Source organism: Bos javanicus, chromosome 5, assembly GCF_032452875.1.
Source record: "Bos javanicus breed banteng chromosome 5, ARS-OSU_banteng_1.0, whole genome shotgun sequence".
Classification (NCBI taxonomy): Eukaryota; Metazoa; Chordata; class Mammalia; order Artiodactyla; family Bovidae; genus Bos; species Bos javanicus.
Window position 1 is genome coordinate 17396101 of NC_083872.1, and position 144179 is coordinate 17540279.

Consider the following 144179-nt stretch of genomic DNA (forward strand, 5'->3'; position numbering starts at 1 on the left):
GTGGGTGCAATAATTTTCCTTTACTACAGATTATTTTAGTTATTTCTTCAATATTTAAACATCTTCTTCTTTTTACTCTTTGAGTTTGGTAAAACTAAGAAAATGTGCATCAGTGGTACAATTTGCTATATGCCTAAAATATATCTTTCAGAGATATTCCAGTTTTATTAAAATTCACTTGTAAGTTACTGCACATGCTGTGCTAAGTTGCTTCAGTCATGTCTGGTTCTCTGCAAACCCATGGACTGTAGCCCACCAGGCTCCATGGGATTCTCCAGGAAAGAATACTAGAGTGGCTTGCCATGCCCTCCTGCAGGGGATCTTTCTGACCCAGGGATTGAACCTGCATCTCCAGCATTGGCAGGCAGGTTCTTTACCACCAGTACCACCTGGGAAGCCCTAAGAAGCAGGGTTCATTCAGAATGAGTTACTATGATATTGTGAAATTATTACTGATGGCTGTAATGGATTGATTACAGGTAGATACTTTCTCATTTCAAAATAAATTAATTTAATGTAGAAGTAGTACTCTTCCCTTTTTTCGAATTATGATATATTATTTCATTGTTCAAAAACTTTTTACTTAATTATTTTTGTACTGATACTAATATAAAAATAAAATACAACAAAAGAAAAATTTCACTGCCTGCACTTCCTTTCCAGCCATTATTTTCAGTTCATTTCACAGGTATCATTGTATATAAACTTGTCATAAAAGGAAGAAATAAAAATTGATCTACTTCAGTCGTTCAATACTCTAGGTACACTCCACAGAGATTTGAAAACTTTTCTATGAAGAGCTAGATAGTTTTGCTAGCCATACTGTATCTGTAACAACTACTCAGTTCTGGAGTTGAATTATGAAGCTAGCCAGAGACAATACATTCACAAATGGGTGTGTTTGCTTTCCAATAAAACTTGATTTACAAAAATGGCATGACTATTGGAAAAACAATAGCTTTGACTAGATGGACCTTTTTGGCAAAGTAGTGTCTCTGCTTTTTAATATGCTGTCCAGGTTGGTCATAACTTTTCCTCCAAGGAGCAAGCGTTTATCAGTTTTCTTAGTAATGTAGATGGTAAAGCGTCTGACTACAATGTGGGAGACCTGGGTTCAATCCCTGGTTGGGAAGATCTCCTAGAGAAGGAAATGGCAGCCCACTCCAGTATTCTTGCCTGGAAAATTCCATGGACGGAGGAGCCTGGTGGGCTATAGTCCATGGGGTCACAAAGAGTCGGACACGACTGAACGACTTCACTTTCACCTTCAATGTAAGCTTGATAACTCCTTTTCTTGCTTGTTGATTACTCTATGTCTTACTCTCTGAATGACCAAACAATAACCTTTTCTGAATCTTCTCAGCATTTCTAAAAGACTAAAAGCATTGGTAAACAGTACTATTTAAATGCATTCTTAGGTTCCATACCTATAAATTCTACTAAAGTATGTTTGGGGTAAGAATCAGAAATATGATTTTATTTTTTTAAAGTAGGTACAGTGGTTCATGGACCAAATCTAAGAAAAACTTGGCATGTGAAAGATACTTTAAAAGGTAAAATTGTCCAAGGCTATTTAACTAAAAAAGGATAGTTCACTGGGTGAATAATTTTCAAAATGTGGATAGCTTTTGCTTGTTTGCTTAGAGAAAACGAAAAACAACTGCATAAAAAATAAGATTTTTTGTTTGCCTTTTCAGGCTTTTTTGTTTGTTTGTTGCTGTTATTTGTTTATTTGGCTGTGTTAGGTCTTAGTTGGGGCATGCAGGCTTAGTTGCTCCACAGCATATGGGATCTTAGTTTCCTGACCAGCCCAGGGGATCAAACCCATGTGCCCTAATGGCAAGGCAAATTCTTAACCACTGGACCACCAGGCAAGTCCCTGTTTATTTTTTTTAATTATCCTAGGTAATTCAGGAACAATAGAATAAATGTCACATGGATATTATTTATTACAAATAATGCACTAGTTTTTTACTACATTTGGTTACAAAATTTCTGAATTTCCTATGTTGGTATTTGAAGTAACTATTTCAAAACCTAGGCTTTATTAAACAACATATGGTATTTTTTCTCATTTTGTTTCTACTCTATTCTTTAAAAACAAACAAAAAAAAGAACATATTTAGGAGGATAAGACTTATTGTGATGAAGACTGACTTTATTATGGGATGTCAGGAGTAAACCCTGTATTATATTGTTGCAGGCTTGGAATCATAAAAGAGAACAGATTGTCCTTGTCCAGGAAGTTTTGTCTTTAACACTTTACCAGAAATTCACAGAGAAGACTGGGGAAAAAAAAGTCTAACACCTTTTATTATTTACTTCACTTATAAATATCATAGAGGAAGAATAAAAGAACCTTAATGAATAGGAAGCATATTCAATCATTTCTCATCTCACACCAAATAAAGTTTATTACTCTGATTTCATACCACAGACTTATAGAATTGTATCATCTCAATGGTCTTCTTGATTGAGAATAAATGCTTCATTAAATTTAAATATAGCAACCTAATAACAATAGTAAAATCAGAGAGAATAATGACTGACATTAAAAGGAGAACACATATCACTCTTTGGAACCTATTCAACTTCCAAATAAAATGCAAAATTTAATGTTCACAATTGCATGATAAATGTAAAGAATTATGGTATGACATAAGGATATAAAATCAAACTTAATTTGAGAGCAGTTTTTAATGTAGAGAGATTTTGTTGATTGTTTTTTAAATGGGAACTATAGAAGAAAGAACAAATAATTATAATCCCTAGGTTACTAGCTTTGGCAACTAAGTGAATGGTAATAAATTTCACTGAGTTGAGCAATAATGAAGGAAGAATAGAGTGTGTTTTTTGAGAGGTGTGCAGAGTTCATTTTTCTTTTTAACACACAAAGTTTAGGTGCACTGGAGGACTCCACTTGGAGATGGCAAATAAGAAGTTGGTTCCTTAGATCTGGAACTCCAAAGAGTCTATGCTGGAGATAATCCCCAAAACTATTTCCCAGCTCTCAGGCATAAATAGTCAATGCCTTATGAACATTTTTTTTATCTTTCAAAAAAAACCTAATAATTTAGTAGATTCAATGCCTAACCCCAAATATGCCATTATCTAAACCTGTAAACTGTTATTCCACATTTCATTACAAAATGGCATTTCTAATCATCTGGTCTATAGGCCAGGGACTTAAGGAGCTCTTGCCTGAAAGCCATCTCTGACACTCTGGGGTTTCAACCACTCAAGGTCCTCCTACATGTTCGCTTCTCCTTTGTGCTACCATGAAAGACTGATCTGAAAGCTTTGTCATCTAAATACTTATGAAATCCTATAATACTTATAAAATTTTATAACAATGCCTTACCTGTGATCTTAGGATAAATACTTAATTCTTAAACTGGACTGAAAATAGGTAATATCTATCCCTTCCTATGACCCTATTCTATCTTGATTCACTTCTCCTTTCTTTCATTTCACCAACAATGACCAATATTTCATTCAAAACTTCAATGTTCCTTATATATATATATATATAAAATCACTAGAACTTCTCAGGTGATGTATCAGTAAAGAATCCACCTGCCAATGCATGAGACACAAGAGATGCAGGTTCGATACCTGGGTCTAGAAGATCCCCTGGAGTAGGAAATGGCAACCTGCTCCACTAATCTTGCCCCAAAAATTCCATGGACAGAGGAGCCTGGTGGGCTACAGTCCATGAGGTTGCAAAGAGTCACCCAATTGAGCATGAACACATGGGCAGTAAATAGATAGATAGGTATCTTTCAATGTAAAAAATTGAAACTGAATTGAGCTACCTTCAGCAGCAAAAGAAATGAACAGGAATTATATGGGAGTATTCACAGAATTAACAGGAAGGTCAGAGAAACAGGTACAGAATAAAACAGAAAAATGTGGTTGTCTGGAATCTACACAGCATAATCAATTCAACAGTTTCATATCAGTATCCATACAAAAATGAATGAGCTTCCATTTCACTTTCATATTTTAAAAATTATGTTCAAATTTCATGTTTCAAGAAGAGAACATAAGACTGGCCTAACTTGGATTATATATATATTCCCTGGCAAGTGAAAGGCAGGAAATTTGATCAACAACACTGCTAGTACCTTACAAAGGGGAAGTGATAATTCTCCGTAAGTAAATTAAAGGGCTATTACAAAAGAGTCTGCAATTCATGATAGATGGCCAAAATTTTAAAACCCTATATGCAAGTTCAGGACCTTTATCCTGCTGCCATCACTGCCTGAAATATTCTATCTTCCTTTTAATAAGTAAATTCCCACTTTTGCTTGTGAATTAATATCAAATATATGTTCACAGTGAAACCCTTTCCCATATCAATTCTAACTTTCATATCTATTCACTGGGTCTAGTGTAATTTTCCTATATAACAATGATCACAGATTGCATTTAGCAATTTACTCCTATATTTATTTGATTAAGGTTAATGAGTTGGACCATCAAAAAGGCTGAGCACTGAAGAACTGAAGTTTTTGAATGTTCTGGAGAAGACTCTTGAGAGTCCTTTGGACTACAAGGAGATACAACCAGTCCATCTTAAAGGAAATCAGTCCTGAATATTCATTGGAAGGACTGATGTTGAAGCTGAAACTCCAATACTTTGGCCACCTGATGCAAAGAGCCAACTCACTGGAAAAGACCCTAGTGTTGGGAAAGATCACAGGTAAAAGGAGAAGAGGGCAGCAGAGGATGTGATGCTTAGATAGCATCACTGACTCAATGGACTTGAACTTGAGCAAACTCTGGGAGTTAGTGGAGTACAGGGAAGCTTGGTGTGCTGCAGTCCATGCAGTCAAAAAGAGTTGGATATGACTTAGCAACTGAACAACCACAACGAGTATATCACTTTTATTTTTCAAATTGTATTCCAGGTACCAAACACAGTACCTCTCACGAAGCAGGTGTTCAACATACACCAGCTGAATAAATGAATAAGCATGTAGTTGCTCTTTGATATCATGAGGGTGAATGTAATCAAGTAAGCAAGACAGTGTGATATTGTTGAAAGAACAGTGGGACAAAATAGAGAGCCCAGAATTAGACCAACATAGTTAGCTGATCTTTGATAAAGGATCAAAAGCAGAGGACCAAAGATGGTCTTTTTAACAAATGGTACATGAACGACTGCACATCCACACACACATAGAGAGAAAGAAAGAAAGAATCAAGGCACAAACCTTGTGCCCTTCCAAAAACATTTATCCCCTAAGTATCACTGACCTAAACATAAAACACAAACTATAAAACTTCTAGAAGATAACATATGAGAGAACCTAGATGACCTTGAGTTTGGTAATTTCTTTTTAGATATAATATCCACAAAAGAAAGGACTAGTAAGTTGGACTTCACTAAAATGAAAAACTTATGCTCTGCATAAGAGAATGAGAAGACAAGCCACAAAGAGGAGAAAATATTTGCAAAAGACATATCTGATAAGGCACTGTTTTCTAAACTATAGAGGACTCTTAAAAGTCAACAGTAAGAGCACAACCTCATTAAAAATGGATAAAAGGCCTTAAAAACATTCTTTACCAAAAAAATAAAAAAGGATATACAGAAGGCAAATAAGCATATAAAAGTATCCTATCATATGTCATCAGAGACATACAAATTAAAACATTAAGATATGACTACATATCTATTAGAATGGCCAAAACCTAGAACACTGGGAACACCAAATGCTGACAAGGACAAGGAGCAACAGGAACTCTCATTCATTGACACTGAAAGACTGTTATGTGATTTCTTACAAAAGTAAAGATACTCTTACCATATGATCCCAATCATGTTCCCTGGTATTTACTCAAAGGATTTGAAAATATATTCACACAAAACCTGCACACAAATGTTTATACCAGCTTTGCTCATAATTTGCAAAACTTGTAAGCAACCAAGATGTGCTTCAGTAGGTGAATGAATAAATTGTGATATATCTAGACAATAGAATATTTTGCAACACTAAAAATAAATGCATTGTCAAGCAATAAAAAGACATGGAAAATCTGTAACTCCACTTTACTAAGTGAAAGAAACCAATCTGAAAAGACTATACACTCCATGATTCCCACTATATGACATTCTGTAAAAGGAAAGAACTATGAAGACAGTAAAAAGATCAGTGGTTGCCAGAGGTTAGGGAGAAGAATGGGATGAGTAGGCAGAGCACAGAGGATTTTTTAGGCCAGTGAAAGCATTAAGTATAAATCTATGACGGTGTGTATGTGTCATTATAAATATGGCCCCATTCAAAGAATGTACAAGACGAAGAGTGAATTTGAAGGTAATCTAGGGACGTTTGATAATGATGTGTCCATGTTAAGTTCATTAATTGTTACTAATGTGGCTCTCTGGTGGAGGATGTTGATGATAGAGGAGGCTCAGGTTAGGTAGGGAGAGAGTATATGAGAAATCTCTGTATCTTCCTCTCAGTATTTTTATAAACTTAACACTGCTCTAAAAATAAAGTCTGTTAAATATATGAGTATGGGGACATTTCAGTGATGAACAATGAAACGGGAACCCAAAGGAATGCTCGAGCCAGTAAGGAAACCAGGATGATGCTGTCACAGAAGCCAAAGGAAGACCATTTGAAGGAGAAATCAGTCACGACAAAGGGTAAACATAAACTGGGGTTGATGAAAAATCATTGCATTTAACATAAAGAGATTACTAATAATCTTGGGAGTGAACTTCAGAGAATCAATGGGAGAGGTGAGAACTGAGAAATATGAATTGTTCACAGTTTAGTTTGGAAAGTCTATGGACATGAACAGTAACTGCATTCTTCATGCATGAAGAACAGGAATTCTAAGAACTTTTTGTTTGCCCTTCATAGTTCTTTGCTGCTACAGTGTTTGAGAAGAAACAAACCAGAATAAGTTTAAATATACATAAAAATTTTAAACTGAAGGAAAATCTGAACACATAGATGATTATTGAGCAAATTGACTAAGAGGAGAAAGTGAGAAGATTCAAGTCATTACCTTTAAAGAGAAAAGGGCTTCTCCAATTTTAAGGAAGGGAAATAGGAAATGGCTGTGGGTGCAAATAAGACCACAGGTTTAGAACTAGAAATCTGAGGGAGGTTCAGCCTATTTGACCATGGAAACATAAGATAATTTGGTCAATAGTGTAATCCAGGCAAAAAAGAAAATGAGAGACTGGGAGGGTAACCACAAGCAATATAGAGAAATTAAAAAGTGGGAGAAATAGCCTAGAAATTAAGATGACAGACAACATTGACTTGGAGCTTCATGAGACTTGAAGTGTAATCATATTTTTCTCTCTTTAAGAATAGAATAGAAAATTACAGACATAAAAATAAGCATGAGGCTGTGGGAGAAATCCATGCATTTGAGAGACCCTGAAGCTTAAACTGACTTAGCTTCATGGCAAATCTGCTTCTTGCCATAAAACTTGCTGATAAATTTGGCATGGAGTAGGAGTGGAGGAGTTTGCATTAAAAAAAAAAAAGAAAAGAAAAGACTACTTTAGATGTGCTGTGGAGAATGGGTTAGAATGGAGGTATAGATGTTGAGAAGTAAAGAAAAGGGGGGGAAAGCAAGAGAAATGAGACTAAAATATAAGAAAGAAAATGTCCATATTTATTCCCCCAAAACAAACCCAAATAGCAACGTAATAAATTCCTTCAAAGCTAAAGGCAAAAAATATATATATTTTTCTCCCTAAATAATAGTTGTGCTTTATTTTAAATAATCAGGTATTAAATTTAAATATTTTATGATATTCATTTGCTTAGGGTCTCACTGCAAACTAAATACATTTAATAAAATGCCTTGAGATGGACTTCAAAATGACAGAGAATAAATACGTATTTGTAATGTCAAAAATTATTCATAGTTACATTCAACAGGAAGAAAAATTTTTAAGAATAATACGAAGTTTTTTTTTTTAATTGAAACTTTTATTGGAGTAATTTTAGATTTTCATGCAGTTTTAAGACTAGTACAAGAATTTCCATTGCACATTTTTGTTTCCCTGAATAGGTAACACTGCAATCCTTTAGTGACATATCAAAACCAAAGTATTGATAGTGATACAATACTCTGATCTATTCATATTTGCTCCATTTTACTTGTAGTCATTTTTCTATGTATCTGTGTGTGTGTTTATTGTGTTCTATGCAATTTTATTATGTGTAGGTTTTTATATCCACCACTACTGTCAGGATTGTGAACACATTCAACACCATACATAGGAGATACTTTTAAAGTAAAAGTATATGAAATGCTTTATTTCTTTGTCTAGAAAACAGAAAAGAACATAGTTTCCCTATCGACTTTATTATCAATGAAGCCATAAATTTGTGAATTAGACTTGTGAACCCAAACAGTAAGAATATCCAAAGCAGCATCACACTTGAGATCTTGACTTTATTTCTTGCCATGAAATGTAACTACCAATTAATGGCATGTAAATTGGGAGTGAGATGACCAGTTTCTAAGATATTCCAACAAGACAGATATTAGAGTCAAAGTAGTAGACTGAGACACCAAGCACAATAGACATAATATATGAACTGATTTCTGATTAGAATCAGTTCCCCAGGTGTTAGGGGAAGCACACTGATTGAAACTGCCCACCCTGGCCAGGCACCATAGTAACCATTTGCATGAGTTGTTTTATGACAGGAGATCTTGATAAAGAATATGGAACTAATAAGCCACCACCAACCGGAAGAGTTCGGGAAAGGTCGAAAAGAGACACCGGGAGTCCGTCCACTTCCCAGAATCCCTCTCACTAGGATCCATCTTGGCTGAGCAATGCGTGCGCCACTAGGAAGGACTCTGAATTAGAATGATTGGCCAGAGACCACCCAGAAACTAATCCCATCACCATAAAACCTGAGACTGCAGAACAGTTCTCCTGAGTTCCTTTACCCTACTGCTCTCCACCCGGGTGCCCCTTCCCAATAAAATCTCTTGCTTTGTCAGCACACATGTCTCCTTGGACAATTCATTTCTGAGTGTTAGACAAGAACCCAGTTTCTGGCCCTGGAAGCGGTCTCCCTTTCCTGCAACAAATGGCAACTCTGGTGGGACTCTTCTTCGCTGAGACTGACATCCTGACCACGGGGTACTCAGGGGCCAGCTTGCCTACCAATGGACCAGACCCAGTGGCCACAACTGGGACCCTTTTGTCCCTGGTCTCCTCCTGACATGGACAACTGGCCAGAGTGCCCCGACCAGTAAGGAACAAGAGACTTTATTGACCTCTCTCCCCTTTCCTCTCTCTTTCCTCTCTTCAACCCTTCCTATCCTTCCCTGTTTTTCTAGTCCCCTGGTTCTGGGCACAGGAATCTAGTAAAAGGGCCTCAGCCTGAGCTGAGGATTGGAGACTGATCACCTCCTCTTGGCAGAGAACTCGAATTCTGGTTCTGGTCTGGTCTGATTTCTGGTAGGGCCGAGTTCCAGTCCTCCCTTCTCTGGAGGCCCAGAGTAAAGTCCCATAACGCCTGGGTATCTGAAGGTGGCAGGAGACATCTGTAAGGCCACCCCATTTGTCCCCCCTCTCCCGCCTCCTCCCCCTTCTTCTTTCAACCTGGCTTCTTTTCCTCCCTTGAAATCTTTGAAGACCTGAGATATGTTAGTACTTGGATCTGAAGTTCTGTGTTTCTACAGGAGGTTTTCTGAGAGACTGTATTCTTGTATTTAAGGGAGTGTCTGATGAGGACTGCCAGGTTTATATGTGTGTGTTTTAACTCTGTGTTCTGTGTTGTGATTTTTTGATGGCCATTTTGCTTTGTCTGGCCACCACTTGGTTTAGACCTGCCATCATTTTGTTAGAACTTGATTTTCTTTCCCTGTGCCGTGAGACTAGGGCTCTCAGAAACACTTATATAGACCATCTCTAACTCCTGACTCTGAGGGAAAAGAGGAAAAAGACTTTAAATTTTTTATTTATTTCAACTATTTTTTTATAAACTAGTAAATTTTATATTGTAATATCTAATTCATGACTAAACTTAGAAAATGAAGCTAGATCTTGCACTGTGTCTGTCTAAATATGTCTTGGTATGTCTTTGTCTCAGGGTAATATTTTTGAGGTTAATTTGTAAATAAGATCTATTTAATTGGCTTAAAAAAAGGTAAGTGCTTACAAATCAAATAATTCTAAATTAAACAATAAATTCCAGGTTCATGTGAACTGGGAAATATTCAGTATTAATACCTGATATTAATGTTTGTTTGTTGACCTATGTAATATAAACATGTCTTAGAGTAATTAACATTAAGTGGAATATTTTCATTGTACCTAGGTTTAATATAAGTTAAATATTATATCTGTTACAAGTTTGTCGACAAGGAAATTATCTTGAGTGAATAAACTTCTAAAAAAATGTAAAATGAGATATGAGCTTTTATATAAACTCTATTAAGAATAGTTATTCTTTAGAAATATCTGTATAAAATAGTCTCTCCAGATTGGTGTAACTTAAATTTCTAAGGATTGTGCCAAGTGTGCTAAGTGTTAGAAGTCTACTGAATAGTTAGGTCATTTCCAAATAAAATAAGATTTTGAAACATTTGCTACTAAATACTAATTTCTTTTTACAGAGAAACTAAAGAGATTTGGGACTATAAGTGAATAAATATTTGGTGCCATCCTAAAATGCTCTAAGAAAGCAAGGGTTTTAGAAATTATCACTGGTATTTATGCTCACCAATCTATAAAATGCTAATATAAAAGTTAGTTCTTGGTTGCTAAAGGAAAGTAGGAAGTATGTTTTCAGTTTAAAAAAAAAGTATGAAAAAATACTAAAAAGAGTTATGCATGATCAGGATTTTCTAAAATTGGATTACAATTAGTTAGATAAATAGATTTTGTTAAGAATGACACAGCCATAAAAAACTGGTTAGAACCAACTAGGTCCAAGATGGTGGAGCTGACTTTCACTAGATCTTGAGCCTTGGTATTTATGCCTATTATGACATATCAAGAAGCTAAATGATACACCCATCAACACTGACTAAATCTGACCAAATGTTCTAAATGCTTGTAATTGATCTTTTCGATAAAACTTCCTAAATCAAATTCTTTTGAAGTTCCTTTGACCTCTAGCTAACTTTGGGATGCTTCAGAGAGCCCCTGAAACATCCCAAAGAAAGATATTAAACTGTGTTTATTTGGTTGGTTAAATTACATGAAAAAGATTATCAAATGAGTAATAAATCCGCTCATGTTATAATGTATGGTAAAATTACTAATACGGATATCCTAGAAATTATATGGAGCTCTTAACATTCTGATACGTCCTGGTATTCTAATGGAAAACCTGATGACTTCACAAAAGTTAACAAAGGACTGAATGAACCAGCGAATATGCTTATAACTTTTATGGTTTCTATCTGAAAAATTACAGGTTTGAATTTGTGTTTACCGGGAGTAGGATAAACCTTCTTCTCAAACTAATTGTGAAAATAATTTGCTAAAATTATGTTATAAACAACACAATTATATTTTCTCTTTATCTGACTCCTCCAGAAATTTGAAACTCTTAGGTTTCCAGTAAGTTTATCAAATGAGCTAGAAAGGTTATCTCACTAACAGGTACCAAAATCTCAAGGAATTTTTGAGACCTTAAAAAGGGAAGAATTCACCTAGATTTGTTAGGCAAAATCTGTGATAAGCCTTTGGTGTGAGTTTCCCAGCCTTGTTTTATTTCAAAAGTTCAGTCTGAGATTCTATATATGTTTCAGCAAAATAAAAATTCTATGATAAATTATGGTTATATAAATCATCAGACCAAAATTAGTGAGAACAAACTTATTTTGCAAACAAGCTAGCCTTAATTTGGTTATATTTGATAAGAATGAGGGTAATTTTAGGGAGAAAAAGATGTCTCAATAAATGTTAAATCCCAGTTTGTTAATGGAGGTCTACCGATGGAGCTAGTAAGACTCATTTCTTGGATAGTTCTTTGCTGTTATGTGATATTAATGTGAAATTTCATTGAATTCTTAAAGAACACCCTAAGTTTGTTTCTGAAGCTTATCTCAGTAATCTATCTTTGATGAAAATCAGATGCCTCATGACCTGCAACCAGGACTGGAAAAAGACATAATTTAAGAGACTGTCTCCAACCTGGATGGAGGGACTTTTTTATCAGGAGAAACTACACTACACAAGGATGAGAAGATGATGACATCAGAGGTAGACATCTTGCCCAAGATACTGAACCTGATTCATATGATCATTTATGTTTTCTTGACTTCTTAGACCTTTGCATATAAATCAAATGCTTTTACATCATAGGCCTGATTCTATGCTAGTTTTAGAAATCAATTCAATTGTTGGGTTTGTGGCCAATTACCTGTGTCTAGTTCTGGTTTACCTTGGTAAATTTCTCTACTACACGACTCTAACTGGTTGGCCCTGAGAAAATGTACTTAAAAAAAAAAATTATACTCATATTCAGATCACTGTGATATTACTAGATGGGATCCCCACACTGGGCCAATTAATAATGCCTGCTCTGACTCTGGCCATAAATTTGAGCTTTTTTCTATTCAGTTCAGTTCAGTTCAGTTGCTCAGTCGTGTCTGACTCTTTTTGACCCCATGAATCGCAGCACGCCAGGTCTCCCTGTCCATCACCAACTCCCGGAGTTCACCCAGACTCACGTCCATCCACTCAGTGATGCCATCCAGCCATCTCATCCTCTGTCGTCCCCTTCTCCTCCTGCCCCCAATTCCTCCCAGCATCAGAGTCTTTTCCAATGAGTCAACTCTTCGTATGAGGTGGCCAAAGTACTGGAGTTTCAGCTTGAGCATCATTCCTTCCAAAGAAATCCCAGGGCTGATCTCCTTCAGAATGGACTGGTTGGATCTCCTTGCAGTCCAAGGGGCTCTCAAGAGTCTTCTCCAACACCACAGTTCAAAAGCATCAGTTCTTTGGTGCGCAGCCTTCTTCACAGTCCAACTCTCACATCCATACATGACCACTGGAAAAACCATAGCCTTGACTAGACAAACCTTTGTTGGCAAAGTAATGTCTCTGCTTTTGAATATGCTATCTAGGTTGGTCATAACTGTCCTTCCAAGGAGTAAGCATCTTTTAATTTCATGGCTGCAGTCACCATCTGCAATGATTTTGGAGCCCAAAAAAGTAAAGTCTGACACTGTTTCCACTATTTCCCCATCTATTTCCCATGAAGTGGTGGGACCGGATGCCATGATCTTCGTTTTCTGAGTGTTGAGCTTTAAGCCAACTTTTTCACTCTCCACTTTCACTTTCATCAAGAGGCTTTTGAGTTCCTCTTCACTTTCTGCCATAAGGGTGGTGTCATCTGCATATCTGAGGTTATTGATATTTCTCCTGGCAATCTTGATTCCAGCTTGTGTTTCTTCCAGTCCAGCGTTTCTCTTGATGTACTCTGCATATAAGTTAAATAAGCAGGGTGACAAAATGCAGCCTTGACATACTCCTTTTCCTATTTGGAACCAGTCTGTTGTTCCATGTCCAGTTCTAACTGTTGCTTCCTGACCTGCATACAAATTTCTCAAGAGGCAGATCAGGTGGTCTGGTATTCCCATCTCTTTCAGAATTTTCCACAGTTTATTGTGATCCACACAGTCAAAGGCTTTGGCATAGTCAATAAAGCAGAAATAGATATTTTTCTGGAACTCTCTTGCTTTTTCCATGATCCAGCGGATGTTGGCAATTTGATCTCTGGTTCCTCTGCCTTTTCTAAAACCAGCTTGAACATCTGGAAGTTCACGGTTCACATATTGCTGAAGCCTGGCTTGGAGAATTTTGAGCATTACTTTACTAGCGTGTGAGATGAGTGCAATTGTGTGGTAGTTTGAGCATTCTTTGGCATTGCCTTTCTTTAGGATTGGAATGACAACTGACCTTTTCCAGTCCTGTAGCCACTGCTGAGTTTTCCAAATTTGCTGGCATATTGAATGCAGCACTTTCATAGCATCATCTTTCAGGATTTGAAATAGCTCAACTGGAATTCCATCACCTCCACTAGCTTTGTTCATAGTGGTGCTTTCTAAGGCCCACTTGACTTCACATTCCAGGATGTCTGGCTCTAGGTCAGTAGTCACACCATCGTGATTATTTGGGTCGTGAAGATCTTTTTTGTACAGTTCTTCTGTGTGTTCTTTCCATCTTTTCTTAATATCTTCTTCTTCTGTTAGGTCCATACCATTTCTGTCCTTTTTTAAAATTACTCAAGCTCAATCAGAGCAACAAGAATAGTTTCAGCAAAGGAGGAAAAAAATCTCCCACAATTATGGGATGGATCTATATAGATAACACCAGGCTATGGTAATTTAGGCTTAAAGTCTCTTCTGTGTTAAAAACAATTAAATCATACTAAGAACAATCAATCTAGTAACACTAGAAAACTGGGCTATGTGCCTTATAAATGGTGCCAATATATAATTTCCCTGAAGATAAAGATTCTACAGAGCAGACTAAGTCAGATGACCTGAGATATACTGGGCTACATCTAATGGAAGCTCTTAACTTAAGTCTTACTTGTGACTTTACTAATACTGCTGGCTATGTTATTTGTATTTCACCTCTTTTACAAAATTGCTGTTTCTTACACTGTCAAATGTGTGTCTGAGGCATCTAATAGAATAATATATAGTCCCATATGAGATCAACGTTGGTAACAGTGTAACTCTAGATATGGGAAGAAGCAACAAGAGGGAATATTTTCCTGGACCAAGAGGCTAGTAAGACAGGTGGTCCAGAGAATTTTGGATACTGTTTTACGGCCTAGTCCAGTAACAGCACATTGAGTGGCCTGTCAACAAAGTCTTTGCCAAACCTGAGAATGGACATTCTCAGCACCATGGGATAAAACGGTCATGAAATGCCCCCCTCAAAATCATGGTCACGTTTATGAGCAAAAAGGGGCTCTGCCAACTGAAGACTGACACTTGCCATCTACAAAGATTAAATCATGGCCGCTGCAACTGCTGACTTTCAACGCCCCTGAAAGGAGTTCAGGGTGAAAATCAGGAATGAGGCACTCTGTGCTCTGGGAAAAACTGGCAGAACAGACCTTCAGATAGTTAGATCTTTTCAGGAGAAGATTTTACGAGTCCTAATTCTTGCATCTTCTCATACCTAGAGAAACACTGACATCATTAATGGTGAAATCTGCTTTGGCTATTAAGGAAAAGTTTACAATTAAAAGTCAAAATAGAGTAACTATGGTTCAGGTATCCTGCGAAATAACTAGTCGATGCTATGGGTGTACTTTCAGGTTAGACCTTGTATTGCTAACACTTGAGTTTTCTGAGTCGTGTCAGGCTTGGATGCCACCATTCTCAAAACAATGTCTGCTGAAAGCTAGTAACTGCAACCTTACTTTTTATAAAACTAGGCAACAGGCTACCTGGCTACAAGTCCCCCTGAAGTGCCAGGTCCAGACTGGGTTTCAGGCCTATTCTTCTAAAAAGAAATGAGATTTATTTTGTCTACTAAATTCCAGTTATCACTCCTTCAACTATTTCTAAGTGGGTCTGTTACACCAAAATGGCAGACCAAGGGATAGAGATTTTAATCATACAAGACTCAGATCTAGAACTTGGAACTCAGAAATACTTCCAATTCAGTGTCTGTTCTCCAAGCTGAAGCAGTCCTATGCTCCATTTTGACAAGAAGTTATCGAACTTGGAACTCAGAAATACTTCCAATTCAGTGTCTATTCTCCAAGCTGAGGCAGTCCTATGCTCCATTTTGACAAGAAGTTATCACAGTCATAGTTGCCTAGTTCCCTAAATTAAAACTGAGTAGAACTTTGTGGGGCTCTGGAGTAGAGATCTGTTCTGTGTTCTCCATTTCTTGTCTGTAGGATGTAGGTTTCATTCAGCCTCTTTGACCTTCCCTGAGTTCCAAAGTGAAAGTGACAGTTAAGTCGCTCAGTCGTGTCCGACTCTTTGCAATCCGGTGGACTGTAGCCCACCAGGCTTCTCTATCCATGGAATTCTCCAGCCAAGAATACTGGAGTGGGTTGCCATTTCCTTCTCCAGTGGATCTTCCCAACCCAGGGATCGAACCCACGTCTCCCGCATTGCAGGCAGACGCTTTAACCTCTGAGCCACCAGGGAAGCCTAAGGGTGGATTCAAACAATTGCTAATTAGGGAAGGGAGGGGATACAGAAACAGGAGAAATGATCAAAGGTTGGTACAGCCTCTAGACAGTCCTGGTTCCTTCTTAAAGAAATTTGCATAACAATGTCTTTGAGTTCTTCTACAGAACTGGAGCCCCCACCCAGGTGGAGGATGGTAACTTCAGACTGAACACAAGATTCCTGGAGCACAGCTCTGTTGCTTCATCACCAACCAATCAAAAAGGGTCACAAACCCTGCAACCCTCACCTCAAATGTTGTCTTCTGTTTCTGGGGACCAGTGATGACCATCCTGTTAGGTCTCTGTTTGGCTCCTGCCTATTTCATCTCTGCGAGGGGCCAACAGTTTCAAACTAAATTACTGTTACTACAAGGGTGGAAGCTGGTTTCAGATGTGGAACACCCCAACTTAGATCAGGTAGAGAGAGACTTCTGCTCTGCTAGGCAGACCTACACCCATGCACAGCAGAAAGAAGTTACAGAAGAAAGAGACCTCCGCCCCAATTCCCAAGAAGTATCTTGAGTATGAAGTCTCTCAGTGGGGAGTTGTTAGGGGAAGCACACTGATTGAAACCACCCACCCTGGCCAGGCACCATAGTAACCATTTGCATGAGTTATTTTATGACAGGAGATCTTGATAAGGAATATGGAACTAATAAGCCACCACCAACCGGAAGAGTTCAGGAAAGGTCAAAAGGAGACACCACATGTCTGTCCACTTCCCAGAATCCCTCTCGCTATCATCCATCTTGGCTGAGCAATGCATACGCCACCAGGAAAGATTCTGAATTAGAATGATTGGCCAAAGACCACCCAGAAACTAATTCGATCACCATAAAACCCGAGACTGCAAGCCACACAGCAGAGCAGTTCTCCTGGGTTCCCTTACCCTACTTTGTCAGTACATATGTCTCCTCGGACAATTTGTTTCCAAGTGTTAGACAAGAGCCCAGTTTCGGGCCCTGGAAGGGGCCCCCCTTTCCTGCAACAAAGGTACTCTCTCCTATCTTAAAAACAAATAAAAATTTATGTATAATTTTATGAGAAAGGGCATTATACTCATTTTTATATGGGAAAGGTGTTTTACCAGTGGAAAATATTTATGTAAAGTACATGCTTAGTGTACAATTATTCAAGCTACACAGTGTTTAGAATGTATCCCGTTTAAATTACGTGAATAGTTATATCATGGTTAAATAGACAAAGATACATATTCTGTTACTGAAGAATGCATTTATATAAGGTGCATAATTAAAATATAATTATGCATGTTACAGTTAATTGAGAATATGTGCTTCATATATATGTAAATAGCTATATTTTGTACTTGTGTTTTTAAAGGAGCTTTCTTTAAGAGAGCATTACTGTTTGTATTTGCAATATTTTCCTTTGGTTTTATTATGAAAAAAATTCTCAAGGTTGGGGGTGTATGGAAGGAGAGAGAGAATAAAAATGAAATAGATTTACCATACTCTCGTCCACAAGAAACTTCTTCCTATTGGCAGAAGTTAGACTTGCATTGACTAAATCACCTTTCTTACTTGTCATTATTGTGCTCAAGGGCACAGCTTTAGCATAGATTTTCTTCATGGACACTGGTATAGGAAAGGTGTTCCTCCTTAAGACAGATGAGACTCATGAAGGCTGAAGTGTCATTTCTGGCCAGATGACTATTGGTTTCATGTCATTGTTTTGGATGGAGAGCTCAGAGACTCTACTTGTCAGGGTAGATTTTTTTTCTGTGAAATGTGTTATGTGTGGTTAACGTCCTATTTAGGGCCAGGCATCATTTGCTGGAAGTTATGTAGAAGCTTATGCTTGGAAATCCAATTTATAAAAATAAATGAGTAAGCACAGTAAAGATGATTAAAAAGTACTTGTCCTGGGAATGATTATTAAGCGGCTGAAGACTGGATTGGAAACACAGAAACATGAGGAATTTTGATTGTAGGGAATATGCTATGCATAGGCCTGTACTATGATTAATGGGGCTTCTTTGAAAATAAGAATGACTCTCTCATCACCCCCAGGCGAAGAGCAGGGAGCAGTAAAAAATACATCGTGGAAAGACATCTTGAAAACAAGATGTTGAAGTACTGATGTGACTGATGGAAAACCATAACTGACTGTTCCCTTAATCAGAGCCTTGAGGGAGTTGCTGAGAAAGGGTGTCCCTAGCCAAAGGGCTAAACAAAGTCATGAAAGGCCTGAAGGTCTGACATTGAGGACTGTGCATTGTATACCTTTATTCCCAGCCTGAGATTGTAAAGAACGGATATAGCTAGAGCAGGAATAAGGAAGTAGAAGTTAACAATAAAAGGCACACAAGGATTAGGATCTAGGCTTTTGCCTGCAAATGGCATCAGCCTCCTGGTCCCCACTTTATTTCTGAGTCTTATTTTCTTTATTCTTCGGTGGCACCACTCCCTCAGGTCGGTTCCTTGTTGGGCTGATCCCGACAATGTATGCAGTTAGGTAGGATGCTGTCCTTTTTTTTTTTGTTTTTGAAGTATAGTTGATTTACAATGTTGTGTTAGTTTCTCATGTATAGCAAAGTGAATAAGTTATGTATATATATGTACACACACACACACACACACACACACACACACACACATCTAGCCTTTTTGTTGATCCTTTTACCATATAGGCTATTACAGAGTATTGAGTAGAGCTCCCTGTGTGATACTGTCCTAGTTTTAAGGAAACACACAGAGAAGTAATTATATGGAATTTTCCAGGCAAGAATACTGGAGTAGGTAGCCATTCCCTTCTCCAGAGCATCTTCTCAACCCAGGGATCAAACTCTGATGTCCTGCATTGCAGGCAGATTCTTTGCCATCTGAGCCACCAGGGAAGGCCATTTATGGGGAAAGGGACACCATATCTACACTTCACACTCAAAAAGTTCTCCAAAGAAATGTGGTTGTGTGTCTATACATGGGTTTGTGTTTGTATGTGTGTGTGTGTGTGTGCATGTGTGTGTGTGTGTAAGGAGTAAAATGATAATGTAAATGTGATAAAGAGTAAATTTGGCAAATATTTGGGAATTATAAGTTTCTATACTGTTACAATTTTAATGTAAGTCTGGAATTATTGAAATAAAAAATAAAACAATTGGAAATCAGCCATATATTTTCCTTTATATCTAATGGTTATTATTATTTTTTTTTGTAATATAGGGGGAAAAGCTAGAATATATGTCCCTCTCAGGGAACAGACAAGTAAGAAATAAACACGGCTTAACTAAATATTAATGAGCCAGATTAAAATGTATCTAAAATGACCCTTAATATGATTCTTCTTTTTTCATTGCACAACCACAGATACAGTTTGAATCTTATCTTCTCGGTATGGCAGTCTACTAATTAGTGTTCCTAATGCCAAATTTACTACACTCCTCATTAATTTTCCTAAATCATTTCATCACAAAAACATGTCTAAATCTCCTCAGCTGCACTAAATTTAAGCCCCTAAAAGTCAGAAGAAGACTTTTAGAAGATTAAGTCTTACTGGTTGTCATATTCACCAAACCTCAGGTCTAATTTACTGGGAGCGTACTTTTTAAAATGGTAAAAGCCATTTTAAAGTAAGCCAAAGTAAGCAGTCATTTATTTATAAGCATTTCATACATTCTTATTATAAATACAGTCACAACACAAGGCAACAGAGACAAGATAAATTCATATTACGCTAATTTCATAAAAAAGTTGAAATTAAAGAGCTTTGGATATTTGCCTAAAAAACACCATACTCTTCAATTGTTTCTTGGTGTTACTAGCTAACTCAGAATCCTGGATTAAAATGAATATCAGTCTGTGGCTATTTATTTTTAATTTTTCTCTTTTTTAAAGGAAGTAAATTAGTAAGTTTCTTGTCATTGAAGTAGACAAATATCATGACGTGTGGATGGTGCATAGAGAGTAATCAAGTGACTCATAAAGAGAAGGTGAGCAATATTCTCAAGCTTTAGGATATTCATGAAAATGATTTCACAATATAGTAATATGACAAATGTACACCAGTTAAGAGACTTGAAATACATCCCTTGTGAGAATGCATACATGCGCGAGAACACACACACACACACACACACACACACACACACACAATAAACGAACAACAGGTGGTAGAAAAGTACATTACATTGGAACTAAAAATATTTGGACTGTCATTGTGGATCTGCCCATAATTTACTGTGTTTCTTAGGACAAGTCATTTAGCTCCTCTGAGCATCAATGATCTTCAAATTGAAGCTACACTTCTGAGAAAAATTTAATCTATAAAGTAGAACACAGGTAATAATCCTACGGAAAACAAAATGAGATCACATGTGAAATTTTACTTGAAATAATGAAACTCTGTGGTAGCATATACTAACTTAACTTAAAATAGGAAACATATTAACGCATTTAACATATTTGCATGCTTACATATATATGATTTATATATTGTTATATAAAAGATGACACACTGGAAGACAAATTCTCTTTTAAACTCCACAGACACAACACTGCTGCTAAGCAGAACTGAATCCCTGATATTCTAATTTTGATGAATTTATTCCAAAGTTATAAAAAGATAAACTATTTATCAACACTATTTGATCTCCAAGGTTTCTGCTTCAGTAGATATTGCTTAAACTATACTTGACATAGAAACACAAATATTAGAAGGAGAACATATTAACAAAGGTGGGAAATATAAATTAAAACACATCTTTCCACAGAAATTTTCCATATATTGGAAACACAGTATGTCTGATGCAATTTTACTAAAACATAGCCTGTTTTCTAGGTATACTGAGAAGAAAGATTTTTCCTAATTCAAATCCAGTTAATGTATATTTAAATTTTTCTAACTCTTTTTAATTTTTCTTGAACACCACCACCAAACATGTAAACTTAAATATATAAATCATCAGAGAAATTTTTTTTTGTAAAATTCCTATCCTAGAAAACATTATTTTTCTAATCTGTGCTTGCTATTAGATTTCATATTACATTTACACATAATTTTACCTCTCAAACATCTCCAAAAATGATGATGATAATAATAATACCTAGAATCATCGATAGAGTATTTACCATGTTTTAGGCTGAGTGCTAAATATTTAATGTGAATTGTCTTATTTCGTTTTCACAGAGGCCATATAGAGTTAAGTCACTTGAGGACAGTGAAGTTAATGTGGGTTACAGAATTTGAGCAATTTCACAAGGATGATAAATGGTAGAAACAGAATTTGAACAAGAATTTTAATTACAGAAGGTTTGCTCTTAACTTCTTTACTCTGCTCTTGTTTCTGGACAGATAAGTACACTGTATGGCAGACTTGAGGTTGTTTTATACTGCAACTAAATTCAGCAGTGATTCAGATATCAGGCTTACTTTCAGTGTTAACTTTGCAAAAACTCTGCATATATAAATATCTCAGATCTGAGTTCAAACTTAAATTTTAAATAATTTTATCACAATCCTTGAAAAAATTGTTCATATTTATTACAAATATTGTTTTGGGCTCACAAAATGGCAGTATATTTCAGTAAGTATTAATTTTTGAATTGTATGTTTTCCACATGTAACATGGATATTTTGATCAATTAATAAAATTAAGATGCTATATAATAAGTATTGATGTAAATATAGTTTACATTCCTGGTGGTATATTAATAACTTGAATACTTAATTGAATAGAAATGTTCCTTTGTATAGACTATCATTACCTATTCATGAATCTAATCCTAGTTCTTTCCTAACACATCCTACCAAAAATAATGTGCACTTTCATTCCCTCCAGCTTTTAATGTTGTATTCAAGATAACTAAGTTAGACTCAATTTTCCCATCTCTTAACTCTTCCCCTGGAGAGTCTGTCCACTGCCAGTGGACATCAATATGTTACCATATTATAGAGAGTCTGAATCACATAAAAATACTACATAGTAGGTTTTTGGGTTTTTTTTTTTTTCACCTACTAGTTCTAGAGCTTAAATAAACTTGAAAATCACTCTTATAATGCTATAGCACATTTCATTACTATCTTGCTAATATACTTTTTTTTATTTTAGAGCTAATCTTGGTTTTATTGTTTATAAAAAGTTCATTATGAAAGGGTGTTTAATGGTTATCTGCTAACATTTTAAAATGGCATAGTGGTAATCAGCCCTCAAAGGACTGTGTCTACCTAAGCTTAGCTGAAAAACTCAGCAGCCTAATTAGCATCCCAAATCACCATCTAGCCATCTGTTATCTCTAGGCAAAGCAGAAGAAATGTAAATGTCTGGGAAATAAAGGCTTTGTGTAAGAAGTCCAGATTTTTATTTTTATTTTTTTTTAAATCCTTCCCTGTAGCATTTGTAGAGGCACTGCTGCTGCAGCTGATGTAAAGTTTTCTGTTCTGGTTTCCTTCTAATATTAAGAAGTGCATATGAGGAGAGGTATCAGAATCATAACACGTGCATATCACTTCAGTCTGTTTTTAAAGATCAAAAATAGGATGTAAAGTAGGTGGACAAACAGTATTTCACTCCCCAGAGCTACCCATCTGACACCTTGTGCTAACATAAACTCATCACAGAAATGACACATTTTTCAAATACGTGACGTAGCTTGTTACTAGATTTGAAAATTATATAGCTCTTTCCTTACCAAGGGACACTAGATATATTTTTCACACACAATTCAGTTTAAATCAAAACAATCTTTGTTTTTAATGCTGTTGTAATATTCTGGCTTTTTTAAAAATAAAAAAAAAGCTTGTTTTTAAAATCTAGCATTATTCTTTGTCCTGCAAGGTTTCTGTGACATCAAAAACAAACCTAAAGCTTCATTATGTCTATACTTATGAGACACAAGTAAGGGGGGGACATATTAAAATAACATTTAATGACAAAAGGACAGTACAATTTAAACTTCTTTCAGTCTTTCTATTTTTCTATCCCACTGAGGCAGATACATTGAGCAAAAAAACCATTTATGAACATTCAATGATGTTCTCAAGAATTTACTTTGATTTTTATCTAGGAAATAAGGTAATTTCAATTATAATTATTTTCAGATACATCACAAATATAAAACAATCAGTTAATAGCTAAAATACCTCAGGTAGTATACAGATTGTTGTCCAAGAAATTATATTGCAATACCCCTGTAAATCATGCTATTACATAAATATTTTTATGTAACTTGAAAAGGATCTTGTTTTTATAGCTTCTATACCATTGATATATGATAACAGATTAAAATAAGACTGTGAAATAATGAGAATGTGGTATTTTATTCCAAATTTTAATATGGTACTGATAAAATATTTTATTTTTTAGATTTCCAGTTGCCCTCATTTTTATTATTCTGGGGAAGTACTCTGCACTAGATATAGCATAATAATAAGCACTGAAATGCACTTTCTTTTTTGGCTCTGGTATTCATTTAGCAATAGATTATTTATTTTTTTATTTAAATTTATTTATTTTAAATCGAGGCTAATTACTTTACAATATTGTATTGGTTTTGCCATACATCAACATGAATCCACCATGGGTGTACATGTGTTCCCCATCCTGAATCCCTCTCCCACCTCCCTCCCCATACCATCCCTCTGGGTCATAGATTATTGAGTATCCATTATATATTAAACATCTTACAGAAAATAAGGTAATTTCAATTCCGATTTATAGACTATACATGATCAGTGAACAGTCCTCATCCTATAGTTTACTATACAGCATGTGAGACAGAGATCAATTAAAGAACAACATAATGAAAGGAAAAACACAAAACTAATAAATTTATGTAAATACACAAAGGAATCTAATCTACCCTGGGAAGAGGCTCAGATAAGATGCCTTCGAAAGCAACCCTTGACATGAAATCTGAAGGATGAGAAAGAAATTAAATGAGCAAAGAAAGAGGAAGAAAAACTCTACTGAGAATACAAACTTCACATGTAAATATTCTGTTATGAGAATATGACAAACTAAAAGATCAGGGAATAGGAAAAGTTAAGTTATACAACATGAAGTTTAGAAGGTGGACAAGGTGCAGTCCATGCAGGGTACTGGTCTCAGTCCTAAAATATTGGTTAAGTCACGAAATGGATTTAAGCCACAAGATTACATAGTACCTGTGTGCTCAGTCGTGTCTGACACTTTGAGACCTTATGGGCTGTAGCCCGACAGGCTCCTATCTCTGTGATTTCCCAGTCAAGAACACTGGAGTAGGTTAATGTTACATACATACATGTTTTCAAAATGTGGAGGGGATACAATATGATGGTAATGAATGTGGTTCAGAAGTTACTTGCTAGTCTATAAAGAGATTCTAATTATTTGGAGTGAGTTGAGACCAGTAGATAATGAGCCAAGAGGATGGAGTTGAGAAGTTACTTGATAGTACTTAACAAACTGCCACTGTGTTGTGATCTTTTCAATTATATAACCTTGTAGAGACTCTATTTCTCTATGTGAAAGATCATAAATACTAATCATTCATTTAAATGTGATGGATTGATAGGGTTGATTAGTGAAATATGACAGATGATCTCATAAGTCCATCTCCTTTCCATCCAAACCCATTGAGTTACCGGACTGCCTTTCTCCAGTTCTTATTTCTCCATTTTCCAGGCAGATGGCCTGCTTGCCCCTCTCTGTCTTATGGATAGTAGGCATGAACATGTGATTTGTATTTGTTAACAGTAAGACCAGGGAGACAAATCATAAAAATCTCTGGATATGTAACAATTCAGGAAGAAAAGAATCCTATGCAAATCCAAAACCTAACAAGTTAAATTCCACTTAAAGAAAAAAAAAATTTTTCCATGAAGACAGTTTGTTCATTTTTCTCAGCAATACTGGGACTGAGTACATTTCAGAAAAGAACATCTCCTTTTCTGTCCAGTAAGTCCCCTACATACAAATTCTGTACAGTAAATCCCCTACATACAAACATTCAAGTTGCGAATTTTCAAAGACGTGAGCATGCATCTGGTTCTGCCAAGGAACAAGAACCTGTGCCATGAACGTCAGGCATGAGTGAAATTGAAGCTTGCCCTCCATCTTCTGTTGCTAAGGATCCTTCAGCTCTACCATCTCCCATCCCCTCTCCCACCTCCAGTCAGGAACTCTTCTTGCCTGTTCACTCCATGCTATCTCCTGTATGCCATTGTTGTACTGTACTACTGTACTTTTCAAAGTACTTAACTGTAAAATTAAACATTTTTTATATTTGTTTTTAGTATTATTTGTGTAAAAAGCATTATAAACTCATTACAGTACAGAACTGTATAGCCCGTTGTGTTAGTTGGGTATCTACCTAGGACTTACAAACCAAATGGACTTAAAAACCTGCTCTTGCAGTGGAACTCGTTCCTATGTGGCAAACTTACTGTATTCCCTTCTTATAGCAGAGGGAAATTTTACCTGTCTATCTAATCAGATTACAATCCTTCAAATGGATCACTTGCTGCTTTTAGGATTTAGGTTCACTAAGATTTATTTGATTAAGAGTCAACTGATTTTAAGGCTAGAGAATAATCTTTTTTGTTCCATGGTCTGCTCTCCAAGCCTACAGGGGCAGAAGCAATATCCCCCAGTACTCTTCAGGGCAGCCCCCCTTTTAAAACTGCCTTCAAAGGCCTTGCCCTCTGAAATTGAGGCTGAAGCAACCTTGCTCCCTGGGCCTGTAGTGGCAGTGACAGCTCTATAGATCTCTAAATCACCTTCTGGGTCATTTTTTTCTTTTTTGAAGGATGAAGTATGTTAGCAACCTGCCTTCATTTTGTCCCTTTCTGTTTCCTCTGTTCCCACCTAACTGTTTCTGCCAGTATATAATCCCATCTCTACCCCTAGCTTCTGCTGACACAGCTGAGTAAATTTCCAGTTCACATTCATACAGATCTCCTTATCAAGTGGTTGTTCAGTCACACTCTTAATGCCTTCATAACACACTTTCTCATTTTTTTTTATAACTTTAATACTTTAAGAAATTTTCAAATCTTTATGTTCTTGATCTTTTGGACACAGAATTCCTTCAATTTATTTTTCTCTTGTCACTTTTTTCTGCAAGTTGTAAGGACAAACCAAGTTGCTCCTATAACATTTTGCTTAGAAACAGTCTTAGCTAAATATCCAATCACCTGGTTTGCAAGTTTTACCTTCTATACAATAGTAGAACAGAATTCAGCCAAGTTCATAGCCACTTTATATCAAGGGTCACTTTTCCTCCAGTTTTCAATAACCTATTACTCATTTCTATCTGAAACCTCACCAAAAAAAAAAAGGCCTTTAATATTCATATTTCTTCATGATAATATATGTATTCTCTAAAGTTATAGAGGTTTTCCCTATGGCTCTCTTCTTTTTTCCCCTAAGCCCTCAACAGAATTGTCTTTGATGTCCATATTTCTATGAAGAGTCCCTTCAAGGAAATCTAGGATTTTTTATACAGACACCTCAAAAGTCTTCTATTCTCAACCCATTGGCCTGTTGAAAGTCACCTCCACTTTTTAAAGTATTTGTTAAAGTGTAAATAAATATCTTAGATTGGGTGGGTAAGCACACAGAAATTTATTTTTTCACAGTTCTAGAAGATGGAAGTCTGAGATCCAGGTGCTGGCCTATTCAGTTTCTAAAGAGAGCTCTCTTCCTGGCTTATAGATGGCCACCTTCTTGTGATGCCTCATGTCTCCTTTCCTCCTCTGTCTCTCTCTCTCTCTCTCTCTCTCTCTCTCTCTCTCTATATATATATATATATATATATGTATACACACACACACATATTCATGAACCCTGTTGGATTAGGGTCCCACATTTGTGGCCTCTATTAACCTTAGTCATCCTCCTTAGAGGATTCATCTTCAAATACAGGTACACAGAAGGTTAAAGGATTCAAAACATGACATCTGGGGAGGAGCCAAGCTCGCAGTCGGTAAAACCAAGGTTACTTCTACCCTCTGACTATTGTGAATAGTGCTCCTATGATCATGGGTATGCAAATACCTGTTTGAGTCACTGCTCTCATTTCTTTTGGATATGCATAGAATTTCTGAGGAGAAGGCAATGGCACCCCACTCCAGTACCCTTGCCTGGAAAATCCCATGGACGGAGGAGCCTGGTAGGCTGCGGTCTATGGGGTCGCTAAGAGTCGAACACGACTGAGCGACTTCACTTTCACTTTTCACTTTCATGCATTGGAGAAGGAAATGGCAACCCACTCCAGTGTTCTTGCCTGAAGAATCCCAGGGACGGGGGAGCCTGGTGGGCTGCCATCTATGGTGTTGCACAGAGTCGGACACGATTGAAGTGACTTAGCAGCAGCAGCAGAGTTTCTGAATCCTGTGGCAACATTCATTACTTTTTTTCAACAAATGTATAAGTACCTTCTATTCCACAGGCATTGTGCTGTGTACTGAGAAAAAATGACTTCCTTTAAAGCTTGCAAGGTCAAAGCCATCCTCTTAAAAAAGAATAACCATGTATTTTAGTTTCTTGGATATAAAATGTCCAAGTTCAAAGTAATAACACATTTCACTCCCAATAGTGTCCCTCCTTGATTGACAGACTTCATGGCCACATTACCTAAAGCCAATTCCTAAAGTTCAGGTCTTCAAAACAAATCCACTAATACATTTGCTTACAACTCTTTTTAATCAATAAATATTCCTGCACCAGAGTGGTGTTTTACACTCTTTTAAATAATCTTACTGTTGAATCCTCTTTAGAATTCCAAGGATTTTTCCTACTAATTAAAGATCCTTACTGCTAAAATTTAAGTGAACAGTTTAAGTTACAGACTATAAGTCTAAGGAAAGTCAAAAAGTCAGAAAAAGGACAATGACTCCCATGTGATTAAGGAAACTGAAACTGTACCATTTCCTCTTATCCATCAGTCCCTTTATTTTTGTTTTACTTTACTATGATAAGAAGAATGGGTCAAAACATGAGTCTGGTAGTATAACATCATCCTTTCATATCAGCAGTTTTGAAAAAGAATGAGAACTTCACTTTGCTCCTACAACAAAATAAATTACAAATGTAGCAACAACTTTAAATACCCAAAAATGAAAGAAATAACATTAATGCTACAAGTTTTGTGGGGAAATACCCTCTTAAATTCAGAAGCAATTGAAGAAAAACTGCTAAAAGATGAACATATACGGCAACATTAAATTAATTAAGGGACAAAATACTATTCATTTATGATATAAGCAGTTATTAGATGGACTCTGTTTAGCCCTGCCTAATTGGATTTCCTTATCTGAACAGACAGGATCAAGAGAGAAGTATCATTTGAAAGACACATATATAGCCATAAGAATTTATTCATTTGCATAGTGTTTGAGGCTATGGATGGACCTAGAGATTATCATATTAAGCATAGTAAGTCAGACAGAAAAAGACAGGTATCATATGATATCACTTATATGCGGAATCTTTAAAAAAAGTAATACAATGAACGTATTTAAAAAGTAGAAATAGACTCACAGAGGTAGAAAACTAATTTACGGTTACCAAAGTAGGAAGGGTGGATGGAGGAATAAATTAGGAATTTGGGATTAGCAGATAAAAACTACTATGTATAAAATTGATAAACATTTTCACATATCAGTGCTCTGGGACAACACGGAGGGATTGGGTGGGGAGGGAGGTGGGAGGGGCGTTCAGGATGGGGAGGACTATACCTGTGGCTGATTCATGCTGATGTACGGCAAAAATCATCACAATTTTGCAAAGTAATTATCTTCCAATTAAGATAAAAAGGTTAATTAAAAAAAATAAACAGCAAGAACCTACTATATAGCACAGGAAACCATATTAAATAATATGCAATAACCTATAAGGGAAATAGGTTAAAACTGAAAACAATACAAGATTTCTTCAAGTTTAGAATGAGTAAACAAATCCTGGTGTATTCATGCAGTGAAATGTGCATGCATGTTGCTTCACCATGTCCATAAGTTGCTTCAGCCATATCCAACCCTGTGAGACACTCTGGACTGCAGCCCGATGGGATTCTCCAGGCAAGAGTACTGGAGTGAATTGCCATGCCCTCCTCACAGTGGAATAGTATATACCAAAGACATAAATAAGCTACAGTTATTACTGCGCACATCACTGTGTTTGAAATTTAAAAAACAAAACGTTAAGGGAAATGAGCCTCTCTATTCATGCAATACTGTACCATTATATGGAATTCATAGAGATGAATATATAATAAGCAAAACTAAATAAATATTTAACACAGAACTCAGTGATTTATACTGGGTAGTGGAAGAAGAGGCAAACAGAATATTTCTAAGATATAGACAGGTTTCAGCTTTACAATCTGAATGGTGCACCGTTGCGTTTGCTTTCTTTTGATTAAATATGTAATGCCATTGCTATTAATATTATTAAATTAGTAATAATATCATTATAATTAAAATATGCATACAGAGACCAAAGAAACATTTTAGGATCCCCGCTGACTGAACAACAACTGACTTTTTGATTTAATACCAGCAAACTGTAAGCTTCATTTCCTCTCTATATCCTGGCCCATCATCTCTCTAGTTTACTGATAAAGCCACCCTACATCCACATAGGAATATTAAATATCTGATATTCCCTGATAGCTTCCCTGATAGCTCAGTTGGTAAAGAATCCACCTGCAATGCAAGAGACCCCAGTTTGATTTCTGGGTTGGGAAGATCTGCTGGAGTAGGGATAGGCTACCCACTGCAGTATTCTTGGGCTTCTCCTGTGGCTCAGCTGGTAAAGAATCTGCCTGCAATGCGGGAGACCTGGGTTCGATCCCTGGGTTGAGAAGATCTCCCGGAGAAGAAAAGGCTACCCACTCCAGTATTCTGGCCTGAAGAATTCCATGAACTGTACAGTCACAAAGAGTTGCACATGACTGAGTACCTTTCACTATTCACTATACATCCTCATAAACGCATACAAGCATTTATGCTCTGTTGCTATTTTTTTTACATTTGGTGCCAAATATGAAAATTTTCAATTCCTCCAGCAGCAAGATTTTCCTCCAGAAATAACTGCATATTTTGCATGGCTCTCTTTCATGACTTCTTCCCATCCTTTGGCCCTGGTCATAGGACATCCCATTCTTATGAATCAAAATAATCTGTTCACTGATTGTCCCAAAGGATACCTGTCATGTTTTGACATCTGAACCTCACTTTAAGAGGAACTTTTTCCATATCACAGGGATGTTGCTATAACATCCAAATATTAATATAATTTTTGCACTCTTTTTTATGATGTAGTTTTGATGTCAAATATATCTTTTATTTGGGGCTCTTCCCAGGTGGTGCTAATGGTAAAGAACCCATCTGCCAAGGCAAGAGACATAAGAGAGGTGGGTTCACTACCTGGTTGGGGAAGATCCCCTAGAGGATGGAATGGCAACCCACTCCAGTATTCTTGCCTAGAGAACTCCATGGGCAGAGGAGCCTGGTGGGCTACAGTTCATGGGGTCGCAAAGAGTTGGACATGACTGACATGACTTAGCACGCATGCATAGCTTTTATCAAGGTTAATTTTTTCAGTGCCATTCAATTTAAAGAGTCATTATTGTTGCAAAGTTTTTTGTCAAATTTTTCCTCTTAATAAGTTTCTTATAACCTAAGACCAAAAAAAGTCTTTAACATGATATCTAATCTCAATACAAATGTTCCAACTTGGGGCAATAATATCCAAAGTAGCTCACTTCTTCCTCAAAAATAGATTTATCTTTCTCTGCCTTTACACGGTGGCATAAATGATTTATAACAGCTTAACATTCTCTATTTAATTGCATTTTAACTGGGAAGCAAATATAAGACAAAAAGATGACACTTTAATGATTACTAGTCATCAGGTGACATCAACTGAAAGTGTAGGTTGACATGGGAAACTTGCTGGCACTCTTGAAGTTGCATCACTATCTTCTACACTATACATTGAGTGGTATATGGTAATGCCAAGATCAAGATGGCTGTGTAAAGCAAAAGATACCAACAGTATTATTGATTGGATGTGTTGCTTTCATTTTAATACTTATTTATAAATATATATCTTACTTTGATTTAGAAATCTTACCTATGAGTAAATGAAACTTAGTAAATAAATCGTGCGGCTGTTGTCATTAAAAGCTATATCCGACTCTTTTGCGACCCCATGGATTGTAGCTGGCCAGGTTCCTCTGTCCATGGGGTTTCCCAGGGAAGAATATTGGAGTGGGTTGCCATTTCCTTCTCCAAAATAAATCTTCAGTTCAGTTCAGTTGCTCAGTCATGTCCAACTCTTTGCGACCCCATGAATCGCAGCATGCCAGGCCTCCCTGTCCATCACCAACTCCTGGAGTTCACTCAGACTCACGTCCATCGAGTCAATGATGCCATCCAGCCATCTCATCCTCTGTCGTCCCCTTCTCCTCCTGCCCCCAATCCCTCCCAGCATCAGAGTCTTTTCCAATGAGTCAACTCTTCGCATGAGGTGGCCAAAGTACTGGAGTTTCAGCTTTAGCATCATTCCTTCCAAAGAAATCCCAGGGCTGATTACCTATGAGTAAATAAGGGCTTCCCTGGTGCCTCAGAGGTTAAAGCGTCTGCCTGCAATGCAGGAAACCTGGGTTCGATCCCTGGGTTGGGAAGATCCCCTGGAGAAGGAAATGGCAACCCACTCCATTATTCTTGCCTGGAGAATTCCATGGACGGAGGAGCCTGGTGGGCTACAGTCCACAGGGTCACAAACAGTCAGACACGAGTGAGCGACTTCACTTACTTACTTACTTATGAGTAAATAAAGCTTAAGGTCATCTAGTCACATTGGTAAAGCCACACCTAAAGCCAAGGCCTGGACCATAAAAATCAGTGTACATTTCACTACAACATATTTCTATTTTTTCTAAAATCCGACAAGACCCACATAACAAAACTTTTCAAAACACAGTCAAAATTATTTTACCTTATGTAGGTGATTTGTAATGAACACATTCAGCATTTTAGAGAACAAACAAAATTCTAATGGTGATGTCTTCAGATAACAGACCAGAAATGAACTTGAAAGTGATTGAAATAAGTTCTTGTTCTAAGAGTTTTTGCTTAACAAACCTAAGTCTATCACTTCTAAATATCCAAATTCTTTGAAGGATACTTAAAAATCTTAACATTTATAGAGTTGAACATAATTATAGTTGTATAAATAAAAACTTTTCTCATGCTTTAGTTAATTTTAATAAATATAATTCATAATAAGTGCAATACCGCATGAGATTCTAATAATTCAGTCATGCTCTCTTGCCTAGGAACATTAAAAGACCATGAGGAAGTGGTGGGGGGCGTTTATTAACATTAAACAGAAGACTGAGAATATGAATATGTATGTATTGGGATCACAACATTGCATGTTAGAAGCTGTGTCAGTCAATTGTGTTTTCTATATCTAAGTATGAAAGAAAAGTGTAACATTTGAACGATTCTTTTCATACTGGAAAGAAAGAAAAATCCAAGTTTAGGGTAAAAATAACTGCATTTAAGTCCTAGCCATGTTGCTTACTTCCCTCATAACTCAGTTGGTAAAGAATATGCCTGCAATGCAGGAGACCCGGGTTCGATTCCTGGGTCGGGAAGATCCACTGGAGAAGGGATAAGCTACCCACTCCAGTATTTTGGGGTTTTCCTTGTGCTCAGCTGGTAAAGAATCCACCCGCAATGCAGGAAACCCGGGTTCGATTCCTGGATTGGGAAGATAGATACTCTGGAGGAGGGAAAGGATTCTGTCCTAGAGAATTCCATGGACTATGTAGTCCATGGGATCACAAAGAGTTGAACACGACTGAGCAAGTTTCACTTTCATGTTGCTTAGTATTCCTTAACTTTCTGAGCCCACAGTTTCATTAACAATAATATAATTTTATCTACCTTAGCTATTTCATAGTATTGTATTACTGACTGAATAGTTGGTATGCCTCTGTAATTTGTTAGGTAAAAACACAATATGAATATAATTGTTATCTATTGTGTTCTCTGAAATAAAGTATTCAAACTTAGAAGAAAAATCCAGTTATATTTGAAACCTACAGAAACAAACTCCAAAATAGTTCATGGATCAGATCAGATCAGTCACTCAGTCGTGTCCAACTTTTGCGACCCCATGAATCTCAGAACGCCAGGCCTCCCTGTCCATCACCAACTCCTGGAGTTCACTCAGACTCACGTCCATCGAGTCAGTGATGTCATCCAGCCATCTCATCCTCTGTCGTCCCCTTTTCCTCCTGCCCCCAATCCCTCCCAGCATCACAGTCTTTTCCAATGAGTCAACTCTTCGCATGAGGTGGCCAAAGTATTGGAGTTTCAGCTTGAGCATCATTCCTTCCAAAGAAATCCCAGGGCTGATCTCCTTCAGAATGGACTGGTTGGATCTCCTTGCAGTCCAAGGGACTCTCAAGAGTCTTCTCCAACACCACAGTTCAAAAGCATCAATTCTTTGGCGCTCAGCCTTCTTCACAGTCCAACTCTCACATCCATACATGACCACAGGAAAAACCATAGCCTTGACTAGACAGACCTTTGTTGGCAAAGTAATATCTCTGCTTTTGAATATGCTACCTAGGTTGGTCATAGCTTTCCTTCCAAGGAGTAAGCGTCTTTTAATTTCATGGCTGCAGTCACCATCTGTAGTGATTTTGGAGCCCAGAAAAATAAAGTCTGACACTGTTTCCACTGTTTCCCCATCTATTTCCCATGAAGTGATGGAACCAGATGCCATGATCTTCGTTTTCTGAATGTTGAGCTTTATGCCAACTTTTTCACTCTCCAATTTCACTTTCATCAAGAGGCTTTTTAGTTCCTCTCCACTTTCTGCCATAAGGGGGGTGTCATCTGCATATCTGAGGTTATTGATATTTCTCCAGGCAATCTTGATTCCAGCTTGTGTTTCTTCCAGTCTAGCGTTTCTCTTGATGTACTCTGCATATAAGTTAAATAAACAGGGTGACAATATACAGCCTTGATGAACTCCTTTTCCTATTTGGAACCAGTCTGTTGTTCCATGTCCAGTTCTAACTGTTGCTTCCTGACCTGCATACAAATTTCTGAAGAGGCAGATCAGGTGGTCTGGTATTCCCATCTCTTTCAGAATTTTCCACAGTTTATTGTGATCCACACAGTCAAAGGCTTTGGCATAGTCAATAAAGCAGAAATAGATGCTTTTCTGGAACTCTCTTGCTTTTTCCATGATCCAGCAGATGTTGGAAATTTGATCTCTGGTTCCTCTACCTTTTCTAAAACCAGCTTGAACATCAGAAAGTTCATGGTTCACATATTGCTGAAGCCTGGCTTGGAGAATTTTGAGCATTACTTTACTAGCATGTGAGATGAGTGCAATTGTGCGGTAGTTTGACAATTTTTGGCATTGCCTTTCTTTGGATTGGAATGAAAACTGACCTTTTCCAGTCCTGTAGCCACTGCTGAGTTTTCCAAATTTGCTTGCATAGTGAGTGCAGCACTTTCACAGCATCATCTTTCAGGATTTGGAATAGCTCAACTGGAAATCCATCACCTCCACTAGCTTTGTTCATAGTGATGCTTTCTAAGGTCCACTTGACTTCACATTCCAGGATGTCTGGCTCTAGGTCAGTGATCACACCATCGTGATTATCTGGGTCGTGAAGATCTTTTTTGTATAGTTCTTCTGTGTATTCTTGCCATCTCTTCTTAATATCTTCTGCTTCTGGTAGGTCCATACCATTTCTGTCCTTTATCGAGCCCATCTTTGCATGAAATGTTCCTTTGGTATCTCTGATTTTCTTGAAGAGATCCCTACTCTTTCCCATTCTGTTGTTTTCCTCTATTTCTTTGCATTGATCACTGAAGAAGGCTCTCTTATCTCTTCTTGCTATTCTTTGGAACTCTGCATTCAGATGCTTATATCTTTCCTTTTCTCCTTTGCTTTTCGCTTCTCTTCTTTTCACAGCTATTTGTAAGACGTCCCCAGACAGCCATTTTGCTTTTTTACATTTCTTTTCCATGGGGATGGTCTTGATCCCTGTCTCCTGTACAATGTCACGAACCTCATTCCATAGTTCATCAGGCATTCTATCTATCAGATCTAGGCCCTTAAATCTATTTCTCACTTCCACTGTATAATCATAAGGGATTTGATTTAGGTCATACCTGAATGATCTAGTGGTTTTCCCTACTTTCTTCAATTTAAGTCTGAATTTGGCAATAAGGAGTTCATGGTCTGAGCCACAGTAAGCTCCTTGTCTTGTTTTTGCTGACTGTATAGAGCTTCTCCATCTTTGGCTGCAAAGAATATAATCAATCTGATTTCGGTGTTGACCATCTGGTGATGTCCATGTATAGAGTCTTCTCTTGTGTTGTTGGAAGAGGGTGTTTGTTATGACCAGTGCATTTTATTGGCAAAACTCTATTAGTCTTTGCCCATCTTCATTCCGTATTCCAAGGCCAAATTTGCCTGTTACGCCAGGTGTTTCTTGACTTCCTACTTTTGCATTCAAGTCCCCTATAATGAAAAGGACATCTTTTTTGGGTGTTAGTTCTAAAAGGTCTTGTAGGTCTTCATAGAACCATTCAACTTCAGCTTCTTCAGCGTTACTGGTTGGGGCATAGACTTGGATTACTGTGATACTGAATGGTTTGCCTTGGAAACGAACAGAGATCATTCTGTCATTTTTGAGACTGCATCCAAGTATTGCATTTTGGACTCTTTTGTTGACCATGATGGCCACTCCGTTTCTTCTGAGGGATTCCTGCCCACAGTAGTAGATATAATGGCCATCTGAGTTAAATTCACCCATTCCAGTCCATTTCAGTTCGCTGATTCCTAGAATGTCAACATTCACTCTTGCCATCTCTTGTTTGACCACTTCCAATTTGCCTTGATTCATGGACCTGACATTCCAAGTTCCTATGCAATATTGCTCTTTACAGCATCAGACATTGCTTCTATCACCAGTCACATCCACAGCTGGGTATTCTTTTTGCTTTGGCTCCGTCCTTTCATTCTTTCTGGAGTTATCTCTCCACTGACCTCCAGTAGCATATTGGGCCCCTACTGACCTGGGGAGTTCCTCTTTCAGTATCTTATCCTTTTGCCTTTTCATACTGTTCATGGGTTTCTCAAGGCAAGAATACTGAAGTGGTTTGCCATTCCCTTCTCCACTGGACCACATTCTGTCAGATCTCTCCACCATGACCCGCCCATCTTGGGTCGCCCCACAGGCATGGCTTAGTTTCATTGACTTAGACAAGGCTGTGGTCCTAGTGTGATTAGATTGACTAGTTTTCTGTGAGTATGGTTTCAGTGTGTTTTCCCTCTGATGCCCTCTTGCAACACCTACCGTCTTACTTGGGTTTCTCTTACCTTGGGTGTGGGGTATCTCTTAACGGCTGCTCCAGCAAAGCACAGCCATTGCTCCTTACCTTGGAAGGAAAGGAGAAATAATCAGAGAAATAATGAAATACCTATTTCATTATTATGAAATAATAGCATAAATTTTAAGTGGCTAATTTCATTTCAAAGTTTGTGAGTCCATTTAACTGTCCAGTTCAGTTCAGTTCAGTCGCTCAGTCCTATCTGACTCTTTGTGACCCCATGAACTGCAGCATGCCAGGCTTCCCTGTCCATCACTAACTCCAACTCCACTACAATCTGACTGTAGATAGAGGCAAAATCAGAGCTTCTGATGGAAATATTTCAACATCAGAAAAACTGAAAATTGCTAGGCCTGAATTCAGCAATAATTCAGATTGAATTTTAAAAAATCAAAATAAGTCAGTATCAATAATATAAAGGCATCAACTAATAAGTCCCAAGGGCTTCTCTAATAGCTCACTTGGTAAAGAATCTGCCTACAATGCAGGAGACCCCGATTCAGTCCCTTGGCCGGTCAGATTTGCTGGAGAAGGTATAGGCTACCCATGGCAGTATTCTTGGACTTCCCTTGTGGCTCAGTTGCTAAAGAATTTGCCTGCAATGTGGGAGACCTGGGTTCAATCCCTGGGTTGGGAAGATCCCCTGGAGAAGGGAAAGGCTACCCACTCTAGTGGCCCAGAGAATTCTCTGGCCCGGAGAATTCCCTGGACTGTAAGCCCATGTGGTCATAAAGAGTCGGACGCAACTGAGCGACTTTCACTTTCAGTAAGTCCCCAGGGACTGTACTCTGCCAGGCTCCTCTATCTGTGGCATTCTCTAGCCAAGAATACTGGAGTGGGTTGCATTTTCTCCTCCAAGGGATCTTTCTGACCCAGGGATTGAACCTGCATCTCTTATACTTCCTGCATTGGGTGGTGGGTTCTTTACAACTAGTATATAGAAATGATATTACACATCACTATATTATTTCTAATTATTTATCTCTGTATACACAATCATAAAATATGTATATGTGTGATATGTGTAAGTAAACATAGAAAATACTTCAGCAATTTAAATAACAAATTTGTTTGAGCTTGTTTGCATAGACATCTATGTGTGTGCTCAGTCATTCAGTAGTGTCCAATTCTTGCAACCCCATGACTATAGCCCACCAGTCTCCTCTGTAGATGGGATTTCCCAGGCAAGAATACAGGGTAGTTGCATTTTCTCCTCTGGGGGATCCTCCTAACCCAGGTATAGAATTTGTGCCTCCTGCACTGGCAAGTATATGCTTTACCACTGAGCCATGGAGAACTGCAACTACTTCTGAAAATACACATTCTTTTTATGCACATATTTAGTCCTTATAAAAATTGAAATGAATCACATCTCAACTCATTTCAAATAATTGATAAAAAATAATATTATAGAACATGAATTTCAAAATTTAAAACAAATATTTAAATAATCAGTGAGTAAAAATGAAAAAGTATAAAGCCAAGTAAGAAAGACAGTTGAACAACAGTCACTGTACTATAAGTCAAACTTGTACAATGTGGCTGACATACAGGAAAAATGTGATTTTAATTGTATATATATTCAGTTCAGTTCAGTTGCTCAGTTGTGTCTGACACTTTGAGATCCCATGGACTGCAGCACACCAGGCCTCCCTGTCCATCACCAACTCCTGGAGTTCACTCAAACTCATGTTCATTGAGTCAGTGATGCCATCCAACCATCTCATCCCCTGTTGTCCCCTTCTCCTCCTGCCTTCAGTCTTTTCCAACATCAGGGTCTTTTCCAATGAGTCAGTTCTTCACATCAGTATTGGAGTATTGGCCAATAGTATTGGAGTCTCATCTTCAGCATCAGTCCTTCCATTGAACACCGAGGCCTGATCCTTTAGGATGAACTGGTTGGCTATCCTTGCAGTCCAAGGGACTCTCAAGAGTCTTCTCCAATACCACAGTTCAAAAGCATCAATTCTTTGGTGCTCAGCCTTCTTTATGGTCCAACTCTCACATCCATATATGACTACTGGAAAAACCATAGCCTTGACTAGATGGTATATATATTCAAGTAGCTATAAACCTGAAATTAACTAGACTCCCCAAATTAAAAGTTTCTTTAGGATGAGGAATGTGACAAGAATACCCCCAAATAAGCAATTCTTTTTTACAATGAAGTACAAGATGTCTACATCCCAAGAAAGCAGAAATATAAACTATTTTGAAAATTATATATCTGTTTTAGGCTATAATGGAATAACAGGAATAAACTTGCTTGTCCACACTAGAAACTAGAAAGCAGACAAAATATTTGAAACAATAATTTTCAAACACTGAACACAACAGTGCTTGTGGTCCTTGAGAGAAGGAAAATCAATGAAGTGAGCCCTGGAAGTGTCCACAATCACTGCCTCGAAAATAAATTCCAGCAGAAAGCACAGGGATAAAGACACACCCAAAGCAAATATTAGGTGTTTCCTTTTCAAAATTATGGACTAGGTCATCATCACAGCTGCTCCTCTATATTGAAAAGTAGACCTGAGGATACAACTTTTAAAATCTTTAAGATTTGCAAAAGAGTAAACAAAATGCAAAAAATGAAACATAAATACATAAAAAGGAATAGAACAAGAGAGGCAAACATAGCAAAACAATATAATCTCTTAAACCAGTTGTGACTCGTTAGAAATGATTTAAAAAATAAAAATACCTCATTAACCATATGTACCTAGTAATAATTCTAACAAAATTTATGCAAGACTTTTATATAAAAATTAGTTAAACTTTATTGAAGGATATTAAAAACCAATTAAATGAAATGATGCATTATTAATGGCCATGATGACTCAATATTATAATCAGTCAATTTTTAATCTATTCTCAACCAATCAATTCCAAGATGATATTAACATTTATAAGAAGGAAAGTTTATTTAAAAAAATAAAGATATAAAGATAATCAAAGTAAGTTTTCAGTAAAAAGACAATAAAGGAAAATCAATATTTAATATTGTAATAATTAAAATAGTGTGGTATTTGCCGTGGAAAAACATGTAAAAATTTGCAGTGGAAAAAATGTAAAAAGAAAAGCATTCGAATTTTCAAACTAGACCTATGCATATATGGAACTTGCCACACAATAGCATGAGCATTTTATATCATTAGGGAATCATGAGTTATTTTTTTAAACTATTCTTGGACAATTGAGCACAGTCTTGGAATAAAAACACAGAAACACAAAATAAAAACCACTGCTTCTTACTACACACACACACATACACTCACTTACACTCATATATAATTATGCGTATTTTGAAAAAAGATTAAAGGTAAGACATGAAAACTTATTGAAGAAAATATCTTCAGGCTAGTAGCATAACACATTTCAAAATTTGGAAAGTGTTACAAAAGAATAAATTTAACAGCAATTAAAATATATAGGCTATGATATGGTTAAAAAAAAAACATTATCAAAGTATAAAAGTAAACATATATATTGAGAGTAGGAGGAGAAGGGCATGAGAGAGGACATAGTTGGAGAGCATCACCGACTCAATGAACATGAGTTTGAACAAACTTCAGGAGATGGTGAAGGACAGGGAAGCCAGGCATTCTGCAGTCCATGGGGTAGCAAAAAGTTGGACATGACTTATCGACTGAACAACAACAAATGTGACAGTGTATGTGCATCACAGTGGATTAGCATTTAAATTAGAAAGAAAAACAGCAGAAAAATAAATAATTCAAAACATATAAACAGTTAATTTATAGAAAAGCAAAGCTGACTGGCAATAAGCAGAACATTTGCTCAATTACATTACTCTTGAGGAAAATGCAAGTTAAAACACTACAATTTTATTCCAAACCTATCAGATTGGCAGCAATCAAAAGTTACACGAACATCAAGTGTGTAGGCAATGCTGAATGAGATCTAAAACTGAAAATCATTTTGGCAATATTTGGGATAGGTGATGATGCATGTCATATAATTCAGTCACACCACTTCTCAGTATATGTTTTGGTAAAAAGCTACAATATGTTTATAGTGAGACATGCAAAAGAACGGTCATTAAACCATCATTTAAGGTGGTGCTGTGTTGCACTGTATTTTGCTGAGCTGCTCAGTCAAGTCTGACTCATTGGGATGCCATGGACTGCAGCACGCCAGGCCTCCCTTTCCATCACCAACTCCACAGACACACAAAGACACACAAATTTGTGATTAAATGTCTAAATAATCCAAAGAAAGAAGATAACCCTCATTTCTCTTCTAGAAAAGCATATTGAAAAAGAAAGTGCACCGTCAATTAAAATATTTCCTTAATTTTGTTTGTTTTGTAAATTGGGAAACATTTGATATATACCCTTTTTTCCAGTCTTGTGAATTTAAAGGAACCTACAACATATTTTGACTGTATCATTATTTATTCCATTGATACCTTTAGATTTATTTTTACTAAATTCATTCTTAGGTTGATTGACTCTTATATATCTCTCTCTCTAGTGTAGAATCAAATGAATTGAGGCTCTGGGTTATTTCACATAATATAGTTATCATTTCTCAAAAATAATCAAGATAAAAGATAACTAATTGCCTGTATACTGTTACATTTTAAATGTCATAGTATACTAGAAAATATTCAGTATCTTTACCTATAAATATCACTATTTTCTTGAAAGAAAGAGAAAATACTTCCACAAACATCATCATTCTAACTAACCTCAATTTGAAAAGCTTTGTTACTGTTAGGGCATTTTTAACTTGTGATACTAAAAATAGTATAAGTAAATAGCTCAAATAGCATTTCATACCTTTCCAAGTAATCTTATTTAACTATCTTATTAAATCCCCAAACTAACCTACTGAGATATATCAATAGGAAAGTTAGAAAGAAAAAGGGGAACGCTCTGAGTGGCTCTTCTAGAGCCTTCTTCAGAGATGAAGCTAACTTTAAGTAAATGCACTGGCAGGTTCCCTGCCTTCCAAATGGCTTTCAAGAGACCATGACGGATTTGTAATAGAGATGGCTGAAGGCTGGGGTTTCTCTCCAGGGTTCTATTTCTCACTGTGATGATTGCTGGATAATTTTTCTCCTCAGTGGCCCACAGTAGTCAGTATTGGTCTATATCCAAGTCCGTATATGCCTAGGATACTAGAGAGAGACATGAAGTTTTTCATACTTGGCATTTCACCATCTGCTCTCATGCTTCTTGGCTTGGTCTATCCATAATGACAAACTTTCCTGTAAGAAATTGCAGGTGTTGCCAATGACTTCCTTGATCTGCTTCTTAATCTCAGAATAATTTCTAGGGACTATTTCCTGAACATAGTTCATGCTATTCATATTGCAAAAGAACAGTACAATTTTCATTTTCCCATCACCTATAATATTTTTATTAAGTACTTCTTAAATGAATCTTTTGCTTAATGGTTGTTCAAAGAGCAATCATCCTGAAGTTCTCATGCTGGAAAGCATCCAGATGAAACTGAATATCAATCTAATACCAAAATGCTTTCAAATTGTATGGCTCTATCTCCAGAATATGTGACTGAATTAAAATTTTAACAGTTTGTTGATCTACTCTTTAAAATGCATGTATTCACTTATTCCCAAGTATATATTGAGTGTTTCTATATACTAGGAAGAGACCCTGGAAAAGATAATGGCTACCCACTCCAATATTCATGCCGGGAGTATCCCATGGACAGAGGAGCCTGGCAGGCTACAAGTCCATGGAGTCACAAAGAGTCAGACACAACTGAGCAACTAACAGTTTTTCATATGCTAAGCACTCATGCTACATCAATATATTGAATATAATTCATTAATTGTACTATAAAAATAGTAATATCCAGATAGTCTGCTGCTGCTGCTGCTGCTAAGTCGCTTCAGTTGTGTCCGACTCTGTGTGACCCCATAGACGTCAGCCCACCAGGCTCTGCTGTCCCTGGGATTCTCCAGGCAAGAACACTGGAGTGGGTTGCCATTTCCTCCTCCAATGCATGAAAGTGAAAAGTGAAAGTAAAGTCGCTCAGTCGTGTCCGACTCTTAGCGACCCCATGGACTGCAGCCCACCAGGCCCCGCTGTCCCTGGGATTTTCCAGGCAAGAGTACTGGAGTGGGGTGCCATTGCCTTCTCCCAGATAGTCTGCAGTGGTTATTAAAGAATACAGTGCTTGTCAGCATCTTGAACTTGCTTTTATACAACTCTAAAATTCTTTGACTTCCTTTATGAAATAACAAAAATAAAGAATTCTTGAAGGAATTTTCTGACGTTTTTCATTCAGATGGAACAACATCCTGCATCTTGGAATCAGAAGTCATTCACTCTGTTCACATTAGCATATGCAAGCAAGATTTTACCTTTCATTGAAATTGCATTGATGTTTGTTCATTCTACATAAATTTAATCTTAAGTTTTCAGCTCATTTTGTTGACATTATGTGATAAACAAGAATGGATTTGGAAAATATCAGGCAAAAGTTTGAAAGGGTGGCATAGAACAAATTGCATTTTAAAAGTGGAATTTACCTTTTACAGCATTTGCTTCAACCTTTGCAGCCCTCTTCTTTCCATAGACGAGAAAACATAAGTTCAAAAAGGTAAGGCAATTTACCAAAGCCAGTGACAGAACATATTAAAAGTATATAACAAGTCTCTTAAAATTAAACTCTATACTTAATTAAACTAAGTTGTACTCTTTGGCATCTATCTGTGATATTTTTGGTTGATTACAATCCATCCTCTCACCCCATTCCAAATTTCCTCTCAATTTCCACATTTTCATTTGAAGATGATTCTTTACTGTATGATCGTCTCAGTAGAGTAATTCTGGCCACGCCTTTTCCAATGCCTCCCATAAGAGAAGCTCAGGAAATCCTAGTGTTCCTATAACTATTCATGGATTCATTGAGAGAAAGGAATATGATCAAGACTCTGTAAATCAGATGCATACTACAAGTATTTGTAGTTTAAGTTACCAATACAAAAATAGAGTCAACTTTTGGTTGTCAGATTTAATGCAGTGCAATCAATTGCTTCAGATTCCACACAGCTAACACTGCCAGATGGTTCCTTTCAAGGATCCAACTGAAGGACTGTAATTTGTACTGCCAAACCTCAGAACCTTTCTTGCTGTTTATTTATATTCCATGCATGGAAAACTAGCCTCCTGTGGAAACTCTACATCCCACCCCATAATTTCCTTCTCTCTTGTTCTCTATCTCTCTCTAATGGTGCCTGGGTCAAATATGTTTTAAAATATCTCTTTTTTAATGATAAAATAAATACAAACAAAAACAGAGAGTGTATGCTTGGTTAAAATGTCCTCAGCAGGAAGTCTTCACATTTTAGAAAAAAGAGGAATACTGCTGATTCCAATGGAGAGGGAAATGGAAACCCACTCCAGTGTTCTTGCCTGGAGAATCCCATGGACAGAGAAGCCTGGTACGCTGTAGTCCATGGGGTCGCACAGAGTCGCACACGACTGAAGCGACTTGGCGGCGGCGGGGGCGGCGGCTGATTCCAAGTAGTATAACTATTTTCTTGCATTAAAATTTTCCACTTTTTCTGACTTATCATAATACATAGCCAAGCAGCATAAACATTGCATTATAATAAAGACAAAATTAATTTATTATTCATGTTCAGGTTTTTACTCTTTGTTTATACCATCCATGAACATGTTAAGTTTCCAGTGTATATTGACATTGTTCTAGGTTCTAGTTATTGTTCTTTTTTTCTTTTTGACCCACATAAAATGTTTACTTGATGTAACAAATCAATACATCTACTGTTAGATCCAACCACAAAGGGCAAAAGGAATGGAAAAAATTTGTGCAATGTACAGTGAAAAACAAGATGTTTACCATGATATCTAGATATCTATATATTTCTAAATTGATGATTTTTAAAATCACTCAATTATTGACATCTATATGAACACAGAAAGATGTTAACAGTGACAAAGTGAATTAAACTAAAAATAAAAATTTAAGCAAATTAACATAGTAGGCATTTCTAAGATCAGCAGCTTCTAATGAAATTCTAAGTTTTCTTTTGACCATTAATAAGAGTGATAATTTAGAAAAAAATGATTTTAATGACCAACAGAAATACTATAGTTAAGATTCAGTATGCCCCTTCTCAGGAAACAGGATTATCTGGAGTGCCTAGGTGTGTCCATGCCAAGTCGCTTCAGTCCTGTTCGACTCTTAGCAAACCCATGGATTGTAGTCTGCCAGTATCCTCTGTCCATGGAATTCTCCAGGCAAGAATACTGGAGTGAGTTGCCATGCTCTCCTCCAGGGGATCTTACCAACCCAGGGATCGAACCTGAAGCTACTGCATTGGCAGGCAGGTCGTTTACCACTGAGCCCCTAGAGTGCCTAGGACCATGTCAAATCCAACTGAGTACCTAGCATTGCTGACTACCAGTCAAACCAGAAGAAAAAAATATGATTAAGGATATATCAAATGTATGATATTCATAGAATATAAAACTGTCCATGATGCCATACTGTGTGAGGCCCCTATCAATAAATACACTTTGACTTTAAAAATATTACAAAATTTATGGGCCCATATGTAGTATAGTAATTTATCAATTTAGAGGAGTTAGAATAATGGGACAATAATGGTTAGAGGTAATTGCCTATTTGCTTTTCTGTTTTACTAGTACACATGGAGATTCTTCATACTACCCAGGAGCCATCTCTTCACATTAAGGTACAAGAACAACTATCTCTCTACCTTATTTATTAATATGTGTACCATTTTTGACTAATTTTCCTGTCTCCATTATGAGGTAAAGGTAGCAATGCTCTTATAACAACATGAGTCTTGGAAACAGGTTGCATTATAACAATACAGATCTCCATCCCTAAGCAGTCCCCCCAAAACATTTAATGTTAGAGGCATGATTTTTTATGATTGCTCCCTCCACTGTACTTCCAGAAATAATGGATTCCAAGAAGTCTCAAAGACAGTAACTGTGTTCCATTAATGATAGCAACAAATGCAAGACTTACTCAGATTATAGGGGGAATTATGAATGTTAATTTACTTCTCTACTATGTTAAATTTATCATTGATAATCTTACAATGTAAACAAGGACCAATGCAGCTTCCAACCATTTATTCTTCTCTTGAATATTTTAGGCTATAATCACTTCTCCCAGAATGTAATCTCCAGTAATGACTACATCTCTGCCTTCTGCACCTCCATATTGCCACTAGCAGGAAGGACAGATGAAAGGCTCATGCGTGGAACCAGAAGAGTTGCCACATTTGCTAAAGGATTGTCCTGCCCTTGTCTGACATCTTAAGACCCACCCAGGAAAGGAGGCTATTGCTATACAACAAGAGAGAAAATCCATGAGAAAGCCCATTTGGCATTGTGAAGTAACTATCTTGTAAGCCATAAGAAATGGCACAGACACATAGGAAGACTACCTGACATACAGTGTGGAGCCTGGGGAGCAATTGCGGAGACAACCTTTAGTGCCAGTGGCTGGCACACAGGATAAAGGAAGTCTGCCATCACATTCATTGCCCTGGGGTGCTATAGATTTAAGGCAGCATAGAGTCTAACCACTGACAGGCAAAAGTCCAAATTTCATGGTTATTCGCTGTGAAACATGGGTAGCCAGAGCATCATTCATTTGGAATCCAATGAAATGAGAGCTCCTAAGTCAAGTCATCAGGACCATTCTGGCAGTAAAAATATATGCTCCAACCAGCAGGGATGATCCTTATCAGGCTTGCTCCTGGAATGAGGGCTCAGCTGTAGGATCTGTGACATCCCTTAGACACTAGACCTGAAGCTTCTTGGTGTCATCAGATCAATAAAAGGAATGGGTGAAGAGGGTGTGGGAAGTGTTGTAGGGAGGCGTGTTTGTGTGAGTAGCTCAGTCGTGTCCAACTCTTTGCAACCCCATGCACTGTAGCCCGCCAGGCTCCTCTGTCTATGGGATTCTCTAGGCAAGAATATCGGAATGGGTTGCCATTCCCTTTTCCAGGGGACCCTCCAAACCCAGGGATCAAACCCAGGTCTCTTGCATTGCAGGCAAATTCTTTATTGTCTGAGCCACCAGGAAAGCCTGTAGAGAGGCATAGGGTGCCCTGCTGAGACAAATGGGCACAGGTTTCACAGAGATTCCATCTGGGTTCAAAGTGAATTTAAAGCACCACCACCAGATGTTACAGATGACTGCAGGATTCTCAGACACTGAATGAGAACATAGATAATTTTGAGGCAGGCATTTCTATCAACCACAATTCACTCATGACCAGGTATGCTCTTTGGGCACCCTTTCTTAATGGTACTGAGGTCCTGATAATTCAAATGGAAATAAATTAAGAAGATACTCTAAAGGTAACGGGGGTGGAGGGTAGGAGGCATAAACTTCTGGCCTAAGAGCATAATATGTTATAGATATCTGTTTCCATAACTCAGAATACACAACTACACCTTTTTTTCTTTCTTTTATCACTTTTCCTTCCTTCCCTCCTCCCCTCTCCTTTTTTTCTCCCTTCCTCTCCTTCCTTTCATCCTTCTGTCCTTTCTATCTAAATAGAATATAAAAATCAACTAATCTAACTCCTATCAAGTCATAGACTAGGAGAATGAACAATGGTGAAACAAGTAGTGAATTCAGATGTTCTGAGAAAATAGAAGCTGTAGGAAAAGTCAAATGAAGTTTAGAACTCCAAACTGAATAGGCAAAGAGGCATTGACCCAGGCAGGATGGAAGGGGGATAGATACTAATTTCAATCTGAAACAGAGAATTAGTTTTGAAAGGATGCAGCAAAAAAGAAATATTTCATACAGCTTTAATACAAAGTATTTCACAGATGATTGCACACTTCATTTAAAATTAGCACAGAAGTGAAAACAATGAAATGACAACCCAACAGGGAGAAAGAATAGAAAGACAAAGTAAGGCTGCCATTCAAAAATCAAAGTTGAACTCAATTGCTGGCCATTTGCAATTCATCATAGGTTTTGTGTTGCTTCAAAGATTAAATGTATTTTCCTTTTTCAGAGAAAGATATGAAGATGATTAGATGACAGTCTGTGACAATCTGTAAAACTAAATAAGGAAATGCTTCTCAGAGGCTATCTTCCAGGAAGAATGAGTTTAAAAATATATATGAATATATATAGCCTCCAAAAAAATAAAACTGTGAAACAGTTCTTTTAGCATCAAGCTTTAGCTCTCCAATTTCTATAAAAGGAAAATAAAACAACATTCTATCAATATTTCTGACATTTACTTACACATTGGAAGGTTTCCACAAGTAGGTAAGTAGGCTTTAGCTGGTATGTTTTTCCAAGTAATTCTTACTAGTCAACATTCAAAAAGAAAAGTCACCTCACTTAATGCCATTGTAAGTGGGGTTTAATTCACAACCAGTTTTAAATTTCATGACATCTAAAATTTGCAGGCCTGTATACAGAAATCATCATGTAAACATTTAACTCCCTCTGTGCACATACATATATTTGAATATTTAGTAAAGACTGAATCAGGGCCATAATTAGAATGTTCTTAACTAATTGTATCCATTTACAGTTTGCTGTACACATATGAAAAGTGAAATAATAACCACATATGTATAGGCTCCACTGGCGGAAGAACTTAGAAAACACTTTGTATCAGTGATATTAAGTACTTCAAATAGAAAATCAGTGAAGTCAATTCAGTATGTGTGCAAAGTCTCTAAGTCATTTCGACTCTTTGCGACCCCATGGACTGCAGCCCGCCAGGCTCCTCTGTCCATGGGATTCTCCAGGCAAGAATACAGGAGTGGGTTGCCATGCCCTCCTCCAGGGGATCCTCCCAAACCAGGGATCGGACCCTTGTCTCTCATGCCTCCTGTATTGGCAGGTGGATTCTTGACCACTGAGCCACCTGGGAAGTTAAGTACTTCAATTACAAAATTAGTGAAGTCAATTCAGTATAGATTTGATATTTCTCAATAAATTTATGCAGAGGAAGCTTTCAAAGCTCAATTTTTCAATGGCAAAATATTTGATAATATGTGAATGCTCCAAATTCAATTTAAAATAGCAATCTTTAAGATAAACTTACACATTTTTGTTTTTTTTCCTATAATGTTATCAACACACACTTTGGTGAATTTTATTTTCATGGAACTTTTTAATACTTACTAGTAATTTAAAATAAAGTGGGCCAGAAATGTACTTGGAAACTTGGAATTGGCCATGGTGTATATGCAATCTATGACTGTTCCAATAGATGTAGGATATTTAATCACTCTTAAAAGAAACTAATTTTTTGAAAATTTATAATTTTTAAATCAATATAATCATGGAAAAATTAAACAAAAAATTGTGACAAAACTGATAATAAAATAAAAACATTTAAAAGATTTGACATGGCAAGTGATTTCTTTGCTGCCCCATCATTAAACAAATTTTAGAAAAGTTTCAGGATTTGAAGAACTATTCTCTAATCAATAGTGTTAGTTCACTAAATGTTGGTTGTATTTTTTTATAATTAGTTAAAAATATTTCATTAAAGTAATCAATGAAACAAAGCAAGGAAATTTTAAATTTTGAAGTTTTAAGTGAATTGTGATGAATAAAAATAAAGCCTGCAAACAAGAAGATATTGAAATTATTCTTTAAAAACAAGGACCAAACTGAACCAAACTGATGAGAAGTTAGTTTGTAAGATTTAATTTTGAGATACTATAATTAAACTTTAATATCTGAACTACAGTAAGATAGAACTCCTGTTTTTAATTGTGTAACTTTATAATTGGAGGCTGAAGGAAATGGAATAAAACCTATGATTTTGAAACATCTGTCCATTTTGTAACATTTAAAAGCCTCAACATTGACAAAGTATTTGAGGAATTTTGCTTCTGGTAGATATTTGTGAAAATAAATGGGCTGAAATATTTATAAAATTTAGTTAAAAATGGGATTATATCTAACATTTAGGAACAATTTGCTCAGTAGCTATAGAGGCTGTTATCTCAGTTAAGATATGGTCTTTTAGGAAGAGTCTGTTGAATAGGTCAACAATTTCAAATTGGTCAGCTGTAAAATAAAACTTTGAAGAATGTTGCAAGAAATATTTTCTGGAAACAATTAAAAACATTATGACCATATTGAAAAAAAAGTTCTTCAGAAAAATACCACTGACACAGTACTAGAAACAGATATGGCTAAGAAACTGATTAAAGACATGATATATGTCATAAAAATAAAGATGTATTCTACCTATGTTCAGAAAAATCAACATAAAATTTTATATTTTACTTGTCTTAATGTATATAAATATGCTATTTTTATTTCTTTGAAAATAATTTCATATTTGAATGTGTCTTGAATTAAACTATTTTAGAAACCAACATATTGTATCTATGATTAACTTGGGCCATGTTGTACACTTAAACTTTGTTAAGAGAATAGACTCGAGTTCCTACAATCATTAATAATAATAACAAATATAAAAAATCATTGTGATAGACTCTCATTCTCTTTCTTAAACATTCAGCATTTCAATATTTCTAACAAATCAAATTCACATTCTGAACAAAATAGCTCAATCCAGTCACTCATAATTTATTAGAAACTTAACATTTCCACTTCCAGTATTTATCCAGTATTTAATAGGAGTTATAATTAACTCCTATTAAAAAACCAACTATTAAGACTTCTTGCCTGAAAGCAACAAAAACAACAGATACTTGATTATGAACATGGTTCATACTGCTGAATGCTTTACGAGTTAATGAGATAAGCACCATTACTACATACTTTTCATAGATGAGGACAGTTATGCACAGAGATGAGGACAGCTAGGCACCTGTATGCAGGTTAAGACGCAACAGTTAGAACCAGACATGGAACAACAGACTTGTTCAAAATTGGGAAAGGAGTATGTCAAACTATATATTGTCACCCTGCTTATTTAACTTATACGCAGAGTACATTATGTGAAATGCCAGACTAGATAAAGCACAAGCTGGAATCAAGATTGCCAGGAGAAATATCAATAACCTCAGATACACAGATGACACCATCCTTATGGCAGAAAGTGAAGAGGAACTAAAGAGCCTCTTGATGAAAGTGAAAGAGGAGAGTGAAAAAGCTGGCTTAAAACTCAACATTCAGAAAACTAAGATCATGGCATCCGGTCCCATCACTTCATGGCAAATAGATGGGGAAACAATGGAAGAAGTGAGAGACTTTATACTTTTGGGGTCCAAAATCACTGCAGATGGTGACTGCAGCCATGAAGTTAAAAAATGCTTGCTCTTTGGAAGAAAAGCTATGACCAATCTAGACCGCACATAAAAAGCAGAGACATCACTTTGCCACCCATGGTCTGTCTTGTCAAAGCTATGGTTTTTCTAGAAGTCATGTATGGATGTGAGAGTTGGACTATAAAGAAGGCTGAGTGCCAAAGAACTGATGCTTTTGAACTGTGGTATTGGAGACTCTTGAGAGTCCCTTGGACTGCAAAGAGATCCAGCTAATCCATCCTAAAAGAAATCTGTCCTGAAAATTCATTGTAAGGACTGATGCTGAAGCTGAAACTCCAATACTTTGGCCCCTGAGGTGAAGAACTGACTCCTTTGAAAAGACCCTGATGCTGGGAATGATTGAAGGCAGGAGGAGAAGGGGATCACAGAGATGGTTGAATGGCATCATTGACTCAATGGACATGAATTTTAACAAGCTCCAGGAGTTGGTGATGGACAGGGAAGCCTGGTGTGCTGCAGTCCATGGGGTTGCAAAGAGGCGGGCATGACTGAGCGACTGAACTGAGGCACAGAGAAGCTCAATCAGTCCAAGATCACTTAACCAGTAAGTGAATAAGCCAAAAGGAAAACCAATGCAGTCTGCCTCTCTGTTCTAGATGTCTGCAGAATAGTGTCCTTTACATAAACTAATCTTTGATTACTGCCCTAAATTATTTCATAATTACTACATAACTTTACCTGGAGAATCCCATTACTACATAACTTTACCTGGAGAATCCCATGGACAGAGGAGCCTGGCGGGCTACAGTTCATGGGATCGAAAAGAGTCGGACACAACTGAAGCGACTTAGCACACACTTACCTTCATTTACTTGGTGTTAAGCTTTATAAATATATGAATCAGGCTTTAGAACTTTTATCGTTTTCTATGTCCCTCTCATTGCGAAATACCTGGCTGTGTTTGTTTTCAGTTGAAATCTGGCACACCTCAAGCAAGTGAAATGTATCTACTTGTAGAATGACTGATTTCTTTTAAAAGCTGACATATAAGTGGACTCATAAAAATTAAAGAGGAATTTTTTATGCAATTTTATTATTTCATAGTTATTTTCCCAGGTTACTTTCAAAGTTCAGTGAGGAATGAGGAAGGAAAAATAAAAACACTAATCTTTTATTAACACACAATTTTAAAGTGTTTGGCTACCATTTCAACTCTGTAAACTGTCCCTTATGTACTAACCATAAAATACTAGCCTTAGCTGAAACACCAGAGATCATTTAGCTTAATCTTCTCACAGATGAAGGATCATTTATCTTAATAATTTGCTTTATTCATATGCATATCTGTCCTGGTATGGTTGCTTTCAAAAAATCTTCTAAATTACAGAGATAAAAAATTCTTCCTTTCATTACTTAAAATTTTTCTTTCATAAAAAATATCTTCTTCAATGGCATAATTTTCTTTTTTATTAAGAATTCTGAAGGAAGCTTGTTACAGAATATTTTTTTCTTTTGATAAGTTTTGAAGCATCAGTATTTCTTCTCCTAAGTTTTTTTTTTTTTTTTAATTCCTCCCTAGTTTCAGAATAGTAAGCATATTAAGGTATGGTCAGGCCTCTATTTTATAACTTGTACCAATATTTTTAGTCTTTCAACCTATAGTATAATTCTGAACTATTTCTAGGGTATGATGACTGTACATTTATACAATGGCAATTATATGTAATATTTTTACATGAATATATTTTTGTACTTTTGTATAATATACTATAACATCAAGAACTCTTTTCTAACACTTTTATTCTTTTAGACCATTAACTTGAATCCATTTTGGTAAACTAAGTGCTGATTATATATGTTTGTTAAGTGCCTTAAACATCATATAGATACATCCACTTAGCTAAGTACATATGGGAGAATCTCAAATACTCAGTTCCTGAGTGGACCAGAGACACACAGGTCACAAAAATTCAGAAAATGAGGTCTTAGTGAGACTGAGCTTGGTTCAACATATATCTGTTTTATCTACTGGAAATAATAATCAGGCTATATGAATTATAGATGTCACCTTCACACTTGTTTTGTATGGAACAAAGGTTATTATTTTGTTGTTCAGGTCCAAGTTTGCTATGACAAGTGTATTCAGCTTTTGAGGATGCTAGAGTAGAAAGCTTATTCATTAAATAACTGACAACATTAATTGAATGAGTTTGTTGGCACCTCGGAGAATAGGATAACATTTTAAAACTTGACAAGTTGATGTGCAGGAGGATGTGAACAAGTTAGGTTTTAGTATTGAGGTTGAAGGAAGCTAATTCACCCAATAGGAAAAAAAACCTGCACAAATATGAGAAGATAATATTTGCAGAGATGTGGTGTATGTGTGTAATATAATAAAATATGTTGTTTAAAATATGAATAAATAAAACAATTCCTATAAGTAGCATTTATCAGCTCAGTTCAGTTGCTCAGTCATGTCCAACTCTTTGCAACCCCATGGACTGCAGCAGGCCAGGCTTCCCTGTCCATCACTAACTCCCGGAGCTTACTCAAACTCATGTCCATCACATTGGTGATGCCATCCAACCATCTCATCCTCTGTCGTCCCCTTCTTCTCCTGCCTTCATAATTTATGATTAAAAATAAATTTTAGTTGAATCATTTCTATTTAACTTCAAGCCTAAATGGCATCATCTATCTTTTTATTCATTCATGAATTCACAATTTCATTCTTATATGCCTCCATTTAGTTAGTAAATATTTAATGACAATAAACATTCTTTTTTTTTTTTTGCAAGAGAGTTGTAGTAAAGGAAGAGGCGATCTGTTATTTATCTACTAGATTCTCTATGTGGTTTTGATTATAAAAAGAGATTGAACTGAAAATTTGAAAGATTCTATTTATGCTCTGACACATTGAATATCCATTTTGTTATGACTGAATGTTTGAGTCCCCCTCCTCAATTCAGTGTGATGGCATTTGGAGTTGGGAGGAGTTAATTAGGTTTACATGACAGTGAAATCTCCATGATGGGATTCTTACCCTTATAAGAAGAGGTTGAGAGACCAGGTCTCTCCATCTCTGTCTATCTGTCTCCACCCTAGAAGGACATACTGAGAAGGCAGCAGTCCAAGCCAAGAGGGTTCCACAAGAAATCAAACCATCAAACACATTGATCTTATGCTGCCTGACCTCTATAACTGAGAAATAAATGACCGGTTGTTTGAACCACCCAGTCTTTGGTATTTTATTATAGTAGCCTGAGCTAACTAAGACATGGTGATAATAAGAAACACATATATTTAGTCTTTGTCCCCAGTTCCTAAACTAGAGCTTCTAAAGTCTTTGTTGATAAGAACATTTTTTGGTATTCATAACAAGTCTTTTTTCCACATACCTGAATTTATGCTAATAAAGTGACTCTTAGTTGGCTCTAGATAGCTTCAGAATGGGGGCTGGTTGTTAGAGGAACCAACCTCACAATTTAGAAGTTTCGAATTTCAGCCCCACTTGCAGAGGGGAGGTTGAGTCTAGTCATCAATGGCCAACAATTTAATCAATTGTGCTAACATAATGGCTGCTGCTGCTGCTAAGTCGCTTCAGTCGTGTCCGACTCTGTGTGACCCTATAGACGACAGCCCACCAGACTCCCCCATCCATGGGATTCTCCAGGCAAGAACGCTGGCGTGGGTTGCCATTTCCTTCTCCAATGCATAAAAGTGAAAAGTGAAAGTGAAGTCGCTCAGTCATCTCCGACTCTTAGTGACCCCATGGACTGCAGCCTACCAGGCTCCTCGGTCCATGGGATTTTCCAGGCAACAGTACTGGAGTGGGTCGCCAGTGCCTTCTCCATAACATAATGGAGCCAACATTAAAAAAGAGAGAGAGAGAAACAAAAAAAAAAAAAAAACCACTATAATGGAGTTGAGATAGCTTCTGAGGAGTGAACACATCGAGATGCTGGGAGGGTGGTACATGGAGCATCCCTTCCTTCGTATCTCGCCCTGTGCATATCTTCAATTTGGTTGTGCCTGAGCTGTATCTTTTATAATAAACCATTGTAGTGAATTACATTCCTGAGTTTTACGAGAAGTTCTAGCAAATTATCAAACTGAGAAGGCTTTGATAGACAACTGGACTGACCAGACCTGTAATTAGCATCTGAAATAGGGACAGTCTATGGGACTGAGGCCTTCACCTGCACCTGCGGGACTTGTGCTAATTTGCATAGTTAGTGTCAGAACCAAACCAGACACAGGACATCTAGTCAATGGAAAAATTGGTTGTTGGATGAAGAAAAAAATACATATCTGTTGTTATAAGTGTTGTAAGAACAGTTCAGAGGACAACTTCTTCTGCTCTTTCTCTGAATTAATTAAACTGACATTCTTTAAAATTCAACACCTCAATTCCTAATCTGGCCAATCAAAAGTTGAAACATCCACTTCAACAACAGTGCACATCAGGATGCTGAAAATAAATTAATATCATATAACAGTCTATGTCTTTATGATCTTACTCTCTTTTTGACAGAGATAAAATATATTAAAAATATGTCACTGAGAAATAAACACTGCTTTACGCTTTTAAACTGGGTGATTAACATTAAGAAAACAAAAATATAATGAATATTATTTAAAATAAGATGTATGTATATTCTTGAATTGGTGCTTTTGTTTTTTGTTTCAGTTTTATAAAAGGAGCAAAATTTCTGGGTCATATGGTAGTCTAGATTTTTGAGATATCTCCATACTCTTTTCCATAGTGGCTTCACCAATTTACATTCCTATCAACAGCATAGGGGGGTTCCCTTTTCTCCACATTCTTACCAACACAAAGATACATGCACTGCAATGCTCATAGCAGTGTTATTTACAATTCCCAAGGTATGGAAGCAACCTGTGTCCAGATGAATGGATAAAGACACACACACACACACACACACACACACACTAGAATACTACTCAGCCATAAATAAGTACAAAATAATGCTGTTTTTGGCAACATGGATGGACCTAGAGAATATAATACTAGGTGAAATGTCAGACAGAGAAAGACAAATATCATATGATATCACTTTTACATGGAATCTAAGAAATAAAACTAGTGAGTAAAACAAAACAAGATGCTGACTAGGATATACAGAACAAACTAGCGGTTACCAGTGGGAAGAGGGAAGGAGGGAGGGTCAATATAGGGATGGGGGTTTAAAAAAAGGATTATTTTTATATTATATTACAGGATTGTATGAAAACATGTGTTTGAAACTTTTGAAAACTGTAAAGCACTCTGGAAGTTAAAGAATATTTCATTCAATTGAAAACATTTTTTAAATGCCATTTGCAAAAATACAAAATAAAAACTAAAATAAGATGCACGCTTTACAGTTTAGTACTGAATTAAACAATGATCCTCAGATATTGAATTTCTTAGATAATTTTCTCTCAGTAACATGAACTTTTACAGGTTGAGACCATAACCCTACCAATAAGATGCACAGATATAATAAGGGACTGAAGGGGGAGTCAGACCTGCTGAAAAGGATATACAAGTTTTTGAGGATGGTGGTTGCAAACAATCTATGAAAAGAGTCATGAGACCAGTAATTTCTTTAATTACTTCCCAAACATAGAGATTATCAAGGATATGTCTACAAAATAGACACATAACTTTTCAGTAACCAGCCAAATAAGACCTCTCACATTCCTCTTCTCTTCTCCCTCCTAGACTTTCCCCCATCCTGTCCTTATGGTCCATTGCATGTACCTTAGTTGGTTGCAAACCATAGTTTGAAAGCTAGGAGAAAAGGATTAGAAAAAATAGATGATTGGGAAAAAAATGCCATACCTAGTTTCTATCTGAGGTAGGACTAACCTGGAGAAGAGAAAAGGTCTCAACTTTAAATCAAAAGCTACATCCAGAATGTTGTTTTTATTGTTTAATTGCTAAGTCGTGTCTGACTCTTTCACAACCTCATGGATGATAGCCCCCCTAGGCTCCTCTGCCCATGGGATTTCCCAGGCAAAACTATGGAGTGGGTTGCCATTTCCTTCTCCAGGGGATCTTCTCAAGCCAGGGATCAAACCCATGTCTCTTGCACTGGCATGTGGATTCTTTACTGCTGAGCCACCAGGGAAGCCCCATATAAAGACTACTAAATGAAAATTGATATTTAATTTACTGACTAGAGAAGCTCTCTCAGATGGCACTAGTGGTAAAGAATCTGCCTGATGACTCAGGAGATATAAGATACACAGGTTTGATTCCTGGGTCAGGAAGATCCCTTGGAGAAGGAAATAACAACCCACTCAGGTATTCTTTTTTTTTTTTTTTTCACTCAGGTATTCTTGCCCAGAAATTTCATAGACAGAGGAGCCTGGTTTTTCTACATGGGGTAGCAAAGAGTTGGACACGAGTGAGTGACTGAGCACAGCACACATGTACAAACAGAAACACTATCATAATTTGATAAGTGATGGGATCTGCCCAAAATTTCATCAAAAGTAAGGAGCAGGGCTTGGGAGGGGAAGAAAGATAAAGTCTCTTTAAAGATACATGGCAAGAATAAAGCTTGCTTAATTAAGAATTATAAGAACTCCCTTGTACCTGGTGTTGTACATATATAGTATTTTTACATAGTATGTGTGTGTCACTGTCATTAAGTCACTCAGTCATGTCTGACTCTTTGCCACCCCATGGACTGTAGCAGCTAGACTTCCCTGTCCTTTACCATCTCCTGAAGTTTGCTCAAATTCTTGTCCATTGAGTCAATGATGCCATCCAACCATCTGGTCCTCTGTTGTCCCCTTTTCCCCCTGCCTTCAATCTTTCCCAGCAACAGAGTGTTTTCTAATGAGTCAGCTTATCACATCATATGGTCAAAGTATTGAGGCTTCAGTTTTAGCATTAGTCCTTCCAATGAATATTCAGGACTGATTTCCTTTAGGATTGACTAATTTGATCTTGCTTTCCAAGGAACTCAAGAGTTTTCTTCAATACTACAATCAAAAGGATCAATTTTGCAGTGCTCAGCCGTCTTTTTGGTCCAACTCTCATATCCATAATGACTACTGGAAAATCCATAGCCTTGACTATATTGACCTCTGTTGGCAAAGTAATGTCTCTGCTTTTTAATATGCTGTCTAGGTTGGTCATAGCTTTTCTTCCAAGGAGCAAGTGTCTTTTAATTTCACAGCTGCAGTCACCATCTCCAGTGATTTTGCAGCCCAAGTAAATAAAGTCTGTCACTGTTTCCATTGTTTCCTCATCTATTTGCCATGAAGTGATGGGACCAGATGCCATGTTATTAGTTTTTTTAATGTTGAGTGTGTATTCTCGTAAATTTTATCCCATCATTACAATTATTGCTATTTCATTGTAGATGAGATAATTGAGACTTAGAGATATTACATAACTCACCTAGATATAAGGTTGCAAGATTTATCAAATAAAAATATAGAATGCCCAGTAATTTAAATTTCAGATATCAAATGAATATATATTTGCAGTACAATTATATAATGTGCAATATCTGAGCCCTTCTTAGACTACACAATTATCTATCAGTAAGCTGAAGTTCAAGTTTAGCTGAGTATCCTACATATTATCGAGAAAACCTACCTAGATAACACAGCTAGTAAATGGTGGGGCCAACATTTGAAATCAGATTTGTAGGATCTGCGTACACTTTGTCCTCATAACTCTGTAGTCTCTTTTCAGAGGAGGAAAGGAAAACAGCAACTTGATTGCTTCTTTGCACTGTTAAATCCCTATAGCGTTTGGCTTGATGTATTCCCAGTATCAGATGCTGAAATCTACTGATGCTGGCTCTCTGTATGGTTCTTATATACTCAACAGAAAAACTCATCCCAAAGACATGAAGCATATATTCAGCTTTGTTTCTGTGGTTGTGTTTATTATTCCCCTATGTTAAGAGCTTCCAAATACTTTTGGCATGTCTCCTAATTCAACACTGCTTCCTACTGCTTACTCAATTTGCATTTTACAAGCCTCTCAGCTTCCCCTACCAATCACATATTCTGGGCCAGTGGTTTTTCAAGCTGTTTTTACAGAATGTGATTTCTTTGAAAGAGAAAATATTTCATTTGTAAAAAATATGAAAATCTACTTAGGGTAAAACAAAAGTGAACAAAATATATTTGATACATTCTGTTTTCACTGTATGTTTTGGAATAAAAAAAATAACATATAATACTACTTTGTGGTTTCATTGGTGTTAATCTTTGGTGCCCCTGTCCCTTAGTGTGAATAAACAAGAAAATGAAGTACAAAATATCAGGAAGTTAATAAAATAATGGAAGTCAAAGTTTTCTTTGAAAATTGTATTAATTTTTCTGGGAAACTTAAAGAAAGGTTATAATAGAGAGGTTATATAATATGCAGATGACACCATTCTTACGGCAGAAAGTGAAGAGGAACTAAAAAGCCTCTTGATGAAAGTGAAAGTGGAGAGTGAAAAAGTTGGCATAAAGCTCAACATTCAGAAAACAAAGATCATAGCATCTGGTCCCATCACTGCATGGCAAATTGATGGGGAAACAGTGTAAGACTTTATTTTTTTGGACTCCAAAATCACTGCAGATGGTGACTGCAGCCATGAAATTAAAAGACGCTTACTCCTTGGAAGGAAAGTTATGACCAACCTAGATAGCATATTCAAAAGCAGAGACATTACTTTGCCAACAAAGATTCGTCTAGTCAAGGCTATGTTTTTTTCCAGTGGTCCAGTGAGAGTTGGACTGTGAAGAAAGCTGAGCACCAAAGAATTGATGCTTTTGAACTGTGGTGTTGGAGAAGACTCTTGAGAGTCCCTTGGACTGCAAGGAGATCCAACCAGTCTATTCTGAAGGAGATCAGCCCTGGGATTTCTTTGGAAGGAATGATGCTAAAGCTGAAACTCCAGTACTTTGGCCCCCTCTTGTGAAGTGTTGACTCATTGGAAAAGACTCTGATGCTGGGAGGGATTGGGGGCAGGAGGAGAAGGGGACAACAGAGGATGAGATGGCTGGATGGCATCACTGACTCAATGGATGTGAGTTTGAGTGAACTTTGGGAGATGGACAGGGAGGCCTGGCGTGCTGTGATTCACGGGGTCGCAAAGAGTCGGACATGACTGAGTGACTGAATTGAACTGACTGATGATTATTTTAGTTCTAAAAGAATCCTAAATGTTTTAGTAAGTGCACTTATATATACAGCACAGTTTTTAGCCTGATAAAGACAATATTAAAAATGCACTTAGAGAAAGTCAGGCAATTATTGAGAATTACCCTGTATCTATTAGGGAGAACACTATGGAGGTTCCTTTAAAAACTAAAAATGGAGTTATGAATTATCACATAATCCAACACTCCTACTCCTGGGCATGTATCTGGAGAAAACTCTAACTTGAAAAGATGCATGCATTCCAGAGTTCATAGTAGCACTACTTACAATAGCCAAGGCAAGCAATCAAACTGTCCATCAACAAACGATGGATAAAGAAGATGTGATATATATACATAATGGGATATTGCTCTGCCATAACAAAAAATGAATATTGCTATTTACAGCAACATGGATGGACCTAGAGATTATGATAATAAGAGAAGTCATACAAAGACAAATACCATGTAATATCACTTACATGTGGAATCTAAAATATTACATAAATAACTTTACAAACTAGAGACAGATTCATAGACAAAGAAAATAATCTTATGGTTACCAAAAGAACAAGGTTCCCGGGTTGTGCTAGTGGTAAAGAACCTACCTGCCAATGCAGGAGACTTAAGAGATGCTGATTTGATTCCTGGTTTGGGAAGATCCCCCTGGGTTGAAAAGATCCCATGGAGAAAGAAATAGCAACCCACTCCAGTGTCATTGCCTGGAGAATCCCATGGACAGAAGATCCTGGTGGGATACAGTCCATAGGGTTGCAAACAGTCAGACATGACTAAAGTGACTTAGCATGCATGCACCAAAGGGACTGGTGGAGGAGGAATAAATTAGGAGTTTGGGATTAACAGATATACACTACTATAAAATAGATAACCACAAGGACCTACTGTATAGAACAGGGAATTCTACTCAATATCTTATAATAACCTATAATGGAAAGGAATCTGAAAAAGAATATATATATACATTTAACTGAATCACTTTGCTGTACACTTGAAACATTGCAAATTAACTTTACTCAAAAAATTCTATTGGAAAAAAACATTTACTTTTAAAAAGATTAGACACACAAAGGTAAAAGAATATATCATATTTCTACATGCAAATATCTCAAACAAAATGCTAGTTTTATTACACATACATACAACATAACAAAATTATAAAAATATACTAGTTGAACTGAGATACAAAGTGATATGTGTTTTAAAAGAATGAGGAAAAATAAAGCATAGAATTTCTGAAGTGGCTTTGTAAGTAAAATAAATATAGCTAGCTGGAATATTTTCAGGGAGGTAGCAAGCTTAGAAATGAACTTCAAAAACAAGAAAAGTCATGGACTAGAGGTGAGAATGTCAATTCAATATATGAGAGGTGTGCAAAAGCAAAATGAGGATGGCAAATATATTGACTTTACCTAATGCAGCAGGGTATGAGAGACAGTAGGTCATGTGAATTCTGGAAGGAAAAATTAGTTATTTGGTTAAAGAAAATGCTGAGGATCCTGGAGTAGTGAGGAAATAATTCTCTTTATCCTATAGGAATTAACTTACACATACAATAAGAAATTTTACATTAGATTTTAGGAAGCAGTGGTATGCTGATCTGGGTTTTCAGTACAAAAGATGATTATTTAAATGTTGTTGTCTTTAAATTGACAGTGGTGGAAATATTTACATTATGGAAATCTACCAATACTATAAGTCAGGATTTTGTTCCTTTGCTTTTCTAGGGAGTTGCTTCACCAGCACTCCACACAAATTTCTGTTACGGTAATAATCTTTTGGTATATTTTAACAGAATGTCATAAATATCTTATTAAATTATTTCTAACATTATTTCATAGAACAAAAGTCCCTTCAGTAAAACTACCTATACTAATTAGCTCCTCAGGAAATTTTTCTAAATGTTCCTGTTTGACTTATGATGTATCTAATTTTTTAACATTAAAAGCCTCTTTAATATTTTTAGTTAAAAGAGGAGAAATAAAGCTAATATCTATTTAATGAAGAGTAAGTTGTCAAATGAAGAAAACATGTGATGGTGGAAAAAAGGAACAAATCTATGTGAAAAAAAGATACTTTGTAATTTAAAAAAATATCCTATTTTCCATTTGTTAAATATTTGTGTTAATTTATGTGAAAACTCTGAGGCTCAAAACTTATGTTTGTTTGCTCAATGGTTTTGAATGTTAATTCTGTAAGTATGGTTTGTTAGATTAGAAATAGTCAGGTGACAAAGTATACTGTGTCAGTACTTTAAGTTGTGTTTGAAATTGTATCCCTCAAAGTTTGAGACAAATAAAAACACAGGACATAAAATGGCTTGCCACAGATAAAGCATTTACACAGCTCTGCTTCCTCAGAATTTACTTGCTTGAATAAATATCCTAAATGAATATACTACATAAAGCAAAATATTGCATTTGCTAAAATAAATACAAGTTCAAATGTGCACAGCTACAGATGCCTATGGCTCTTAGAGAAATAAATAGGGCTCAGTCTAAAATGAATGTAAGACATTGAAAGAAGCATAAAACAGTTTTACTGAACATGATAAAATGAATACTGTGCCATTTAAAACTGATTGACAGGTAATGAACTATAAAATCTATATTAAAATGAAAATGACACAGAAAGAATAGCGCATGGCTTTATCCGTACAGTCTTAGGGTTGAAAAATGGGAAATTTTCTAAACCACCAGCTCATAAAAATTAAGCAAATTAAAAACTGATGAAAAATCTATGTGCTATGATTGAATTAGCCAGTTGCTGAGAAAGGGAAGTGCAATGCAATTTAACTTTGTGGTATTAGAATGATATTCCTACTCATATTAGACTGAATTGGCAGTTGAAAATGGGGTATTGCCTGTATATGTGTGTGTTTATTAATGTTTCCTTATGTTTCTAAATAATTCTTCATCTACCAGAGGATTTAAACATATGTTAGATATTTACATTCTGCATCTTAGCCTATCAGCGTATCCATGTAGACCTTCTATTGCTAGTTTACAATTTAACAGACTGAATTGTGTAGTCATAACGAGCAAACAATGGGTGCTATTGCTAGCTTAGTGTGATTGCTTTGCTTAAAATTTGAACAGCCTCACTTAAAGGAAACATGTCTCTGTACCTTACTCTAACTCTATATCTTTTTTTTGTTCCCTTGCCAAAGAGCTGATAGAAAAAAAAAAAAAAATTGTCAGGCTCTCACAAATTTGAAATGCACATCTTATTTCTTACATTAAAAAATAATAAACTAAGACTGTTTGTATAACTGAAATGAAAAGCAACAATTGCAAAGTTACAGGATTATACTATAAGCTTATTTCACACACACACACACACAGTTGAGGTATCATTCAGGCTTCCAGGTGGCCCTGGGGGCTACCCTGGTGGCACTAGTGGTAAAGAACCGGCCTGCCAGAGACTCAGGTTTGATCCCTGGGTCAGGAAGATTCCCCTGGAGGAGGAAATGGCAACCCACTGCAGTATTCAGAGGAGCCTGGTGGGTTACAGTTTATAGCATCACAAAGAATCAGACATAACTGAAGCTACTTGGCAGGCACGCAGGCATTGATAATCTATTATTTGCTGGGGTTAGCTACAGAAATGTTATTAAATTACCTAGTTTCATACTGGGCTTCAATAAGATATGCAATGTTACACTCTCAATTCACTAATGGTAAAGCTGGAGTTCAGAGACTTTAACAAAATTTTCCAAATTTGCTCACATAGTAAGTGGCTATAGCCTAGATCAAACCCAAAAGCCTCCCTACCATACATTTTCTTCAGTTCAGTTCAGTTCAGTCGCTCAGTCGTGTCCGACTCTTTGCAACTCCATGAATCACAGCACGCCAGGCCTCCCTGTCTATCACCAACTCCCGGAGTTCACCCAGACTCACATCCATCAAGTCAGTGATGCCATCCAGCCATCTCATCCTCTGTCGTCCCCTTCTCCTTCTGCCCCCAATCCCTCCCAGGGCTGATCTCCTTCAGAATAGACTGGTTGGATCTCCCTGCAGTCCAAGGGACTCTCAAGAGTCTTCTCCAACACCACAGTTCAAAAGCATCAATTCCTTGGTGCTCAGCTTTCTTCACAGTCCAACTCTCACATCCATACATGACCACTGGAAAAACCATAGCCTTGACTAGACAGACCTTTGTTGGCAAAGTAATGTCTCTGCTTGTCAGTATGCTATCTAGGTTGGTCATAACTTTCCTTCCAAGGAGTAAGCGTCTTTTATTTCATGGCTGCAGTCACTATCTGCAGTGATTTTGGAGCCCAAAAAAATAAAGTCTTACACTGTTTCCACTGTTTCCCCATCTATTTGCCATAAAGTGATGGGACCAGATGCCATGATCTTCATTTTCTGAATGTTGAGCTTCAAGCCAACTTTTTCACTCTCCTCTTTCACCTTCATCAAGAGGCTTTTTAGTTCCTCTTCACTTTCTGCCATAAGGGTGGTGTCATCTGCATATCTGAGGTTATTGATATTTCTCCCGGCAATCTTGATTCCAGCTTGTGCTTCTTCCAGCCCAGCATTTCTCATGATGTATTCTGCATAGAAGTTAAATAAGCAGGGTGACAATATACAGCCTTGATGTACTCCTTTTCCTATTTGAAACCAGTCTGTTGTTCCATGTCCAGTTCTAACTGTTGCTTCCTCACCTGCATATAGGTTTCTCAAGAGGCAGGTTAGGTGGTTTGGTATTCCCATCTCTTTCAGAATTTTCCAGTTTATTGTGATCCACACAGTCAAAGGCTTTGGCAAAGTCAATAAAGCAGAAATAGATGTTTTTCTGGAAGTCTCTTGCTTTTTCCATGATCCAGCAGATGTTGGCAATTTGGTCTCTGGTTCCTCTGCCTTTTCTAAAACCAGCTTGAACATCTGGAAGTTCATGGTTCATGTATTGCTGAAGCCTGGCTTGGAGAATTTTTAGCATTACTTTACTAGCATGTGAGATGAGTGCAACTGTGTGGTAGTTTGACAATTCTTTGGCATTGCCTTTATTTGGGATTGGAATGAAAACTGACCTTTTCCAGTCCTGTGGCCACTGCTGAGTTTTCCAAATTTGCTTGCATATTGAGTGCAGCACTCTCACAGCATCATCTTTCAGGATTTGAAATAGGTCAACTGGAATTGCATCACCTCCACTAGCTTTGTTTGTAGTGATGCTTTCTAAGGCCCACTTGACTGCACATTCCAGGATATCTGGCTCTAGGTGACTGATCACACCATTGTGATTATCTGGGTCATGAAGATCTTTTTTGTACAGTTCTTCTGTGTATTCTTGCCACCTCTTCTTAATACCTTCTGCTTCTGTTAGGTCCGTACCATTTCTGTCCTTTATCGAGCTCATCTTTGCATGAAATGTTCCCTTGATATCTCTAATTTTCTTGAAGAGATTGCTAGTCTTTCCCATTCTGTTGTTTTCCTCTATTTCTTTGCATTGCTCGCTGAGGAAGGCTTTCTTATCTCTTCTTGCTATTCTTTGGAACTCTGCATTCACATGTTTATATCTTTCCTTTTCTCCTTTGCTTTTCGCTTCTCTTCTTTTCACAGCTATTTGTAAGGCCTCCCCAGACAGCCATTTTGCTTTTTTGCATTTCTTTTCCATGGGGATGGTCTTGATCCCTGTCTCCTGTACAATGTCACAAACCTCATTTCATAGTTCATCAGGCACTCTATCTATCAGATCTAGCCCCTTAAATCTGTTTCTCACTTCTACTGTATAATCATAAGGGTTTTGATTTAGGTCATACCTGAATGATCTAGTGGTTTTCCCTACTTCAATTTCTTCAATTGCAGTCTGAATTCAGCAATAAGGACTTTCTTAACCATTATATGATCAAAGTTTTTTTGATACCTATACATTCTCATTGTACCTAAACACTTTAGATGTCAGCTTATTATTTGAAATCTACTAAAAATCAATGTTTTGGCTCAAGGCCTAGATCATCAGATACATAATTAACACTGAAAGCTGATCTCTCAATAAATAGAAGGAATTAGAGCCAGGAGTATTATCAAAGGGCATTCCTCAATTAGACTTATTGTAGGAAAAGGAGAATGTTATCCATGATGACTGAGGAGATAAGGAAACTGTCTAATGGATCTTATCTCTTCTTTGCTTACAGTAAATTTCTTCATTTTTAGTCATTATAGTGTAAAATTTCCTTCTTTTAGAATTTCCTTCACATCAGAAATGTTGAGGTCCATTTATAATGTAAAAAAGAGATTGTAAGTTTCAGTGAAATATTTTGGCTTCCAGTGGGTTTGTAACCCTCTGAAAAATGAGCACATATTTTGGATATATATGTATTTGTTATCAGAGTGAACTTCTGGCTTTTTTTTTTTTTTTAGACCACTAAACCAACAGTTAAAGCAGATAACCCAATTCCTTTCTTAAACTTTTGTAATTCTAGAGCTGTCAAGATGACATGGATTAGTGGGAAGAGGAAGAGCTCAAAAAGCCTGATTGTATAATGGTTAAAACATATTTGAAAAAGAGATGATCAGTTTTGAATCTGGGCTATGATCACTTACAACTTATGCAAATTTGGACAATTTGGCTTAATATCTCTGGGCCCTATGTTTGCCATCAATGAGGACAATAGCAATATGGATCCTGCATTCGTACTTAGTCGCTCAGTCATGTCTGACTCTTTGCAACTCCATGCACTATAGCCCACCAATCTCCTCTGTCCATAGGGTTCTCCAGGCAAAAATACTGGAGTGGGTTGCTGTTTCCTTCTCTAGGGGATCTTCCCGACCGAGGGGTTTAACCTTGGTCTCCTGCATTGCAGGCTGATTCTTTACTGTCTGAGCTCCCAGAAAAGACCTATTGGGGTCCTACATGAAATTAAAAATGTTAATATACACAGAGCTTGCAGAATTTAAAATTTCACTTTGAATCCTCTATCCCGACTCAGTTACCATGTGAACTTTGGAAAAGCTAATTCACTTATTAGTCTAAAACATAGCAATTTTGTTTAAATTGATGAAAATAATAACTAGTCATTTGTGGCGGGGTGAAAAAGCACCTCAAAGATAATGGCTTAAAATAATACAGATGCATTTTGCTTTTTGTCACAGGCTTCAGTGGGAACAGCCTATCTCTGGTCCACAGGACACTGTATGTTGGGGGTAACCCAATGACTTGGGCTGAAAGGATGTGAAGACTCCCTCCCTCTGACTGGTGGTCCAAACTGTCACCAGGAATCTCAATTAGCTTCTCAATTGAATCAGCTACATGCGGCCTGTCTGCAAGGCTCCAAGGTTTTCTCACTATGACTGGGATCCAATCATGAGCACCCAAATCAACCTGGAGGGTATTATAGCATTTCTATAACCTTAGCTCAGAAATCACAGTGTGTATCATAATCACATCTCTAGCTCAGAAATTACAGTATCTATCATAATCACAAGCACATCCAAATTCAAAAAGAGGGGTCCAAGTCAGAATATAAGACAAACATGCAGTGGGAGATACTATTGCAACAATTTTTGAAAACTAGTGTGGTTTTCAAACCTACACTCTACCACAGGTATCTAAGACTGCTGCCTGAATAAATGGAACAAGATATCTAAAAGAAGTCTGCAATATTTTAATTTCCGTAATCAAATTAAATCATCTATGCATGTGAATGCACAAAGGAAAGGCACTATTAACTAATTATATATTATCAATCATCATTATCCAGAGTATAAAATTTGGATAAATTTTCAGCAATGGTGTTATATTTGAAAATTTCACTATAACCTAAAAGTTCTCTGTAGCTCAGATTAAAAATATAGAAAAAAATTAAAAGGAGGGCAAGCTATGTTGGAGTTTAAGACATTAAATCATCTATTGACTATAAATTATTATTAAAATTAGCCATGGTATACCCTCTAGATGGGTAATTAGTATTTTTAAATTTAGAAACCTTTTGGGTATTTAAAAATATTACACTAATAGCAGAATTTTCAGCAGCCTCAGTGGAAGCCCAGAGATAGAGTAAAATATTTCCCAATGCTGAAAGAAAATAAATTTCAAAGTATAGCCAGCAAAATTATGCATTAGGAATAAAGGCAAAATTCATCCTTAAAATCCTTCTAAATTATATACTTAAGGAAGAAGAATAGTGTTAAAAAAGGAAGGTCTGAGGCATTAAAAGGAATAGATAACGTGATTATGTCTGAATTTTTTTAATGTATAAATCAATAATAAACATATACCTAACCTGTATGTATAAAAACAACTACAGAATTAAGTGCAGAATTAAAATATTTAAATTATGTGGCATAGAATATTGTTTTGTAGAAAGTAATATTTTATGTTCTTTAGATGGGTATTGGCAAACACTCAGTAAAGGAACCAGGCAGTAGATGTTTTAGGATTTGTAGGTTAAGAGGCCCCTGGAGTAGGAAATGACAACCCATGCGAGTATTCTTCCTGGGAAATTCCATGGACAGAGGAGCTTGGACAGCTACAGTCCATGGAGTTGCAAAGAGTCAGACATGACTTAGTGAGTAAACAGCAACAAGATCAAAAGGCAAGTAGAGAATACTGTATAAGGTACTCATATGACAAGAGAGAAAACATTTCCACAATTGTTTTAATTGATGAAGTTCAAATTAAATAATAGTGATTGATAACAATTGCGTGTATGTGATGTGTGTGTGAGAGAGAGAGATACAGATTTATTACTGAGAAAAATAAAAATTTAAGGGGTATTTTGCTTAGAGTCCCAAGTTACTGTTCTCTATCATCCAAATTGATTGGAAAATGTGCATCTGTTAATGTTCATCTGTATTGAGACTTTATATATTTCATGTTTGAAAATATCCTTCACAAAGATAGGTACTGATATTACATCAGTAAGTGATACACTTGGAAACTTACTTTGGTTACACTTTCTTTCGGTATTTGGTTATTTTCTATTCTATCTGCTGTGGTAAAATATTTCATTTTAAATTTTCTAATATTTATGATGTTGCTTTTGTGGATATTGTTGTGGCTGCTTAGAGTTGTAATGTTTATATTTTATTTGTTTAGCCTAGAGATAATGTCACTGAATAATAAGCCCAATGCTTTGTTATCTAATTCGATAACAATACTCTATTGTGTCTAAATATCAACCAATATATTTGAAGCTCACTGTGCTGTTTACATGATGAGCATTCATTGGTATCAAAAGTAAATAATATATTATTTTTTGCTTTTTTCATTTCTCTACAAATTTTCTATACTATACAACCCCTTTTCCTCCACTTCTTTAGTTTCAGTGACCTTAGAGTTCACATCATAAAAGAAGCACTCAAGCATTCAAAGCACTCTTGAATAATTAGAATCCTTTTGTCAGACTGTCTGATGTCAATTTGCTTTTGACACTATTCTTTCATGTCATCTTCCCCATTGTCTGGCACTGATTTAGAGGCACTCTTTTATGATTTCCCGATTGGCTCTGTTGTAAATCCTGTGAATTCATACCCAACATCCGGATACAGTTTTTTTTCAGCAGCAATTTATTGTTTCCAGGCTTCATGACTTCAATGGCTTTTTGTATAACAATGGCATCTTTAAAGGTGTAATCCTTCCAGATTCTCACGATGGTCTCTCTGTTGGGATTTCCTTCCAGAGCACTGTCAATCCTTTCCATAGAGAACTGCACGCAATGAGTCTTACAGGTCCTCACAATTCTCTGACCTAGAAGCTGAATTAGAGTTGTGTTTGGGAGCAAGCAGACCAATTAGATGCCTTCAATTTGAGCTCATGGTTTTGGGTGACCAGAGGCATTGTTCAATATCAAGAAAACATTAAAGGCCATCCCTTACTGGCAAGGTACTCCCTGACTTCAGGGACAAAGCATCAATGGAACCAATCCAGAAAAAGGATTCTCATTATCCAAGCCTTCTTCTTGTACAACCAAAAGACTCACAGCTGGTGTTAATTTTTCCCTTCCAGGCTTCAGGCTGTGCGGGTTAATAGATAAGGGTAGTCCTAACCATAAGCCTGACTGCATCTGCACAAAGCAGGAGAGTTAACTTCTTGTCTTAAATCCCGGTGCTTATTTATCTCTTCTTACAAACAAGTCTTTGTGGCACTTTTTTTCTAGAAGAGGGTACTTTCATCTGCTTTACAAACCTGTCCAGGCTTCTTCTCAACCCTTTCTTCTCAATGATTTTCTAAATGGTGTTTGGGAACCTTGCTGCGTTTGGTCAACAGACACTACTTCTCATGTTACCTGATATTTTTAAAACCAATTCTTTTTCTAAAATTATCACACCATTCTTTGGTAGCATTAAATTCTCCAACCTTAGATCCTTCACCTTCCTTTTGCTTTAAGTTGTCATATAATAACTTCACTTTTTCTTGACTTAGAGGCTATAGGTATGTCTTTTTTATAACAATCCTGCATCCACATAAAAGCTTCATTTTCCGTCTGAGATAAAGGATGTTCAAAAAAATTGCAACTTTTTGCATCTGCTGGAGTAGCTGTGGCAATGACTTTATGGATTTCCTTTCCTTTTTTTCACAATGGTCCTTATGCTGAATTCATTTATCTTGAAATGGTAGGCAACTGCAGCTGCAGACCTCAACCTGTGGTATATGTCAAGCCAATTCAATTTTTTCTTCTAATATTGTGACTTTCCTCTATTTTGGGAGCACTTCCTGTGTCACTGGTTGCACTTCATGAGTCCCATGGTGTTATTCAAAGTTTACATTTTTGCACAAACATGATGAAAAATATTAATACACAAGAACCACAAGAGATCACTTTTTACTGAGATTTATGATTTACTGGAGTGACAAAGTCCTCAGGCAGAGATAATTAGCATCACATAGCAGATACTGTACTTGAACTCACCACAATAGCAACAGGAGGTGGCTAGACCACCCTTATGGCAGAAAGTGAAGAGGAACTAAAGAGCCTCTTGATGAAAGTGAAAAAGGAGAGTGAAAAAGTTGGCTTAAAGCTCAACATTCAGAAAACAAAGATCATGGCATCTGGTCCCATCAATTCATGGGAAGTAGATGGGCAAACAGTGGAAACAGTGTCAGACTTTATTTTTTGGGCTCCAAAATCACTGCAGATGGTGACTGCAGCCATGAAATTAAAAGACGCTTACTCCTTGGAAGGAAAGTTATGACTAACCCAGGTAGCATATTCAAAAGCAGAGACATTACTTTGCCAACAAAGGTTCGTCTAGTCAAGGCTATGGTTTTTCCTGTGGTCATGTATGGATGTGAGAGTTGGACTGTAAAGAAGGCTGAGCACCGAAGAATTGATGCTTTTGAACTGTGGTGTTGGAAAAGACTCTTGAGAGTCCCTTGGACTGCAAGGAGATCCAACTAGTCCATTCTGAAGGAGATCAGCCCTGGGATTTCTTTGGAAGGAATGATGCTAAAGCTGAAACTCCAGTCCTTTGGCCACCTCATGCGAAGAGTTGACTCATTGGAAAAGACTCTGATGCTGGGAGGGATTGGGGGCAGGAGGAGAAGGGGACGACAGAGGATGAGATGGCTGGATGGCATCACTGACTTGATGGATGTGAGTCTGGGTGAACTCTGGGAGTTGGTGATGGACAGGGAGGCCTGACGTGCTGCGATTCATGGGGTCGCAAAGAGTCGGACAGGACTGAGGGACTGAACTGAACTGATTAGCGTGTACTGGTGGCTCAGAGGTTAAAGCGTCTGCCCGAAATTCGGGAGAACTGGGTTTGATCCCTGTGTGGGAAGATCCCCTGGAGAAAGAAATGGCAACCTACTCCAGTATTCTTGCATGGAGAATCCCATGGACAGAGAAGCCTGGCGGGCTATAGTCCATGGGGTCGGAAAGAGTTGGACATGACTGAGCGACTTAACTTTCACTTTTAACTTTCACTTTCTTTAGCGTGTACTACAGTAAATTTTCGGAGAAGGTGATGGCACCCCACTTCAGTAATCTTGCCTGGAAAATCCCATGGACAGAGGAGCCTGCTAGACTACAGTCCATGGGGCCGCTAAGAGTTGGACACTACTGAGCGACTTCACTTTCACTTTTCACTTTCATGCATTGGAGAAGGAAATGGCAACCCACTCCAGTGTTCTTGCCTGGAAAATCCCAGGGACAGAGGAGCCTGGTGGGCTTCTGTCTATGGGGTCGCACAGAATCCGACACGACTGACGTGACTTAGCAACAGCAGCAGCAGCACAGTTAATTTTATGCAGTTATGATTTAATGCATCTCTGAATTTGTTTACATCTCACTACTGCAAATGCCTTCATATTAGCATTTGTATAGGTGTTAACAAATTTTAACTTTTTATAATAGGTGTGTGTATATTTTATAGTATATAATAAAATAGTCTAGTAATTTCATCTATTTTATGCATTCATGACATACATAAACTTTCTTTTTCTCTGATACTTCTAGGTTATGTGGTCTATCTGGTATATCTGTGGTATATGTGAGTTTTCTCAAATTATTATACATCTCCAAAAATTTCTCCAAAATATTTACTGAGAAAAAAAATTTGCATATAAGTGGACTGACACAGTTCAAACTCAGGTTGTTCAAATGTCAGCTGTATAATTTTTCAGACACAAGGAATTCCTTAGTTTTCTCATAATTTGGGGAGGACCAGAAGCTTTGTCCTTAAAATATAAACTTCTCAGTTTTTAATAAATAAGCTTTGCTCTAGAGTTGTTTGGGGAGAGCACATTTTTCAACTTATTCAGAATTGTACAATTGGAGCCTCAATTATAGTTTGTGCTCAATAAATGTATCCTGACTATATTAAACTCCTAGTTAGAAAGCACTTCAGATATATGTAATTCAAATTTTAGCATTTCTACCTAAGTGTACCTTAGAGCAAGTAACTTCTCTCTCTCTCTCTTTTTTTTTTTTTTTGCCTTTAAAAAAAAAAATCATTATAATAGAAGTATAATTCTGACTCCCAGAGGTAATGAAAATATTTACTGTAATGATGCCACAAAATGCCTGGTACAGTACCTGGCATCTAGGAGCCATTTAATTGATGGTAGCTATTATGATCATTGCTCTATTACTCTTCCTGCTGTCCAAGCTTGGGGAGGTTGAAGTCTGTGCAACCACAAATAGAGCACTATTTGTCACATCTTGTCAGAAAGGTTTAATGAAATTCTAGCTGAAGACATAAAATCGGTTTTTTTCTCGCTAGATTTTTAATATGCTTCAGTTGGGCCATCTCTAAGGAGCTCATTAGCAATACTGCCTCATCAGTTGCTATAGGCATCTCAGTAGGAGGGATTATTTTTCATTCTCCTTCCTATTTCATCCCTTGCTTTTGTTCTTTCCCAACCTGAATAGCAAAGGTCATTTTCTCTGCACTTAAGGAACTTTACAGCAGCTCATTCACTTTTTTTGCTCACAAAAAAAGCAAATTGGCCTTATCATAGAGCAATATAGGGCTACAGTCCAAAAGCTCAAGCTTAATTTACTCATTAGTGAGAGACGCCCTACTAGAGGAAGATAATGGAGATCTATGTATGTATGCTCCATAGCTTCCCAACAGAATATTCCTTTTTAAAAGAAATAATTAGATGAATAAATTAGTTTTTAACCACTGATCTACCTATATACACCAAAGAATATGTAATTAGAAATGTAAGCAGTCACTCAGATATCATTAAGTCATTGAAGACATTTCTATCAGAAACCAATAGTATTGCAAGATGTTAATTGTCTAAAACCTTATAAAACCCTTAAACATTGCAAAGTGTACCTAAGGTTGATTGAGCAAACCAATTTAGATAAATGTATGAGATAAATAAAACTATACCCATGGAAATTACATGCCATACTCCTGTTATTAGATCAACTTGGTATTTTAAAACCATGGCAAAAGGATGATAGAAATGTCATGGCAAAGAGTTATTTGCATTCAAGAAAATATCCTTCACTCAAAAAATAATTGTCACCTAATGCTTTATCTTTCTTTGTAGCTCATTCAGTAAAGAGTCTGCCTGCAAGGCAGGAGACCCGGGTTCGATCCCTGGGTCAAGAAGATCCCCTGGAGAAGGAAATGGCAACCCACCCCAGTATCCTTGCCTGGAGAATCCCACGGACAGAGGAACCTGGCAGGCTACACTCCATGGGGTCACAAGAGTCAAACACGACTTAGTGACTAAACCACCAATGATGATATGGTGCTAGGAGATACAGGAAACTAGGCTATGTCCTTTATCCGTAGAGATCCTATCTCCAAATACAGTCACACTGGGGTGAGGACTTCAAAATATGAATCTGGGGGAAATGCAATTCAGTCCATAACACATGGGTATGCAAAATGATCAAATGAACATAAATAGTTCTAACTTTTATGCTTCTAAAAAATCAGCACATAAGAAAAGATGACTGAAGTATGTGTGTAAGAACTAAATAAGTAGAAAAAACTGGCCACATTTGAGCCAGATGTTTTACTTATGGATGATTAGAAATTGCTTGCAAGCTGCTCTCTTTATTTTTAGTTTTACTTCTGAAATGATACACTTTTTTTTTTTCTTTTGAATCTTATATAGTTATATAAATCCTAGACTAATTCTAAACTATGCAACCCTCTGAGATATCAACCAGTCTGGATATGTTCATAGCTTGGTTGGATGCATCTACAGGAATCCTATTTGCTTAAGGAATTAATATGTCTCTTGAGGTGGAGGGACACATTCTAGAAGGAGTCACAGGCTATATGCTTAATGAGTTTTTTTTTTTTTTTTAAAGCTTATCTTTGCAGGGAAAATAATGTCAATCAGAATTACCTATTAGTCTAGACAGTGAAAGTGAAGTCATTCAGTCATGTCCAACTCTTTGCGACCCCATGGACTATACCCTACCAGGCTCCTCTGTCCATGGGATTTTCCAGGCAAGAATACCTAGCCATCCATAAACTTATATTTGCAGTATACAGTATTAATATATTGCGTGAAAAAAATTCCAAAGTGATGAGACAAAAGCTTAAACTATCTTATATACATATACTATATCCAAATGTTACAAACAATACAACATTTCTTCCCATTTTTTAACAAACTTCTAAAAGTGAAAATTGAAAATAAAGTTCTATATTTAAATGGTTACTTTGTGTATATGTCTGGGCTAATATATTCTTTCCTATAAAAACTTCAGTTCTAGTGCACTCCCTGTTCTTGGATATTTTAAGGAAGGCACTGGATTCCTTTGGGGGGAGAAGAATGACAATGATTAGAGTTAATCTCCTTTACTTGAAATAATAGGCCCTGCTAGTATTTGTATGGGTTGACTTGGGAACACTGGGTCAGAAGGTGACTTGACTCCACAAAAAAGTAGGGAGGGTTTCAGACACTCCAGATAAAGTTAGAATCAGAAGAGAGTTCCTTTATTACTTTAGATACATAGCAGGAATTATTAGAGATGAATTAAGGATACAAGTTATACCACACATAGAAATTCTCCCTATTACAAATGATATTTCAGTAAAATAAGCATTACATTTGGCACCTGCCATGATTATTTGGTATTAGACTTCTTCAATAAGTAAAAAAGAAATTGAGTTTGCTTATAATATTAAGGCTTATCAAGATTTCTGATCTCAGCACTACTGAAATTTTGGATGGATAATTCTTTGTGTGGGGGGCTGTTCTGTGCATTGCAGGATTTTAGCAGTATCCTTGACCTCTATCCACAGGATAACAGTATAACTCCTCCCCAACCTAGCAATCTCTCTAGACATCGCCCAATTTCGCTAAGTGGGGTGGATGGAGAGAAGAGGAACATTGTTCCAGGTTGAGAACTACTGGCTTAGGTAGAATAATGTTGTGGATTTCTTGAAACAGGAATCTACATACATGCAAAATTAGAAGTCTCACATATAACCTCACTTCTGTAGACACAGCCTCACTGTCTGGGCTTAAAGCCAGAATTAAAATTAAGTGTCTCCCAATTCCCTGAGACAATCAGGAAACACATTTTTCTACCTCCCTTTCCTCTACTCTGACACCATTTCTTTTGGACAATTAAAATACAGTACTTTAGATTCCTTAGAGAAAAGCGGCTGTGTAAATGTAAAGTAATAATGGATAGTGGCCAAGTAAAATGAAAGAAACTATACTAAAAAGCTAACTATCTAAATTGAGAAGCTGATGCTCATGAATGAATATTCATGGATATATTTTCATACTAATACACTGAAGTAACACCAGACTCCTGCTAGCAAATGAGACATATATTTTTGAAGCTCAAAACATTGATTTTGTGATGATGATCTATAACAATAACTACATTTCTATCAAAGAAAGTGAATGATAATGTAATTTTAAAATGATGACTGTGATGGTGTGGCTAGACACACGTTTATTAATTTGATTTCCTTTAATGGAATTTTTTCCCTAAGGGTTCTGGTAGCAGGCAGCAAACTCATAATACATAAGAAATGGTTGTTCTTACTGTTACTTTTATGACAGAAAACACAATCACTGGCTATAATTCAACATCATCATAAATATTCAAATACTGATGTCTTGCAGCCCAGTGGGAATTTGAGTTTGGTGATGAAATGCATATTGCTGAATGGAAAGTTTCATTAATTCCAAAGAGAAAGAAAAATGTGGTTCTGTCTTCCCTGAAAAGACTAATCCTATTTAATTAGTTGTTGGCTTGATTTCACTATGAAAGGTAATGGGATAAATAGCTAATTATACTATAAACTTATTTAATTTATTTATTTGATAATCTAGCTGAGCTGAATAGCTGATTCAAGGCTAATGCCTCAATCCTGACAAAATTTAATACTAATAACATTAATTTGGATTATAGGGCAATGTGAGCTCCTGAATATTTCTCTTCTGTTCTGTGTCCCAGCCACTGAACCAGTCTCACTGGATCACATGCCAAACTCTTCCTCATTTATCCATACACTCATGCTAATCTTTCAGTTATTAAAGGCTGAACTTCATCTTTCATAGCATTTTATGCATTTTAATTTAAAATTCATCTCCCTAGATTTATCTTCTCTATGAAGTCTTTTCTCTACTGCCTTAAGTATATTGAGTCTCCCCTCCAGTGGTTTCCTCTCTCCTCTGTTATATCACCTTTCTCATTGTAAAGCAGTTTATCAGTTCATTTATTTGCCCCCTGAGAATGTAAACTCTTGAAGATCAAGATCCTCTCTTATTGATGTTTCCTACTGAACATACTAAACTCACAAAGCAGATGCCATCTCTATAATTTTTTAATTCATGAACAAATTAATGTACAAATTTAAACTACTTTATAGCTTAAAATCACTTTTTCCTATAGATATTTTCATGTGCAGTTAGCATATATTTACTTGCTTTCTTATCTGTATTCCTTCTCTTCAACCTGAGCCACCATCACTTTTAAGTATTTTGAGGGTCACTGACCTTGTCTGTTTTTTTACCTCATCCATATTTCCCAATTTCACACCTAATAGTTACCCAGTACTGAGAAGGCAATGGCAACCCACTCCAGTACTCTTGCCTGGAAAATCCCATGAACGAGGGGCCTAGTGGGCTGCAGTCCATGGGGTCACTAGGAGTAGGACACGACTGAGTGACTTCACTTTCACTTTTCACTTTCATGCATTGGAGAAGGAAATGGCAACCCACTCCAGTGTTCTTGCCTGGAGAATCCCAGGGACGGGGGAGCCTAGTGGGCTGCCGTCTCTGGGGTCGCACAGAGTCTAACATGACTGAAGCAACTTAGCAGCAGCAGCAGTTACCCAGTAGACATTTGCTAAAGGAAGAATCATGTTGTATCTTGATAACCCTCTGGAGTAAGTAACTCATTACAATAAGCTGAAGTTTTAATCACAGAAGACAATTAAGCAATACATTCAATGTTGATATGACACTTGGCACTCAGCAAATGGTTTGTAAAAACAATAATGCAAAAAAAGAAAAACAATTCTACAGTCCAGGTCTGCCTGGGAATATTGGGAAGGGGAAGTTGGTGACAGGTAAACAGGATTTGAAGATAAGAGATGACTAATCTTGAACAGGATAGGAGAGAATTAGCATAAAACACAGGTAACACTGAATCTGGGGGGCGGGGGAGAAAGATGGTGATGTTTAATCTAAAACAAGGCAAACTCTGTTCCATGGTGTTCTATCTTTCTGAGGTTAAAGGCCATAGCCCTTTCAGAGGGCATGCATAGCCTTCCATTACCCAGCTCCAGTCTAGCCCTCCTCTTATTCACCCTATCAGGCCCAATGCTTTAGCCATGTGACCTGCCTTCAGTCCTTATGCGCTGTTCTCAGGGCTTTCATTCAGGCAACTCTCTTTGTCTGTAAGCATCTTTTTCATCTTCCTCTCCACTTTGTCTAATATTTAGGTCTTGTTCTAGATGACACTTCACTAAGCAAATGTTCCTCAATCCATATATTAGGTTACAGCATAGCAAAATTGGAGACACTTTAAGAATTATTACATTACATTAGTACACGTCTTGCTTACTAGACCATAATCCCATGCTGTCAGGCAAAAAAAAAGTCTGTATTATTTGCCATTAAAGCTTCAATTCCCAATACCATGACTGACTCAAATTTTAGGTTGAATAAATGACCTGTGTTCAGGTCAGAAAGAATGAAATATTACTATATAGATATCTATAGGGAGAGAAAAGCAGATGTGTTTCTTTCATATTGTTGTTGTTTTTTAGTAGTCAAGTCATGTCTAACTCTTTGCGACTCCATGGACTCGAGCCCACCAGATTCCTCAGCCCATGGGATTTCCCAGACAAGAATACCGAAGTGGGTTGCCATTTCCCTCTCCAGGGGATATTCCCATCTCAGGGGGTGAACCCATGTCTCCTGCATTAGCAGGCAATTCTTTACCACCAAGCCACCTGGGAAGCTCATTTCATATTAGATACCCATTTTTATTCATGGTGAAATAGCTGGATAGAGTTAAACATATATGGGGAAAAAAAGATAATATAGTATCAGGCAAAATGGAGAATTCAATACAGAATAAGCAAAGACTCAAAACCCACAAATTACCCAATAAAATACAAAGAAATCTGAGAACACCAGATCTCCACAATCTTTATTGCCATACTGGGACACATCCTGGTCCAGAGTTAACAGACAAAATCTCCAAACATTGTAAGCAGGGAATAATTTCCACAAAGAAAGCTAATTAATTTATAAAGTACGTCCATTATATACTCTGATAATTATAAAGCTGAGACAAACATCTCTCAGTGAATCATGTCCCATAAATGCTTAAAATTTAAGTTTGTTTACCATGAAATTAAAAGACGCTTGCTCCTTGGAAGGAAAGTTATGTCCAACCTAGATAGCATATTCAAAAGCAGAGACATTACTTTGCCAACAAAGGTCCATCTAGTCAAGGCTATGGTTTTTCCAGTGGTCATGTATGGATGTGAGAGTTGGACTGTGAAAAAGCTGAGCACTGAAGAATTGATGCTTTTGAACTGTAGTGTTGGAGAAGACTCTTGAGAGTCCTTTGGACTGCAAGGAGGTCCAGCCAGTCCATTCTAAAGAAGATCAGTCCTGGCTGTTCATTGGAAGGACGGATGCTAAAGCTGAACCTCTTACTTTGGCCACCTCATGCGAAGAGTTGACTCATTGGAAAAGACCCTGATGCTGGAAGGGATTGGGGGCAGGAGGAGAAGGGGAAGACAGAGGATGAGATGGCTGGATGGCATCACCGACTCGATGGACGTGAGTCCGAGTGAATTTCGGGAGTTGGTGATGGACAGGGAGGCCTAGCGAGCTGCCATTCATGGGGTCGCAAAGACTCGGACACAACTGAGCGACTGAACTGAACTGAACCATTTATAACCTTGACTAACAAGAGGTACCCTACTTAAATCAGTCCATAGATCACGAATTTCAAATTGTGTTTCTACTGGTCAATGTCATCTGGATTTGATAGGTATGTTAACAGGGAGGTTGATCTTTTCCTATCTCTTCTTTTATTCCTGGTGCCCCCTTGGGAGGCAGAATGGGTTACAAAACAGTCGCTATTCTTTTGTTTACCACTTATCACCAATTGGCAGATGATAAGAATAATTAAAAAAATCATGTGCACAGTTTTAATGTGGAAACTGCTAGTATCCAATTTATAGAAGACATCCGAAGCTAAATAAACTACCTACAATCACACTATCTAATCTTTCAAGATCTGAAATAATTCAAGTTTTAATTAATTAATTTAATTAATTAATTAACCTAAACTATAGGGAGATAAAACACATATAAAGCAAAATATACATATCCTATTGTGATCCTTAGATGTATTTACTTTATCCCTATATGATAATAAAGGATTAAAGGTATTAAAGTTGTACAGTGTCTTACCTATATCAGGCAACTTATATATTTATATCTGATTGCATACCACCTCTATAAGACTTACAGAAATAAGCATTAGTATAATTTTATTCAAGTTAAAAAAAAAGTGTTTGTTAGCTATAAAATTATCAATTACAGCCGATGAGATAACAAAGATATTCTTTATTCATTTTACTGAGGGCACAATAATTTTCCAAAAGATTTCAGAGCTAATGACCTTAAGCAGTTGTCCCCATACTTTTTGGCATCAGGAAATGGTTCCATGGAGGAATGGAATGAGGAATGAGGGTGGGGAAGACAAGGAGAGGATTCTTTCAGGATAATTCAAGGGCATTACATTTCTTGTGGACTTTATTTCTCATGTTATTACATTAGTTCCATCTCAGATTACTGGGCATTAGATCCTGGAGGTTGGGGATCCTTGACCTTAAGGATAGTTATATTTGTCCTTTATACAACTCCATATTTCACCCCATTTTGCATGACAGGATTATAATCTAAGCATGACAGAGTCCTAGTTGCTAAATTTTTATAAAAAAAAAAAATCAAATAATTAGAATAAAGGTTTTAATCTTTTCAATTAATATAAACATTTTATTCCTAAGATACATTTTCTTTCAGAAATATCCCATAAAATGAGTCAGTATATTTTTGAAAAAGATACATGGATATGTTTTTCAGTCTCAGTTGAAAGTACTTGAAGGACAAGCATTTAAAACTGGTCTTAGATGGACTTTTTCCACACCAAATTTGGAAGATCACTAAGAATAGATACAACATTCATTTGGATAAGAACATTTCTAAATGAAAATGTGTTTCTAAAGTGAAAATATTATCTTTTTGCCTTATACTTGGTAAATCTATGATATCATGGACAAAATAAAAAAAAATCTTTCAAGGTAGTATATTAAAAGCAACTTTATGAGTTAGGTAATTCAAGTATTTTTATTCCCATTGTTCAGATAAGCTAACAGTATGTTAAGAGTTTAATTATATCCCCAGGTTTTAACTCGATGTCCTTGCAGATCATGTGCACTAGACATTGTTATCTCTGTTATTTGCTTCTGCAAGGCTTTATAGCACGGGTGGAGAACTGTATAGGAAGCTACTTTGTCTTGTTTTTTCTTTCTTACTTAACAGAGATACCTTCCTCTATCCCCCAGTGCCTTGTAAATGGAATGAGGCTTCTACTTTCACAAAGTAATCACAGAACTGCAATCAAGGAGTGATGAACATTACTACATTTAAAGACCTTCAGGATTATAAAGTAAGGAGGATTAAAGAGGAGAAATTAAGGCCTAAAAGAAACCAGAAATCTCTTTCCTAAATTACAGATTCAGGGAAAAAAGTTCTCTGTCCCTAAAACTACCAATTCCTTCCCAGCTGCTTTTAACTTTAAACTTATCTAAGCCATTTTAAACATAAAAACACATAGAATTAAAACAGTAACCATGTTTTCCTGTTTGTTTAATTTTCTTTTGCCCTTAAGAATTTCTTTTTTATCTCACAAGCACAACTGCATATTCAAAATTATGCTTGTTACATAGGAGTGATGTGAAAACATACAAGCCATTGATTGATTTGAAAATATTAAGTGATATAATAGTTTCTTCATTTATATAGTTAAACACATACTAAATTGGTTGCTTTAAAACATATTACATTAAAGTGTTAATGTTGCATTAATCTTCATACGATCTTTACATATGGTCAATTCTTGAGCAGGATGAAAAGGCAGAATAATCAATTATTACAGAAACCCAGAAATTGAAAGTGCTCCTGATCAGTAACTATGACTCTGGGGTCAGCATGAAATTACACATTGTAGGCATTAGCTAGGGAGTGGTGGTTGATATTTATCTTGAACACTGGCTATGTTAGTGCCTAAAGAAATCACCTTTTGCTTATTTCTCTGGGTGAGGTGCTGACAATTATCTTGGCTTGTATATTTTGGGGGATAAGAGCAGAGAAGCATCTGTTTTTGCTGCTCATAGCAATATGAAGGGATAGTGTCCTTAGGCAGTAGTATAAGGCTGGTGTAATGGTTGGAATCTCTAAAAAAATCCGGGGGGTGGAGGGAGATAATAGAAGGTTGGTAAAGAGTTATTCATTTTTACTATACACTGAATGGAGGAAGGCATGACAACCCACTCCAGTATTCTTGCCTGGAGAATCCCATGTACAGAGGAGCCTGGTGGGTTATAGTCCATAGGATTGCAAAGAGCTGGACGTGACTGGAGCGACTTGGCACACACAGCACACATACACTGAGCAAGCAAGGTGCTGATTTTATGTGAATGGGAGATAAATACCCAGGGGTGAATCGACTTTCAGACAGCTCATTTTCTGTCAACTCCTTCTTAGGCTCTATCGGTATTGGATATGATCATATATTTTTGCAAAATTTGCTAAAGTGTTTTGTATTCATCTTTTTAAATAACAGCTCCCTTTCCCCATATTGTACAGACTTCCATCATTCTCAACTTGTACCTGCCTGTGAACATACTCCATGAATTTGTAAATTAAAATAATCACTCCTGATTATTCCAGGAGGTATATAGACTTTATATCCTTATAGGATTTGAACTCTTCTCTCTTTGTGGCTTTGCAGGGCTTCCTCAACAACTATGGACTTTCTGGAAAGGCAAGAATAACTGAAATAAACTGGTGCTGTACTTGTCATTCAGAATGTACCTTGGACACGGACTGTCAAAAGCTTTTGCCATTTGTCATTCACCGTCAGTGGTGGGCCTTTCTCTCTAAGGGGGTCAGGTGCAACAGCATCTGTAGGGCAGGCCTGAAATATTCTGTGACTAAAGTGACGGTGTGCAAACATAATCCTTAGGACCAACTGTGGCTCATGACTGTCCCTTCCAAGTTACGTCAGTGAAGGCAGTTTTTTTTAATAGGAATCTGCAAGAGATACTTAGCTTTCTGTGTGAGACTAGTAATCAGGGGATCAGAGATAAAAAGACAGATTCACACTATGAGAGATCAAACAGGGAGAGATACTGAATCAGGAACACAGTGAATGAGCTAAGGACCAGGTGGACACTGAGGGTCCTCTGGAGTTCTCCGGGCCACAATTAAATAAATTCATAACTGTTCCTCCATATTTAAATTGTGACATTTATTTGCATGTTTACAGTCTGGTGACAGCATCTGTCTCTTCTTGTCAGCTTAACCATCAGGCATGTGTTGAAGTGTTAGTAGATCAGTCGTGTCTGATTCTTTGTGGCCTCATTCACTGGGGCTCGCCAGGCTCTTCTGTCCGTGGGATTCTCCAGGCAAGAATACTGGAGTGGGTCGCCATTTCCTTCTCCAGGAGTGGGTTGCCATTTCCTTCTCCAGGAGCCATCATGTATCATGACCCCCAAAACACAAAAAGCCAAAGAGAATTACTACTACAAGGCCATTCAAAGAGGTGAGTCAAATAGAGTTAATAAGATATAGTGAGGTCAACAGACAGACTCTGAAATTAGTTTTGTACAACCTGAATCTAGAAGCTGATTGTTCACTATTGCCAAGTTTTTAGGTTACTAAATATTTTAGAATAATGAACTTTCAAATATGTGTATGGCTAATCACCAGAACTTGTAAATATATTACCTTACATGGTAAAGGGGACTTTGTAAATGTGATTAAATTAAAGGATCTTGAGACAGATTATATTGGATTATTCAGGTGGGTCCAAGGTAATCACAGGGGTTTTTATAAGAGGAATGGAGGAAGGTCAGGGTCAGAGAAAAAGAAGTTACAACATAAACAGAGATTGGGATGTTATAATTTGCTGGAAGAGGGGTAAAATCTAAGGATGGGTAACTTCTAAAAACTGAAAAGGGCAATGAAAGGGATTTCCCTCCCCACAGCTTCCAGAAAGAATGCCTTCTACCAACACCTTGATGCTGCCCTCCATTTCACTCATTAGGACCTCTGACTTCCAGAGCTTTAAGATAAATGTGATGTTTTAAGACACTAAATTAATTGTAATTTGTTACAGTAGCAATCAGATACTAACACAGCTGTTGTACAATCTGGGATTATCATTGGTTTAAATAGTGGGTATTCCATCTCATACTTTATACGTGCTTTTTCTCATTCATTTAAGTATTTTACTTTTTTTTAAAAGAATTATAGCTAATAGTTCAAAGCAATTGTAAATGATTAGTAGAAAACAAAAGTGACCAATATGTTTAGAAACATTAAAAGGCATTTTTTAAAAATTTAAAGTACACTATAGAATTGAACATATAGATAAATATATTACACTGTATAAAACTTAATGTTAAAAAATACAGAACAATATGATCCCACAAATATTAAGATTTATACTCAAATAAAGAATGTATAATTTTGCAATTGACCTATTGTCCTACTTAATCAAAATTACAAATTATTTCATTTTAAAATTTAAATGACTGACAGAAAATAAGTGCAATGAAAAAAGATTCATTAACAGAAATGCTTTTAAATATCAGAATCATTTTATACATATATAAATAAATACATATACATATATAAAATTGGAAAAGAGCAAAGGAATCAAAAGCAAACAAACAAAAAAGCAAAAATAAAAATAAGAAAGCTCCAGATTCATAGAAACATCTATCTCTATTAAAACCATAATGTATTATAGTGGGATTTCAGGGCAGGTTCTCAATTTGTTGTGCTTCAAATTCTGTTGCCTTTAGACTTTTAACAAAGAAGAAAATGTATTTGAGAAGGTCAGGAAAAAAGGGTTGTTTTCTCTTCAGATAAAAAAAATACAATAAATACTTCAAATTGATCTACCATGGGCACAAAGATATGATATTTTTCTGAAGAAGTTGCAGTATCAGTGAGCATAGTAAATAAACTTCCAGAACGAAGAAGGTGAACTGTCTGAGAGTCCCCTTTGACCAAAGCTTTACTGATGTGCTATTTAAAACTGTGCTCTTTTTCATAGGCAGCCAGTTTTAAAGTGAAGCATAATGTAAGAATTAACTCCCTTAATTTGAAATGGTTTTAGTCAGTTTATAAGATCAGTTTAACTGGCCCTTCTTTATTGGCATTTTTAAGATTTTGCCCTGCTTTCTGAATCTTCAAATCCAAATAAATACCCAGACTAAATTTATCTAATCTCACTCTTTGGCATTCTAATATCTTCTCCTCCAAAATTATTCTCTTCTGCTATTAATTCAAATTACTGAGCCCCAAAACATCATCTTTGTTAGGTGTTTCAATCATATAAGTTGTTTACTCGTTTCAACCTTGCTTTTAACACTCAATGGTCCATGGGAGTCTTTCCCATTCTTATTATTCATTTCAAGCTACACTTGATGGCCCATTTTAAAAACATCTCAGACTTGATGCCCACCACATTAGTTCTAATTAAACACATTTTCTTTCAGCCTGATTTGTTTTACATTTCTTAATATCATGGCAAAGCATCAGAAAATCCTCAACATGTAACCTGATAATCCTGGTCAGTATGTGTAATGGATTTTTCTCTCACAGGCAACAGATGGAATAAGCAGATTGTGACTATTATGTATTATTTTTAAGCAAAGTATGCCAAGGTATCTGCCAGTTTTAGAGACTGGCACACATCTATAAGCAATATCTACAAATCCCCTGTTTGAATCCTTTTGCCTGGAAATCATTTTGGCATTTTCATTCTGTTTTATTCTACAAATATAAAGGGACTTGTTCATCAACATGCCAAATAACATAAGTGTCACAGAAGCTCATATGGGGGGGGGGAGCAGTTCACTATTTCTACCATGAGAAAAGTTATAAAAAGGTCTGAATAGCTTTTTTATCTCTTCAACCATCCCCCTCGTACACTCACGCAAACATCTTCTAGATGAATTCCAGACTACATTTTCAGAGGTTCAGCTAAAGATAGCATATATATATAGATACAGAGACACACACATCTATACATTTTTCTTTAGTACTTCTCAAGGATTTCCGTGATGGCTCAACCAGTAGAAAATCCACCTGCAATGCAGGAGACTCAGGTTTGATCCCTGGATGGGGAAGAGCGCCTGGACAAGGAAATGGTAGCCCACTTCAGTATTCTTGCCTGAACAAGCTCATGGACGGAGGAATCTGACAGGGTACAGTCCAAAGGGCTGCAAAGAGTGGGACACAACTGAGCAACTAAGCACACAGGTACTTCTCAAAGTATATAATATAGGACTTCCGCCTGCCAAAGTGAAAAAGTGTTAGTCACGCAGTTATATCTTTGTGACCCCATGGACTTTTTGTGACTCTGTGGACTGTAGTCTGCTGGACTCCTCTGTCTGGGATTCTCCAGGCAAGAATACTAGAGTGCGTAGTCATGAGTCTCCTTCTTTGCTAGCAGATTCTTTACCATCTGAAACATCAGGGAAGCCCTTAGACCTAGCAGGCACTCAGTAAATATTTGCTGTATAAAGCCATTTAGGAAAAAATACTAAGACAATGAAGCAATAATGATTTTTAGACTTTTTAAAAATGTATTTGAAATTACAAAAATAATTAATGCCTAGTATTAAAAATTACACAAGCAAAAAAAAAGGATAAAATAAAAATGCCTTCATTTTTAGGGCAGCAAAATATTATACAAGATAATTCCAAAAAGACAGTCCCTAAATGATTTTTCAAAATCATCACGGCAAGTTTTAAAAAGTATAAATCATTTATCAGAAATATACAAGTAAATTTAATTACAAAGGTTAACATGAAGGCTTCTATGGCCTCGTCATTTTGATAGTGAAACAAATGAGTCTGTAACTGAGAAACTCACGGTGTGGGAGGAGAGTCAGACATGGGAAATGGTCTTCCGGGCAGAAATACAAAGTGCCATGGTAAGCACAGCTAAAGAAACCGATGCACGGCTGCGCCACTGTTCTCTTTAGTGTAAGAGTCTGTACTACTAGTGCCTCTCCTTCAGAAATAAACCCAAGCCTACTTTGAATTCCTCCATATATTTATCTGAAGTTGGAACTACAGCCGAAGGATAACATCATTCTCCTAGTTTCACTGCTTCTTTATGCAACCATTTGCCCTCCACCAGCTCATGAAGAAATAGATTTTCAAACATGAAACACAACAGATTTTCTAAGACCTTTTTAGACACTGTAAGAAAAATACCATGACTAACTAGTAAGACTGAGCAGATAGGAGGATATTTTATCATGCTAATATTTGTTACGCCTTAGTAACAGATTTTAAACAGAGTGAAAAGATATACTAAAAAGAACAGCAGTCACTAACATTTATGGAAATTACTGCAAACCATACATGTAAAGAAATCTGTCTTTCAGAAACACCACAAACCACCCGGGTAATTAGGTATCACTTAATACAATCTCTTTCATAATGTTTACACTAAAATAATGGAACACATGCAAGGGTTTATTTTACTTTAAATGGACACATTTGTATCAGCCAGAGTTGACCAAATTGACTTATTAGAGTTTTACAAGAATAAGACTATTTGACATTAAAAAAACTAATCAAAATGACCAAGAAAGTTATAACAACTTTTGATAATTGAAACTGCTTCAGTTATTTACTCAACAAATAGTTACTGAAGACCAACTATCCACCAGGCACTATTAAGTACTTGAAATCTGTGAAATAAAGCTCCTGATATCATGGGGCTTATATCCTCGTGACAAGAGAAAAACAGGTGGAGAATATGTATAAAGAAAAATAAAACAGGAAAAGGAGATGGGAAGAAACTGACAGCATTTTGAGTTGGTGCTAGGAGATCTTAGTAGCAGAGAGTGATAGTTTGGATAATTTGAGGAGCTGTAGAAAGGAGGAAAAGTAGTTCAAATCTAGAAAAAGTAACAGAATATTATTAATATAAACATATGCTAGTAAACACTGAGAAAGGAGAAGTCAAAGATGACTCCCACTTGATAATATCAAGGTTATTGAAGAATTGGAGTTGAAACTGAGAGAAGAAAGAGGGGATCCATCCTAAGGACAGAGGGTTTAAAGGGATTCTTGAAGTGTTTACATGTGTTCCTATATTGACATAGTAAATTAGTATTTTATTCCTATCTGGGAGGTCTGGTGAGTTAAAGATATATGTGCTAGCTGCTTTCATCATGGAACAAAAGAGCAGTAACTGTGTGGAGATAGGGGTGCATAAACTTAAAAAAATTCTCCCAACAGGGATTATAAATGCTTCTCATGGAGTTGCTGTGAGCCATTCATATAAGAGAAAAGTTATATTTGTCAGGTCTTGTCTAAGGGGATTTCACAGGGAGGCATAAAACCTTAGCAGAAATAAAATGATGGTATAACCAGGAGACAAGAAATAATGGAAAAAGTAACAAAATAGAAACTCTTGATCCTTGTTTAGTGAACAGCAGAAGAGAGATTCCTTTTGCTGAGGGCATGGAGTCTCCTGACCTATCTATGGCAAAATAATCATGGAAAAATAAGTCAGTGTCAAACAATGCAGGACAATGCAGACTGTACTTACTATGTCAGGAGGATTCTTCTTTTTTTCTCTTCTTCTCTTTCCTTTTCAAGTTGCCAAACCTGAAAGGGCCAAAAACAGAAGTTAGGAAGGCATTTTATAGGACCAGAGGAAGAGCCTAAATGAGAAAAAAGGAAGGTGATCACGCTCTCCTTATTCAACTGCTGACTTCATACCTGGAGCATGCTGAAACCAGGGACTGAAAAAGCCTTAGCTTTCAATTAAGTCAGCAATTCTAATTTTGATCTAAGATTGGGTATTTTAATTAACAAAGTAAGGGACTATAGACAAATTCTCTAAGAGAAAGATGATAAAATGTATATATATATATATATATATATATACATACACATGTATATGTATATTCAATGAGGAAACTTTTGAATTTTGATTCTACTTCCTTATATGTCTATTTTTCTATCAGTGTTAAGAAAATTTAATAAGCTATTACTCATCTTTAACATGATTTTTAAAAAACTTACTGAATAGGATGGGATCAATGATTTTAAACTTGTGCAGTGTTTCAACTGATAATAATTCCACAAGCTAATTAAAAGCCCTTTCCATTTTATTGCAGCTTTTCTGTATCTTGTCCACTGGGATAGACCAAGAAAATCTAAAAAAATGTTTTATTAAAGAAAGACAAGAGAGCAGCCAAGATGACAGGCAAGGATCCTAAGTTTCCCTCCTCCCATGAGCACACCAAAATCACAGCAATCTGTAGAGGACCCATTGTTTAAAAAAAAAAAAAACAACAACAACACTGAAACCTACCAGAAAAGATTTTCCACAACTAAAGACATAAAGAAAGAACCACAAGACCAGTAGGAGGGGTGGACTGTTGATATGATTAAATCCCAAATGCCTGAGGTGGGTGAACTACAAACTGGAGAATAATTATATTACAGAAATTCTACTGCATGAGTCTGAGTTTCATGTCAGGCCCTCTCAGCCTGGAGGTTCAGGACCAGGAAGAGGAGCTCCCAGAGCATTTGGCTTTGAAGGCCAGTGGGGCTTGGTTGTAGAAGCTCCCTAGAATTGGGAGAAATAGAGACATAACTCTTGAAGGACACACTCAGACTCTCACATGCACCAGGACCAAGGGCAAAAGCAGTAATTTCCTAGCAGCTTGGGCCAGACAAAGCTGCTTATCATGGCTTCATAGGTAAAGCATTTAAAGAAGAGTTAACACCCATCTTTCTGAAAATATCAAAAAATATAGAGGAAGGAACACTTCCAAACTCATTGTATGCGGTCACTCTATCACCCTGATATGAGAACCAGCCAAAGATATCACACGACAAAGAAAATTACAGGCCAGTATCACTGATGAACATAGATGCAAAAATCTTCAATAAAATACTAGCAAATTGAATGCAACAATACACTTAAAGGATCATACTCCATGATCAGGTGGGATTTATCCCAGGGATGAAAGAATTTTTTAATATCTGCAAATCAGTGTGATATGGCAATATTACCAAATTGAAAGATAAAAGCCATATGGTCATCTCATTGGATGCAGAAAGAGCTTTCGCTAAGATACAACATCTATTTATGACAAAAACTCTTCATAGACAGAATCTACCTCAACATATAGTCAAACCCATAGTTAACATCACACTCAATGGTGAAAATCTGAAAGCATTTTGTCTAACATCTGGAACAATACAAGGGTATCTACTCTTGCTTTTATTCAACATAGTTTTGGAGATGGCATAGAGTAAAGGAAAACCTCCTACATTGTTGGTGGAAATGTAAATTAGTACATTTTGGAGAACATACAGGGAACAGTATAGAAACAAACAGTTTAAAACTAAAACTATAGTTGCCATATGATCCTTCCATCCCACTTCTGGCCAGATATCTGGAGAAAAGACACATGCACCTCAATGTTCATTACAGTGCTATTCACAATAGTGAAGACATAGAAGAAACTTAAATGTCCACTGACAGGTGAATGGATAAAGAAGATGCTGTACATATAGAGAGAGTAGAATACTTCTCAGTCATAAAAATGACATGATGCTATTTGGAGCAACATAGATGGACCTAGAGATGATCAGACAAAGTGAAGTAAGAGATAAAAGACAAAGAGCATGTGATATCACTTATAGGTGGGATCTAAAAATGTATATAAATAAACTTATTTATAAAACAGAAATGAACTCACAGACACAGAAAACAAACTTATAGTTACCAAAAAGGATACAGGGGAGAGGGGTAAATTAGGAGTTTGGGATTAAAAATACACACCACTATATATAAAAAAGGTGAACAAGACCTACTGCATAGTACAGGGAACTACATTCAATGTATTGTAATAACCTATAATGGGAAAAATTCTGAAAAAAAAAATGTATGTGTGTATGTGTGTGCATGTAACTGAATCACTTTGCTATATACCTTAAACTAATACAGCATTGTAAGTTAACTGTGCTAAAATTTTAAAAAGTTAAAAAAAAAAACAAAGAAAGAAAAAAACACATGAAAACAAACAAAAAAATTAGGAAAAGATAATCAAGGATTGAATTGATAATAAAAGAATGATATTTGACCCCCTATCCCCCCAAAAAGAAAGGCAAATTACTTGTCCAAAATTGTCTAATAATTTAATAAAATGTTACTATATCATATAATTTAACAAAACCTAGTAATTTAACAAAATCACTATCTACTAATTTAACGGAACATCAAATAAGCAACTTAGTTCACTGTGATCAAGTTTGTTCTTAGTCAACTCACTAAATCCTTTACTAAAGTTGTTCACATATAAATAACAATTCTATTATTTTATTCAAAAATCTAAATTTAATATAAAGGCTTTTGTTCAGAAATAGGTCCCCAAAGCCATTTATTATATAATAAGCTGCTGCTGCTGCTGCTGCTAAGGCGCTTCAGTCATGTCCGACTCTGTGCGACCCCATAGACGGCGGCCACCAGGCTCCACCCACCCTGGGATTCTCCAGGCAAGAACTCTGGAGTGGGTTGCCATTTCCTTCTCCAATGCATGAAAGTGAAAAGTGAAAGTGAAGTCACTCAGTCATGTTCGACTCTATGCGACCCCATAGACAGCAGCCTACCGGGCTCCTCTGTCCATGGGATTTTCCAGGCAAGAGTACTGGAGTGGGGTGCCATTGCCTTCTTTGATATAATAAGCTATGTACTTCCTAATTTCGAAAAGTAAACTTTTTAAATATTTTAATTTAGTATTTCTATGGATAAATCTCTCAATTTTCTAAGGCTATTAATCTCAACATGAGCTTCATATTAGAATCATTTGAAGAACTTTAAAAATGCTCCTGCCAAACATGGTTCAAATATTCTGGACAAGGGACCTAGCAATTATCTACTTTTGTAGGAAAAACCACCTTAAAACTTGGGGGCTTACAACAACAAGCATTTATTTGATTTTCATTAGATCATTTGGCCTAAAGTCAGCTGGGCAATTATTCTGCTGGAACTTAAAGTCAAATAATTGCTGAGAAAAACATTCTTCCAGACTCTGAGAAAGATACAGAATTCAAGACCAGGGGAAAAAATGTAGGGAGACGTACACTGCTAAATATCTTGTATCTCTCTGTTTTCTATTTTTACAAATAGAAATTTATTTTCTATTGTAAAAATTTTCTATGATTTTACAAAGACTATTTTTAAGCAAATAGTCTTATTTCCCAAAGTATTTTATTATGAATATATTCAAATATACAGAAAACTTGAAGAATAATAAAACAAACTGGATATCCATAATTAAAAAATTAACATTTTGCCATATGATTTACTGAATGATTGGAAAGTAACTCGCAGGCATTTCACCCCTGAACATGTAAGCATGCATCTCATAAAAACAACCATAATACCATTATGTACCTCAAAAAATGAACAGTAATTTCCTAATATCAGGAAAAAAAAAAAAAAACACACAGAGAATCAAGATATTAATATGCAAAGTAACTGTCTAATTAGTTACCACAGCTTAAACTTAGAATGTAACAATTTAAACTCATTATGGGACAACTAAGTGATATGAAAACTTGGGTTTGTACTTATTTCAAATGATCTAAGAGACTTAGAACTCCTACACAGAAAAGAACTCCTACACACACACACAAAATAATGGACACAGAATAAGAAGACAAATGATTTAATATTACCATGGATGGCTTTTCTAAGACCTAAGAGAATGAATATGATTATTTTCATGAAATATTAAATCCAAAATCCTGGGCCATGACAATCTCTCTAGAAAAATTCACATAATAATAGATATTTGTGAGCCATTGCATTTTGATTTTATAGATACTTTCCTACTTAGACCTCTGTTTTTCTCATTTGAATATCACAAGCAAAGAGCTTGTTTCTGGAATCAACTACACTAACAGAATACAGTATTTTGTAGTTTCGATAATTAGATAACTAGGTTTGTAAGAGATAAGCACTTGTATAACTAGAATGTCAACAATGATGAGTAGGTTATCTATTTTGCTCTTGAGAGGCAAATTTTACTTGTTATAAAATACCATTTTATCATATTTCTAGGTAATATCAAATTCCTTATATGAAGAACTGAAGAATATCATATTTTTACTTGGCTATTATGATTTTCATCAGATATATTTTTGTAACATGGCTTGGATAACTAAAATAGTAGCAATAACTGATTCATTTTGACCCAACTTTTTGTTCTTTGTTACAGATGGCTTCATTATAGAGGAATAGACAAACAATATAGACATTTCTTTCTGTGCACCTTACACATGGAAAAAAACAAATAAACTATATATATGTTTGTTCCACTCCTCCATTTACTATACTAAAGGATTACTGGCACACACCAAATGGTTATTCCCCCTGAGTACATATATGTTCATGTTTTCATGGGTTTTCCACAACTGTATAAGAGCTTATTGGATCATTTACTCTAAAAGGTATAAATGTAAATAAATAATTGTTAATATTTAAAATCAATGAAAATATACTCTGTTTTAACAGACATTCTCTGCTAAAGCTGAAAGGAAATAAAGAGAAACCTCATTTTTTTTCTTCTATATTTACTTTGGGAAAGTTTATAAAATTTTATTTCATGGAAAAAATTAAAACACATTTTCAAAAATACATTTTGATAATTACCAAAAATGTTATATATTTCATAAAGGGCTTACAGTAGTTTCCAAAGAAATAATCATTCGAATTTTAAAATATAAATCATCTTTCTGGGAAGCTTTGTTAGATGATTGTGTCTTGTCTGATATTTCCCTGGTAAACTTACTTATAAAGGAGGGAAAAACACATTTTAAGAAGAAGCAAACAAAAATATAATTCCATCTTTATCAAATAAAATTAATTTAGGGGAATTTATAAGTTTTCATGGAAATATATCATGGAGAAACATGTAAAGGAAATGAATATTGAATAAGTAGTGTGACAAATGTATTCTAGTGAGTCCATTGTAGAGACTGCAGAATATAAAGTATTTATGAAATATATATATTAAATATGTAAAATTTTTAATAACTTTGAAAATGCATTTATACTTGACTAGAGAAAAGGGAACTTAAGGAAGAGGCAAATATCAAATATTTTATACATGTATGCATATATATGTAAAGTATTTGATATATTTATACACATACACTTACATATACACATACATACATATAACTGGTAGATCACATTGACACACCCAACTAATAGCCAGACTTTATCTAACAATTTTTGCCCTGTACCTTAGTTGTTTTCTCCCTCACTGATTCTGAGCTAGCCTTGAGATTTTGTTTAGCTAACAGAATAGTAGATTACTCCGATGGCTCAATGGGTAAAGAATCCACCTGCAATACAGGAGACACAGGCGACATGAGTTGAATCCCAGGCTCAGGAAGATCCCGTAAAGGAGAAAATGACAACCCACTCCAGTATTCTTGCCTGGGGAATCCCACGGACAGAAGAGTCTGGCAAGCTACAGTCCATGTGGGCACAAAGAGTCGGACACAACTCAGCACATGGCACACACAAGATATTGTGAGAGTGATGGTGTGCTAGATTTGAGTTTGTACAACTTATATTTATCCCCTTGAATCTCTGAATCTACCATGAAAAGAAGCTTAGGGAAGAAGAAAGATCAAGTGAAGAAACAAGTCATCTCAGCTGAGTTCATGCTGGACCAGTCAGGTACCAACCAAGCTGCCAGTAGACCTCAGAAGCGTTAAGTCTAGCCAAAAGTGGAGAAAGCAATGGCACCCCACTCCAGTACTCTTGCCTGGAAAATCCCATGGACGGAGGAGCCTGGTGGGCTGCTGTCTATGCGGTCGGGAAGAGTCGGACACGACTGAGCGACTTCACTTTCACTTTTCACTTTCATGCATTGGAGAAGGAAATGGCAACCCACTCCAGTGTTCTTGCCTGGAGAATCCCAGGGACGGGGGAGCCTGGTGGGCTGCCTTCTATGGGGTCGCACAGAGTCGGACACGACTGAAGCGACTTAGCAGCAGCAGCAGCAGCCAAGAGCATCAAGACTGGCTCGATAAACATCCATTCAACTAATCCTGTATTCATGACAAGATGAAAAGCAATAAATAGTTGTTATTTTAAGCCACTAAGTTTGGGGGTAGTTTGTACTATGACAGTACTGTTGTAATAGGTGATATACAGCAAATATGTAATTTATTATACAGACCAGGAGTTTTGAGAATGAAAGGGACTGCTATCAATAATTATACTGAGAAAGCAGGTATAAATTAGCCTTGCCCAAGTATAAGCATATAGTCATCTTATTTACATAGCATTCAGTATCAGTTATTATCCAAATTTTCTTTTTTAACTTATGACATTTACGTATTATTTATTGGGGTATAGGGTTATAAAAAATCTAGAAAATGAAATGCAAACTTATCACCACCTTTAATAATATGTGCATTCATTCTTCAGCTATAAAAGAGAGAAACACGACTCAAAATGATTTACAAAATAAAGAGATTTATAATATCACATAAAGAGTTAAGGTTAATTGGTTTATTGACTCAACAATATTACTAAAGAAAAAAAACAAAAAAATAAACAAATAAAACCCTTTATGCTGTTTTCATTAAAATCTTCCTTATCTCAATAAATGGAATTATCATATGTCTTGGTTTCATAACATTTTACCCTTTCTCTCATTTTGTTCATCAGCAAATCCTGATGTATTAACCTTTGAAACACATACAAAATCTGACTATATTTTACTATATCCATTATCATCTTGACCTAAAATACCATCCTCTCCTGCTGAATTACTGCAATAGCCTCCTAATCTGTTTCTCTAGTTATATGTCTCTACAGTCTATTCTTAACTTAGAGTGATCCTTTCATACTGTAAATCAGATCATGCCACATCTCTGCTGACAGTCCTCCACTCTCTGTCCATTTAATTTAAAATTACAATGTTCTAATGCTGTGCTATTTCAGTAGCCACTAGCCATGTACAGCTATTGATAACTTTTTATGTGCCTGCTTCAAATGATGGTTCACTTTAAGTATAAAATATACTCTGGATTTGAGAAAATTAGTATGACAAAAAAGAATGCAAAATATCTCATTAATAGCTTATATGTTGATTTCATTAAGATAATCATGTAAGATATCTCATAAGATATTATTCTGCATGTGTTGGATTAAATAAAATACATTGCTAAGTTAATTTGCTTTTATTTTACTTTCTTATGTGGCTACTTTAAACTGTAAAATTATATATGTTTGGCAGTATATTTCTGTTTGACTGCCTATATGAGTGGACATGTAAAGCCACTCAGAGTTAATCTCTTACTGTGTCCCTTCCTTTTGTTCACTGTGCTCAAAAAACTGTTGTAGTATACTTTTGTGACCCTCCTGCTGCTAAGTCACTTCAGTCGTGTCCGACTCTATGCGACCCCATAGACAGCAGCCCACCAGGCTTCCCCATCCCTGGGATTCTCCAGGCAAGAACACTGGAGTGGGTTGCCGTTTCTTTCTCCAATGCATGAAAGTAAAAAGTGAAAGTGAAGTTGCTCAGTCGTGTCTGACTCTGTGCCACCCCATGGACTGCCGCCTACCAGGCTCCTCTGTCCATGGAATTTTCCAGGCAAGAATACTGGAGTGGGGTGTCATTGCCTTCTGCCACAGAAACATCAGACATGCACCTATTTTTAGGGGCAATTTTAAGTTTTGTGTAAACAAATAAAATTTGAAATCCTCTCAAGGAAAATAATACAACATTATTAACATAAAATATAGTAAAAGTAAGTATTTGTTAGAATTAATAAAAGATCTATAATTCCTAAGAAGGTGAAAAACACCACAAATATGAAAAATTATAGATGCTACAGCAATAAGACAATATTATGGACATTGTAATTAATAACATTATATTGTCTCTGGTTTTTCACCTTTAGGTTATAACTCATAAAGTATCAGTTCCATGAGCCACAGAATTGTTTATTGGAAGTTATTCCTATAAAGGTATGGCTAGCCACAACATAACCATAAGTGGAAGTTAATTGAGTATATACCACCAAAATTATATCATATGCAATCATTTTAAATGTATCTTCTGTTCATCTTCTATTTAGCTGGTTTTCCAAAATGCCTGTCACCTGGACACAACCAGATAAAAAATAGGAGTATTCTGGAGGGGAATTTAAAGTTAAGAGACAGTGAGTGACCTTATCCAATCGAAGCTAGCAAAAATCTAATTTTTGAAACTTTTACAAAAACATGTGACCACATGATCATATTGCTAGTTTCATAGTAAATACTTCCCATGAGGTTTTTGGATAGACAGTGTCTTTACCTCCTAGGACATAGATCCTAAATATTCATTGGAAGGACTAATGCTGAAGCTCAAACTCCAATACTTTGGCAACCTGATGTGAAGAACTGACTCATTGGAAAAGACCCTGATGCTGGGAAAGATTAAAGTCAAGAGGAGAAGTGGATGATAGAGGATGAGATGGTTGGATGGTATCACTGACTCAATGGACATGAGTTTGAGCAGGCTTTGAGTGTTGGTGATGGACAGGGAAGTGTGGCATGCTGCAGTCCATGTGGTCACAAAGTTCAGTCGCTCAGTCGTGTCTGACTCTTTGTGACCCCATGAATCACAGCATGCCAGGCCTCCCTGTCCATCACCAACTCCCGGAGTTCACTCAAACTCATGTCCATCAAGTCAGTGATGCCATCCAGCCATCACATCCATTGTCATCCCCTTCTCCTCTTGCCCCCAATCCCTCCCAGCATCAGAGTCTTTTCCAATGAGTCAACTCTTCGCATGAGGTGGCCAAAGTACTGGAGTTTCAGCTTTAGCATCATTCCTTCCAAAGAAATCCCAGGGCTGATCTCCTTCAGAATGGACTGGTTGGATCTCCTTGCAGTCCCAGGGATTCTCAAGAGTCTTCTCCAACACCACAGTTCAAAAGCATCAATTCTTCAGTGCTCAGCTTTCTTTATAGTCCAACTCTCACATCCATACATGACCACAGGAAAAACCATAGCCTTGACTAGACGAACCTTTGTTGGCAAAATAATGTCTCTGCTTTTGAATATGCTATCTAGGTTGGTCATAACTTTCCTTCCAAGGAGTAAGCGTCTTTTAATTTCATGGCTGCAGTCACCATCTGCAGTGATTTTGGAGCCCCCAAAAATAAAGTCTTACACTGTTTCCACTATTTCCCCATCTATTTCCCATGAAGTGATGAGACCAGATGCCATGATCTTTGTTTTCTGAATGTTGAGCTTTAACCAACTTTTTCACTCTCCACTTTCACTTTCATCAAGAGGCTTTTTAGTTCCTCTTCACTTTCTGCCATAAGGGTGGTGTCATCTGCATATCTGAGGTTATTGATGTTTCTCCAGGCAGTCTTGATTCCAGCTTGTGCTTCTTCCAGCACAGCATTTCTCATGATGTACTCTGCATATAAGTTAAATAAGCAGGGTGACAATATACAGCCTTGACATACTCTTTTTCCTATTTGGAACCATTCTGGTGTTCCACATCCAATTCTAACTGTTGCTTCCTGACCTGCATTCAGGTTTCTCAAGAGGCAGGTCAGGTGGTCTGGTATTCCCATCTCTTTCAGAATTTTCCACAGTTTATTGTGATCCACATAGTCAAAGGCTTTGGCATAGTCAAATAAAGCCTTAAAAATCACCTTCCCAGTGAGATTTACCATGGTCAACCTATTTAAAATCACAACCATCCACAGCTTCCTGATGTAACTTACTCTACTTGCCCCCCACCCTGAGATCTCTGGATAGTATAAAATTGGCTTTATTATGTCTTTTGTTGTTGTTGTTATTGTTGCTGCTTGATCTTCCCTAATGTTACTAGAATATAAATACCATGAGGACAAAATTTTTTATAATTTTTTTCCAAGACTGAATCATGTCTACAGAAGAGTAACTACTCAATAAATGTGTATTCAATAAATGAAGAAGCTAGAGTCTTTTATCTTTCTGCACTGCCAACCTCATTGGTCTTCAGAATTTTCTCTTATATTTGCAAGATAAGGCAGCAGACAACATCTCTTCAAACTGGGAACTGAATAAGGACAAGGAATTATTCCCTTTTGGTTCTCCTTTGCATTTTTCTACCTCATTATTACTTGCTTTAGCATTGGCCATTTTCTTCATTATGCTTTCCCATCATTATCTTTAATTTTCCTTTCCTATCACTGTATCTTAAATGCTTGAGTTATTTTTCCTTCTTTTCTTTTTGTGGGTCTATGTGTGAGATTATGCATTTCCTCTGAGATTTATTTAGCCGTCCATACACTTTTGTATGTCAGGCTTAAACTGTGATTGTCTTTAAAGAGTGCAATTTGTCACTGAACACTCTCTGTAGCATCTGAGTTGCTTAGGAGACAGTTTCGTGATTTGTTTTGACAGAATTTATAGATGCATAGCCTTTGCTCTGCTTCATTTTGTACCCCAAGGCCAAATACGCCTATTACTCCAGGTATCTCTTGACTTCTTACTTTTGCATTCCAATTCCCTATGATGAAAAGTATATCATTTTTTGGTATTAGTTCTAGAAGGTCTTCATAGAACCATTCAGTTTCAGGTTATTTGGTATTAGTGGTTAGGACATAGACTTGGATTTCTGTGATGTTGGATGGTTTGCCTTGGGAATGAACTGAGATCATTCTGTCATTTTTGAGGTTGCACCCAAGTACTATATTTCATATTCTTTTGCTGACTCTGAGGGCTACTCTCCAGTTTTTCTAAGGGTTTCTTGCCCATGGTAGTAGATATAATGGTCATTTGAATTAAATTCACCTATTCCTATCCATTTTAGTTTACTGATTCCTAATATGTAGATATTCACTCTTGTTATCTCCTGCTTGACCATATCCAATATACCTTGATTCGTGGACCTAACATTCCAGGTACCTATGCGATATTGTTCTTTACAGCATTGGACTTTACTTTCACCGCCAGACATATCCACAACTGAGCATCATTCTGCTTTGGCCCAGCCTCTACATTCTTTCTGGAGCTATTTCTCCATTCTTCCCCAGTAGCATATTGGACACCTTCTGGTCTAGGAGGCTCATCTTCTGGTGTCGTATCTTTCTGCCTTTTCATACTGTTTATGGGGTTCACAAAACAAGAATACTGGAGTGATGTGCCATTCCCTCCTCCAGTGGTCATGTACAGATATGAAAGTTGGGCCATAAAGAAGGCCAAATGCCAAAGAATTGATGCTTTCAAGTTGTGGTGCTGCAGAAGATTCTTGAGAGTTCCTTGGACTGCAAGGAGATCAAACCAGCCAATTCTAATTGGAATCAACCCTGAATATTCATTGGAAGGACTGATGCTGAAACTTAAGCTCCAATACTTTGGCCACCTGATGCAAAGAGCCGACTCATTGGAAAAGACCCTGATGCTGGGAAGGATCGAGGGCAGGAGAAGAAGGAGGTGACAGAAGATGAGATGATTGGATAGCATCACAGATTCAATGGACAAGAGTTTGAGCAAGCTCATGGAGATGGTGAAGGACAGTGAAGCCTGGCGTGCTACAGTCCATGGGGTCTCAAAGAGTCAGACACAACTTAGAGACTGAACAACAACAATAGATGAACAGGAAATTTTTTTTTCTGTATTTTTCAGGTGTATCGTTTTATTATATTGTGATCAGAGAACATGATCAACTATTCCTATTTTTAGAATATTTTGGGGGTTGGGTCTTTTGTGGCCTAATAAATGGAAGTTTATCATGAATACTCTATCTATAGTCATACTTTACAAATATTGCTGCATTTCTTGACAAAACACATAATTTATTACAGTTGGAAAAAAATTTGTGTTTATTCTATTAGTTCTACTAAGGTACACATTCAAATAACCCTACCTACAACTAGATATCACTAAACCAGATGAAACTGTTGAAACTGGAATGACTTGAAAATTAGAATATTTTAATTGCACTATAAAATAATTCATTTAACATCTATTATAAGTAAAAATAGTTAAATTAAGAGATTTCTTCTGTTTGTCATCTAGGAATACAAGAAAGAAAAATAAATAAAATTTATTTACTTAATATTTTACTATAAATTCATTCATATAGAAGAATGAAAAATGTTTCTACTTATATCACATCTACTGGAATACTGTGAAAATCGTCACTAGATTCATTCAACATGTAGATTTAAACATTAAGTAAGACTGTGTAATGACTTCTGTGTAACTGATTTGGTGAAAGTTTGATCCAAAGAATAAATTGGGAAAAGGGCCATTGGAGTGTTTCTTTTCCTTTTCGCATGAAATGTAACTTATTTACCACAAAAATGTATCAGAATGTCCTGGGTAGAGTTAATATTATCATACATAAAATTCAATAGTTGAAATTTTAAAATTCATATAGAAGTCTAGAAAAATTCATTTTTCTCTATTTCTTTAACCATAAATTTGACCTAATGTCTCAGTCTTTCTGATACAGCTTTTTGTAAATACTGTTATATCTTATCTATTTCTGAAAAGGTAAAGCTAAAACAAAGAATCTTTCTGTAGTATTTTTCTTTTTTTAGCAGGACAGGCTAATTTTCTCTGAATTCCTACTGCATTAAAATATGATATCAAGATGTAATAGATGCTGGTGGGACAGATTTGAAGGATTTTGAACTTGAATGCATTCTGATTGTTTTTCTTTCCTTGACAAAATTGCAAGAAAACTCTTCTCCTTATATAACACTACTGTAGAAACAGAGCTGACTGGCTACAGCATTATATACAACTTGGCTTTCCCTGTGGGAGATGAATAATAATTGTTTTGTTTCCAGAGTATCACAAAGTAATATGAAATTTGCAGAGAATAATAAACAGAGCCCAGGCTTAGCTCCTGCCTCTGAATCATCAGCCAGATCAAATGAGCTTTGGATGCTGTTGTACAAAGTGAATGTAATGTTAAGTCTGCAGTTGAAATGAAAATATTTCACCTGCTAACATATTTCAAAATGACTTTTGAAAGAGATGCCTTGCTTTGCTTGATGATACTTCATTCACTATGCATTACAAATATTATTATTTATCAACAGGATTCTTTGTTGACATTTTCCTCCAAGGTTTAACCTTTGGCTAAAAAGAGCATGTTTGAATTTACATTGTTAATGAGTTTCTATCAAAGTTTAAGTGGTTCATGGAGTCTTAAAAATATATGTTATTTTTGACATAAGAGTAGTTCAAAATCCCTAGTGTGTGATATGTATATGCGTGATTGAGAGGTTGTTGATCTATTTAATTTTTCAGATTGCATTTCAATGATGATTCCTGATTCTGAAGTTCATAGGGTTTGAGTCTGGTATTAAGTTTTTACTCTCTTTGTGGCCTTGTAAAATAAATTAATACCAACTGGATATAATCAAAGATAATAAATTACCTTGTCTGATAGAGATATTATGAAAATTAAATGAGCTAGACCAAGCAAATGTCTTACATAGTGGCAGACACCTATTGAATGTTTAAGAAAAATAAATGTTATTAATGAAAAGTTAATTTGTAATACAGTGAAAATAAGCTGGACAGGAAATGTGGAGCTCTAGTAAGAACACTATTACTTAATAGCTCTGCAGCCTTGGAAAAGCACATAAACTCTCTGAATCCATTTTAGTAGCTATAAAATAAAGGTTTCTGTTATACCTTGCACATAAAAAAAAAAAAACTGATGTAAAGACAAAACAAAATAACATATATGACCATGTCATACAGCCAGATGAACTTTTATTTTAGGGTTTATTCATTTTATCATCTTCCTTCACACACAGATTTCCTCTAGAATCATGAAATTAGTTGATGTTCTCTATATAAATCTGTATTTGAAAAAAAAAACACTCAAATTCAAACTGCTGGCAATTATATGCAGACTTTGCTTGAATATCAACATTTTTCACAGTTTGGGTTTTTTAGAAATGTGCTTTTCATTGCTATTTTACCTCATTCCTAACAGTTAACTATCAAACATGTACTCAAAAAAGTTTATTTCTGCAACCATTCACTACAAGTCGCATATTGCGTTTATCCATTTGGAATACCCTGGTTATAAAATTTAGCACAGAAAAAGAGTGAAATTGGATGCACATATCAAGTAAGCTATTTTGGTCACTATGTCTCCCAGGAGCAACTTGATATAGATTTGTAATCCATCTTTAAAACTGATGAACCTTAGGGACCGTAATGGAAATGAAATATTTAGGCACTGAAACTTTAACATGATTTAAATATCCAAATAGAATATAGAAGAGTAGCTTGGAGGAAATAAAGAAACAAAAAAAGGAGGAATGAATTGGTATTTGGTCTGATTTGTATTGCTGCAAAGAAGCAAACTTTCACATACTGGACCAAAACATATATTACTGGCATATGAACTTCTATTTCCACTCAGTGTTGCTGGAAATATACAAGCCAATTCAACTAAATGAATCTTTTTATATACTCCCAAACGCTACGATTTTTTTCTCACACTCCACCGTTTTTGTTTTTTGGTGGACTTAAGAGGTGACTGGCAGCTCAGCTATCTCCATGGAGATTAATAGTATGTGATTTGCAACATGATTTTAAAGTAGGATAATGTGCCAGATTCAATGGTACTTAATTATAGATTATGAACCAGATTTTGTCTCAAGCTCTAAATATTTGAGGATGAAATCTATAGAAACCAAAAATTGTATTAAAAGAAAACATAATTACATTTTAAATGTAAAGGATATTCAAAACGCCACTTCACTGAGTTTAAGAAATAGCTTCTATTTTCCAGTAGATGTTTCTGATTTTTTTGAGGGGGTGTGGATGGTGAGGAGGTGATTCTCCACAGTATTTTCACATACTGTATGACAATTTCAGCTTATGTGGTCTTTTCAAGAGTTGTTTGTACAGTAAGCAACCTAAGAGGATAGAAATGTTCTCCCTGTGAGTGGTGAACACGTTTGTTTATTCACCAGGAAAATACAGATAACATCTTCCTCCTTCCAATAAAACTGGGAAAATCGTAAGCTTGGGATTCCATTCCTATGATGCAGACTCATTGTACAGCATCCTCCTGGGCTATTTCTCATGGACTCCATAGACCTTCAGAGGCAGGAGTGCCTGATGAAAACCTGAAGCTCATGCCCAAGAGTAAGTCAAAAAGGCCTTTGTCTCTATCCCATGGGTCTCTTACCTTCTACTAGCATCTGTGAAACTGGGGCAAGGTATCTCATTAGCTGAGAAATTGGGTAAAATCTAAGAATCTTCATCATTTTTGACAGGTTCATTTTGTTCTAACAGTTATTTATTGAGAAATTAATGGACAAGTGACTGTGTTCAATGTTGCATGGAAATAAATACAAAGAGATATATGAGGCATTAGTTCGGTTCAGTCGCTAAGTCATGTCTGACTCTTTGTGAACCCGTGGACTGCAGCACATCAGACTTCCCTGTCCATCACCAACTCCCAGATCTTACTCAAACTCATGTCCATGGAGTCAGTGATGCCATCCAACCACCTCATCCTCTGTCATCCCCATCTCCTCTTGCCTTCAATCATTCCCAGCATCAGGGTCTTTTCTAGTGAGTAAGTTCTTCGCATCAGGGGGCCAAAGTATTGGAGTTTCAGCTTCAGCATCAGTCCTTCCAAAGAATATTCAAGACTGATTTCCTTTAGGATAGACTGGTTGGATCTCCAGGCAGTACAAGAGACTCTCAAGAGTCTTCTCCAACACCACAGTTCAAAAGCATCCATTCTTCAGCACTCAGCTTTCTTTATAGTCCAACTCTCACATCCATACATGACCACTGGAAAAACCATAGCTTTGACTAGATGGACCTTTGTTGGCAAAGTAATGTCTCTGCTTTTTAATATGCTGTGTAGGTTGATCATAGCTTTTCTTCCAAGAAGCAAGCTTCTTTTAATTTCATGGCCGCAGTCACCATCTGCAGTGATTTTGGATCCCCAAAAAATAAAGTCTCTCACTGTTTCCATTCTTTCCCAATCTATTTGCCATGAAGTGATGGGACCAGATGCCATGTTCTTAGTTTTCTGAATGTTGAATTTTAAGCCAACTTTCCTACTCTCCTCCTTCACTTTCATCAAGAGGCTCTTTAGTCCTTCACTTTCCACCATAAGGGTGGTATCATCTGTTTATCTGAGATTATTGATATTTATCCCAGCAATCTTGATTCCAGCTTGTGCTTCATCCAGCCTGGCATTTTGTATGATGTGCTCTGCATATAAGTTAAATAAGCAGGGTGACAATATGCAGCCTTGACATACTCTTTTCACGATTTGGAACTAGTCTTATATTAGTTAATCTAATTCAACTCAAGTCATCTGGTCTGGACTATGCAGAATCAGAATTGCATAAAATCCATCTCACTGTCTGAACAACGTGCCGTGGCTTAGCACTTAATTATAAGGGCAATTCTTTAGAGGATGAAAAAGCACCAAAATGTCAGCTTTCAGAAGTTGATCTTTATTTTAGTCTATTTGAGATGATAGAGACTTCTTTTTATGCCTCAAAGAAATGAATGTGAAAAGAGTGTCACAAGTTTTACTGTATTTAATTTGGCTTTCCCTAAGCCTAAAATGGAGAAAGCATTAATAAATAATGAACTCCCTGTCTCAGATCTGCCTGAAACAGACTTTAATAAATTACATTTCATGCTGCAATCCAAGCAATGAGCTGCCACACTTATGATTAACAGAGCATCATTCTTATAAAAGAACTACAGTTTTAAAATAAAAGAATTGTGTTATACAGTGCTATCACACCAAAATCAAAAAGAGGTACAATGTTGTTCCAATGTTAATGTTAAGCTGTCCATTCAATTCTGTGTCAGATTTTAAAGTATAAGTACTAATTGACATCAAAATTCGAAAGATAATTTTTATAAACTTGGAGTGGGATCACTGTTGTTTTGGTGTAAGACTTTGAGAGGATATTCATAAAAACTCATTTGAGTAGCAATAAATTTTCTAAATTGAAATTATACTCTTTGAAGTCCCAAACAAATGCATATGAAAATCCATCAAGGCTGCTAGTAATTTTAATATTCTTAATGAATGTCTTTGGGAACATTTAAGCATGGTTTTAATTTTTAATTTCAATTTTTCTAAATATTCTAATAGTTACTGAAATTATTCTTAAGATATTTTCAAGTCTTTTTGAAAGTAAAAACTGACCTTTTCAGCCAGTGGGGGTGAAAAAATATTTTCTTAATAGCTGATCCAGAATTCTCCATTGAACAAGAACTGCATTTATTTAGAAAATGATACCAAAGGAAAAAAGGTTAGTTAGGCTTTTGGCTTTTAGCTCATAGATTGGATGAGCTATGGAGGAAGCAAATTGTTAAACTTTACAAATAAATGAAAATTGGAAACAGAGATAGCTCACAAAAAAAGAGAAGGGACAAGGAAAATAAGAAAGAGCAGTCAAGTAGAAGAGCAGTACACCAAAGCTGGAGTTGCAGAAACGGCTGAGGAACTGTTAGCTAGATCCCCAGTGCTGATTCCGCAGTTTTCTAATTGCAAAGTGAAACTTCTCTCATCTTCCTTAATCTTCTGGAGTGAGTAAAGTCTGTTGCTCACTCTCTCCTCTAAAAATAAGCAAGCAAAACTCAAAGTTAATTATCCTGATTCTTTTCTGTGGCTTATTTGCCATCTTCTTGTCTTGTCACCTCTTCTAATTAGTGGCTTTCAAGTTTTAGCATGCATCAGAATTTCCTAGGGAACTTCTTAAAACAGAATTTTGGGATTCATTCCCAGAGCTTTTGATTCAGCAAACAGAGTATGGCCTGACATTGCTGGTTAGGGAAACATATTTTGAGAATATCTGGCCTCACATTTTCCAGGTTATCGCCCTCACTCATCCCTTACCTGGACAACAGCCTCCTAACTGATGTCTCTACTACATGTCTACTCAGTAGTCTGAATAATCTTCCAAAAAGTATAAATCTGGTTGGGCAAATAAAACTTCCACAAAAATCATATTCTGTCCACTTTATGTAAAATACAGTGCAATCCTTTTCTCCCACATCCTACATCTCAAATACATACTGCTTTATATTTTAAGAATATGTACCATTATCTTATAGTTTCTTATTTAATATATAAGAAATATAAAATACTATTGTTTATAAATTATTACAGTTATGATATAAAATAGCCTGTCTCTCCTGCTTATATCCTTGATCATACATTCTGCATGGCTCATATTATAGATTTTGTTAATATTTGTTAAAAGAATTAAAATGCCATATTGCTGTTGTAAATATTTTGCTTTAGGTGCTTAGTTATTTTTTACATTTTCCATGAAGATTTAGATTGCAAGAACTTCTATTTTATTTACTTTCTTATAGTCCAGCTCTGTCATTACTCAGCTTTCCTATTTGGGGACAGACATTTATTTTCTCTGTGTTTCAGTTTCCTTACCCATAAAATGGGGGCAATAATGCTATCCATGTCAAAGGTTGCTTTTAGAAACCAATTTATCATTACATGTAGAGCACATGACACATGGTAAGTTCTCAACAAATGCTAATTTAATTTTATTATTATTTAAAATTGTTGTTATCGTTGCTACCTCACATGCTCCCCCAGATTAGACTGTTCACCACCAACCAGAGGTCATTGTTGGCAAAGGGATTGGGAGGTTGAAGAATAGTCAAAAGGAGTGCTATGGTGAATGCAAATGAGGGTGTCATAAAGTTAAAGTCTCCAACCAGTAGGCAGAAGTTTGTATGGCTGGAATGTAGGGATTGTAGATGTGGACAAGCAGGCTCAGACAGCAAATGGTTTTGGAAAATGGAACTGTCTGGTATTTAATCCCTGATTGTGGAGACTGGGAAATAGAACAAAGTACAACTTACTGAGCACATGCTGCATGCCAGATACTTGCATTCATGTTGTCTAATTTCATACTTGTCAGTATTTCTATTTTTATAGAATGTAAGGGAAGAGACAGAGATATCAGGTAACTTGTAAAACACTATGCAATTTAAAATCATAGAATCTGAATTCAGTCTTAGTTTTGTCTAAATCTAAAGCTAATAACCTTTTTTTTTCATGCTTTATTTTTAATGACAATAAGCAATAGATTTGCAAGCATTTCTGATATACAAGTTAAATCTATCTACAGTGCAGAGGCTGCTTTCAATTTACATCAAAACTAAGAACCCTCCTTTTGGGAATGTGGTTTCCTAGAGCTAAGAGTAACAAGATGGGAGACATAGGTGGCTAGGACCTTTGGGAAGGAGAGAAGAAGAAAAGTGTGTTGAGGTCAAAAGCAAGCAATCTTGTGATTTTAAAATGAACCCTTCAGACCTGACACCATTCCCAAAGAGGAGTAACCTTGGCCCTTCCCTAAACTAGAAATCCTCATGTTCCACTAAGCCAAGTGCACAATGGGACTCTGAAAAACCAAAGGTGAAAAGTGTGTTTGCAACAACTTAAAACTTCTAGAAGCAGTAAAAATCATATGTTTCTCAGAGGTACTCTAGCTCACCCGGCAGACATCAAATTAAAACTCACATCACTACCCAGTGTTAATCTCAGAATTTCTGATTCATTAAGTCTTAGGTGAAGCCAGAAAAACTGCACCTCTAACAACTTCTGAGGCAACGCAGATGCCACTGATCTTCCGCCATACTTTGAGACTCACCACTGCAGTCTAAACCACTCATTTCATATGGGAATAAAGTGAGATGAGAGTGTATCCAACGTTGCACAGAAAATGGTCTTGGAAAAGTAAAAAGAATAAAGAACCACTGAGGTTTGTCTGAAGGATTTATCTGGAGTCAGTCTTGTGATAACATGGTTGTGGCCAGGCCCTAATTCATTGTTAAAGCTATAAGGATATTCAGTCACTTTGGGACTAGGTAAACCACCAGGAAAAAGAAATCAACATAATACATTTTATGCCATTTTCTCATAAGCACTAACTCTCAATTTTGAACATATTATAACAAATTCTATTAACTCGTTTTAAAGCTGTAATGAAAATGGGTGAAACAGATTTTATCTAGTTAGTCTTCAATCGCTGAAATTCATTAGAAGAAGTTAGGCTATTTAAAGCATGGAGTAAATGCTATGTTCTCAAGGGAAAATTGATTTTATTTCCCAGGCCAAATCAGATGAATTGGATATAGTTGCCTAGGGTACTGTCTTGAAACTTATTTGGATGCTAAGCTGGGATTTAGAGAAAAAGATAATTATCTGCCAAAGGTAATGAAGAGAGAAGGAACACCAAATATTATACATTGTCAAATTCTGGATTGTTACTGTCAATTGTGATGGTTTTTCACATTATTCACGTGAAAAATGTTTAAATGGCTCTACATTTGTTGAATATTTATGCTACTAATTATGATCTTGAAAACATTCTCTATCACGTATTGTTTACTGAAATATTGATTGATCCACCCAATAAAATTCTACATCTGTGATACTAGTCAGATAACACATAAATTTCATGACTCTGCTGTTCTATGACTGTCCATGTAGTACAAACTGACTTAATGACTCATGTGGCAAACAAATGAAGTTGAATTGTGATTCTGAGAGATTTTTAAGAATGAATGCTATGCAATAATGCTAATCAACTGTGTCTATAATGATGATATGATTTTTGAGTGATATTCTTTTACTTGCAGCAAATATCTAGAAAGCCTAGGAAATAAAAAGGAAAAAGGTACTGGCCCTAAAGGGCTATGTATGCGTTTTCTATTGATAGATAACAAATCACCACAAATTTAGCGTCTTAAAATGAAGTACATTTATTCTCTCAGTTTTTGTGGGCTAGGAGTCCAGTCAATGCCAAACACAATTCAGGACTGCAATCTTCTCTGAGGCCCTAGATTCTCTTCCATGTTCATCAGTTGCTTGTGGAATTCAGTTTCTTAGGGCTGTGGGTTGTCTTTTTTAGAGTTCTTAGGTTCTCTTAGGTCCCTGTTCTCTTTTTTAGAGTAATGGAGTATCTTTTCTATCTCCTAAAGGATGCTATCAATTCCTAGCCATACAGATGATATTCATGATAGGGAAATCTTACTTTTCTGAAACCAGCAAGAGAATCTTTCCTATGCTTTAAATCCCTTCTTTGCAGAAAGGGCCCAGTCCCTTTTAATGGCTCATCTGATTTGCTCAGACCCACCCAGAATAATCTCACTTTTAATTAACTCAAAGTTAAGTGACTTTAGACCTTAATTACATATTTGAAATCCTTCAGTTTTTGTTATATAACTTAGTCTCACCATACAAGTGACATTTATAATAAACAGTCCCTCAACACTCAAGGAAAAGAGATTACATGGCATGTGTGTGTAGCACGGGGAGGGAATTTGGGGTGTTATCTTAGAATATGGATGCCTACCACAGGCTACTGTTTATATGATGTTTAGTTTATATAATTTTATGATTATAAAATATTGATATTATATACATATAATGAAAATTTTGAAATAAAGAATAAAAAATACACATTTTCTGTACTCACCATTTATGGGTAATTTGGTGATACTCTCTATTGTTTCTACTTGTGTACATATGTATAAATGTTTTAAACTGTTCAGTTCAGTTCAGTTCAGTCACTCGGTTGTGTCCGACTCTTTGCAACCCCATGAATCACAGCAGGCCAGGCCTCCCTGTCCATCACCAACTCCTGGAGTTCACCCAGACTCATGTTCATCGAGTCAGTGATGCCATTCAGCCATTTCATCCTCTGTTGTCCCCTTCTCCTCCTGCCCCCAATCCCTCCCAGCATCAGAGTCTTTTCCAATGAGTCAACTCTTCGCATGAGGTGGCCAAAGGACTGGAGTTTCAGCTTCAGCATCATTCCTTCCAAAGAAATCCCAGGGCCGATCTCCTTCAGAATGGACTGGTTGCATCTCCTTGCAGTCCAAGGGACTCTTAAGAGTCTTCTCCAACACCACAGTTCAAAAGCATCAGTTCTTTGGTGCTCAGCTTTCTTAAGAGTCCAACTCTCACATCCATACATGACCACAGGAGAAACCATAGCCTTGACTAGACGGACCTTTGTTGGCAAAGTAATGTCTCTGCTTTTGAATATGCTACCTAGGTTAGTCATAACTTTCCTTCCAAGGAGTAAGCGTCTTTTAATTTCATGGCTGCAGTCACCATCTGCAGTGATTTTGGAGCCCAAAAAAATAAAGTCTGACACTGTTTCCACTGTTTCCCCATCTATTTCTCATGAAGTGATGGGACCAGACGCCATGATCTTGATTTTCTGAATGTTGAGCTTTAAGCCAACATTTTTACTCTCCTCTTTGACTTTCATCAAGAGGCTCTTTAGCACCTCTTCACTTTCTTCCATAAGGGTGGTGTCATCTGCATATCTAAGGTTATTGATATTTCTCCCAGCAATCTTGATTCCAGCTTGTGCTTCTTCTATCCCAGCGTTTCTCATAATGTACTCTGCATAAAAGTTAAATGAGCAGGGTGACAATAGACAGCCTTGATGTACTCCTTTTCCTATTTGGAACCAGTCTGTTGTTCCATGTCCAGTTCTAACTGTTGCTTCCTGACCTGCATATGGGTTTCTCAGGAGGCAGTTAGACGTTCCTAAATATGAAATTTTGCATTTTCTTCACTTAAAATATTAGAAATACTTTCCTACATCATTTACATTATTCAAAAAGCTTTTTCAATGACTACATGGTCTTTATCTATGGATGTATCATCTTCTATTTTACCACTCCCTTAGGTTTATTTCATTATTTCCATATTTTAATGTTCCTTGAAGTGACTAGCTTTATACATTATTTTTGTTAGCATCTCTATTTTAGTCAGATAAGGCTTGTGGTAGAAGGCAATGACAGACATAATATCTCACGCCTACCTCTAGTCATGCTTTTGGTAGTACCCATCACTGATTCTGGGTCTGGACAATTGAAAACTTTAGCTAGTGAGACACTAGCAAACCTGATTCAAGCAGAGTATAAAATTAATCCTTACACAATCCAACTTTCTTTCATGGACCTCTGCCACTACATGAAAATGTTCCCAGGCTAGACTATGGAATGATGTGATTATCGTGTAAAAGTGAGCTGAGTGTACCTAGCAAAGGTCACCCAAGACGAGGTATCCCCCAGCCTGCCACAAGGTAACTGCACACACCTAAGTGAACCGAGTCAAGTTCAGCTGAGCCTGATCCAAATCAATAAATATATAGACTTACAAGGCATAATAATCAGTTATTGTTTTGAACAAGGAAATATTTGAGGTATTTTGCTAACCAACTAAAATCTAACTTACAGACAGCTTTAGAAATGAACTATAAAGGATACAGAAGTATCAGAAAATTACCAAAGACTAATTATTTAAAGTAACATTTACAGTGATGCTGAAAAATAGTGAGGTGAAAATTTCTTTCATGGAAGGAAAGAAGCAGGCTCTTTTGTAAAGACAAAAAGAATATCATTGAGAAGAAAGACAATTCAGCACATTGGCTTGAGACATACAAGCAGCACAGACATGAAATGCTCTTTTCATTGTGAGTTTCAGAAGTTTTCTCTGAGCAGGTATCTAGTCTTTTCTAGACTGAAATTCTATAAGATACCACTGGGACGGCCTCTAAGGCATATAATGTTTTGTTAAAACCTTCTGAGGAAATAAACCCTTCACGGCTCCCTGGCATGAATAATGCCCTGGTCAAACTGAAACCACACATAGACATTAGCTTGGCTTCCCTTCATACCATTTAACTCACTGAGGCAAGAACTTAGCTGCATTTAGACATACTTGCTGCTGCTGCTGCTATCGTAGTCGCTAAGTCGTGTCCACGTTCAACTCTTTTGCAATTGTAGCCCACCAGGCTTCTCTGACCATGGGATTTCCCAGGCAAGAAAGCTGTAGTGGGTTGCCATTTCCTACTGAAGTGGACTTCCTGACCCAGGGATTGAACTTGCCTCTCTTGTACCTGCTGCATCTCCTGAATTGGTAGGTGTATTCCTTAACACTGTGCCACCTGGGAAGCCCTTAGAATTACTTAGCAAAGATCATTAACTACAAACACTTGACTTTTCCTTTCTTTACCTTTTTCACATTCTTCAGAAACTTTGGAAACAAAGATCAAAAGTCTCTCAGGGGAACAAAGAACATGGAAATAAAATGTGCACAAATTTGGGGTCAAGTAATGGAATCTCTGACTATGCCAAAGCCTTTGACTGTGTTGATCAAAATAAACTGTGGAAAATTCTGAAAGACATGAGAATACCAAACCACCTGACCTGCCTCTTGAGAAACCTGAATGCAGGTCAGGAAGCAACAGTTACGACTGGACATGCAACAACAGACTGGTTCCAAATAGGAAAAAGAGTATGTCAAGGCTGTATATTGTCACCCTCCTTATTTAACTTATATGCAGAGTACATCATGAGAAACACTGGGCTGGAAGAAGCACAAGCTGGAATCAAGATTGCCGGGAGAAATATCAAAACCTCAGATATGCAGATGACACCACCCTTATGGCAGAAAGTGAAGAAGAACTAAAGAGCCTGTTGATGAAAGTGAAAGAGGAGAGTGAAAAGTTGGCTTAAAACTCAACATTCAAAAAACTAAGATCATGGCATCCAGTCCCATCACTTCATGGCAAATAGATGGGGAAAAAGTGGAAACAGTGAGAGACATTATTTTTGGGAGCTCCAAAATCACTGCAAATGGTGATTGCAGCCATGAAAGACGCTTACTCCTTGGAAGGAAAGTTATGACCAACCTAGACAGGATATCAAAAAGCAGAGACATACTTTTTCAACAAAGGCCCATCTAGTCAAGGCTATGGTTTTTCCAATAGTCATGTATGTATGTGAGAGTTGGACTATAACAAAGTCTGAGCACAGAAAAATTGATGCTTTTGAACTGTGGTGTTGGAGAAGACTCTTCAGAGTCCCTTGGACTGCAAGGAGATCCAACCAGTCCATCCTAAAGGAGATCAGTCCTGGGTGTTCATTGGAAGGACTGATGTTTAAGCTGAAACTCCAATACTTTGGCCACCTGATGTGAAGAGCTGACTCATTTGAAAAGACCCTGATGCTGGGAAAGATTGAGGGCAGGAGGAGAAGGGGATACCAGTGGATGAGATGGTTGGATGGCATCACCGACTCAATGGACATGAGTTTTGATAAACTCCGGGAGCTGGTGATGGACAGGGAGGCCTGGCGTGCTGCAGTTCCTGGGGTCGCAAAGAGCTGGACACGACTGAGCAACTGAACTGACCTGAACTGAATAGGATCTCTTTGGTGGAGAGGGGTATTCTCTACAGGATGCTATAAAGACAATGAAACAGTTTTATTTCAGGAATAATAACATATGGAACCAATCACCAGGTATAAAAGAAGACTCACTCTGTAAAGCAAATTCATCAACAATATCTATTTAGTCTATACATAAAACATCTACTGAAATTTAAGTCTAATGTGAAATACAGTAAAATAATTAAAACTTTATACCACCCTTAGTTTTACTACTAGCAATATTTGACAGGAGTAGAATTAAAAACAAACTAGGAGAGGAAATTATATATTTCATTATCATTAAGAGATTCATTCAGCTAAGTGAGTACCATATTTTTCCCTTGAAGGTTAGTTTTTTGTTTTTTTTTTTTTAAATATCCTTTTCAAAGTCAGAGGGAATATAAAGGTTGGCAAAGAGGAGACAAACAGAAACAGGTTATTTTCTTTTTTATGAATTTTGCCAAGGAATAAAAAAATAGAGAGTAATAAGTATTTGACTATGCCAAGGCCTTTGACTGTGTGGATCACAATAAACTGTAGAAAAATTTTCAAGAGATGGGAACACCAGACCACCTGATCTGCCTCTTGAGAAATCTGTATTCAGGTCAGGAAGCAACAGTTAGAAGGGGACATGGAACAACAGACTGGTTCCAAATAGGAAAAGGAGTATGTCAATGCTGTATATTGTCACCCTGCTTATTTAACTTATATGCAGAGTACATCATGAGAAACGCTGGGCTGGAAGAAGCACAAGAAGAATTAAGATTGCCGGGAGAAATATCAATCACCTTACATATGCAGATGACACCACCCTTATGACAAAAAGTGAAGAGGAACTAAAGAATCTCTTGATGAAAGTGAAAGAGGAGACTGAAAAAGTTGGCTTAAAGCTCAACATTCAGAAAACTGAGATGATGGCATCCGGTCCCATCACTTCATTGCAAATAGATGGGGAAACAGTGGAAACAGTGTCAGACTTTATTTTTCTGGGCTCCAAAATCACTGCAGATGGTGACTGCAGCCATGAAATTAAAAGACGCTTACTCCTTGGAAGGAAAGTTATGACCAACCTAGGTGGCATATTCAAAAGCAGAGACATTATTTTGCCAACAAAGGTCTGTCTAGTCAAGGCTATGGCTTTTCCTGTGGTCTCTGTATGGATGTGAGAGTTGGACTGTGAAGAAGGCTGAGCGCCAAAGAATTGATGCTTTTGAACTGTGGTGTTGGAGAAGACTCTTGAGAGTCCCTTGGACTGCAAGGAGATCCAACCAGTCCATTCTGAAGGAGATCAGCCCTGGGATTTCTTTGGAAGGAATGATGCTCAAGCTGAAAGTCCAGTACTTTAGCCACCTCATGCAAAGGGTTGACTCATTGGAAAAGACTCTGATGCTGGGAGGGATTGGGGGCAGGAGGAGAAGGGGATGACAGAGGATGAGATGGCTGGATCGCATCCCTGACTGGATGGATGTAAGTCTGAGTGAACTCCGGGAGTTGGTGATGGACAGGGAGTCCTAGCATACTGCAATTCATGGGGTTGCAAAGAGTTGGACACGACTGAGCGACTGAACTGACTGAACTGAACTGAAAATCACTACAGATGGTGACTGCAACCATGAAATTAAAAGATGCTTGCTCTTTGGAAGAAAATTTATGACCAAACTAGACAGCATATTAAAAAGCAGAGATGTTACTTTGCCAACAAAGGTTCACCTAGTCAAGGCTATGGTTTTTCCAGTAGTCATATATGGATGTGAGAGTTGGACTATGAGGAGGGCTGAGTACGAAAAAACTGATGCTTTTGAACTGTGGTGTTGAAGAGAACTCTTGAGAGTCCCTTGGACTGCAAGTATATCCAGCCAGTCTATCCTAAAGGAAATCAGTCCTGAATATTCATTGGAAGGACTGATGCTGAAGCTGAAATACCAGTACTTTGGCCACCTGATGTGAAGAGCTGACTCATTGGAAAGGACCCTGATACTGGGAAAGATTGAGGGCAGGAGGAGATGTGGACAACAGAGGATAAGATGATTGGATGGCATCACTGACTTAATGGACATAGGTTTGGGTGGACTCCAGGAGTTGGTGATAGACAGCGAGGCCTGGCGTGCTCGGTTCATGGGGTTGCAAAGAATCAGACATGACTGAGCAACTGAACTGAACTGAAGTGTTTGGTCCTCTGGACTTCATATTTTCAAAATATGATTATTTGAACAGAATGATAAAAAGAATAAAAGTGAATGTAGATGAAATTACAGAAATGAAGAGTTGTGGCTTGCTAGTGCTTTCCTTCACATGTTAGCAGAAGGGCAGAGCAGTGAAGTCACAGAAACTATTTTTTCAGGAAAATCCCAACATTAACATGGATTCTCAAAAGATTTTTCGATTTTTTTCTTTCTTATATTCTTCTGTGTATTTAAAAGATTTGTTCCCTCCCATTTTTAATTACTAAAGTTAGATATTTTAATATCCACATAATTAGCAAAAATTTTATCAATCTTTATAAATACTTTAATTGAGATTATTCAGTCCATTTTTTTCCAGAGTGACTTGCAGAGAACCTTTAATATGTAATATGTAATATTCACACTTATAAACACAAAGAATCAGGGATGGAGTGAAGATAAATATGAGAAACTCTTTAGAGTGCAACATCTTTCTTGGGAAATCATGGTACATGATAACATATTGGAGAATACAAGAATTCCATTATTAAGGAAAACAAACCTAACTGACCGTAAAACCTATAATCACTACAGAATTTGTGAACTCTGTGTGTGTGTGCTTAGTCGCTCAGTCGTGTCCGACTCTTTGCGACTCTGTGGATTGTAGCCCACCATGCTCCTCTGTCCGTGGGGATTCTCCAGGCAAGAATACTGGAGTGGGTTGCCACGCCCTCCTCCTGGGGATCTTTCAGACCCAGGGATTGAACCCAGGGCTTCCACATTTCAGGCATATTCTTTACTGTCTGAGCCACCAGGGAAGCCCCTTTATACCTCTGGGCACCCAAAAATAAAGGCTGCACATAAACAATACTCTAGAAACTACAATGAAATGAAAATTAAAAAACAAAAAAAAGAAATGTGAGCATCCAATAGGGGCAAAAAACAGGTGTATATAAGTGGCTCTTTGTAAAGCTTCCTATGTTTGTAAAATGTGGAAACAGAAATAAGATAGTCCCTAGACCCAGGTAAAAGGGCCCTGCTGACTATTTTTCTAGAATTTCTTGTGGCTTTAAAGTTGATTTAGGAGCTGGGGGATTTAAAAGAAAGTCACATTTTATCATTTACCACTCAATTCTTTGTATGTGACCTTGGGCAAATTAATCCTTCTTCTTCAGTTTCCTCCTCTGTAAAATGAGAACACCGAAAAATTCATTGGATTGTGAGGAATAAAGAAGTTAATAAGTAACGGGTTTAGAGCAATATTTCTTGCATTAGCAATCCATTGTTACATGCCATTATTTTTATTATTTTACTTTCCCTGACAATTCATTTGCATACTTTGAAAATCGATTGACTTTGAAGTTTCACTGCTGTACAAATTTCTTCAATCAGGAATTTTAGAATTTGTGTTGGAATAACAAAAACAAATAATTATGCTAAATTGAAACTTTTGTACACAGATTAAGGGGGCTCCTCAAGTGACTCAGTGGTAAAGAATCCACTTGCTAATGCAAAAGACACTGGAGACTTGAGTTTGATCCCTGGTTGCGAAGGTCCCCTAGAGTAAGAAATGGCAACCTACTCCAGGATTCTTGCTGGCAAAGCCCACTGACAGAGAACCCTGGTGGGCTACACTCCAGGGGGGATTGCAAAGAGTCAGACATGACAGAGATTGAGTATACACCCACGCACACAGATTAAGGACCTCTACAACTATAGCAACAATATTTTCATCACCACTATATCCTGCAAATTAGCAAAAATCTCACAAATAACAAAAAATTCATTGAACAAGTTGATTAATAAAGTTAGAAAAATAAGATACATAGAGTGATCCAAACACATGATAACTATAGTAATAACTACATTATGATGTGACATTTCTGAACATTTCCTTATAATAAAACAACATATTTTAATTACTTACAACAGTAAAATGTATTCAAAGTTTTCAATTCAACTGAGAAATCTGTGGTCCTAACCTTTACCAGCCTTTAAATTTCTGCTCTCACTTACAGTCAAATGGTGCCACATTCAACCAACCCAATTAGATGGAACATTTCACATTAGCCCTTAAAATAGACTGCCTGAGTGTTATTATCTCATAAATTGGAAGTTTGACCTAAAAGATCTCTCACAAAATGTCCAAACTTTTCAGTAAAAATCTCACATTCCAAACATACCCAATGAAATGTAAATGGATTTACTTGAGAGGGAGAATTAGATATCAATTAATATAAATGTACTTGTAGGATCTAGTTCGGAGAAGGCAATGGCACCCCACTCCAGTACTCTTGCCTGGAAAATCCCATGGACAGAGGAGCCTGGTAGGCTACAGTCCATGCGGTCTCTAGAAGTTGGACACGACTGAGCGACTTCTCTTTCACTTTTCACTTTTATGCACTGGAAAAGGAAATGGCGACCCACTCCAGTATTCTTGCCTGGAGAATCCCAGGGACAGGGGAGCCTGGTTGGCTGCTGTCTGTGGGGTCGCATAGAGTCGGACACGACTGAAGCAACTTAGCAGCAGCAACAGCAGGATCTAGTTATTATTTTGGAAAGGGGAAAATGAGGTTGTGGAAACTATTATGTAGGTGAATGTTAGAGGAGGTATTGTGATGTCAAGCCTAGAAGTGTTCTGCTTGGTCTTTCAATTCCAGGGATGGGATAGGCAATGAAATTGGATATAAGGGGAAAGAAAGATATCAAAAATAAGTACTGTTTTCCCAGTAGGATGGTTTTGTCATTGTGTATAAAGGTGAGTGAGTATGGATAAATGGGATATTCTTAAACTCAATTCTATTTTGTAGATGAAAGTACCAATTATTAATGATGAATAAAATTTAGTTTATTAAGTTAGAATTTATGGAATTAACAAGTGATTATACAAATTCATGCCACATTCTGATTTTTCTGGTCAAAAATATTCGTTTACTTAGACATTGTGCTCAGTTCTTGTGCTCACATTCCTTCCACCATGTGATGTAATATCAAAGCAGTTGACTTACAGATAGAAAAGACAAGTTTCCTACACTGAATATTCTGATAAGCCTTTTGAGGTACTGGGTACAGGGCACAGAAGACAGGCTTCGATGAGACCACCAGGAAACATGCTTGAAAATATATTCAATGGTTATTAAAATATGTTCCTAGGGATATAGGGTTGGGCTTCCCAGGTGGAGTTAGTGGTAAAGAACCCCGTTGCCAATGCAGAAGATATAAGAGATGCAGGTTCCATCTCTGGGTTGGAAAGATCACCTGAAGGAGGGCATGGCAACCACTCCAGTACTCTTGCCTCAAGAATCCCATGGACAGAGGAGCTTGGTAGGCTACAGTCCACACAGTCGCAAAGAGTCAGACACAACTGAAATAACTGAGCAAGCATGCACGCAGGGAGATAGGGTCAATGGACTATTGGGCTTTCAATGTCCTAATTGGAAAGATAAACTAATCACTAGGGCTGACATTTGAGGAATAATAAAGAGGATTTAAGAGGTCTTGCAGGATAAGAGATATGAGTTGGCAATTAAGAGAAGAATTTTTCAGAAAAAAAAAAAAAGATGCATAAAGGGGACTGTGTGGATCAAAATAAACTGTGGAAAATTCTGAAAGAGATGGGAATACCAGATCACCACCACCATATACCATAGTTTGGTATATGAGATGTGATGGAAACCCTTCTCCTTCTCACCCCACAAAATCTCTAAACATTCATTCCTTGTAAATGCTTCGGCAGCTAAAATTAATTTGGAAGAGTCAAGTTCTACTATTCTATGAGAAGTAACAATCTTTCAAGACTATTTATTGTTATAATAAGTGACTTTTATAAAACATTTAATACAAATATCTTTGAGGTAGATATTATTGTTCTTGTAATTCTCAAATTTATAGATAAGGAAACAGAAATTTGACAAAGTGAAATGACTTGATTAAAGACAAAAATAAATTTAAAACTTTGAATTCAGTTTGAATTCTACACCTGATACTTTTTCTAAACATTGACGTTAAGACATATTATTGTTATTCACATAAAAATAAGCATTTGGATATATATATATTGTTGAATATCATTTTGGGGGGTGAAAAGTAAGGGTAGCTTGTAAATTTGAAATATCTTGGCATAAATATTCTATTTGGAAAAAGAAAACAAAAATTATTTTGAGAATAAATCATGATTTAATTTTCTACCAGGATGTATCAGCTGAAAAGCACTGAATATTTTAGAGAATTATCAGGCTGGCTATTGACATTTGAGGGAGACAAAAAAAATTCAGCTGGAGATAATACCTATATAGTGTATGACCTATTTAAGTATCCATAACACCAAGAGACAAGCTCAAAGAGACAACAAAGGCATGGAGGAGTCAGGGAAGCCAGACTAACAGTGGGAGTGAAAATAAATCTTTCTTTAAACCCAGTGAGAGAAAAGAATCCTAATGGAAAAAGGATATTGCTTATGAAATGAATGTGGCCATAACTACAAAACACTCGAGAGAAGAAAATCACAGGTTAACAAGTAAGGGTCACACATTTCCAGATTTCAGATATTAGCTGTGACTACAGACATATTCCAATTACTGAAAAAAGGTATTACATTGTGCAGAAGTTTTTATAAACAGACCCCAGGAAATATTTTCCAAAGGCACTGCCATGTTATCTGTTGAAAGGAGACTACAGCCTAGATATGATAAAAGGGTCATTCTGTCTTTTGTGTGGGGCCAAGGCTTGAGGGCAAGACAAGAAGGGGTCAGATTTAAGGATAGCAAAAATTTCAAATTGGGGTCACAATGACTAAAAGCCAGAGACACGCCTTAGGCAACAAAGAACTATAAGCTAGATCCACTGAAAATCTCGGTCATTTTCAAGATGAAAATGGTGGGAGGCTAGAGAGAGAGGAAAGAAATCACCTAACTTGTGAAATGTAGTCAAATACTCTAAGAAATTCAACATACATCGCCAAGACTGACTAGAAAAAGTTTGTGGAAATACGAACATGATAATGACTGAGCAAAATAAATGAACACGAACACAACAGTCTGGGAAATTTTCATTTGTTTTTTGGTATACCAAATAGTGTGTCCCTCATCAGCTGGCTAACCTGATTTATGTCTACAGCTTCCAGTCAGGAAGAGAATGAAGCTAATTGCTCCCTGTTGGTAGTAAACTTGGAGTCAGTTCAAAATCTTCACTCTTTGTACAGCCTTCCTTGAAATTTCCAGAGCACCTTATCTTAATCTACTTTTGGCACTTAACACTGTAGGCTTTTTAGCATAGTACAAAAAAAGACAAAGCAGTTCTGCCTAACAAGGTGCAACTACATGCCTCAGAGATCAGCAAAATGTGCATTGTGGGCCCTATCTGCCCAAATACCTGTTTTTATACAGTCTATGAGCTAAGAATAGTTTTTGCATTATTAAATGACTAGAAAAAATATATCAATGGAAGAATCGTATTTATGACATAAAATTATATAAAATTCAAACTTTATATCCATAAATAAAATTGAATTAGGACATTGCTGCTGCTGCTGCTAAGTCGCTTCAGTTGTGTCCGACTCTGTGCGACCCCATAGACGGCAGCCCGCCAGGCTCTCCCGTCCCTGGGATTAGGCAAGAATTTGTTTGGGTACTTTCTATGGCTGTTTTCATGCTACAATGATAGAGTTAAATAGGTGCAACAGAAACTCTATGGCCTATAAAGCCAAAAATACATGCTAAGTAAATGTGTGTATTTTGAATGTCTTGAATTTATTGGGCTGCATTTACTTCATAAGCAGTGTCCTTTTCTATTGGGATTCCTCTTTGCTACTGTGATTTATCATTGTTAAAAGGTGATTTCCTGGAAATAAGACTTTTTTCTTTCTGTCACAGATTTTTTCCCACATAGTAGGAATTTAATAAATGTTTATTAAATTAATAACTATCCCAAACAATTTGACATTGTATATAGCAAGTTCCTATTATATGTATAATTCTGAATAAAGTACAGCTTTGGATAAAGTGGGGCTTGCCTGGGGGCGCAGTACTAAAGAATCCATCTGCCAATGAGGGAAATGCAAGAGACACCGGTTCCCTTGGTTGGGAAGTTCCCCTGGAGTAGGAAACAGCAAGCTGCTCCAGTATTCTGGCCTAGAAAATTCCATGGACAGAGGAGCCTGGTGGGCTATAGTCTAGGTTATCGCAGAGTCAGACATGACTGAGCACTTAGCACTTGAATAGAGTGGGCTGACATGAAAGAAACTAATGACATTATTAGAACCTTGAGATTCATAATTTTATTAGGGGTCCAATATAGATTTAAGAGTGTCATCTACATAATGATACAGAACTATATATTACTTAAGTAGCAAATACTTATTAGAGGCATGCATTCCAATATAGCAATTGTAGACATCAATCATTATCACAATAGCTTAACTTTCTTAAGTGTTCATTATGTGCTTGGTTAAATCCTAGGTATGTGTTACCTAAATATTCAACAAACTTATATGTATATACTATTACCATTTTCATTTTAAAGGTGATAAAGCCATAACATTTAGAGCTCCGACGGATATAGCTGGAAATTAAAGTCAAGAAACATCTTTTTTTTTTTTTAATATTTCAGAAAATGTGTAATTTGGTGCATAGTCTTGGCCAATTGGCACACATACTTAGTTGCTCAGTCATGTCTAACTTTTTACAATTCCATGGACTGTAACCTGTCAGGCCCCTCTGTCCATGGAACTCTCCAGGCTAGAATACAGGAGTGGGTTGCCATTTCCTCCTTCAGGAGATCTTCTCAACCCAGAGATCAAACCCATGTCTCCTCTGCCAGTCTTGACCGATTTGGAATCGAAAAATGTGCCAAGGGAATTAAAGAGTAGATTAAATATAAAATTGAGAGATCAGGAAGAGTTCCTGCAGAAGAATGTGAATAATATTTATAAGTGAAAAAAAGAGAGAAGTCATTTCCAGTGGGAGGAGTTAATTGAAAGAACAAAGACTTGTAAGGGGTGTGATTGGACTCTGCTAACAATTCCTGTCATAATAGGATTCTACTTTAATTAACTGAGGAATCAAAGCAGTAAATTTGTATATATAATTTAAGAACAGAATACTGCTCTCTTGAGTTACCAAAGTTTCATTTGCTAAATTTCTATTTCAAAAGAATTTTTTTTTTCAAAGGGAGGAGTATCCTATATTTTTTTTCCTCCAGAAATAATGCAGTCTATGAAAATACCAAAAGAGAAATCACTTTCCTCTATATATTTAGAATAAAGAATGTAAAAGTAGATAATAAATGGCATATTGACATCATTAAAATCAGCAGCAGGAGTTACAAGATTAATTTATGCAATCGTGGGGCTGCTCAAGGTGTTTCAGAGTGAGAGCATATTTGAAACACCTATTCCTCAACTGAGAATGAAGCCAGTGTGCTCAACCTAACTCAGCCTCTCTTCATATGAAAAACAAAACCCACAGAGCTACTTTCTACTTCAAGTCTTTATCTCATTACAATTTACACTTCAAGGGACAAGGTGAAGAGAAAGGCAGTTTTGATAATTACATCTTCTCACCCATGGTGTATTACCTTCTTTATATTTCAGTGGGCAATCTAATTCCATGATCCAAAAAAAAAAAAAATTATTCCTTGGTAAGTGAAAACAAGATGATTTTCACGTGGATAATCATACACTGATCACGTGACAGATCATGCACTGAACACGTGACTGATCATGCACTGATCACGTGGCTATCATGCACTGATCACGTGGCTATCATGCACTGATCACGTGACTGTGCATGCACTGATTATGTGGCTGATCATACACTGATCACGTGGCTATCATGCACTGATCACGTGACTGTGCATGCACTGATTATGTGGCTGATCATACACTGATCACGTGGCTGAGCATACAGTGATCACGTGTCTGAATGTTGTCGATCATGTGATTGATCATGCGCTGATCACGTGGCTATCATGCACTGATGATGTGTCTCAGGAGGCAATAATCAAAGAGCTGAGCAGGCACGAATCATGCAATCAGCAGGCAATAATCATGGACATCAGCTGTGATGAATCATGCTGCTCAGCTGGCAAAAGTCAAGCAGATGAGCAGGCAGGAATCACGCAGCTCAGCTGGCAAGTTTGCTGGAAAACAGAGGCAGCAAAAGCGACAAGTTATTGGTATGATGTCAAGTACTCAGAAGCACTGAAATCATTTTGTGACAAAAAGACATAATCCCATAAACTACAGAAAGAATAATTTCTACCCACTGCGTGTAATTGTAATTAATGGGTTATACCTCTACATTGAGTCTGGTTACTACATAGTTATAAGTTTGTCTCTCTCTCTCTCTCCAGATAGATTGTGGTATCTTTTAAAGTAGGAAACAGAATACAAGGTGCTTCCTATAAATTATTTTATTTAATCCTCGTACAATTATAAGAGCTTTAGGATCAGTAACTCAATTTTCTAAGACAAGAAAACTAAAGCTCAGAGAGATTAAAAGATTTGCCCATTCTGATATCACCAAGATGGTGATGTAGCTTGTTTCTTACTTTGTAGCCTCTCACAAGAAAAATAACCACTGTTAAAGAACAGGATATCACTGAGAGACTCTCAGATCGTAGGGGTGAGGCTGAAGCACCCCCACCACCATGCCACAGGACAGAAACAACTGCATTAGAAGGGGAGGAGAAGTAGCCACACGTTGACCATGCCTGTCGCTCACCCCAGGCCAGCGCAGAAACACATGGAGAGATCTCTTCTGAGCGTCCAGTTCCCCCAGTGGGAAAAGAAAACATAGAGGGAGGACAAGCAGCACCCCTCAGAACTGTGGGCTGCTTGCTGGGGGCCTCTACTCTGGTCTTGCACCATGAGGTTACAGGGAAGTCTGTGGGGCTCAACCCCTGGGATCTGTGATGATAAAGAGGGGAGGGGCTTGCAAACCATCACAGGGATCTTGGCAGATCTTGGCAGACTGAGTTTTTACCTGCAGTTCCCAAATAGTTTTCCCAACGATCAGCTCTGTTCACCTGTAGAAGCAACTTGGAGGTGCACTTTGACTGGAGGACTCAGAGGGGTACAGATCTGCCTGATTTGGATCCTCAAAGGAGGAGTTTTGCTGGCTTTAGAGCCCAGGTTCCCTATTCCTGGTCAGGGAGCTAAATCACAGCCCCTCCTGTGATGGAGAGTGTCTTCTGGCCCCCTCTAACCAGAAGGGCTGAAGACACTGTCTACAATCGGCAGCACTTGAGCCACGAGGTGGGTGGGCAGAGCTGATAGTTTGCTGAGCAAAGACAGTGGCCCTCTTCAGTCCAGAGACTTGGAGTGTGGGTTGGCTTGAGTTAGAGTTAAGACAACAAACAAAAATCTTTACTGGCTTTAGAGCTGCTTCTCCCACTGCCCCAGAGCTGAAAACCTAAAGCCTAGTCCCACTCATAACTGAATACAGGCTTCAGCCTGTTCTACCAGAGGACCTCACCAGAGCATGGCGGGAGGCAGCACAGCCCATTCAATGGCCCCATGTACAGTGGCATTCACACGGAGAACAAAGCCCATGGCTTCCCCCATCTGCAGAGCAAAACCTGTGTCCGCATCTGACCAGGGAATTTAGTGCACACTCTGGCCTGATCCAGGTCCCCAAACAAAGAGCTATATAGGTCCCAGGTTCCACCCTGCTGCCCTATCAGATCAGATAAGATAATTCATGGCCCTTTCACTACTGAATCCAGGGTCCAGTCCCAACCATGTCATAAGCTTCATCAGGAAAAACAGGCAGCTACAGAGGCCACCCTATAAGTCTCACTGGGACAGAGAACCAAGCCAGTAGTTCTATCCAACTGTTCTCAGCCCATGGTACATCCCTCAATCCCCATCCTCAATGCATATAAATCAAACCATTATGCTGTATTGCTTCAACTTATATAGTGATATATGTCAGTTATTTCTCAATAAAACTTGGGAAAATGTTTTCCATTGTGATACAGATAATAAAAGGCTGAGCCACAGTTGATACCCAAATCTGTCTCCAAAGACTTCAAGAACTTAAAGTTTGTTGATATATCCCACCCACAGAAATCCACTCAAGCCCATCATACCGTTTCACACATAGAGCTTTTTCTCAGCTAAATACTTGAAATGAATAATCAAGTTGTGACTGCTTTCCATCATGCATACTTTAGTATGAATAAATACTCAAAACTCCATTTCTACATAGACTAAGATCTTGGGGAAATCAAGAAGAGAGGAGGATAATTCTATAATCAAGCTTCAATTACTATACAATTTTCTTCCAAAGGTCACAGCAATATGTCAGTATTTTGCAAGTATTACACAGATATGTATTATTATTAAAATCTTACCTTATGCTAGACTCTGGAGGGTTTGTGATTTTCAAAGATAAAGATTATTTAAAATTTTAGTTTAATACAACATTCTATTCACTTTAAGTCACATAGTCAAATTTGAGTGTCTATATAAGAAAATATGGGCTTCCTCGGTGGCTCAGCTATAAGGAATCCTCCTGCAATGCAGAAGCTACAGGAGACCTGGGTTCAATCCCTGGGTGGAAAAGATCACCTGGAGGAGGCTATGGTAACCCACTCCAGTATTCTTGCCTGGAGAATCCCATGGACAGAGGAGCCTAGTGGGCTACAGTCTATAGGGTTGCAAAGAATTGGACCTGACTGAAGTGACTCAGCTAGCAAGCATACGGAAATATATATGTGTTTAAGGTTATCTGATGGTATAGCAACATTCTGACAATGGGACGTTAAAGCTATTATTTTAATCTTGTTCCCTGGATACTGATTGTAGTTCATTTTATTAACATATTTCCCTTGGTTTACTAAGATACTTGTCTTTTCCTACAGAGGATAAAATACTAGAAGATATATATAAGCAATATTATTCCTTGTCATGATTTCACATCAGGAATTCACATTTCAGTAATAGCAATTGCTATTTATGATGCAATGCTTATGCCATTTACCTAGCCTCTGCAAACTGATATAAGCCAATTTGACCATTCCCAATTTAGTTTTAGTAAATATACAACAGTAGAGACGAGTGAATGGCTATATGTTTCTCCCACACAAGCTTAACCAATAGGTGTTATATTCTGATAAGAGCTAGTTTCAGATCAAGTTCTACCGCAGCAAACATAAATTTGCAAGCAGGCATAAAAAGTGGTCATATAATATTTTTGGTCATATTAGTAAAGTCCTTGCACTTTGACCCGTTAGTCAGTCTGATTCTTCAAATGAGAGTTTATTTTGAGGTTGTTGAATATCCCCAAATATTGCTAGACAATCTATAAATCAGGTTGATTAAAAAACATTTTAGGAAACAAAAACACCACCTTGATGGATCTTAGAAGGGTCTCTAAAGTAAGAAGTCAGAAGAGACAGGATATAGGGTTTTATCATCTGGGTTCAAGTTTTTTGAAGCAGATTTTTAATGGTATAAAATTGACTGGTTTTGAGCAAAGTAGTTGTTGACCTCATAACTGAGGATTGGTAGACAACAGAGAAGGGAAGATCTTCAAGCAAGTCATGACAAGTAAACTGTGGTTTGATAAGCAAGATATTTGCCTAGGTGTACAGATTGTTGGAGGCTTTCCTGGGTGGTACTAGTGGCAAAGAACCTGTCTGCCAATGCCAATGCAGTAGATGTAAGTTTCGATCCCTGGGTCAGGAAGATCCCTTGAAGAAGGAAATGGCAACCCACTCCAGTATTCTTGTCTGGAAAATCCTATGGACAGAGAAGCCTGGCAGGCTACAGTCCACGGGGTTGCAAAGAGTCAGAGGAGCTTTTGACTAACTAGCAACGATTAAGTATTTAAATTCTTTGAAAGACTGAATAAATTCCTAATGTCAATTACTCATTTGAACGATTACCCTACAAGTATAATTAAAGTTCATTCACACATACATTTATTGATATCACTGAGTATTTAAAATTATTTATACACTTGCAAGTATACAGAAGTAGAAGTGCAGGAAGGAGTATAATATAAAAAAAATAAATATTGAAAACACATATCCTGCTGATAATGAGTAAACAGAATCATCCTTAGCTATTTTACTATGCTATTTTTGCAGGAGAACATAAGAAATTATTTACCTTCAAACTGTAAAACTTTGCATTGCATATATTATGCAAGATATTTTTTCTTCTGATTTATAATTATTTTAGTTTTCAACATTTTTATTATTAATATTTTCAAAAATACAAGAGTTAAAGGAAGTTTTACTATTCCATACTCACAGCCTAGGTTTAACAATTATCAATATTTTGCCATATTTGCTATATTTATCTATTTCCTATCTACCATCTACCTAACTGTTACTGAACACTTTCAGAGTGTTTTAGATTCCATAACACTTAAGTTTTAAATAGTTAACCATGTGAAGACCAAGGACATTCTCTAGCAAAACCTTGAGAAAATAAAATTCAATACCCAAGTTATTATCAAATTTTAACATAAATATTCAAATCATATTCTATGCTAATTAAAATACAGAATTTAAACAAATTCCAACTTAATTGTTCTACAGCATTCCAAATCAGTACATACCCATTGTACTATTATAATAACCTCTATGCATGAGTTTTAAAGGAAGAATTTTTTTGTAATATCTAATCTTAAAGAATTGTATTTGAAAAGTTAAATCAATGCACTTTTGCATGGTAATAAGATTGTAATTTTCATGACATTTCACAGAAAATGGAATTCTGCAAAGTGTCAGTGTGAACATCATTAGAATGTATTCTAGACTCCCATTTCAGAATATTTTGTGTGACTCTATGCTGCAGTTAATCAATACTTTTTTTTTTATTTGAGGTAATTAGAAGGATGATATCTCATTTTACTTTATGAAGTATTGCTTAACTTATATTAATATTTGTGCTAACAACCAAATGCCTTAGTTGAAAAAAGCTTATTCTCAAGTCATCCTCTTCTCTTAGCAATGTCACATCAGGTCTCACAATCCCTAGGGAGAGTGCCATGCTACTGCCTTAAGATTTCCAAATTGATTTTTTTAATGGGTCTTCTATGTTGAAGCAAAAGATAAGAGATATTCACTATTGAGTATATTTCCTCCTGAGTTTTATCTTCACAAGGGTCTTATTACAGTAAATGAAGGGGGGAAAAAAAACACCCTATCAATATGTACTTGTTAATTTTAAAAACAAATAACTTTAACCTCACACTTCCTTTATAGGCACCCTGCACATTCTTTTAAAAAATATATGAATGTAAACCCAGCCACTGATCCCAATTAGCTCTCTTGCCATCAAAAATATATGATTGTTTTTAAAGAATGTATTTAAATAATCTGTGGATTGACTTGAGTTTCTGACTTTTATTTATGCAATATGTTAAGCAGAAAAACAATGTTGACTTGAAGTAAAAATGAAAGGAACATTATCAATTATGATGATTTAATAGCAGAATATTATCAAACTGAGATTGGCATTATCCAATTCTGTATATCCAGATGTGAAGAAGCCATTCTAAGAAAATGAAATTCTTTTTGCAAAGTAAACTCACATCTTTCCAACTCTTGGGGGGAGGGAAAAAAAGCCAAACATAGTATGTAATAGAGGAGTTGGGACTACCATGCAAATATGAATCATGATGCTTCGGTCTTCTGAAGGTTGTTGAAAAGTGAAAACAACATCTGAAAATATCCATTAAAAGGAAATACGGCCTGGGTGAGCTGAGCCAAAGGAACAGGTAGCACAGCTCTTCAGCCAACAATTGCTTGAGTGATCACACAACAACAAAAAATAATTTGCCATCAGGCATGCATCATCACTTCCTCTATTTCACACCCTGGCCCAAGGCACCTTCTCAAAAGATTTCCTTGAAAGCTCTTGTTTCTTATGAAAGAAATCATTGTAGTTGCATGCAGCTACTTGGGGTCGAGAAGAGTCCGACACAAATGAGCGATTTCACTTTCACGCCTTGGAAAAGGAAATGGCAACCCACTCCAGTGTTCTTGCCTGGAGAATCCCAGGGACAGGGGAGCCTGGTGGGCTGCAGTCTATGGGGTCGCACAGAGTCAGTCACAACTGAAGCGACTTAGCAGCAGCAACAGCAGCAGCAGCTGCTTCATGTTTTAAAGTATGTTTTGAAATTACATACACCTGAGAATAGCGGGAAGCTGAAAAAGTACCTAGTTTCATGCTTTACTTCTTTAATCTGCTACAATAAAAATACACAAGACTTCTTGTTTTAAATATATGTTGCCAACAGGAAATAAACCATTCTAATTTTATTAGTGCTGTGATATTTAAAAATATTAATTGATCAAAAGTACTTTAATTTAGAATGTGAAGTTATAAAACGGATTACCTACAGTGTAGAGCATGACATTGGAGTCCAAAATATTTGTGCTCAAATCTGTGTCTACCATGTTGCTGTATAATTTTGAACAATTTATGTAAATCTCAGTTTCTTCAATGGAACACTGAAGTCATTAGAATCTATCTCATGAGTTATTGAGAGGATTCACTTAAAAATTTTGTAAAGATATTAGGAAATGATATGGCATCTGTCATTATTTTAATCTTATTATTATATTTTAGTCTTTTCAGTGTAACCAGAAACACTGTTACCAGTATTATTTCTATGAATGTCCAATAGACTTCACTCTTTATTGAACTGTAGTGCAGGAACCGATCTAAGTTTCTACGCATAACATTTTTTCAAGCTATCATTGCCTCCTAAATTTCTAGATTTAGAATATATTTGATTTCAGGAAAATGATATTACATTTTGTGGCAGTCTCCTTTCTGATTTTTCAATCTCATTTCTCTTTTCTGTACACGTGGCTGTATTGTATTTTTCAGTATCCTGAGCAGGCAGGTTTGACAATGTAGCTGACTTAAAGTTTATGGAGCAGAAACAACACATATCACATTTAGGCCAGGCCCCTAAAGCCCTCTCACCATAATCCTCTAGGTTTTTCCCACTCTATTTTCTTCATTCAGAAGAGCAAGGCAACACTAGAATCCACATTTTAAATATAGAAAGAGTACAAGGTGGAACAGGTTAGGGTCTCTACATCATGTCTTAAAAGAGAACTGTCTACCTATCAGAGCCACTTGTTTGGACTTACATGATTGAAAAATAAACTTCAGTTGCATTTAGCCTCTGATAGTGTGGGATGTAACTATTACAGCAGCTTTATTATCCTAACTAAAATATTGTTCATGGTGGGAAAATCTTATATACATGTTCAAAATTTCAAAGTCAGAACAAATACTCAAATTATTTCTAGTCTGACAAAGCTTGTTATATCAGGTATTTAGAAACTAATTGCTCTCAATACAAGGACTGAAATTTCTTATCTCTTTTTCTAGACATTAAAACTTTATTTCTCTGTGGGGCTTATCTAGCTCATGACTGGATCTTTTCCACTATCATTTCTTAAGGATAATCAGAAGCTGATCTGTAAGTGACATCCGAAGCAGAATTCATATTCTGTGAAACATGAATCTTTCATTAAGTGTGATCTGTGTAGACAAAATGGATTCACGAAAAGTATATGGGGCTTAGAATTAGTCAGACCTAGGTTTAAATCCCAGGTCCAATATATTTTTTTTTCTCTTTAAGCTAATGGGCAAGTTAACTTAAATTCAGGTAACCAATCTATAAAATGGGAGTAATAAATTTAGCAACATTAAAGAATAATTATAAAATTTAATGTATACATATATAATATACAGTTATATGCTATAGTTACATACTTCTATGCTCATGAAATACAGTATAGAAAGAGGAAAGGAATTAATTTACTGAGCATGTCCCATGTGTCAGGCACTATAAGTATCTTTTAAGATGAGTGTTAATATATCTAATACCCTGGAATAGGAAATAGCACCCACTTCAGAATTCTGGCCTGGTGGGCTACAGTCCATGGGGTCGCAAAGAGTTGGATATGATTGAGCACATTGCTTCCTCTCTAATTTTTTTAATAACCCCTATGACCCTCTACTTGGAGAAGGCAATGGCACCCCACTCCAGCACTCTTGCCTGGAAAATCTCCTGGACAGAGGAGCTTGGTGGGCTACAGTCCATGGGGTCGCTAAGAGTTGGACACGACTGAGCGACTTCACTTTCACTTTTCACTTTCATGCATTGGAGAGGGAAATGGCAACCCACTCCAGTGTTCTTGCCTGGAGAATCCCAGGGACGGGAGAGCCTGGTGGGCTGCTGCCTGTGGGGTCGCACAGAGTCGGACATGACTGAAGCGACTCAGCAGCAGCAGCCACCTCATGACCCTCTACTAGTTTATCAGTTGAGCTCCTGCTGGAAAGCATATCTCCTTCACATATGACAGGTAAGACGAGGGCTAATATAATGACTAAAAATGCTTAATGATGGAAACCCTTAACGATGAAGGTCAGGAAGTTTATGGCTAGAAAACAGGACAGTCACTAACCTCTTCAACGTGAAGCGCAAGCACAGATGGAAAAATCCATGCCTCAGAAGGAGGATCACAAGTGAAAGTTCAAAGAAAGATCTGCAAAGTTGTCTTACTGTTCTAACCAGCCCACTGAATAAAGCCATGGTGTCTGACTTACACCTACTTCTTAATCTTACGTGAGTTCTTGGCAAACTCTAACTTGGAACTGCACCACAAACATAATTCTGTGGGAGGCAATTCCCAGCTTTAGTTAGAATGGAAAAGTGTTGATGCTGAGCAAGCAACAGACAATCCAGCATGCTTAGACAGTGTTGTCCCCATAACTTAGGAAAAGAAGTAATCATAGTAACAACAACAACAATGTGTCTGGCATTAACTGTGTTCCAACAACACTTCATAAAACGGTTACATCTACATGCACTTAATAGTCGCAAGCTGTTTCTCTTTCACATATTAGGATATAAGAGTGAGCAAGCTAAAGCAACTTGAACAAGAATTAAAACTGCTAAGTAGTAGAGTCAAGATTCAAACCCCATTATTTCTGATGTTAGAGGTTGAGGCTTTTAAAAATGAAACCAGAAATAAAATTTTCATATGTTTAATTGCAAAGCCTATGCCATTGACATCTTGCTCACTTTTGTGGTACAAAACTTGGAGTTATTTCCCTCAAGTTAATTGCTTAAGATAAAGACAGATAATACAGCAATATATTAATATACTGTAATAGAGGTGTAAAATTACATAAATATTGGAATATATGAGTCAGCTAAATTTCAATAAAAAATAACTGCAATAAGATATATAACTAGAAATTAGGGACTTCTGGCAGTCAAGTAGTTAGACTCTGTGCTTCCACTGCAGAAGCACAGTGGCATGGTCAGGGAACTAAGAGCCCACATGCTGTGCGAAACAGACAAAAAAACAGTAAAAAAATAAAGTTGGATATTTATCCTCTACTAAAACACAAAAATCAAAAAAATCAACCAAACAACAAAAAAAGACACATAACTAGAAATTAATAATATGATCATTCTGGACTTAATTGCATCTCCCCCTTTCCCCAAATTTCTGTTGAAACCTGGCTCTCCCAATGTGACTGTATTTGGAAATAGGCCCTTTAAAGAGGTAATAAAGAATGAATTAACTTTAAAGGTGGGACTCAAACTCAGTTATTACTGGGGTTATTAAACAGTGAGGAAGAGACAGTAGAAATGTGCATACACACAGAGAAAGGGTCCTAAGGACAGGGTAAGAAGCAAGAAGATAGCTATCTTCAAGCCAAGGAAGGCACATCAAGGGAAACCGAACCAGTCAACACCTCAATCTAGCACTTCAAGATTCCAGAAATGTGAGAAGTAAAAGTATGCTGTTTAAGTTATCTAGTCTTATGGTATCTTATTATGGCAACCCTAGCCCTAGCCCCAGTGTAAGGATCTTTACATAACATAATAAGAGAAAGGATGGATTCACCTGTGCATTGGTGTGATGAGAAGTACTTTTAATTTCACAAAAAGTGTACCTGTTTACTTTATATAATAGCTGTATCAGTCAGATTTTCTAGGTAACAGAAATCAATCTGTCTAGTTAAAGCAGAAGAGAGTATTCATGAAAACAAACAAACAAACAAAAAAAAACTACTGCTAAAATCATACATAATGATGAAAGATTGAATGTTTTACCCGCAACAGTACAAGTTCTATTCTCAGAACTTCTACCCAGCATATTACTGTGTATTATAACTAGTGCAAAGAGGTAAGAAAGAGAAATAAAAAGCTACCAGATGAGACGAGGAAAAGTGAAATTGTTCTTACTCACAAATGATCTGTCTTGTAGAAATCTAAAGGAGTCAACAACAACCAAAAATACTAACACCAGTGGGTTTACCCTGTTTTCATGATACAAGATCACTATTAAAAATTGTTTTGTTTTGGTCTTACATATAAATAACAAACAACTGGAGTTGATATTAAGATATGAGAAACAATAATACTGAAATATGAAGTATTTAGGGATCCATCAGACCAAAGATCTATTATACCTATAAATGAAAACCACAAAGTATGGCTAGAAGAAATTTAAGGACTATATAAACAGAGACCAACCATGTTCATGGGGGAGGACAATATCTTTAAATGACAACTCCCCTGAAGCTGATCTATAGATAAGTTAAATGCAATCTTTATCAAAACCCAGCAGACTTTGTGTGGGTATGTGTATGACATGTGTGGAAAGCAACAATCTTAAACTCATATGAACATGCAAAGGACCTAAAATAGCCAAAATAACTTTGAAACAGAATACATTAAAAAAAAAAAAAAAAGAAATTCAGGGAATAAACACTCCACAATTCTAAGATTTATCACAAAGTTATAATAATCAAGATAGTGTGGCACTGACACAGTTAGAAAAATAGATAAAAGAAGCAGAATAGAGAGTCTGGAAATAACTGACACATATGTATACAACTTATTTTCATGAAAAGTAAAAAGGAGATAGTTAAAGAAAAGATAGTCTTGATTTTTTTTAACAAAGAATGCTGAAACACTTTCAAATTTATACCTAACCTATACACAAAAAATAACTGAAAATAAATTATAGAATTTTGTATCTTATGTGCTAGATATATTTATGTTTTAATAATTATTAGTCTGGATAGCACTTAGATTAACTGTAAACAGATTTATCCTTTCAATTCCTGGTATTAAGCTATCTTAGAAGAGGCAGAGGAACCAGAGATCAAATTGCCAACATCCCTTGGATCATAGAAAAAATAAGAGAGCTCCAGAAAAACATCTGCTTTATTGACTATGTCAAAGCCTTTGACTGTGTGGATCACAACAAACTGTGGAAAATTCTTCAAGAAATGGGAATACCAGACCACCTGACCTGCCTCCTGATAAATCTGTATACAGGTCAAGCTGCAACAGTTAGAACTGGACATGGAACAACAGACTGATTCCAAATCAGGAGAGGAGTACGTCAAGGCTGTATTTTGTCACCCTGCTTATTTAACTTATATGCAGAGTACATCATGAGAAACACTGGGCTGGAAGAAGCACAAGCTGGAATCAAGATTGCTGGGAGAAATATCAATAACCTCAGATAAGCAGATGACACCACCCTGATCAGCAGAAAGTGAAGAAGAACTAAGGAACCTCTTGATGAAAGCGAAAGATGAGAGTGAAAAAGCTGAATTAAAACTCAATATTCAGAAAACTAAGATCATGGCATCTGGTCCCATCACTTCATGGCAAATAGATGGGGAAATGATGGAAACAGTGAGAGACTTTATTCTGGGGGGCTCCAAAATCACTGCAGATGGTGATTGCAGCCATGAAATTAAAAGATGCTTGCTCCTTGGAAGAAAAGTTATGACCAACGTAGACAGCATATTGAAAGCAGAGACATTACTTTGCCAACAAAGGTCCATCTAGTCAAAGCTATGGTTTTTTAGTAGTCATGTATGGATGGGAGAGGTTGACTATAAAGAAAGCTGAGTGCCAAATAACTGATGCTTTTGAACTGTGGTGTTGAAGAAAACTCTTGAGAGTCCTTTGGACTGCAAGGAGATCCAACCTGTCCCTCCTAAAGGAAATCAGTCCTGAATATTCATTGGAAGGACTGATGCTGAAGCTGAAACTCCAATATTTTGGCCACCTGATGGGAAGAAATGACTCACTGGAAAAGATCCTGATGCTGGGAAAGATTGAAGGCAGGAAAACAAGGGGACGACAGAGATTGAGATGGTTGGATGGCATCACCAACTCAATGGACATGAGTTTGAGCAAGCTCCGAGAGTTTGTGATGGACAAGGAGACCTGGCGTGCTACAGTCCATGGGGTTGCAAAGAGTCAACATATCCGAGCAACTGATCTGAACTGAGGAGAGGCCAGGTCACACTTATTCAAGTGTTAATTACTCTTTCATCACTCACACTCATACTGAGGCCAAACCCTTCTTGAACTCTATCCAACATCTTATGCATTTTAAGGTTTTCCATTTTGACTGAAGGTAAAAGGAATTACTTTTGGTCATGTGTAAATTTTAGAGATTGTTTCTTCTAATCTTTTTTGTTGGTTCTTCCCCAGCCTAATGTAACTTTGTCATATGTATTCATTGATCATTACTCCATCGGAGACTGGAAAGAAACAGCTGAAGCTGTCCTTTGTCCCTACAAGCTTGTCACCTTGGCTCTTCAGATGCCTGGTTCCATCTCTTGAATTCAGAGAGGACAAGGATAGCTTACAGTGAACAATGTGGGATTTGTGATATCCAAAGAAGATTTAGCTTCCGGACCAGGGACCAGGCTTGATCACTCAAGAGCTTTTGTGTAGCAGAGTTTTATTAAAGTATAGAAAGGCACAGAGAAGTCTTCTGACATAGACATCAGAAAGGGAATGGAGAGTGCCCCCTCACTAGTCTTAGCAAGGAAGCTATATACTTTTTTAATTGGTTATTACAATAAATCAAAAAAAGTCTCAAGGTTGTAAAGATCTTACTAGACCACTCCCACAATTGACATTTTAAGGTGACAGGATTAGAACTAACCATAGAAAGATTTTACCAGATTCAATCCCATAATATACATTTTAAGATAACAGGATTAGTCAGAAGATTTGCAAGGAGGAGAAACTGTCCCCAAGCAGCATACATTGTTATATAATCCCTGTGTGTGTGTGTGTGTGTGTGTGTGTGTTAGTCTCTTAGTCTAACAACTCTTTGTTGATCCCACGAACTGTAGCCCACAAGGCTTCTCTGTCCATGAAATTCTCCAGGCAAGAATACTGGAGTGGATTGCCATTCCCTTCTCCAGAGGATCTTCCCCACCCAGGGATTGAACCCTGGTCTCCTGCATTGCAGGCAGATTCTTCACCATTTGAGCTACAGGGGAAGTCCTTATATAATCCTTAGTACAGAGTTTAAGCTGAGTTGTTTTGTTGTGTAATCATCAGCTCTATGCTTAAAGAAAAAACACGCTTTATTTGACTATGACTAAGAAATATAGGATGGAGAAGGCAATGGCACCCCACTCCAGTACTCTTGCCTGGAAAATCCCATGGACGGAGGAGTCTGGAAGTTTGCAGTCCATGGGGTCGCTGAGGGTCAGACACAACTGAGCGACTTCACTTTCACTTTTCACTTTCATGCATTGGAGAAGGACATGGCAACCCACTCCAGTGTTCTTGCCTGGAGAATCCCAGGGGCAGGGGAGCCTGGTGGGCTGCCGTCTCTGGGGTCGCACAGAGTCGGATATGACTGAAGTGACTTAGCAGCAGTAAAAAGAAATATATGAAAAAAAGCGTGTCCTTTTCTCCTCCTTGAGAACTCCAGACCCCTATCTCCGCTTTGAAACCCCCAGACCCCTCTTTCCTCCTCAGGGACCCCAGACTTCTTATCAACCTACCTAGAAATTGACTCTCTCAACACCAAGCTATGTCTCTCCTTGGGCAGCACTGTGGAATGTCTCTCAAGACAGAGAAATTAAAAGACTCATATTATCTGTTTCCCATCCTAGGGTTCATCGTCCTTTGTAGCCTGATAGCTTGAAAATTATTATTAATATCTTTTTGGCCAAATTTTTTCTTATTTTTTTACTGTTTCAAACAGCTTACATCTGGTTCCATTTACATCATTTTAGCTGCAAATGAAAATATCAAAGTCTTTTTGATTCAGATATAAAAATTAAATGGATTCAACAGGGTATGTGTAGTAAAGAAGGATGGAGCAAGAAAAAAGGAATCTGAAGATGTGGTCTTACTCTATTTTTATAAATTAGAGGCTGCAGCCAAGGACAGGTCATTTAGTCTTTCTAGACTTAGTGTTCTGATCTGTGGAATTAAGATATTATTATCTGACCTTTCTGCTCTATACTGTTATTGTGAGGATTCAATGGCATGGCATGGTTTATGTATGTTAAAAGGAATATTGCAAGTAGTTTACCAACCAGAGACATTTCCATGGTAAGAAAACTGATCATGGAAATATTAAAATACATATTGAGAAGAAAATAAATTTTGGTTTCTGTCTCACGGACTTAAAAACAGTTTCAGCTATTTCTTAGGAGTTTGGCAAGTTAATTAAAGTCACTGAATCTCAATAGCCTCTTCTTCTAAGTGAAAGTAACTATACCTACATTAAAGGATTGTTATAGAGAATTTTAAAGGAAAAAGTATACAAGATCCCTAGGAAATGAATGTGGTAGAATGCTAATAAATGTGTAAATTCTTGAATTGTGAAATAAGGAGTTAAAAAAAGAGAGGGAAAGAAGCAGTGGAAAAGATAACAGACAACTCTGTACATAGGTGCTACATATTTGTGTTGTCTTGACTTTTTTCTAAAAAGTGGGCATCAGGGCTACCACCAGTCAATGCAGCATTCTTGTATGAGCTATAAGTAGAACTCACGTGGATAAATATCAAGGAGCACTATTGCTGAATTATACAGGAAGTGTATGCTTGGTTTTTTATTAAAAAAAGAAGCTATAAATACAATGTGTGAACGAATTAGGAAAAGACACCTTTTGCTTCTGGTGATACAGCCCTTTAACAAGCAAATTGTAAACTAGATTTCAGCCTCTCGCTCCCAGGACAGGTGTCACTGTGAAATGAACAACTTGTGCAGCTTGATACAGAGGCCGTGGTGGTAACAGCCCCCAGCGTGCATTCACATCACTCTCTCACCTTCAAGGCTTCTTGCTTAGAATCCACACCATCAGACAAAAGGGAATAATTTGACAATCGATAGAAGATGACATTTGATCTTGAGCTATTTAGAAATATCTTTTCCTGAGCTCAGAAAAGAAGTTGAGTTGGAGAATGTGCTATTTGGGAGAGGTTGGTAATTTAAAAAAAAACAAACATATTTTAATGTGACTCTGTCTAAGAGTTAAACAATGTGTGAATACTTGTTAAGAACTGGTCCTTTAAAATAGGTAAATCTTTTGTTTAAAAAAAGACATAAAAGTATATACAATTATTTTTAGATTATGTTTCCCTTCTTTTGTGGAGGGCCTTAAAGATGGTGGTGATCCCTCTGAATTAAATTTCCTGGATTCAGGTAGTGAAATATAATGATAAACCTCTGGTTTAGATTTTTAAAAGTCAAGTAATTAGAACTCTTGTTATGGAAGCCTATCTGTGTGGGATCTATTTATTTAAAAGGAAGAGGTAACGTAAGTGAGAAGAAGGCAGTGGCACACTGCCAAGGCAGGTTTCTGAAGGCTTGACAGCATTCCAGTCCAGAAAATCTGAGTATTTATGAAAAAGTAACAACAGCCAAAAAAGCCATAAATCTATATTTCAGTGAGATAAAGATGCAACATTATGAATAAATGTGTTGTTTTACCTGACATTTGTATGCAAATAGCAATTTCAAAGAATTTCAGAAATATCTGCATTGTGTTTATACCTTCTTTTACTCATTTACTCACATATCCATACACTTACTGAAAATAACCATGCCATCCTTCAATTTACTGCATCATTTCTGAATAAATCATCACAGGAAAGGTTTTCAGAAGTGTTTACATACAATCGGCAATTCCATAAGTTCCTTTTCCCTTTAGCAGAGCCACACTTGTTTCCCAAATGCCTACTAGAATTACTTTTAGTAAAGTTAAAAATGACTTGCTGCTGCTGCTGCTGCTGCTAAGTCGCTTCAGTCGTGTCCAACTCTGTGCGACCCCATGGACTGCAGCCCACCAGGCTCCTCCATCCATGTGATTTTCCAGGCAAGAGTACTAGAGTGGGGTGCCATTGCCTTCTCCAAAAAATGACTTAGAACATCCTAAATTTTATAGTTCCTAACCCCTTCTCATTTTATCCAATTTATTTTATTTTATTTTATTTATTTTATTTATTAATTTATTTATTTTATTTATTTTATCCAATTTCTCAATGGCATTCAAAACAGTTGACTACATTTGCCTTCTTTTTTTAAAGATAATTTTTTAGAGCAGTTTTAGGCAAAACTGAGAAAAACAGAAAAATTGAGAAGTTACAAAGATTTCCCATATACCCCTACCCCTACACAGCCTCCCCCATTATAAACATCTTCCACTAAACTGGTACCTATATTTACACATCACAATCACTCAAAGGTCTTAATTTGCATTAGAGTTGGGCTTCTCTTGTGGCTCAGCTGGTAAAGAATCCGCCTGCAATGCAGGTAGACCTGGGTTCGATCAATGGGTTGTGAAGATCCCCTGGAGAAGGGAAAGGCTACCCACGCCAGTATTCTGGCCTGGAGAATTCCATGGATGGTATAGTCCATGGGCTCACAAAGAGTCGGACATGACAGAGTGACTTAACTTTCATTTTCTTTTCACTCTTGGTTTTGTACTTTCTCAGGGTTTGAACAAATGTATAATGACATATACCTATCTTCACAGTACCATACAGAGTATTTCCACTGCCCTAAAAATCCTCTGTGCACCACCTCTCCATCCCTACCTCTACCCAGCATGTTCTCATTCCTGGTAAGCTCTGACCCATTCACTGTCTCTGGAATTTTGACTGTTTCAGAACGTCACATAGCTGGAATCATCAAATTGGTTTATTTCACTCAGTAAAATGAATTTGAAAGTCTTCTATGTCTTTTATAATGTAATAGAGCATTTCTTTTTAGCGTTAATATACTCCATTTCTAGGAGGTACCAGAGTTTATTTATTTACCGACTAAAAGAAAATTAGGTTGCTCCCAAATGTGGGGAATTATGACTAAAGCTGTTATAAATATTTTCCTGCAGGTTTTTGTGTGATATGAGTTTTTAACTCATTTGGATAAATACTAAGGAGCACTATTGCTGGACTGTACAGGAAGAATAGATTTAATCTGTAAAAGAAAAGCCACTGAATTGTCTTTCAAAGTGGTGGAACCCTTTTACATCCCCACCAGCAGTGAATGAAATTCTGGTTGCTCTATATCCTTGTCAGCAATTGGTTGTCAGTGTTTCAGATTTTGATCATTCGAGCAACTGTAGTAGTAGTAGTATCTCATTATCACTTTAATTTACATTTTACTGAAGAAACATTTTGTAGAGCATCTTTTCATACATTTCTATGTACCCTCTTTGATGAGGTGTCTGTTAAGGTTTTAGTCCTCTTTTAAGTGAGCTGTTTATAGTTTTATTGCTAAGTTTTAAGAGTTCTTTGTGTATTTTGAAAAACAATCCTCTATCAAATATGTCTTTTGCAAACACTGTAGCCTATGGCTTGTCTTCTCATTCTCTTGCATTAGCTTTCCCAGAGTGGAATTTTTAATTTTATTGAAGCCCAAACCTATCAATTATTTCTTTAATTAAGTACGCAAGATCTCTAATGTATCTGAACAGTCATCACCAAACCCAAGGTCATCTAGATTTTGTTCTGTTTTATCTTCTAGTAGTTTTACAGGGCTTCTCTGGCCGCTTAGATGGTAAATAATCTGTCTGTCATGCAGGAGACCCAGATTCAATCCCAGGGTGGGGAAGGTCCCCTGGAGAAGGGAATGGATATTCACTCCATTATTCCTGCCTGAAGAACTCCAATAGCTTGCATTTTATATTTATATATATCAGTTCAAAATGTTTTAAAACTTCTTCTGGTATGTCTTTTTTATTCATGCATTATTTAAAAGTTTTGTTTAATCTCTATTCTCATTATCTTTCTGCTACTGAGTTCTAGTTTAATTCCATTTTAGTCTGAAGACATTGTATGATTTCTATTCTTGTAATTTTTTTACATGTGTTTTATAGCCTCAAATGTGATCTATGTTAGTGAATGTTCTATGTGATCTTGAGAAGAATGCATATTCTGCTGTTTTTGAATGAAGCAGTCCGTAGGTATTCTTTATATCCAGTTGGTTGATAATGTTGTTAAGTTCCACTGTGTCCTTACTGATTTCTTCCTGCTTGATGTGTCCATTTCTTTTTTAATTCAGCTTTATCGAGATGTAATTGACATGTAAAATTGTAAGATGTTGAGAGTACACATGATGGTGATTTGATATATGTATACATTGTGAGAGTGGATCTGTCCATTTCTGAAAGAGGAGTGTTGAGGTCACCAACTATGATACTAGTTTCAACTATTTTCTTTTTGAATTTCTTTCAGTTTTTTGCTTCATGCAGTTTGACATTCTTGGAGAAAGCAATGGCAACCCACTCCAGTACTCTTGTCTGGAAAATCCCATGGATGGAGGAGCCTGGTAGGCTTCAGTCCATGGGGTCTCGAGCAGTCAGACATGACTGAGCAACTTCACTTTCACTTTTCACTTTCATGCATTGGAGAAGGAAATGACAACCCACTCCAGTGTTCTTGCCTGGAGAATCCCAGGGATGGCGGAGCGTGGTGGGGGCTGCTGTCTATGGGGTCGCACAGAGTCGGACACTACTGAAGCGACTTAGCAGCAGCTTAGCAGTTTGACATTTCTGTTTTTAGCACACACACATTAAAGATGGTTACATCATTTTGGAGAATTGACTCCTTTATGATCATGTAAAGCCCTTATTGCTGGTAACTTTTGTTGCTTTGAAGTCTGCTCTGTCTAAAATTAATATGAACTTGTTAGTTGCTTAGTCATGTCTGACCCATTGCCACCTACAGACTATAGCCCACCAGGCTCCTCTGTCCATGCACTCTCTAGGCAAGAATACTGGAATGAGTTGCCATGCTCTTCTCCAGGGGATCTTCCCAGCCCAGGGACCAAACCTGAATTTCCTGCATTGTAAGCAGATTCTTTATTGTCTGAGCCACCAGGGAAGCCACTTCTATTGTCTTTTAATCAAAAGAAGTGTTAGTATGCTATATTTTTTTCCATTAATTTGTTTTAACCTACATGTCCCTTTATATTTAAAGCTGGTTTCTTGTAGACAACATGCAAGGGACTTATTTTTGCTTTTGTTTTTAATTTTTGCATTGAGGTGTAATTGATCCATATTAGTTTCACTGTATAATACAATGATTTAGTATGGATGTCTATCTTTTATTGGTACCTTCTTTTTGAATTTTTTTCTTCTATGTTTTAAAGGGAAAAAATCAATATATTTTCTATAGATTAGATTTTTACTTATCTCTTTTTTGAGTCCTTATGGAAAAGATACTTAATTGTGCACCATATTTTCTGATCATTGTTCTAAAACATA